The sequence below is a fragment of the Eubalaena glacialis genome, chromosome 2 (genome assembly GCF_028564815.1).
Source record: "Eubalaena glacialis isolate mEubGla1 chromosome 2, mEubGla1.1.hap2.+ XY, whole genome shotgun sequence".
Classification (NCBI taxonomy): Eukaryota; Metazoa; Chordata; class Mammalia; order Artiodactyla; family Balaenidae; genus Eubalaena; species Eubalaena glacialis.
The window spans coordinates 52,022,192-52,166,370 of NC_083717.1; the positions used below are offsets into that span (position 1 = coordinate 52,022,192).

Consider the following 144,179-nt stretch of genomic DNA (forward strand, 5'->3'; position numbering starts at 1 on the left):
AAAATTGAGATTAGTTCATTGGACACATTGTGAAACAGAGTTAAGACTAAGTAATAAATAAATATAATGGTGATAATAAAATGGAATGTAAAAGGCAAAAGTAAAATTGGGAGAAGCTATATAATGTACAAATTTTGGGGGAACAGCAATTTGGTTTATGAATTCAGATGAAATTAACAATGGCCAGAAAACTGGAGGGGGCAGGAAAAGTGAAAGTGAACTAAATTTGCATATAATGGAGTCTACACTTATGGCTTCAGTCTTGGCTTTGATGAAAAAGGAATTTTCAAACATTTTTTTTGAAAGCATAAAAGGTAATGATTTGTATAGTTAAAAAAGTAGGTATGTTTTCCAAATAACTACAAGACATAGTACAAATTACTAACAACCCATCTGCAACCCAAGAGAAAACAAAGGAAATAACAAGAAAGAATAAACTGTAATGGCAAAAATGTAATTTATGACAAGAAAAATCATTTTAAGGTTAAAACTATGTATGCTATACTTCAGTAAAAAGGAACAACTTTTCAACTATTAAAAGAGAACAACTTTTTGATTGTTTATAATATAAAGCCCATTTATTTATTGTCTGCTGCTTGTACATGATCAGACCAAAGAACTCATACCCAAAGGTTTAGATTAAAAGTCACATAATACAGTTGGAGCCTCAAACTCTGGTCTTGGATGGTCCCAAAGCACTTTTCTTGAGATACTACAGTGATTTTTTTTTCATCAGCTGGTTCACAAATCAAATTGCACAGCCCGGGTGTATAACACAGATGGCATAAGAGTTCTAGCATCATATTTTCTACTTATCACTATCCCACATGGCATGCTACTGTGTTTGTGAGTCCAGCCTCCCATGGTGGGTATGTCACCACTGACCCATAACACCTGGAATGACATACCTTTGCTGCAGATGGCCCTTTGCCACCCTCCATAAGACTATTAAAGAACAAAATAAACAATACTGTTAACTAACTTTTTATAATGCTGTTAAAAGAAATACTTCTGATGGAATCTTGGTTGTTTCTTCTCTCTCCATGCCGATCTAGGAAGTACAGAGTGCTGTTCAAGATCCATTTCCAAATCCCCATCTGAAGGTGTACTGACATACTTTTTTGGCCATACGGACCTTTCAGAGAATCAGGCTGTTTGTGATTACTCCTAAATGTTACTCTGATTTCACTATTAGTTTTTAATAAAACTCATTCGTATAGTGGAAAAGCTGTTGCCAATCAATTTTATTTTCTAGTTCACCACTCATTTTCACTTCCATATAACCATCAAATCATTCATTATACATATTAAAAGTGACACACAAGAGGACATATGCCATATTAAAGCAAAGAATGCTCCATGACACCAAAAATGATTTACTTGTCAACAATCTAGTAAGGGGAATCTTTCCACTTTATTACAGAAAAAAATAGCAAAATCAGAAAAAAAATTTAAAAGACAATTTATAGGAAAATTAGCAGTCAAAAATCCAATTCTATTTTACAGTAGTGGGCTATACTACTCTTATGTTTTACAGAAATGAACAAACAAAGTCAGCAATTTAGAAATGGAGAATAAACTTCCTTTCTTAGCAAATAAAAAAAAGTTTAGCTGCAGGAAAACCTGTGCTTCCTTATTATAGTTTGTTAAATAACTTAAAAAACAAAAAGTCATAAGCAATCATAAATGTGCTGCTGGTGTGTTCACTTTGTGGGCCTCAAGGGAGAAATGTGTCTGGCAGGAGGTCTAAAGCACTTTTAAAAAAACCCCACATGCTATCATGATGCCACAGACAATCCCAATCCCCACTCCTAGACAATATCTTTAATGTAAACCCACGTTTTAAACTCTACGGCTTTCAATGATTAGGTAGACTCTTGTCTCAAACCAGACTAAAAACACCTGAACTTTTCTCACTGGAAAGGAAATCATACCCTGATCACATTCCATTTCTCAGTTCTTCTAAGTATTAGAAAACTGTACTTTCTTTGAAAAAATAGCAGAAGTCCCAAAGAGAAAAAAAACCCACAAGCAATCCAGGGTATATATAAACATGTATTTTACCCAACACAGTAACTGTACTACAGTTTAGTCAATCTTCTCGAAAAGGTTAACGTCAATGGCAAATTTAGAAGGGGATCCCTGTTTTTTCTATACTTAAAAAATATACTAGTGAGCTGTATAATTAGGAGGGGATACATGGGGTTAACTGTAAAGGCTTTGATCTGCTTTGTTCAGCTCCACTTTCCTTAGAATAATTAGAAAAACTTACAGTTGGTTTGCTAGTCTGACCTATAATAATATAGTCAGAAAAGGCATTTTATCAACCACAATTTTCAAATGAGTATTTTAATATAAAGCAAGACAACTCTATATGGTGTCAAAAATGACAATTCATAAAAGACCAATTAAAGTTCAGTATTTAGGTCAAGTTTTTCCAAACCCCTGGGCAGTCCAAGTGGGCTAAATGCAGCATGAGTGGGCCACATGTGCCCTGAGGAGAGGTCAGGAGGCAGGTCAGAGTCCCAGCAGGTGCTTGGTGACCGTTGCCTCCGGGGATGGCATTCAAGTCAGTGATGACACAGTTATTTCACAGGTGCCACAACAAATCCCAGTATTCAGATGGCACAGAAAACACAAATAAGTTGAAAATCACTGTCCTTGTGGTTTCTACCTCCTCTCCCTCTCCTCTCTCCAGGTCCAACTAAAGCTGGTTTGTCACAAGTGACCAACAGCTTCCTGATGGTCAAAACGCCCAGCGTCTTCTTCTCAGATACTAAACTCCATATACATTTCCCTTCTCAAAGCCCTACCTGACCTTAATTTCTGCAAAGTATTTCTTGTTCTCTTGCCTTTGTAATTTTTTTCACTCTCCTTCTTCATCCAGACCTCTTTCCCCTCCTCTCCCTAGTCTCAGGGAAATCAGACCTTCTCCTGTGATTTTCATAATGCATAGGCAAATGACTCCTATGTTTTGCTCTAATGCTGATCTTCTCATTTTCAACACAGGATTTCTCTCTGTCTGCTGGGCATCAACATGTGCTGAAGACAGTGCCCAATCACTCAGGTGAAGACGGAACTCATTTTCCTCCTCGAGACTGTAACGATCTACTCCCCTATTTCCGTGAACAGCAGCAGCTGCATCTCCACCGTGCACGTGCGAGTGAGAAAACAGCTCCTGTCTCAGGCTGATCCTCTCCCTCCTTTGTAAAATTTAGGTGTATTTTTTTTTTCCAGTTATATATTCACATATTGTTGAAAGACTCAGTCTTTCAGTTCTGGAAATTTTTCCTGGATTACTTTAGTACTTTTCCCTCTCTGTTTCCACTTTTCTGTCTAGAACTTCTGCTATTCAGTTATTGAACCTCGTGAACTGTCCTCAAATTTTGTCATTTCTCGTTATTTTCCAATTTTTTTTTGTCCTGCTGTTATACTTTTTAGAAGATTTCTTCAACTTACTACATTTCTATTGAGTTTTTCATTTCTGCTATTGCATTATTCATTTATAAGAAGTTTGTTTCTACTCCTGAATATTCTTTTTTTTTTACGTATTATCTTTTACAACCATTTATCTCTGAGGATATTACTAGATTAATCTCCTCCTTGCCTAATCTGTCTTGTTTGTTTTGGCCTCTGTCATGTTAAGAGACTTTCCGCAAATGCCTCGTGATCCTTGGCTGTTCACTCCTATGTAAGAGTTGGGCACATAAATGCCAACTAGAAACTCTGCCCATGGGTGGTTTGTGACTGTGGGCTTCATAGTTGGGAGACTTGGCCGAGTAATTTCTTTGGGGAACCCCCCCCCCCACAATGTATCTTTAGATCTTTCCTCTTAAATCTGTGTCAGATTCCACAGAACTGTCTTCTAATTTCCTGGGGGAAGAGGTTAGCGGTGGTGGTGGTTCTCAACATTCAGTATGTGTCTAATTAATCCCATTTCAGTGTGGTAGCCCTGTCCTCAGCTGTGCCTGCTGTTCCTCAGTCCAAAGACCTGCTAAGGATTTGGCTTTCTTGGACTGCTCAGTCAGTGCTTGTGTGTCTCACTGCTCCTTCTTTTCTCATGTCTTAGTGGATCTATGGAGGGAGGGGGCCTGATGCAGGCATTCAGCAAGAAGGCCTTGCTCCCCCTCTTCCACCCCCATTGCCCCTGATGCCAGTGGGACTTCCCCAGGACTCTTTTCAATCTTTCTACTTGTCTGCCTCGCCATTATATTGCTATGGAAGTCACTTTCTTCCAACACAAAACCAGTCACTTACTTGAAAACCACACTGGCTCTCCACTGCCTACAAAACAGTCAAAACTCCTTAGCACAGCACACAAGGTCTTGGATGCTCTGACCCCAGCATAGCTTGCCAGCATGACTTCTCTTCATACCACTTACCACACATAGTACAATGTTAGTTTTAATAGTGCACATGTATCACCCTCTGCTTGAAGACAGGCAGTTATGGAGAGAAGGTTGCAACTATACTGACTAGATCCACTGTCTTGGCTCTGCCACTTTACCAGTTTACCAAGTTAATCTCATCTGCAAAATAGGGATCATAATAGTACCTATTATTGTGAGGATTATCAGAGCACTTGGAACAGCAGCCGGCATATAGGAAGTGTGACTGATATATGCGTTAAAGATTTTAGGTCTCTGCACACCTGTCTGCCCCAGAAGACTATCAAGTCCTTGGAGAGGATCTCTTCTCATTTGCTCAACATTTGTGGTGTGTTTATAATAATGGGGCAGACATGATGCTGTTCACGAGGGACAATGTAAAAAGAGCATGGCAAATGGAGACTGTTGGCAAATTATTAAAACATAATGTGACAAATGCTACAATACAGGAAAGAGCACAGTGAAGAGAACATAAAGCATGTAAGATCTAATGGTTCAAAACAGGTGGAGAAGGCTTCACAGGTCCAACATTTAAGATGGGGCTTGACCAAAAAAAAAAAAAAAAAGATGGGGCTTGATGAATGAATATGTAAGGCAAAAGGTGGTGCTCCTAAGACAGTGAGTGGGGCGAGAACCACAGGTGAGACTAGAGGAACAGGTTGGGGTCAACTGCACAAGGCCCTGTATAACCTGTTTGAGTCTCTATTTTGTTTCAACCACTGTTTGTCAATTTCACCATCCTAGCACATTGGGAGTGCCATAGACAATTTTGAGGAGTTTTAAGTATTTTGTTACTAATAGTTGAAATGCAGCTACTTGGCAATTATTTAAAAAATAAATTAGAACACCCTTCCAAATAATGTTGAAGAAACCAGATATAAAAGAACACATACTCTATGATTCCATTTACATAAAAGACAAAACTAGGCAAAATTAATCTATGTTGTCTCAATTTAGGGTATACTTACCTTTACCGCTGGATAGTGACTGGAAGGGGATCCAAGGGGGACCCCTGAGTGCCAGTAATATTGTTTCTTGATCTGGATACTGGTTTCACAGGTATGTTGTTTGTGAAAATTCATCAAGTCGTATAAATGTATTTTGCTGTATATGTTGTATTTTAAGTTAAAACAATAAATTAGATTCATGACACTTTGTGGTCACTTGGACACACATGCGTTTACTTGAAGAGGTGGAGTTACAGACTGGAAACTCATCGTGCAAATATCACTAGTTTTGTATTCCCTTATGGACTACCTCAGGACAGCTCTGGTACTCTGAACAGCCAGGAAAGTTATCACATAGCCAGAGTCAGTCACCTTCACCAATAGTAGGGCTTCAGTGAGGGTGGGAGGAATTGGCTTACACCTAAGGGTTAGTTATATTGAATATATGTAGCGTCTCTGAAATGGCAACACTCTGCATACATAGGAGATTGCCTTTTCCTCATTTTAGATATAACAAGGGACTGATGGTTCCTTATTAACCTTATAGAGAAACACAGGTCAAAAACACATCTGTATAAGCATGACTTTTAATGCATTTAACATTTCTGTACCCTTAGGAACATAAAGAATCAGGTTTGTTTTTTTCCTTTCCTTAAAAAAATTTTAACTAAAAAAAAAAGTACCCAATTAAAAACAAGTAAGAGTAGAAAGAGATATATAATGAGAAGTCAAATTTTCTACTTCAGATCTGTTTCCCAGGGCAACCACTATTAGTATTTTCTTATATGCTCTTACATAAATATTTTATAAATACACAAAGGCATATATAAATATGTGTGTGTATTACTCCTTCCCCATGTTCTTTTCTTAAACAAATGGGAGCCCAGTATACTCACTTTTTTTTTTTTTAACTGTAGATGTTTCATTTCTGTAAACATGAATACAGCCCATTCTTTCCACAAGTATATATAACTTAGCATACATACTATGAGTATATATATTATGACTTACTTATCCAGATTATTTCTAGTCTTTCGCTTTTGTAAACAATGTGGCATTGAAAATCCTTGAAGATACATACTTTTTATGTAGAAGCTGCCCCAATGTACACCCCCAACTCTGTTACGAGTTTTTGACCTCTGCATTTCTCTTTGGTTAACATTAGTATCTCACTGTTATTTTGATTAGCCATCCTCTATTTAGTTCCACTGATATTCCCATTTCTACCTGAATGAGTACTACCCTCTTTTGATTAACACAGCCTTAAAATATATTTTAATGTCTGATAGGTTCAGTCTCCTTATATTTCTCTATAAAAGGATCATTTAAAAAATATTTTAAGGACATTTCAGATCGTCTTAATGACAGACTGACCAGCACAATATAGTTATGCTCTCAGTATATAAATCCATCATAGACCTTGGAGATATTGCGGGTTCAGTTCCAGATCACCACAATAAAGCAAATATCACAAGGTGAATCACATGGATTTTTTAGTTTCCCAGTGCATATGAAAGTTATGTTTACACTATACTGTAGTCTAGTAAGTATGCAATGGCATTATGCCTATATATCTTAATAAAGAAATACTTTATTGCTAAAACATGCTAACCATCATCTAAGCCTTCAGCGAGGTGTAATTTTTTTGCTGGTGGAGAGTCTTGCCTCGATGTTGATGGCTGCTGACTGATCACGGTGGCCGTGGCAATTTCTTAAAATAAGACAGCCATGAAGTTTGCCCCACTGATGGACTCTGCCTTTCATGAACCATTTCTCTGTAGCAAGCAATGCATTTGACAGCAGTTTACCCACAGTAGAAGTGCTTTCAAAACTGGAGTCAATCCTCTCAATCCGTGCCACTGCTTTATCAACTAAGTTTATATAATATTTTAAATCCTTTGTTGTCATTTCAACAACCTTCACAGAATCTTCACCGGGAGCAGATTCCATCTTAAGAAACCACTTTCTTTGCTCATCCATAAGAAGCAACTCCTCATCCATAAAGTTTTATATTTGTAACAAATAATGAAAAAGTTTGAAATATTGCAATTACCAAAATGTGACACAAAGTGAGCAAATGTTGTTGGAAAAATGACACCAGAAGACTTGTATGACACAGGATTGCCACAAACCTTCAATTTGTAAAAAATGCAATATCTACAAAACACAATAAAGTGAAGCACAATAAAATGAGGTATGCCTGTAATGACATGAAAACTTGAATGTACTGCCTCCTCTCAAAAAGACAGAATATAATTATCCATATCACAATTTTAAATAGGAAAATTACCTATTAAAACTCTTTTTAAAGAATACACTTGTGTTTGTAGACCACATATATACATATAGAGCTAATCACCTCTCTTTAAAAAACTGCTAAGATTTAAGTTTTTTACATATCACATTACACGTAAATACCTCAGGGGGAAATAAACCATACTCGCTTAAACAGCGTCCCTCCCAAAATTCACATCTACCCAGAACCTGTGAATGTGAGATAGGGTACTTGCTGATATAATTAAGCTAAGATGTGGTCACACTGGATGAGAGTGGGCCCTAACCCAGTGACTGGTGTCCTTACAAGAGGGAAACTGGATACAGATAGACACACAGGGAAAATGTCATGTGACAACAGAGAAAGAGACTGGAGTGATGCAGCAACAAGTCCAGGAATACCAAGGATTGCCAGCAATGGCCAGAAGCTAGGAAGAGGCAGGGAAGGATTCTCCCCTAGAGCCTTGAGAGAAAGTGTGGCCCTGTAGCCATCTTGATTTTGAATTTCTAGCCTCCAGAACTGTGAAAGGATAAATCTCTGTTGTTTTAAGCCACCAAGTTTGTGGTAATTTTTACAGCAGCAATAAGAAACTAATACAATAACTATCCCAAATTTGTGTAAGTTGAACTACCATAAATTTTGAGTGCTGTACAACTGTATCAAGTGACTTGTCATTTGATGTATCTTTTTCAGTCACTAGGCAGCTTCCAAAAGGCAAAGGAAAAGCATGTTAGAAAACCCTTTTGAAGTTTTTTTTTTTTTTTTTTTACTGTTATCTTATTAAGGCACAATTATATTAGGGAAAACCAGTTCCTGTTTTACAAAGGAGTCATACTTCTATTATATATTGTCTCAATATGTTTTAACAACTTCAAAAGTGCTGTTGGATTATATGGGAACAGATTTTTCTTCTGCAAACGATAAATGGCACCTTGTAGCTCTTCAAAGCACTTTACTGTTCTGTGAGATATTCCCACTTTAGAAGCAATGTTATTTGGGCCTATGTCACAATCAACAGAGAAGGGAGTATTAGATTCTTTGGGAACCAGAGACCTTGACTGAGATTCCAGGCTAAGTTCTTTTTTATCCCTACTTGTTCCAACTGTGTCCTGAATTTTCTTCATTGCTTCTTGGTGTAAAGATGTTAGTCTACTGTTCGCTAAACGCTGGCCTGTGGATTCTTCTTCAGAATCATCAGAGGTTTCATAATCTACCAGACTTTGAGAAGTTCGTGGGGGAGACAGACTATTAGCCTGGAGTGTGGCCTGGGCCTCCTCAGACATCACAGCATGGTTCAGTGGTTCAGAAGAAGCTTCAGAAGCCCAGGAGACCCAAGCATGAGCATCTCTGTGATTACCAAGAACAGCCACAGGACTAGGTTCTGTTTGGTTGCTGCTTCTGTCTTGGACAAGTGAGGAGATACAACAACAAATATTTATGTTATCTTTAGATTCAGTTATATCAAAGTACTTGCAAATGGTGAAAAAATTATCCCAGTCTTTTTGCAATAATTTTAAATATCTAACAAAATATTCAAGAAAACAGGTTTCTGATGAAATCAAAAAATCAAGAAGAACTGTAGAATCAAATCCTATATTTTTTAGTAAGAATAAAAAAATACAGTGTGGATTATAGCCATTTTCATGTGTGTGATGGTTCCACATTTCTTTTTCTTGGGTCAAGCTTTCAGTAGCTTCACATTCTCTGAAAACAAAGAGAGCAGAGACTTCAGATTAATGACTGTTTACAAATATAAGTTTTGACAGATGTAATTCACAAACCATAAATTCTCCTATTAGATTTCTTTTTAATGTATGCATTATTTTAAAAAGAAAAAAAAATTCAAAACCATCTCTTTTTCCACAAACTCCATATAAATCTGATTCAATAAAATAAATAAAATCCATTGACTTTGGTAGTTCTAGTTTTTACCTGCCCAATTAAAGTCCTCTGTCTTCCTGTCTCTTGACATCAGAATTCCTTGTTCCTACAGGTAACTAATTCCCCGTGGTAAGGTGGCAATTAACTTCCTTCCTTTCCTTCCACACTTGCCTCAACAGGGGTGGGCATGTGACCCAGACTGACCAATCAGAGTACCCAAGCTCCTGGCCACCATGATTCCAACATGAATCTGTGACCCACACAGGCTAATCAGATCTCTCCAGGACTTCTGCTGGCACCATTAAAGATTATAACTGTAAGGCTGCTGTAAGCCTGGCACTGCTGGTGGCCCTGTCTGAGAATTAATTCAGAGCCGTGAGATAGAAAGAGAAATAATCAATGACATGGTTTGAGTCATATACAGTTATACCTGATGACAACTTGACCCCTTAGAATTCCCAATTAAGAGCCAATAAATGCCTTTTTTTTTTTTTTTGCTTAGACTAACTTATGTTGATTTCTATCATTTACAGCCAGTCACTCTTAATACAGTTACATTAAAAAAAAATACATATGACATGAGCACATGCCTCTGCGAGCACACTAAACTCAAGCTAAGAAAGTTAGAAATTCACATACAAAGTAAATTTAATTCAGAGGCTTCCTCTTTCTTGAGGAGTAAGAAGTCAGCTTTGAATACAACTAAGATATACTCTACGAGGCATGTGCATTCAGACGGAATTTGTATTTGACCGTTTCTAAGCCTAATTCAAATCGCATGCAGGAATTCTGTGTTCTTGATTAGAACCTTTTGAAAATTGGCCCCAAACTCTTACAGTCTGAAAGCAGCCACTGCCAGCAGTGTCATAATACAAGTAAGAACTGGCAGCACAACACTGCACCGACAGTCATTAGTAAGAAATCCCTTTCTCTGAAGCCAAGAAAGAAATGGAAATAAAGCAAATACTTTAAGGTTTTAATAAAGCAGAAGCAGAAACAGTGTAAAAGGTCGTTATTAACTTCATTACCAATTACAGATATTTGCCACAAGATTGACCCAAGATTGACCAAGTACAGCTGTTTTAATAAACAGAAATAGGATCAGTATAAAATGTCATCAGTAACGTAAGTTCATAATCAATTTCAGATATCTGCCTCAAGATGATATCAATCCCAGTTCAACTGTACATTAAAATGAAAATTTACAACAGCTCCTTTGATTACTTAGAAGATTGTACTCACCTTTACAAAGGCAAAAATCACTTTACAGAAGTTCAATACAGACAAGTTAGTCTCAGAGGTGAAAAGAGTTCTTAAACATCAATTAAATTAAGACTTAGACAAGTGTATTAACTTATTCCTGATCACACAGGTAAAGCAAAGGTGGAGACTCAGCCAGAACCCATGCTGTCTAATCTCAGTCTAGTTCTAATCCCTAGATCTGCCTAGCCAGCCAGGTTTTCATAATGAGAACTCAAATATAATCTATTTTCATGTAGGGCAGGGTTAAAGAAAGGAATTGGAACTTATAAGGAAACCACAAGATTGTTAGGGATTTTTTTTTTCCCCTAATGATGGAAAGTAAATAGTATGTCCAACACATTATTAAAAATGTTTTCTGCTTTCCTGGCATGTAGTTAGTATAATTACTTTACAATACACGAACCTGGTCAACTTCAGGTAGATGCCCATTGCTGTTTTGGCAGCCTCCAGCATGTCATCGTCTTGTTCTATGAAGACCCTAGACAACCACTCGCAAAGATTGTGTGATTGCAGAGAGGGCTGAAGGTGAGGCTTTAAGAAGGTCAGTAACTCAGACATGAACCTCTGTAAATCAACTTCAAAAAATGCAAATTTCAAAGAGCAAGCAACAGTTTATGAATGCATTTATAAAAACTTGCCTATATATAAATTTATAATATCTAGAGTATTTTAAAATTCATTTTCATAATTCACACTTTCAAAAAGTTTGTGAGTTAGGGATTATCTCTACTTTGTATATTAGGAAACTGAGCTTCAGAGAAAAAAATGACCCACTCAGTAGGATACAGTTAAAATGTATAGCCAGATCATCTACTTCCCACGCTGCCAAATAACTAATTATCTCTGAGAAATAAAAGTTATATAAATTCTTGCTAAATGCATATAAATGAATGAGTAGTAGGCAACAGAAATCACTTCACTGGATGCCACATGGTTTGTTACTAGAGGCAACAATGCCCCCAAACAAAAATAATTTGCCCTCAAAATAACAGAAAAAATTTTTTTTGTTTGTTTAAAATTGTTTAAAGTATTAAAAGAAAGTACTACTATTAAGCACAAAAGACAAAAAGGTTTTGAGGAGTTTTAACTGCAATTTAAAATTCTTGACATATAACACACGCCATCTAGTGTTGTAAATGATAACTGCACAGGATTATATCTTACATGTTGTTACTACAAGCTAAATGTTATCTAAAGCAATTCAGGGAAGTCATTGCTTACAATTCAAACCTTTCACTGAAACTCTATGCTGCTTGTTTAGAGACGTTTACTATTCATTTTCCTCAAATGAAACAGAGGACATAACCTTCCCCAGCACCTACACTGAATACTTTAAATGGCTCTCTTTGGACTCTAAGTTAACATCCTGGAAATTTTATACAAAAATTTCTTCATCAATATAACTTCTGACATATTAGTTTCGATTCAACTCCTAGTTGTCAAAAATCTGTATTAGTAGAAATACCAATTTTATGAAGGAAAATATGAATAATATACTACAAATATCTGAATATGAATTGACTTACATTGCTTACTTCGAAGTGACTCAACAGAATCTTTTTTTTTAAACACAACTATTAACTATACTATGCAAATTCAGTTTAGAGCACAAAACTGAAACTTTTTTTCTTAAGGCAATTCTAGTTTTTTCTCTTTTTTTTGAAGAAAATTAATAAATTATAATTAGAATAACATATCGCTTAAATTGTGAAATTACAGTCCTGAGATTTGATAATTATGAATAATTTTACTTCAGTAAATAATTACCCATTACTTTGCATACAAAAGGAGATGAGAGAGTTACCTTTCATTTCATTCGCTGAAGCACCATTTTGAAACTTGATTTCTAAGGATCTAATGATAAGTAAGCTCGCTGCTCTAAGGATCACATGATCTGGACCAGGGACACACTCACATCCAGGTTGGACTTCATCGCCTCCAAAGCAGGAAGGTTTTCCATAGACAGACAGTGTCCTCAACAAGCCCAAATCCACAGCTTGCAAAACAGCATCAGCCAAAGCCAACAGGTCCACATCTAAAGGATGATCTGGTGCCATGAAGGTAGGGACAGATCCCCGAGAAAGGTCTTCACCCACTTTGCAGAGAAGGCACTTTTTGATGAATATGATGAATTTCCTTTTGACAAAAGCCTGAATAGGCCAGGTAATAACGTCGAACACGCAAGAAGGTTTCAAAAATAAAATCCTCTGGCAAGTGAAATGTAACTTCAGGTGGATTCTGGAGGCTATAAGAAGTTCAAGCAATTCCAGGAAACATATCAAGCTATTTATTAGTTTAGAAGTATCTTGGTGGTTTTCAAAATGCTGAGAAAATAAGGAATTGTAAAAGACTTCAAAAATAGTGTCAAAAGGAGTCAGGAACTGCTTTAGAATTTCTGTGATTAAAAAAATAGTAATTATAAGCAACAGGAAAAACAAAGACTTCTTAAAAAACAATTTTACAATTCAATTTTTGTAATTATTATCCCTTTATAAGATGAAAAAATGGATTGGATTGTTTACCTCTAACATGAACAAATGAAGATACACAGACTAAGTAAGAGCTAATAACCATGGCTAATAACCATTTTACAAATATCAGTAACATCAGACGATGCAAAGGATATATAAAAATGAAAAGCTTTAATTTCAATTTTTAATAATAGTGAAGTTTTACATTTTTTCCTTTTAAAAAGGTATCCTCAATCAAAAAATATGGGGCACAATTCTTTAGGTTTTCATACTTCAAGACAGATCAGACGTTGCAAAGTAAGTTTTACTCTTCATTGTATAACTATAATCCTCCTTGGGAACAAGATAATGACCATTGTTTACGGGGAAACATAATTCATACCTGTTTTTTGTGAACATGTATCTTTAAAGATTTCTTTTATTACAAAGGTAAGCATCCAGAGGCAGTATACTACTTTATCACTTTCAGAATATTCAGAAAGATTTTTTTGGCAAAAAGAAATCCAGGAATTACTCAATGTTATCTAGAAGTTAGAAAAAATTTAAAGGAGTAAGTTATAATACAATATTTTCTTTACAATTACAAATTACCTATTATATACAACTCAATACAACATTGCTTACTCCCTTCCAAAAAAAAAAGTATAATATTTGTTAAAACAAGGACACAAATATCCTAATATTCCTTAAATCAAGAAATTCAATATGCCATAGAAATAAAAGATCAAAGGGAACATGAAAATATTAGCAGTGGTTATTATCTCTGGTAGCTGGAATGATATGTAATTTTTATTTTGGTCTTTATACATTTTCTCTTTTCCCAAATTTTCTACTGCAAATTCCGCCTTTTTTAATTCAGGAAAGAATGTTATTCTAAGAAAGGAACAAGCAATTATAGCTGAAAGAAGTCAGTAAATTTAGATTTGTTTATTAACTAATTCAGAGATAAGAGAAAAATCTGATAATTTGTTCATATTTTTTCATTATGCTGAGGACCACTCTTAGAATTTATTTATATTAAACCTGTGAAAATGGTCTTAGTCTCAAGCAGGGGTTCCTAAACCTTTTTTTGGAGGGGAGGAAGGAGGCCCACCTACTCCTTTGACAATCTGAAGAAAGTTATGAATTCTTTGACTTGAAACCCATCTTTTGGGTTAAGAATCTGATTTGTGAAGATTTACAACATATTTAAGACTCTAATCCTTGATATAAGCCATCATATTATTCTATTCTTACACTTTTGTGGATTTACACGTTATTATGTGAGCAAATATTTTATTGATAAAATATTGAATGCCAGAGAGCAATTTTAAAGAACTATAAAAGAAACAGTAACATAATTTGATTACTTATCTTACCTTTTCCTTCAGTTGGAAATACAGAAGTAGTGCAAGGCACTTTGCAGCCATGTGAGATAACAATTTATCCGAGGTTTGGAACATACAGGTCTATAAGAAAACAAATAAATTTACCTACTGTTACTGAATGTTAAAACTTATATTTTAAAAATCTAGATCTTAAAATAACCCCCAAAAGCAAATGGGCTTACTAATTTAGAATCGATGTCAGATGATTTTAAAAGAATTTTAATTATATCTTTGTATTTCTCCTTAGCATGCAATTCAGTTTCGACAGATAATATTCTGGTTATCATCACTTTGATCACTGTTAACTGAAGGAGCATTATTTCTCGGGTACTGCTCATCTGAAAATGTCTCTGCAAACACACAGGTGCTACAGAAGGGGTAGCCAAATTGACAGAGGATGGCTGATGCTTGCCCTGAACATCAAGGATGTTTGAGCAGTCTGAGGAGGTGGTTGTAGAGCAATCTTGATCTGAAAATGCTGGGTTGAGATAAAAGATGTAATCATGGCTGTCATTTTCAAGTGTGGCTCCAAGAAGTACCTTCCGGTATAATTGTTCTAAAACTTCAAAGAAAGCTTTCATTTTGATTGCCAAATATATCTTACAAGAAGGTCGACAAATCCAAATTGTAAATATTAATCTTAGAAATGGGATGAATCTCTGTTTCTTCAATAAAACCTAAAATACGAAAAATGATTTAAAAATATAAGTGTTATATACATTACATTACAAGGGAAAGGCATCTGTTTCCACTTAATCATTTAGTCTCTCAAGTTAAAGGTAATACTGATGGCTTAATTTCTAAAAATGGAAAATTGGTAATAAGATTATTTTAAAACCATAAAAATAAAATTTATGTTTTTCATATAGATTTAAGATCATAAAACTATTTTTAATTTTATTACAGTAAAACTTTAGCTTTCCTCTAACATTTTTCAATGGGCTGTCAGAGTTTCTCAACCTTGGCACTATTAACAGTAGGAACTGGGTAATTTTGCTTTGAGGGAGATGTCTTGTGCATTGTAGGAAGTTTTAGCAGCATTCCTGGCCTCTACCCACTAGATGCCAGTAGCATGCCCTTGGGAGGCAAAATCATCCAGGTTGAGAACCACTTGGCTAATAACTCAAATTCATTAACTTTTACGTTCAACTTATAGATGAAAACCTAAAGTTAGATTGCTATGTGGTCAAACTATTATGGTTATTGCTGCTTAACTCCCAACTTAAAATTATATGATAATATAAAGAAACCCTGGTTATCATTTATAACATTAAATTAAAAAATTTTAAATGCCATCCCAAGAAAAAGACAAGACGTTAAGCAAAAGCAATCCAAACGTGAGCAAACTGTATTTTGTATTTGTAGCTGGATATAAATTTAGACATCCTGGTTGCCCCAGGCTCCTTTGACCTGATGGAGACCAGAAAGAGTGGGGCAAAAGGAAAGGATTAGACGTGGCTTTTAAGGCAGAGAAATGGGCAATCAACTGATAAGTGAATATTAGAGAAAGCATGTAGTTACTATACAGCAAGCGTGGCTAGGAAAAATTAAAGACTTTGGTGCAAGCAAAAGAGATTACTGAATATCCTTTCAATGGGAATACTGGAGCCTCTGGGAATTATTGGATCCTACAGGGCTTGGTCTTTTCACTGCCTTTGAGCTATTTTACACCTTGGTAAATTGTAAGTAACTGATAGCAATGCAAATAATTCTTGTCTGTGGACATGCCCATAATTGTCTGGTGAAGGGGCAACCCTCCCTGCAGTGGGAAAAGCCAGTTTTGCTTCCATCTGTAAACTCATTTCAACATTCCTTTACTCCATATAAAGTCAACTTTTCTTTTAAAAGTTGTGACATTTGTCTAGTTCTTTCATTAATTAACTAGTTAAATAAAATCGTTGCTCTGAGTTCATTTTATATGGGTCCTGATTTTGTCCTTTTAAAATTTATATTTAACAAAATCCACGGAATTCCCTCCTTTACCCGGACCCACTTATAAATGCCCATCTTTAACTTCCTTCCTTCCTCACTGGAAGAGACCTCATAGGAAGGGCTGTCACTTTTATCGGTTCTCACTTTTACTATAGGGCCCACTGGCCTGCCCTTGGTCTTCAAACCTCCCTCTCCACTGGTTTCTTCCCCTTGCTTAGCTTGTAAGGAATTTCATTTCCTGGTCACCCCTACAAGACAAAGCCGCCCTGTTCTAGTCCTCCAGTGCAGAAATAAATACTAAGAAACCTATAGATTTTAAGGTTACAAATGAAGCTTCTGTAAAGTTTTCACTGAATTCTATTTTCAAACCGTGGTATCTCACACAATTTATAAACATAACTTAATACGGTAATATCAGTAACCTTGTTCCATCTGACAATGTTAAAATTTACCTGAGCCCTGTGCTCCCAGAAAGCAGCTATGGTTAAGAAGCACTGAACCTTCTGTGTTCCAAGAAAGGGCTGACCGTATTTCCAGATAGGACCCACCTTCACCCTTCCTTACTGACTCCCTAGTTTTATAAAACTCCCCATTTCTTCCTTCTCTGAGAGGTTTTCCATTAATAAACATTCTCCCTGTTGCAACAGCTTGAATAAAATCATCTCCTTAATTGTCTGGTATATTTTGTCTGTCACATACCAGAAATTAGTTTTCATATTCTACTTCAAAGATGAATTCCATCATACTTATTTTACTTTATATTTTAGTTATAACATTTCTTCCCAATAAAACTACTGACATTTTTACATATAAAATATTCTATTATATAAAATATTCTGTGGCAATATTTTTTATTTTAAAACTAATTTAATCAGTAAATCTACCTAATTAGGTTTTAATTAATATTGTATGCTCAACTCTATTAATATAATTTTCAACCACAAATGGAATTATTTTTATTTCAATGCTATAGCAATAAAAATACTTCTAATAATATTTCTATACATCTTAAGTCCTTAAATTTTACCACAAATGAGAATAAAACTGCTGCTATTTCAACTATTTTCAACCTATAAAAAGACCCATTTCAAATGGTTCAATCATTTCAGCACACAAAACTAAAGTGAATGCCAATAAATAGGTAAACAAAAAAGCATTTTGGGGGTTTGGGGGGGTTGGAGGGGAGGATGGGCTATTTTCTATCACGGTGGGACCCAGGATCTTGATAAGAGTGGTTATGAGAAATCAGATTGAAAAGTTATAAACTTGAAGATACAAAGAGTCAAAATGATGCTTTATAGACAGAAAGAAAAACAAAAGCATCAACTAGGGGTCACAAATGCCAGGCAGATAACAAATGAATGAAGACAATAGGTGCTAGGCTGCTTCTACTGTGACTATTATAAACCCTTCCTAATTACAGTGTCTTTTAAGATATTAATGCTGGCCAAAGAAACCTGCATTGAAACAAATGTCTATGGTAACCCATTGAGAATTGAGAACTGCAGTTGTTGTTTTAAAGCAATCATAGCACTAAAGGAAAGGACAAATCCTGAAAAAACGAACTAGGGGATTAACCAACCACACTTTTTTCCTCGTAGTGGCTGCTATGAGATTGGGACATCTCAAGCTGCATTATCATGCTGGTCTGGAGGAAGGCATACCCCTCCGACACCAAGCTCTTATGAGACATCAACAAAGCGAAGTGTCTGGGGAAGGATGCTCAGAATGCTGAGAGGCTCTGGAGCCAGCTATCCTGGATAATGAGAGAGATTTGTCTAGCCTGTAAAGGACACAAATGTTAGGAGAGACCTAATTAGAAAATGTGAATGAGCAGTGCTTCTCAGAGTTCTTTCAGAAAACGCCTCCTGGAAAAGGAAAGTGAATTCCCACGTCAGGGAGCCTAAGAGGGTGCCCATTACAAGCACAAAATTTGTTTAAAGTCTCTCTTTTATTGTTTAAGGACTGTAAACTATCTGAATTTTGCAGTCAAATCCTAACAGAGTCATGCTTGTCTTAATATAAAAAATATATTCCCCACCTATCTTCACATAAAATCAATGATTTAGGGATAGTAATTGCTGAAGTTTATCGAGCGCCCACTATGTATCAGAAACTGTTTTAAGTGAGTAATAGCTTCATAACAACTGTAATAGGTGGGTACTTAATTACCACACCCATTTTACAATAAGGAAACTAAGGCACAAAGAGATCAAGTTACAGAGCCAGTTAAGTGGCAGAATCAGGATTTGAACCCAGAAAGTCTAATTTCAGAGCCAGTGCCCCTTCTCAAATTTCCTCTGATGCTCCAAAGCCTCAGGGCAATGGTTGAATAGAAGCTCTCTAATAAACTTCTTAAGTGTAAGGAGTAACTCGCACAGCCTAATCTTTAACAGTTTCTATATGTACTCCCACAGTACCTTAAAACAGAATACTGATCCTCAGAATCATTTCTACATGCTGCACAAATTCTAAAATCAAGGCCAATTACTATACAACTTCCCAACTATGCAAATTCCCAGTGCAAACTACAATTAATTTTTTCAAATGATATTCAGCAACCAAAGGTTGAAACATTAATCAGGACAACCATTTGATTGATTTTTACATTAAATTACTTTTAGTAGCTACATCAAACCCAGGGTGAAAAGCCTAACTATCCACTGATCATACTTTGATATCAGTTCATCAACAGTTTAAAGGCAGTATAAATATGAGTGACTAAGACCTTGATTTAACTTCATTTAAAGTAATTTCAACCTTTTACAACAATTAACTCAAGATGGATCACAGGCTTAATACTTAAAATTAACCTTTTAGAAAAAAAGGAGAAAATCTTTGGGATCCAAGGCTAGGCAAAGAGCTCTTAGACTTGGCCTTCAAAGCCCAATCCATAAAAGTAAAAACTGATAAACTGTATCTCAACAAAATTAAAAACTTTTGCTCTGTGAAAGACCCTATTAAGAGGATAAAAAGATAAGCACAGACTGAGAGAAAATATTTGCTAACCACATTTCCAACAATGGACTAGTATCTAGAATATATAAAGAACTCTCAAAACTCAATGTTAAAAAAGATAATAATAATTCAATTAGGAAATGGGCAAGAGACACGGACATGTTCACTGAAGAGGATATAGAGCAAGTAAGTACACAAAAAGATGTCCAACTACCTTAGCCATTAGGGAAATGTAAATTAAAACCACAGTAAATACCACTATCAATATGATTGAAATAAAAATTAGTGACACCAAATTCTGGCCAGAACATGGAGAAAGTGGACCACTCTACATTGCTGGTGGGAACACAGAACGGTACAGTCACTGGAAGACAGTTTGGCAGTTTCTTAGAAAACTAAACATACTCTTACCATGCCGCTCCAGCAACTGCACTCCTCAGTGTTTCCCCAGAGGAGTTGAAAACTTATGCCCAGAAAGAAACCTGCACATGCATAATTGCCAAAACTTGGCAGCAACGAAGATATCCTTAAGTAGGTGAATGAATATATATAAACTGTGGTACATTCACTCAATGGAATATTATTCATGCTAAAAAGAAAGTGCTATCAAGCCATGAAAAAGACATGGAGGAAACTTAAAAGCATACTACTAAGTGAAAGAAGTCAATCTGAAAAGGCTACATAGTGTATGATTCCAATTATATGACACTCTGGAAAAGGCAAGACTATGGAGATGGTAAAAAGATCAGTGGTTGCCAGAAGTTGGGGGATGAGGGGAGGGATGAATACATTGAGCACAGGACCTTTAGGGCAGTGAAACTACTCTGAATGATACTACAATGATGGATACATGTGATTATACATTTGTCTAAACCCATAGGATGTAAAACACCAAAAGTAAACCCTAATGTGAACTATGGATTTGGGTGATTATGACATGTCAATGTAGGCTTATCAACTGTAACAAATGCACCACTGTGGTATCCCATCTGCAGATGCTGATAATGGAGGAGACTATGCATGTATGGGGGCAGAAGGTATACAGGAAATCTCTGTACCTTCCTCTCAATTTTGCTGTGAACCTAAAACTGTTCTAAAAAATATAGTCTTTAAAACAAAACAAAAAAGCTAAACATGCTACCATATGACCCAGTAATTACACACTTGGGCGCTTATTCCAGCAAAATAAAGACTTATTTTCACACAAATACCTGTATGTGAAAGTTCGTAGTAGGTTTATTCACAGCAGCCCAAAACTAGAGACAATCCAGTTGTCCTTCAACGGATGAATAAATTGTGGTACATCCATACTACTCAGTAATAAGAAGGAAAGAACTATTGATACATGCAATAATTTGGGTGACCCTTAAGGGAATCATGCTAAGAGAAAAAAGCCAATGTCAAAAGGCTGCATACTGTATGGTTCAATTCTTGAAACGACAAAATTAGAGAGCTGGAGAGCACATCAGTGGTTGCCAGAGGTTAGTGAGGGCCCCTCCCACTTGGTGGGTAGGGTCATAAAGACCTTGTGATAACAGAACTGATGGGGAACACGCTAACCTATATATGTGATAAAATTGCATTGAACTAAATACACACACATAAATGAATAGAAGTAAAAGGGGAATCTGAGTTGGAGCAGTAGATTGATTGTATCAATGTCAATATCCTGGTTGTGATACTGTACTACAGTTTTGCAAGATGCTACCATTGGAGGAAACTAGTTGAAGGGTACACAAGATCTCTCTGTATTATTTCTTACAACTTCACGTGAATTTACAATTAGCTCAAAATAAAAAGTTAAATTAAAAAAATAACAATTTCAGCTATAGACATCAGCCTTCTGATCCTTAGCAACAACATGCATAAGACTTCATTAATATCAACTAAAATATAAACGTAAACTTATTAGAACTTTGATTTTAAAAATTTCTAGACTGAAAGCTGAGAATGGTATTTAAAAATGTTTTAAAAATATTTTCTTAAAAAGTATTCCTAAGAAATAGAGCTTTTAAGTGCACAGTCTATTCATTAGAAAACATTCTCCCACAACTTAATTTTAAAATTATCAGAAAACAAGTTGCTAGTAATTTACTCTTTTGTTTTAAAAAAAAAAAAAAAAGATGACTACTTTTAGGGAGTTTTTCTTTTACATAAACTCTACATTAAATTCAGAATACAGAAAAATAATTACTTTCATGGTCAGTACGTAAAGTAAAAAACTGCTTTTCTTTCTATGAGAAGCTAATGGTTTGCTAAGTGACTAGAATCTCTCAATATTGGGCTTTGGCCTAATGGAACAATAGGTTCAAATCTGACCATGGCCAGACAGGTTACTTAATCTCTCTCTCCAATAACGAGGCTGCTGTGATTCTTGAGGCAGAAGTTGAGGCACTCTAAACAAAGGCTGCTTCTAAGATTCCAGTTCCTTCCCCCAACTGAGATGGCATTTACTTTGTCCAAAAAATTAAAGTGGGTCTGGTTAGACTCTACAGAAAGTTGGGAGGGGGCAGGGAACCTGGGTGGCAGTGCCAAGGTTAGGAAAGTCTGAGAGGGCAGTGAAGGCACTGAGAAGGCCCAGAAGATGAAAGGACAGTGGTTCCCGTCATCCATGTCCACCATCAGGGCCATCATAGCTGGCCAACTCTGATTTCAAGAGCACCTCTCTACCCTAGTGACAAGAGGGGGAAGGATATGTTCCAACAGCACATCCTGTGTTGGGCACCTTCCCTTTGCCCTGCTAGTTCTACTCTTCCCCTTTCTCTGCGTCCCAACATGCTCCTGTAGTAGATGAGGCGGGGGGGGGGGGGGGGGGGGGGAGGCGGGAGAGGGAGAGCAGGAGACTGTTCTTTCCAGTTTCAGGAACTGCTCCTTCTACTTACCTCCAGGCCTAGAGCAGGTACTGGCAGTTACCAGCCCCCAGGGTACACCATCCCTTGCTCATTTCCTTAAAACAAGTTTTAGCTGCCTCAGAATCACTTGCCAAGCACGTAAAAGCAGACTGCAGGCCTTACCCCAGGAGTTTCAGATACAGCAGTTCTGGGATGGGGCCCCCAAATTTTTATTTCTAACAAGTTTCCAGGTTATTGCTAAAACACTAAGAACGCTTAGACCCTGCCTCATGTTTGTAAATTGTCCTCCTATTAAACTCTTGTTGGCAGGACTCTGATCCAGGTCAGGCATTTTTTTTAGCATAAAGAAAAAGCCTGATAATTAAGTTATAGATAAAAGATAAAATGTATGATTAAGACAATACTTAAAAGTGTTTTTCTGTCAACGTGGTATACTGGTAAGAACCTGGGATCTGGGATCTAGAGTCATATGTTTCAACCACATCAGGGTCACCATGGGGCAAGCTACACCTCAGCTTCAGTCTCCTTCCATGTTCAAGGGCATAATGACGCTGGGAGGGTTAAGTTAAATGATTGTCTCCGTAATAATCCCCAGTGCACATCTGTCAGTGTTTCCTGCGCCCCAGGTGGCCCTGTTAAACAAGACAACACACGGCAGGAATGACTCCAGGCCCTGCCCACCCCACTCCTTCCTTTTACTTCCTTTGCACTTCTATTTATGGTGTGAAATTGTTAAAAAATGAATGAACATGATTTATTTTGAGAAAAAACAATGCTCCTCCCCCATTTTTTAAAGGAGTGGCAAGTTAAGAAAGGCACAAATAGAAGACACCGTTTACCAGATTCTTTTTTTAATTGAGGTATAATTGATATATAACATTATGTTAGTTTCAGGTGTACAACATAATGACTCTTTCTATATATATATTGCAAAATGATCACTACAATAAATCCAGTTAACATCCATCAACATAGTTTCAAAAATTTTTTTGTGTGATGAGTACCTTTAAGATCTGCTCTCTTAGCAACTTTCAAATATGCAATACAGTATTATTAACCATAGTCACCATGCTGTACATGACATCCCCATGACTTATTTATTTTATAACTGGATGTTTATAACTTTTGATCCCCTTCACTCATTTGCCCTCCACCTCCCCCCACCCCACCAATCTCTAACAAACACCGATCTGTTTTCTGTATCTATGAGCTTGGTGTTTTTGTTATTTTCTTTATCATCCATCGACACATACTTAGGTTGTTTCCATAAATTGCAAGCAAAGGAATCAGGCAGCAAATGCAAAGGCAACTTACAAAATGGGAGAAAATATTTGCAAACCATACATCTGATAAGGGGTTAATATCCAAAATATATAAAGAACTCATATAACTTGATAGCAAAAACAAAAAAACCAAAAAACTGATTAAGAAATGGGCAGAGGATCTGAATAGACATTTTTCCAAAGACATACAGATGGCCAACAGGTAACACTGAAAGATGCTCAACATCATTAATCATCAGGGAAATGCAAGTCAAAACCACAATGAGATAACACCTCATACCTATTAGATTGGCTGTTTATCAAAAAGACAAGAAATAACAAGTGTTGCTGAGGATGTGGAGAAAAGGGAACCCTTGTGGGAATGTAAATTAGTGCAGCCACTATGGAAAACAGTATGGAGGTCCCTTAAAAAAATGAAAACTAGAACTATTATATGATCCAGCAATTCCACTTCTGGGTATTTATCCAAAGGAAGTGAAAACACTAACTTGAAAGGATATATACATCCCTATGTTCACTGCAGCATTATCCACAATAGCCAAGACATGGAAGCAACCTAAGTGTCCATCAATGGATGAATGGATAAAAAAAAATGTGATATCTATATATTTATATATCTATAGATATAGATATTATTGTTCAGCCATAAAAAAAGAACTAAATCTTGCCATTTGTGACAATGTGGATGGACCTTGAGGGCATTATACTAAGTGAAATAAGTCAGATTAAAAAAGACAAATACCATATGATCTCTTTGATATGTGGAATCTAAAAAAAACCCCAAATTCATGGATACAGAGAACAGACTGGTGCTTACTAGAGGCAGGGGGTGGGGTGTGGGCAAAATGGTTGAAGGTGGTCAAAAATAAGTAAGTCATGGAATGGAATGTACAGCATGGTGACTATAGTTAACAATACTGTATTGTATATTTGAAAGTTGCTAAGGGAGTACATCTTAAAAGCTCTGATTACACAAAAAATCTGTAACTATGTGAGGAGATGGATGTTAACTAGACTTATTGTGGTGATCATTTTGCAGTATATACAAATATTGAATCATTATGTTGCTCACCTGAAACTAATAATAATGACTTTCTCCAGCAAGGTTAGGTCCTCCTGAGATACTCTCAGTCTCCCAGCACCACTGCTGTCTTACAGAATGTGTCACAATTGTACTTTAAGTTATCTGTGCAATAATTTGTAACACTCCTGCCTTAAGAGGAGTCTGGTTCATCACTTCTTCCCTAGCTCCTAGCACAATGCCAGGTACACAGTAGTATTAACAAATATTTATTGAATATGTTCATGGCTGAATATTCTGCTTCAGTCAAGTTCTCAGGGATTTATTAACTTCATTCAGTGTCCATGAGTAGTGTGTATGTCCAAAATAATCCTAAAATCAGTTCCAAAGTTCATTTTAGTACTGTTTTGATCTCAAGAAAATTTTTAACTGCTGTGTAATTTTTAACTTCTGAATTTTAAAATACAATAAAAATTTCATGTCAAAAAATTATAAATGCAGTACTATCTATAGCAGGGCTTGAGTTCTGAGCTCATTCAGTCTTTACTGTGTTACACACCTAACAATGTGCTCGAGCTGCACATGTTGAAGTCACAATAAAGTGCAAATTAAAACTACCCTTGAGGGAAAAAAATCCCTTAAATTAGCAGAATCAGGGCTACAAGAAGGTCAAGAGCCAGTAGTTAGCTTCCTTTCTTTCAGCAGTTTTTTGCTGGGACTGTGAGGTCAAAGAGGAATTTCTCTATCCATCCCCATCCTCCTTTCCTGCCAGGTACTGCTGAACAAAGTTAGGCTAAAAGGCAGATGATGGGACTGCATGTCTGGTGGCCCTATTTACAACACACAGGTCCCGATCTCCCTGCAGTCCCAAGAATGGTGTCTGCTGTCATCAGGGCATAACCTGCTTACTCTCTCCACCAACACTGCGTGCTTTAAGACACAGCCTCCTGGGCAGTGATTCCTGACTTCAGTCACACACTGAACTCTCTGGGGCACTAGGAAAAATGGCTGAGCCCTAGGCACCAACTGAATCAGAGTTGCTGCAGTGGGGCTTGAGCATTTTTCCAACGATCAAGTCCTCTTCCATGCAGGGTATAAACTCAATTCAGGTTGAGTCAGGGTTTTATGAACTAAAACATCATAAACGTTGATCCTGAATTATTTCATTTATATGTTGTAAAATTAGTGTTTCCATTTGTGTGAATTTGATATCACCTAACTGAATGGAAAATGAAGTCTGGTGAAATCCAATCAATTTTAACTTGTTAAAAATATTACGCAATCTAAACTTTTAAATCAATGAAAAGTTATAATTTAAGAATTACCAAATTTGAGAGCACCAATACAATAAAGCAATTTAGAATTATCTAGTAGCACATTCTGTGAAAGTGTGGTAATACCATGTTCCCTGGTTGTGATATAATTGTATGTCAGTAATCTTAAAAATTGTTGCAACCTGAACAAAGGATTTCAAGTGAAAAATAAATGACCAGAGAAGTGGAAAAACTAGGAAAAATTAGGACCCAACTCAGATACCAGCTTCTGTTAAGAAGCTCATAGACCTTCATGTCTTGGCTGAAGCAGCATTTTGCAAACACACTATCCAAACTGCGTATCCAAAATGAGGATGCTGTAAGACTGAACGTGTTCTCCATAACTATTCACATATTTATTCATTCTTTTCATTCCTTTTGGAATTCAAAACTGCCTGATTCTATAATCAGTAAACGTTATAAAACTGAACTTATAATTTACATTCATACTAGTAAAATACCACTTTTAATAGACTTCTTTACATTGGAGTCCCACTGCTACGAAAATTTGAAAATCACTGGACCAGGAGATTCCTAAAGCCTCTATGCAATTCCAGAAACCAAGAGTACTAGGGACGTCAGGTGGCAATCCAGGTTCCCAAGAAAGAAGCAGTAATTATTCAGGCAGAATGCACAGATAAACTCTAGAAATTCATGGCACGAGGGTTTTTTTTTTTTTTTTTTTTTGGCCACGCCATGTGGCTTGTGGGATTTTAGTTTCTCAACCAGGGACTGAACCTGGGCCCTCGGCTGTGACAGCATGGGAGTCCTAACCACTGGACTGCCAGGGAATTCCCCATAGCACAAGTATTGTTGGAACTGTGTGAAATGTCTGAAGACAAAAAGAGTATGCAAAAATACAGTTCGTGGTGGTACTGAAGTTGAGGTATTGTAAGTTGTTTTCCAAACTTTTTGTGATGTTATTTTGTTTTTATAATAAACCAGTAAGAAATCATGGCAGAATTGAAAGATCAGAAGTTGCTAACATGTAATATCATTTAATATGTCTGAATATAACTGGTTTCTAATTATAATTCAGCTACGTACTTCAAGGAGGAAGGGAAATTGAGAAATTCAAAGTTATAAAATATTGCTGAGAAGCATAAAGATATAAAAAATAGCTGATTTTTTAAAAATTGGGAATTATACATCCAAAAATATGTAGTAGCCTTCAAAGTAGTTTTTTTTATGAAGAGTTACCTCCAAATAGAGTACCTCTGTTCCACGCTCTTGTTTTAGATATGATACTTTCTGGGTGGATTTGGTTTAAAGAAACAGCCAGAAGTGATTAAAAACTTTTCTTGTATAATTTGCAACCTGGCTTTTAATAAAACACAACTTTAATTTTTTCTAATCTAAGCAAATGTTTAGCAAGAATGTTCTTTTAAGCATTTGTATTTTCTGAAAAGCCTTACACAGAACAAGGGAAAGAAGTCTTTAGGGCTCACCAGATGTGAATATTAATTTAATCATCAATCCATAGAATTTCAGTGCCTTCTCTGTCATGCATGAGGGTTCTCACCTTATAGTACATCTTTTCACTCCCCTCCCCCTGCAATCTTCAAGTTTTCTTCTTAAAAAGGGCTTCTGCTTACAATTTCATCAGTAGACTTGCTGGCCAAAGGGGTATATTCTTTAAAGTAAAAATGGGCACATGTTTACACAGATAATAATTGTGTAGTCCTTCCATTAAAAATAGTTTTGCCTTTTTCTAAACACACACTAATCCTTGACAAGTCAGTTTCTCTTGGAGTTCCTTCTTCCTCTCTGGAGATTCCTTCTCAGACACACTTGCTGGACCCCTTTCCTTCTACAGTCATTTCTGGGTATGAGATTGTTTCTGGACCCCTCAGGGATACCAAAATCAGTGAATGCTCAAGTCCCTTACATAAAATGGCATTGTATTTGCATATAACCTATGCACATCCTCCCCTATACTTTAAATCATGTCTTACTTACAATACCTAATACAACGTAAATGGTATGTAAATAGTTGCTAAGCTGGTGGCAAGTTCAAGTTTTGCTTTTTGGAACTTTCTGGAATTTTTTTCTTTTCACAAATTTTTTTTTCTGAGGTTGGTTGAATGTGGAACCTGTGAATACAGAAGGTTGACTGTAGTCCCTTAAATGTTTCATGGACTCTCAATGTCTTCAACTAATATCTACATGCTAACAACTCAGAACCCACAGTTAGGTCTAGCTCTCTTCTGGGCTCCACACTCATGTATCTAAATGCCAGTGGAGAGCTCCACTTGGAGTTTCCACAGCACCTTCAATACAAACTCAACTCAATCTATGGCCTCTCAAACTTGCCATCTCAGTGTACGGCACCTGTATCTCGTAGTCACCCAAGTGAAAAACCTGGCTATGTTCCTGGACCCTTTCTCACCTCACTTCTCTCCATCCTCACTGCCACTGTTACAGTACACCACTCCTACCCTGGACAACCACAACAGAGTCCGTGCTAAGTGGCTGTTTCTTGGCCCACCCTACACCCACTTCCTTCTGAAAAACATCTCAACTTTCATTTGGATAAAGTCCAAATCCTTGAACATGGCTTAGCATGTCCTTTGAGATCTGGCTCTTGGGGTCTTCTCACCTCTGTGCCCCACAAACTTAGCTCCAGGCTTTCTCTGAGGGCCTCAGAAACTCTGTGCACTTTAAGGATTCCCAAGCTTTGCTTGCCCATTCTTTCTAAATCACACTCAACCATTTCCCTCCCACTCTCAACCTTCAACTAGGAAACCTCCAGTCTTGGAGAGCCTTCCACATATCCAAGTCAGGATTAGAGGGCCCTGCCAAGTGCTCTCTCAGCCTATACACAGTATTTCTCTCACTGCATCGTCCATAACTATTTTCTAGTTTGGTTCCCCTACGCTTGACTATGAGCTTCCCTGGGCAGGCCTGAACCCAGTTTGCCTACCTAAGCCAATAAGTAGCTCATGTAGAAGGCACCAAAACTAGTATTCTTGATAAATGAATAATAATGTACAATAAAATACCAGGATATCAATTTAAAGTGTTTGCAGTGACCCCCATCTGCCACAAAACATCTTAATATATTTTATTAAACAAAAACAGCTGATATGTTGAAATGCATACTTCCTTTATACAATTAGGCCTCTCTTTGAGGACATCGGTGGGAGTCAAACGTCTGGTGTACTGGGTGACTTAGTTTAAGATAATGTCAACTACTGCCTGGACTACTACAACAGTCTTTCACATTTGCCTTAACCTCACTCCTAGCTACAGTCTTCTCCACTGAGCAGCCAGTGATCTTTTCAAAACATAAACAGATACGATAACTTTCCGACCACCCGCTACAAGGTCTTGCAAGATCCGCAGCCTGTCGCACCCCCCCTCTCCCACCCTCAACTTCATTACTAACCATGCTCCCTCTTTCGCTGCTTGACTACCTGGCCTTCTTTCTTGCAGTTCCTGTCAACAGCAAAGATTATTCCAGCGTCAGAAGCTTTGCGCTTTTGATGTCTCTACCTGAAAAATTCTTCCCTCAGATCTTGGCATGGCTGGCTCTTCCTCACTCAGATCGATACTCAAATGTCACTTCCTCAGAGACCTTTCCTATCTAAAATAGCCATCGCACCCTAGGCAATCTCGATCCCATTATTCTGCTTTTCTTTACATAACCTATCCCTATCGGATAAATAATTTTGTGTTTGTCGGTCTCTCTGTTAAAGTGACGAAGGCAAATGATTGCATCTATCCTATCTTGCTCACCGTTGTCTCCCTAACGGCTAGAACAGTGCTCGGCGGGTAAATACCGGCTAAACGAAAAAATGCACTTAATAAACACGTCCACTTCCCATATTTTCCACTCTTTCCCCTTTCATTCACAGGAATTCGTGAGGGTCGCTGTTCTTGCAGGAAAGCCCTTGAAGCGTCACCGTCACCCCACAGAGAGTCCTCTTTTCCACACTAGGCGAGGCACGCCCAGCCTGGGAGCTAACGGAACCTCAGGGACCGAGAGAGGAGCCCAGGACCCGGCACTCGCGTCTAAAAAGCTCTGAGGAGAGCGGCGGGACAAGGCGCCCCTCTCCTGGCTTCCTGGGGACTGACGCCTCCGCAATCCTAAGCCCCGGAACAGCCTCTCAGTCGGCCGCACACACGCCTCCCCCGCCGCCGAGGTTAGCGGCTGCTCACAGTTACCTGCCAGGGATCTGACTGAAGCCACTCTGCTTTCGCACCGCCATTCGAGCGAGCACCGGCCCCTTCCGAGCCACCGTAGTTCACGGAAAGTACAAGGCGTTTCCTCTTCCGCATGCGCAGAGGGCCTGTTCGGCCTACAGTGTTTCTTAGCAACCGCTTCGAGTCCCTCCGCCAGGGGCGGAGCAGCGGAAGCCATGGGGAAGGGGGAAGTGAGTGAGGCCAATCGGAGACGAGTCCTAACCTCGATCGGCACGCCTCCTCTAACTGTCGCGAATGCACAGGCGGCTTTACGGCAGGCAAGGGGTGGGTGCTGCTGGGGTAAGGAGGAGGGAAGGAAGCAACCAACCAACCAAGTCGCCTCCACCCCCCCCACCCCCCACCCACCCCGGACCTGGTTTACGGCTCCGGGCTCAGGCTCCAGTGCGGCCGCTGATTGGCTGCTGAAGGCTTGGTCCCATCCCAGTGACCCCAAAGTGCTGGGGGGAGGGGGCGGGGGTGGCTCAGTGCAAAGTGCATCCCGAAAGCCCCCTGCCTGGAGTCCCCGCGGCTGGCACTTCGGACCCTGAATGACCTGGGACCTCGCTGCCCCGAGACCTCCCGTGTCCCCTCGTAGCTGGGAGCCTCCGGCCCGGAGCGCGGCAGCCCCCTGCTCCGAGCCCTCAGACGGGGACTGCCCCCCCACACGAGCCGGGACTTCCTCCCTGCACCCCTGCCCCGAGGCTGCCCGGCGGCTAGGACCGCCGCTTCCAGTCTGCTCGGCAGTCTGGATGCTCGCCGGGCTGGGGCCGTGAGGCATCGAGGAGGATCAAGAACACCCGTGTCTGGCCCTGCCTGGGCTGTTTCTTCAATGGAGAAGTTGGTGAGTGTGGAGGAGGCTGAAAGAAAGAAGAGAAGCAGCAGCTGAGGAGACAGGTAAAGTCAGTTACCTCCCCTGAGGGGAAGGGGGCTGGCCTGGGAGGGAGGAGAATCACTGCTTCTTCCTGCTTGCCTTTTACCTGTCTCTTCCTCTGCTCCCCCTTCCTCCTCGCCCCCTCCTCCTCGCCCCCGGGGTACTGCACCACTCACAGGTTTCTGATTTCCAGGTTTGAGCTGGCTGGCTAGGGGAGGCGAGAGAGCAGGAACGGGGCTGCCCACCCACCAGAGAAGCAGCAAAGAGCCTCTGACCAGCATCCTCCATAAAGGTAATAAGCCAGCCCTCCCCTCCCCCACTGTTTATTCCTGGTCCCTACTCATTAAGCAGTGCTTTATTTTCAGGATGGTTACCTGGGCATGCAACCCTTTCCTGGCTCCCAGTTTCCCAGCAAAAACAAAAACACTGCCCGTGCCCCAATCCTTAACATTTTAATAACTTCTCTTTCCCAGGACCATGTTTTTCCCCTTTCTCTGTGTACAGTGTGTTTCCGTGTTTTGCATTATCTTTTGGTGCACTGTACCATTTACCCTGCTCAGAGACTTTGAGACCTTTTTGTAGCTCCCCCTGCCCCTCTTACTCTCATAGGAATTCCTCAGTTCCTTGTTAATGGCTTGTTAATTCTGAATGACTCTGCTTTTCAGTTAAACCGCAACTTTCTGTTTTCCTCTATTCTTTCCTATCATCTTTCCTCTACCTCCATTAGAAAATCTTTTGAGTTACCTAACTGACAAGGGTTTGGTAGAGGAAGGTACAGTAATAGCTTGAAATTTGTGAGTTTCAGAAAATAATGTGACTTTTTTTTCTCTAGTGAAAAGTGAATCTGTGTACCTTAGTAGTATGAATGGTATGAAAGCAATACTCCTTCCCGAAGCACTTATGTATAATTAACTCTTTGGGCTTTTGTTTGTTTCTGTGTGACAGATGTGGATGGGCTCTGAAACTCTTGTAAAAAGATAAATCGTATTTGTTATACCTCATTTTCTAATACTTATAAAACTTTACACAATATCTTGTTAATCACTTGACAGTCAGGAATTTTAAAACAAAAGAATGTTTTAGTGTGTTTAGAATCTAGGGTTTTATTTTGGCACTCTTCATAAGATTTCTCATTTCAAAACCCTTACAGAGAATTTGTTAAATTGAAATTTAAGCATCTAATTCATGTGATCACATTTCTGCTGCTGTATTTCGTTGCTGCCTCTGAAAATTCACTAAAGGTAGGTTTAGGACATTCATGTAAGTCCTAAAGAGGGGATGTGAACAGGGAAATTATGTAAGAGTTAATTCAGAAATTAGCCAAATGAATAGCTTCTCTAACATCCAATAGCAGGAGTATAAAGTGACTTGTTAATCTCAGAGTTATTTTAATATCTCAGATTGTTTAGGGAATTTTAGGTACAAAGAAGTACTTAAAATAGCAGAAGTTGTTAGGAAATCTTTGACTTACTCTGTTCTACTGGCTTTCTGCCTTCCAGAAAAAGAAATTAATGTCTTTCCTGCCTCTTCTAATTGTCAAGGTACAGCTAAAGAGACTTTTAAGGGGCTCTGAGGGTTTGCATATTCTTGAGACCTGGAACTGGACACCAAAATGAGAGTGTATGCTACTGAATGGGATTTAAAATCAGTATCTACCAATGACTATTACACAGTGAACATTTAGGGCACCCTTTGTATGTATATGTAGGGTCCACTTCATTTCAGTAAAAGCTAGGTAGAATGAAAATACTAGGAGTGTTTTCATTATTTAAATATGTGAATCACTAGAGAAATGCCTAATGATTCCTTTAGAACTTTTAAAAAAATGCTAAAATACTTGAAATATGTTTTTAAGGTAAAAATGAATTATGTATTTTCTATTCAGGCCTTCTCAGTTAAATATATTTCTGCTTTAGATTGAACTCTAGTATGTTTTCATTTCTGAGGGATATTATCACCTGTGCTGAGTCAAGTATGTAAGGTAAAGAGAGGACACTGCTTTCCTCTGGTTTCCAGTCAGTTCATTCTCATTGCTTAAATAATGTTTCATTGATCCTCTCAGCTTTTAATGATTTTTCTAAGATTACAGAGTATATATAAATTGTCAGCATCTGTTCCTAATAGTAGCATGATTGAGAGTATTTGGTCTAGATTATGCCAGTCATGTAAAATATTTAATTTAGTACTTCGTTACCAACATGGCCAGTTAGGTAGTTTATCTTTTACAATCTGGTAGTTGACTTTGTGTTAATTCTGTTGTCAGTCACATGGTTTTGAAAAGAAAAAAAATTTTAAAACACCCAATTTTTTTGGTAACCAAGTAAGATTTATGATCACATAGGAAGAATCACTGATTTTAATTGAAGTGATGCATTTTGAGTATGCTATGGCCAGTACTTATTTTCTTCATACCTAAAGTGTTGCCATTCACAATTATGACACATATAATATCTCTTTATTTGATAACACAGAAGTACATACTGTCCCTAAAAAGTCTAAAGTCAGGTAGTTTCTATAAGCATATCTAATACCTGACTTTCAGCCTTTCATTTCATTCTCAACAGAAGGCATGCCCTATGTGGAATGCTTGTCTCATTTCTTACAAACTTAGGTACCGACATGAGGTTGCTAAGGTGGTAATGCCAGACATGGGTTAATGAGATAAGATTGACAAGACTTCATCATTTATAATACTTGTGATTTATGCTTTGAATTGGGTCTGGGTAAGTGAATTACAGAATTTCCTCTATTGCCTTGTCCACGTTTCATGAAATTTGTTGGTCTTTCTATTAGAACTTAGGAGACTTATAGATAAGTTTTGCATGATAATAAATCCTAATGTTATATGGAAGCCCAGTAATTTGAAGGAAATACGAATACCCTCACTTGTTTTGAAACATAAACACTATGGTACTTTGTTGAGTGATACTAAAATAACACTTCTACTTCATTTTGGGTTCCAGGCTCTTAGTTATATGAGTAGACCTCGTTAACATCCATCTCACCCATGTCGCACACTTCGGGCATTGCAGTGTTTCTGCATCCATCTTCCTTCTTAGGACTTGTGAACTATTGGTTTTTTTGTTTTTTGTATTTTTTCTCTCCTCAGAGCCAGTATCCTTGGAGTTGCTGATTTTATTTCCTTTCCAGCCTGTATCTCTGTTTACTCTGCAAAGAAATGCTTATTTCTTTTTTTGAGTAGCAAGCTGTTATCTTGTTTCTAGTTTGTGTGAAATCTGAAAGCACAGTTCTAATGTGTGTCACTTAATCAAAAAAATGTGTGGCCTTTTAGTGAAAATAATATGTAAAAAGCCATTAATGACTAATCATTTATGCCAAAGGAAACTGGAGACATGTGGGCAAATTTGGTGGAAGTTATATAATTTTAGACAAATCTTAAATATATTTTGTTTTATAGCTATTTTATTATTTATTCTGTGAATATAGATTTCTTTTAATTATATGAAACAAGAAGCTTTGGTTTTAACTTAATGAGGTTCACTTGGCATCTATATAGAACTTAGATGGCAACATTTTAATTCCTAAATTTATAGTTTCTAATATGGTCAACAGTATAAAAGCTCGGATGCCTAGATTGTTTTCTTTTGTAAGAAAAGTGTAGAGTAGAAAAGATGAATTCGTAAAATTTAAACACACCATTAACATTGGGCAGTAAAATCTTATATAAAAGTGATATACATTGGGAAGCAGCTCATTTTGATATATAATTCTGAAGTCTTCCTTGTTAGTATGTTTTTTTTTTCTTTTTCTGACTGTGAAACCTAGAATGGGATTTCTAAAGATTGCACCCTCAGAGTTTTAGTCATTCTGAGTCAACTTACATTGTACATATGTTTATTTAGAAAATTGCCTCCTTCGCCATATTTTTTTATTTTATAGGTCACTACCATGAGCTATCAGACTTTCAAACTTGCACTTTTTGAGGGGGAATAGACTTTTTTCCATCCTCATCTCTGGGCTTCCTTTGTAGTTTTTAATAGGTAACTTTACCACTGGATATTATATTTACTAAGTTCAATAGTCTTTTTTCCATGTACTTATACATACATGGATGGTTCTACTCTAGTAAGTGCAAACTCTCATAAAATTACACCAAGATGAAATTAACTCGTCTGATGCTTTGAACTATTAGGATATTTTGGTAATAAGTCATTGGCCTTCATAATTTAAGGTATGCAGTTGACAGGGGTCATGTGTGCATGTTATGTGTGTCTATGTGTTTTTTCCCATAAAGACTGAAGCGATTTTTTGGTTTAAACCTATGGTTATTATTTATAGAGCTTGGTATTGTCAGAAAAGAGAAAAAGGATCTTAACCATTCTAGGAGTATTTGATTCATTTGAAGTATGCAGAACTCTCTATTAAAGTTCTACCCAGAGATAATACCAGTGGCCAAAGCCTAGTAGTATGCCAGGCATGTGTCAGGCACTCAGTAGACTTTCATTTGTCTAATTGAAGCAGACCGTGTGGGATTATCACAAGTTACTATTGTTTGTGCGTCTTTCTTATAAGAGAGCAATAATTGAGTCACTTTGATTTTTAACAAAGCCTTTCTTGATATTATTAATAAATTAATACCATTTCGTATTCTCCTCAACTCCCACCTCACATGTCCTCCCCACCACTCCGCTGCATTCATGGAAGTGGTGATGGCTATATGGAAAGCAACAACAACAAGAACAAGGACTCTTAAAGGCTCAAGACCGTAGAGGGTCATCTCCACTTTTCTTGGGAGGCAGGGAGTACTGAGGATGCACTTAGAAGTAAGGCATTCAGTGGTGTTCATTCTTGCACTGTAGGTGTAGCTCACATGTGAAGTAATCACATGTTCCTTTGTGGAAATGCTGCAGGCTCATCATTGGAGACATTGGTTTGCATTTTTTATTTTAGTACAGTTCTAGATGTATGGAAAAATTGGGAAGGTAATACAGAATTCCCATATACTGCACATTCACCTTCCCCTAATTAACATCTTATAGATACGTTTTCCACAATTAATGAACCAGTAATGAACATTCTTATTAACTAAAGCCTATACTGTATTCAGATTTCTTTAGCTTTTACCTAATATCTTTTTTCTGTTCTAGGATCCCATCTAGGATATCACATTCCATTTAGTCGTCTCTTTAGGCTCCTCTTGGCTATGATTGTTTCTCAGACTTCTTTGTTTCCTTGCTTTTGATGACCTTGACATTTTGAAGAGTACTGGTCAGGTATTTTGTAGAATGCCCCTCAATTGGAATTAGTCTGATATTTTCCTCATGATTAGGCTAGGTCTATGGGTTTTGGGGAGAAAGAGCACAGAGGGAAATTGCCATTCTCATCATATCATACTAACAACATGACTTGGCACTCTTGATATTGACTGATCACCTGGCTGAGGCAGTGTTTTTCAGGTTTCCCACTGTAAAGTTTCTTCCCCCCCTCCCCCATACTATCCTCTTTGAAAGGAAGTCACAGGAGAGAGGAGTTGTGCTCCACCTCCTTGAGGGGAGAGAATTTACACAAACTGTTTGGAATTTTGCACAGGAGATTTGTTTCTTCTCCCCCTTTTAAAATTTAGTTAGTTATTTATATCAATACAGACTTATTGGTATTTATTCTGTACTTTGGGTTAGACTCTAATAGTACTTTGATTATCTTCTTGTTCGAATTGTTCCATCTTGGCTATTGAGAGCTCTTTTGGTTGGCTCCTGTGTCCCTTTGACATACCCCCATCATTGCATTTTTCTTGGAGCACTTCCTTGCTTTTTGGCACTGTGAGATGCTCTAGGCTCATCTTCTGTATTTCTTGCCCAGTCTTAGAATCAGCCATTTCTGTAAGGCTAACTGTGCAGTTTTTACAGCTTGCCATGTAGGAGTTGTTCTGATCATGCCTAGTTCAGTTAGAAGTGTTAAGCAGAGTTTTAAACCAAATATTATTTGTTTCCAAGTGCATGTTTGCGAAGTCTTTGGCCTTCCTTGAAGAAGTTTGACAAGGAAAAATAAGGTGTGAAAAGAGGAAAGGGTCAAAGTAGACCATACTAATTTGGATTGGTTGAAAATTCTGGTCTGTAGCCACCACCACCTATGACTGTCACTTTTCTCCATAGCTCATCAGGTTACCAGGCAGCTTGACCATTCCTTGTTTAAGTGATGGAGGGCTTATTAGCACACCCACCCCACTGGGATGGGGTGGCAGTTCTCCCAGTGAGTAATTCCTAGAGGGATTCAGGTGTAATGCGTGGAAGTCACTTTGCCTGTGTTCTTACCGTTAATGGAATTCACAGATCTAGGATTTATTTATTTGATGTGGAGAAAGATCCCTATTCTTTTAGTTGTAGAGAATTTTTTCAGAATCCATATGGAGAAGCTGGCAAGACTGTTTATCTTTTACCTAGTTTGGTGTATGCATAAAGGAATAAAAGTTTCAAAATTATTAACGTGATGCCTTTTGCATGTACGAAGAACCAGCATTTAAAGAAAATCTCTTTTTAGTTGTCATAGATTCCATTTTGACCCTGGCCACCTATTGTATTGAATGCAGATACATTCTCATTTTAATTGTTTAGAAAGAGTAAGAAACTTGCGATGTCAATTAAAAAGTAATTCAGTACTGAAAATATATTTTGAATAGAGCAAAAAGAAGAATTTGTGTTTGCATCCAAATTCCAAGTGTGTGATTTATTATTTTCCTTATTCATTAAAAAAAAAAAAACCTGCCTTTCTAGAAAAAAAAAAAATTCCTGAAAATAAGTCATATCCTATACCACCTTGCAGATTAATGTAGATTTGAGATCCTTTTTTCTAAGAATTGATTTGAGTTCTTTCTTTGCTCTGTAAGTTTGTTGTAAAGTGCTAAACTATAAGCTCATCAAAAGGTAAACTACTCAGGCAGCTATATTTATTTTTTTTAGAAAATTTCCCATGATTGTTATTTCATTCGTTTTTAGGTTAAGAAAGAGCTCATTGACACCGGAATCTGGACACACTCTGAGCCCCCTACTCACGATGCTGTATGTGCACAATGGTTATTAGGCAATCCACGTATCAGGAAAAGGGGCATTCTTCCCGTAAGGTAAGTGACTGAGGGTCATAGGTCATCTGTGCTGTTCTGGGGGAAAATCCATTTAGCTTTTATTTCTCCTTCAGATCACCTAATGTATACTAAACACAGCACTTGCTAAAAGAAAATCCAGGTTTGTTTTGATATTGTTTGAATCTTCTTCCTTGCATAGTATGCCTTAAGTGCCAAGGTGATCATCCCAATTAAAAAAGAAAAATCTGTTAAAGATGATTGTTTTGAGTATATGGTAGTAGTTTCTATTAACTCCTTCTAATGGTCTTCATCTTTCCTTATAATGCTAAAAATAAGCAAAAACCTATTCCAAAAGTATTCTTGGTTTTAAAATTTCTAAGACAAGAGACTTAATTTTAGTGTCAGTTGAAAAAGTAATTAAGTGAAGAGATGAGGGAAATCACGTTTATTAAGAAAACAAATTGTCAGGAAATTTCTCATTTCCCAATTTTCCTTGAGGAGATAGCCTGATATTTTTAAATTACATTACTTAGTAGTGGTACTTAGGAGTTTGTAATAACCATTTTCTATGTATGAAATAAGGTAGGATATGTGATTATACTATTAAGCTGTGATAATATGACCTAAGTTATGACCTAAGTTAGGCTTAAGTTGACCTTTGTACAGTCTATAAGGAGAAGTTTTACAAGGTAAACTATTATTGGTAACAAGATTATCCCAAGATATCTAACCTACATGTGAGACCAGAATGTCTTTAAAGGACTTTCACATAATTTTTTATTTTTAGAAATGGAAGCTACTAATTAGGAGGTGAGTTTAATCTATACCTTAAAGTTAGCCCAGATGGAATGGCTTCCTAGAATTATGTGGTTTAAGTTTCTGTATGTATTTAAAAGCTTAAAAATGCACTAAAAAAAGTTTTTGTATACACACATTTAAGATGTAACTTTTCACCAGTTCAGTTTGGACTTTTCCTGTTTGCATGAAGGAGATCTCATTTTACATTGAGTTTGAGTACACACCTCTTTTGTGACCTATTAGAGAGTGTTGGAATTCTATATACTACTTTTACTTTTTTCATGTGGTTAATCAACAGATTGTTTAGATTCCTTTAGTTTTTAAATATTTTGTATGATCTTGCTACTTTGAGTATGTGTAGAATAAAACTTCTGGAAAATGGAAATTAGAAAAGTGCAAAAGAAATGTGGCAGAAAAAGAGGAGTAGTAAATCGTGCCTCAGAGGACATAAAGTGGGGAGGATAGAAAGAGAGACAGAAACAAAAGGAAAGTAAATATAATCTACACATTTTCCTCTAATTTACTTAAACCCCACCCACTTCCCCTTCCCCCCAACTTTCCACTCTTTGGGGCTAAAAATAAAATATTGTTGAAATACTTTAGGGGACCAGCCTAAAGGTTTTTGCTTTTTTAAAATTTTAAACTACTTCTCATAGCTGAAGGTCTTTAGTCCTCCTAGTGTATGAATTGTCCATTTGATACTCGATATTTACTCACTGATCTGTGATAGAATCCTTGAATGGTTTATAACTTAAATTTTCCGTGTGCATCAGGTAAATGCAAACTCCTAAGACAAGTACTCATTTGCTTCCTCTGTTGTCTCCATCTTCAGCTGCCCAGCATCACTTTCCATTTTACCTAAAATAAATGTTGTGTTCATTGATGTTTGCTTTGAGTTTACAAAAGGCTGCAGAAGAAATTTCCTGTTTCGGCATTTTAGGGCTTTATGCCTCACTTTCTTTTTGAAATCTTTTATAATCTTAGGGAAATAACTGAAAGTTTTGGTCAAAACTTATACATGTTAATTTGTTGTAGTAGTATGAACTGTCATCACTAAAGTTTACATGATTTAGCAATGGAAAATTCTGTGCTATTTAATGAACACACTGTCAGGTGTCAAGTATTCTAAATTTTATGTATTCTACCTACCCTTCAAGGCTGATCCCTGTGACCTAATGAATCCTTTGTAAAAAGTGGACTCAGCTAGGATGTTACACCACCATTGTCGAAGGAACCCTGAACTCCAGGAAGAGTTGCAGATTCAAGCTGCAGTGGCTGCCGGGGATGTTCACACGGTACGAAAGATGTTAGAACAAGGCTATTCTCCAAATGGCCGGGATGCTAATGGCTGGACCCTGCTTCATTTCTCTGCAGCAAGAGGAAAGGAAAGATGTGTTCGAGTATTTCTAGAACATGGAGGTGAGTTTATTAGGAGCAAACCCTTTTTTCCCAAGGAGAAACTTAAAATGAAATTCTATTTAGTTTAAAATATATGAGTGCTTGTGTATGTAATTTCTAATGCTTCTTTTTGCTAATACTCGACTTCTTATTCTCTCCTTTGTGAAGATGTGTTAAAATTATGCTGAGTCTTGTTTAAAACCAGATTGTCTAAAAAATCAGTTTGTTGAATGTGCTTTTTTCCCCTTGTAACTCTAGTTTCTGTACAGCCAGATTTCCCCAGATTATTTCAGCTAAAAGCAGCCCTTCTTCAGGTTGTCCAGTTGCTTTGTTTCAGAAGCAGAAGTGGCTGTGGTCCCAACAACTGAGAGTTGCTCAAGCTCCCCCTGTTGAGACTTGCTCAAGCCGACTGAGCTGGCACAGGCCCCCTGTCAATACCAGGGCCTTCAGGATACCCTATCTTTTGAATTTACCTCTTCATAAAAAAATTTTAGTTGCTTTTATTACTGTTTTAGAGCACTTGCCTTTTCTAGAATTGTACATAGTTTCTAGGTATCCTACAAGATTGGTTAGCTGAGGTCTAATTTTGTGTAAACATATGCAGTTGGAAACTACATTTGACATTTAATGTTTTTGCATGAAAAACTGTCCATTCCTGTAATTAATAGTAACTAATAATTGTCTTAAAGTCATTTACTTTTTTCTCCCATTAGATTTTCACTTAATTTATTTTCCTAAAGATGAACAAGTGTATTTTGTCATTTGTACCCATATTATTTTTGTAAATTATGGTGTAAAACAGCTTGGTTGGGACTCAGGATCCATTATGTACCATTCTAGGGCCTGGATTGCTTATTAACAGTCATTTAGTTCCATTTCTATGGTGTACTTTGTTACAAGACTAGTCAAACTTACTTGCAAACTAATTTGAAGTACAGAAAATGTTAGAAGTCACACAGCTCTCATTAGGGTCTTGTGAATTATGTGAAGATAGGAATACAAAGGCTATGAGCGTGGACTTACTGCAAAGTGCTGCTACACCTGAGACTAGGAATCATCACACATCCGAGTGGCCCTGAAATAAGAATTATATCCCCGAAATAGTTGACTGTTGACACCACCATTTGCTAGCCTGTGCCTCCTCTGTAGCCATCCTCCATCCCTCCCTGCCGCCCTTGCTCATATCTCATTTCACCTTGAAACTTGAAAACCTCAGCTCTGAAGGCAACGAAGGAGAAATGTAAGAGGAATGCCAGGAGAAAGATCTGAAAAAACTAAGAAGTGGGTGTAGGATCAGAATACTTAAAATTCTGGCAGTGCTTAGTAAAATTAAGACCAAGATCAGAACTCACATTTTAAAATTCTACCTAGTCCCGTTACTTTTCTGTTTCTGCCAGCCTTGCTTTTAAAATATTTAAAATATTAATTAAGAAAGAAAGTTCAATTACTCAGGTAATATATGAACTTGTCTCCTTAAAACAAATAAAATACATTTTCAAATAAATTACAAATAAAGCCAAAGTCCCCTTTGGCCAACTCCCAATCCTTATCTGCCTACCCCTGCCCAGAAGTAACTCATGGGTTTGGTTTGGTCCTTATCTTTCTAGATCATTTCCTAAATGTGCTTATAGAAAATACGTCTTATTGTGTGTGGTTTTTAGAACATAAATGATATCATACTGACTGTATTATTCTGCAACTGTTATTTTTTGCTCAGCTGTATATAACTTAAGACTTTTTTAATATTGGGTTGGCAAACTTTTTCTGTAAAAGGCCAGATGGTAAAGATTTTGGGCTTTGCGAGCCCTCCTGTCTCTGTTGTTAACTACTCAACTCTGCCTTTGTAGCACGAAAGCAGCCATAGACAATATGTGAATGAATGAGTGTGGCCATGTGCCGATAAAACTATATTTATAAAAACCAGTGGTGTGCCAGATTCGGCCTCTGGTCCCAGTTTGCTGAATCCTATTTCCTCACCATCCCCCTCTCTCTTTTTGTGTATGTATGTGTATATAGATATTTTTAACAGCTTTTACTGAGGTAGAATTCACATACCTTACAATTCACCCTTTTAAAGTGTACAATTCAGTGGCTTTTAGTGTATTCATAGAGTTGGGCATTCATTACCACAGCCAATTTTAAAACATTTTCATTACCCCAAAAAGAAACCTTGTACCTATTCAGTATTAATACATATAGGTTTACTCTGTTCAGCTGCTAGATATAGTATTTATTAGTATGGATATACTATCGTTTGTTTAAACCATTCTTTTTTATTTTTTGAGTGGCTGAAATTTTCTCAGTAGGACATTTTATTAAGAAGGTAACACATACATATATATACATGGTTAAAAACAAAACGAAAGGTGTTACGGACTGTTCAGTGACGGGGAAATGTCTGCTCTTCAGCACTGGCCCCTCCTCTCCTTCCCAGAGGCAGTCACTCTTACTGGATTCTTTTGTGTCCCTGCAGAGATAGTCTGTGCATATAAGTGTGCATATTTTCCGCCCTCCATCTTCTAGCCTGCTTCTGTTTTGTTAATCGTCTGTTCTGCATCTTGATTTTTTTCACAAAACAGTTTCTCTAAGTGATAGTTCCTTGTCATTGATTCCATTGTATGGATGTAATTTATTTAAACTTATTCCCCATTGTTGGACATTCTAATTTTTCATTTTTCTGCTTCTAGAAACAGTATTACAGAGAATGTCCTTGACTAATCTTTTTACATATGTGAATTTATCTCTTGGATAATTCCAAGAAGTACAATTGCCACATCAAAGGGTTGTTAGGTTTTGTTGTTGTTGTTGTTTTGATGGATATTGACAAATTGTCCTCCAAAGAAGGTTGTTAATGGCTCTGCCCTTACCAGGTGGGAGAGTGCCCAGTCCCCTGCCTTTGCCAGGAGTGTATCACTAAGTGGTTTGCTCTTCCTCTGTGTGATTTGCTTGCCTCCTTTTTTCCCAAAAATGACATATGAGTAACAAAGCATTGCAAGACTGGGCTGCTTGCTTGTCTTTTTCTTATGACTTGTAGGAGTTGTTTATGTATTCTCTGCTGTTAGTTATATGTTGCAACAGTCTTCTCCCAGCTTGTAGCTTTTCCACATTGTTGTTTTGCTTGTTTTTTTGGGGCAGAAGTTTGCATTTTAAGTAGGTAAACTGTGTTTTTCTTTTGGCTTATGGTTTGTGCTTTTTGTGTCTTGTACATCATACCACAGGGTCATTATTTGCCTATATTTTTTTCTAAAATGTTTTATGGCATTTAGGTCTTTAATCCATCCAGAATTGGTTTTGGTGTATAACATGAGGTGGTCAGGTACAATTTCATACATAAAGGTAGCCTAAATCATCCTTTCTTTCCTCATTGTTATGTCTTGCCAACTCAGGTATAAAGTTTTTATATACACATGGTTCCGTTAGTTCTATTGTCTGTTGTTATATCCCTGGGTCAGTATAATATTGTTGTAAATTATTATTATTCTCTAATAAGTTTTAATATCTGGGGGAGCAAATCTCCTCTCCTTGTTCTTTTAGGATGTCTTGGCTATTCTTAGCACTTTACATTTCCATGTAAAATTTTGAAACAACAAAATTACATATTTTGCAGAAGCCCCTCACTTATTCTTGTATAGCACCTTTTACTTCCTCCTTTTACCCTAGTACAATAAGAGATTTAGGGAGTAGTTTTTAATAGCACATTATGTATCGATTTGGAAACAGGAGAGGAGACCTCCTCCTCCTCCTCGCTCCCCTTGGCCACGTGTGATGCTTAGACTTGCTGTGTATTTAGTCTAGGCCTGGCTTCTGATTTCTAGACCAGTGTACCCAGCTGCCTGTTCAGCTTCTCCACACTTGTGGCTCACAGCACAGCACAGCACGAGCTGCTGCTTTGACCGTGTTCTTTTGCAGTAGAAGGCACTACGGCCTATGACTTCTGTGCCAGAAATCTAGAAACCATCCTCCTAAATAGTTGTCAGATCTTTTCACTTCCTTTCGTTGGAGGCACTGCCCCACCTTTGGGCAAGGAAACCTTGTTCCTCACCAGGACGGTTATGATGTCTCTTTCGTCCCTGCTTCGTGCCCCCTTCCAACCAGTCTCTAAATGGAGTGATCTGTTAAAAATGACAATTAAAATATTTCCTTTTAAAATCCGTCGGTGGTTTCCCACTTCTCTTGGGGCAATATTGAGTCCTTAATGTGACCTACACGGCCCTGCAGCGTCTGCTTCTCTGCGATATCTTTTCAGCTTGTCTTTGAGCCGCAGCCCATCTACATTCTTTCAGACTCACTGAGCTCAGAGGCGTGTGCCCAGGACCTGCTGGGGTCCCTCCGCTCCCTGCACTGCTGCCACCTTCGCCTGGCTCCTGCCTGCCTCTCCCTCACCTCTCCCACACTTTCTCAGGAAAACCTTCCCTTACCATCCGGACTTGGTCAGATCCTTCTATCATGTGATACTATCGGGCTCTGTACCTTTTTATTGTAGTTCCTATCACAAGCATAATAAATTATTTTTGTAGTATTCTATTTAATTCTATTCTTGTTAGTCTGAGGCTTCATGAGGACAGAACCTGTATCTGTATTGTTCTCAATGAGAGAGAGAGAAAGAGGAAACAAACACCAGTTATCTAAAATAATTGTTCCCCAGCCTTACAGAGACAAGGCTGATCCTTTTCTTTTTATTAAAAAATTTTGATTGAAAATGGGCCAGCCTTCTGGTGGGATTAGAAAAGTCCCTGAATTCATCATACCTGCTCTTTTCCTTAAACCACAGTTTCTTTAAGAGCTTATAAACTTCCAGTTAGATTGGTCCCCTCCTGTTAATACGTTTATTTTGTGATGGACATTAAGGTGAAATGCAGTCAAAGATTCAAATATGGGAAAGTGAGCATAGAAATGCACAAGAAACAAGGGTTCACCTTCCTCTTTCCCTCCCTCTCCCCTCCCCCACCTCTGTGCCTGAGATAGAAAGAATTCATATAGATAGTTAGACGAGGATGAGGTGGCCAGTTGGTCACTTATTCATATATTTATTCAGCAAATATTTATTGAGCACGTAAAGTATGCCAGGCTCTGGCCAGGCCCTGAGATATGGACGTAATCATTGTGCTCGCCTTCTGGCACTTCATAGTCTAGTGGGTGGATGGATTTGTAGCCAACATTTGTTGAGCATTTAGTATCAGCCTAATTCTTCACAACTATTCTGTGAGGGTAAGTAGTAATTTTTCCACTGAGAAAACTGAGCCACAGGATGGTAAGTAATTTGCTCACAGTCATTCACCTCATAAATTGTAGAGCCAGGATTCAAACCCATTGTCTTAACCATGATTCTGTATGACCTGTAAGAAAACAATGCAGTCCCAGCAGAGTGAGATAAGCGCCGTGTATAAAAGACCACCCCAGTTGTTGGGGTGAAGGTGGTGGGAGTGGCATGGAAGGCTTACTAGAGAAGGCATGGTTTGCATCAAGGTCTTGAAAGGTGAGGCTGCGTGGGGTGCTGGAAGGGTGGAGGTGTGGGGTTCTTTCAAACACAGAAGACACTGAGTAATAAAGGGCTGAAGAAGAAAGGGAGCATGTTTGGTTTTAGGAACTGAAAAAAATTCAGTATGATTGGAGCATATCTGGTCATTTATTTTGGGGACAGTGGTGAGCCATTTGACAGAGGAGTGGGAGAAACAGCTGTGTGTTGTAGAAAGCTCACTGGTTGTAGTATTGGGAGCTTAGTGAAAGGGCCCAAGACCTCAGGCACTGCTGCCTGCTCAGGACTGCAGTCTCATTTCCCTGCACCCCACACGTATGTATTGAGCACTACTATGTGCCAGGCACTATTCTGAGGGCTGGGAATACGGTAACAAAATAAAGTCCCTGCTGTCATGGCACTTACATTTCAGTAGTTGACAGTAAATATATGATATCAAGTCATGAAGAAAAAGGAAGCAGAGAAAGGATAAAGAGGTACAGGCTTCTGTTTTAAATTAGGTATTCAGGGAAGGCCTCTAATGTGACATGTTAGCTGAGGCCTGAAAGAAACGAAGACCAAACCATGTGTGTATCTGGGAGAAAAGTGTTAAAGGAAAAGTGTTAAAGTAAAAACTCTAGGCTGGGAACATGCTTAGTACTGTCAAGAAAAAGCCAGGAAGATGGTGGCTGGAGCAGAATAATGGGAGAGGGGGGCAAACAGGGCTAAGGAGAGTCAGCTGACATGTTCTGTAGCTCCTAGAAGGCATGGAAAAGACTTTGGACTTTGTTCTGAGTGAGAATGGGGGTGCCATTGAATACTTCTCAACTGAGGAACGATATGAACTTACTTAAGGGCTCACTCTGGCTGCTCTGAGGAAGATAGATTGTGGAGGAGCAGAGGAGAAATAGGAAAACCTGTCCGGACGCTTTGGAATAGTTCAGGTGAGAGATGTTCGTGGCTTGGGCTACATGATAGCAGTGGATGTGTTGAGAAGTGGTCGGATTCTGGATATATTTTGAAAATGGAGGCAACAATATGTGCTGATAGATTGGCTATGAGGTGAGAGGGAAAGAAATTAAGAATAACTGAGGTTTGGGGGCTGAGGATCAGGAAGAAAAGAGTTGTCATTTACTGAATGAGCAGGGGAAAGTTAGCCAAAGCAATTGAAAAGAAGAAAGGATATAGATGTTTAATATCAGTCATTTACCCTACCAGAAATTTTTAATCTCAAGTACATTAAAGGATCAGATCTTATAATTAAATGTGTACACCTGCACCATGAAACCACCAATGAGTGATCACACAGAGCTATCAAAACTCAGAGCTAAGAGGTTGCCTGTCTCTGTGCTGTGGTGACAGCCATGTGACCACAGAGGGAAGCCTGGTTGTGGAGCAGGTATGTGAAGTACGCTTGCTGCTGCTTGGGAGAAATCCAGTTTCATTGAGGAAATGAGCAAGTTTGACTTGAATCGCTAATACTGTCTATATTCCAAAAGGAAAAAAAAAAGTGAGGCTCTCTTTAGTTTAATCTAAACCTGTGCTGTCTATAGCACATGTGGCAGCAGGCATACCTCAGAGATACTGAGGGTTGGTTCCAGACCACCACAATAAAGCGAATATTGCAACAGAGGGAGTCACATGAATTTTTTGGTTTCCCAGTGTCTAAAGAAACAATGTACATATCTTAGTTAAAAAATACTTTATTGCTAAAAAATTGCTAACCATCATCTGAGCCTTCAGTGAGTCATAATCTTTTTGCTGGTGGAGGATCTTGCCTCATGTTGATGGCTACTGAGTGACCAGGGTGGTGGTTGCTGAAGGCTGGAGTGGCAATTTCTTAAAATACGACAAAAATGAAATTTGCCACCATTGATTAACTCTTCCTTTCACGAGTGATTTCTCTGTAGCATGCAGTGTGTTTGATAGCATTTTATCCACAGCAGAACTGCTTTCAAGATTGGAGTCAATTCTGTTAAACCCTACTGCTACTTTATCAACTAAGTTTATGTAGTATTCTAAATCCTTTATTGTGATTTCAATAACCTCCACAGCATCTTCACTGAGAGTAAATGCATCTCAAGAAATCACTTTCTTTGCTCATCCGTGAGAAGCAGCTCCTCACCTGTTAAAATTTTATCATGAGATTGCAGCAATTCAGTCATATCTTCAGGCTCCACTTCTAATTCTAGTTCTCTTGCTAAGTAATCTGCAGTTACTTCCTGCACTGAAGTCTTGAACCCCTCAGAGGCATCCATGAGGGTTGGAATCAACTTCTTCCAAACTCTTGTTAATATTGATATTTTGTCCCCTTCCCATGAATCATGTATGTTCTTAATGGCATCTAGAATGGTGAATCCTTTCCAAAAAGTTTTCAATTTACTTTGCCCAAATCCATCAGAGGAATCACTATTTATGGCAGCTGTAGCCTTAGAAAATGTATTTCGTCAATAATAAAACTTCATAGTCGAAATTACTCCTTGATCCATGGACTGCAAAATGGATATTGTGTTAGGCATGAAAACAACATTAATCTCATTGTATATCTCTATCAGAGCTCTTGGATGACTAGGTGCGTTGTCAGTGAGCAGTAATATTTTGAAAGGAGTCTTTGTTTCTGAACAGTAGATCTCGATGTTGAACTTTATATATTCAGTAAACCATGTTGTACACAGATGTGCTGTCATCCAGGCTTTGTTGTTCCATTTATAGAGCACAGGCAGAGTAGATTTGGTAGAATTCTTAAGGGCACGAGGGTTTTTGGAATGGTAAATGTGCACTGGCTTCAACTTAAAGTCACCAGCTACATTAGCTCCTAACATGAGAGTCAGCCTGTCCCTTGAAGCTTTGAAGCCGCGCTTCGACTTCTCTTCTCTAGCTATGAAAGTCCTAGGTAGCATCTTCTTCCAATATAATGCTCTTTCATCCATATTGAAACACTGTTGTTTAGTGTAGCCACCTTCATTAATTATCTTCTGGATAATTTGTTGCAGCTTCTACATCAGCACTTGCTGCTTCACCTTGCATTTTGATGTTATGGAGTTGGCTTCTTTCTTGGAAACTAATGAATCAACCTCTGCTAGCTTCAGACTGTTCTTTGGACGTTTCCTCACCTCTCTCAGCCTTCACATAATTGAAGAGAGTTAGGGCCTTGCTTTGAATTAGGCTTTGGCTAAATTAGGGAATGTCGTGGCTGGTTTGATCTTCTATTCAGCCCATTCACACTTTCTCCATATCAGCAAAAAGGCTGCTCTGCTTTCTTATTATTCCTGTGTTCACTGGATTAGCAGTTTTAATTTCCTTCGAGAACATTTCCTTTGCATTCACAACTTGTCTACCTGTTTTGCACAAGAAGCCTAGCTTTTGGCCTATCTCAGTTTTCAACATGCCTTCCTCACTAAGTAAGCGTAATCATTTCTAGCTTTTGATTTAAAGTGAGAGACATGTGACTCTTCATTTGAACAGTTAAAGGCCTGATTTCAATATTGTTGTGTCCCAGGGGACAGGGAGGCCTGAGGAGAGGGAGAGAGACTGGGGAACGGCTGGTTGGTGGAGCAGTAAGAACACATAACAACATGTATTGATTAAGTTCGCTGTCTTATTATGGGCGTGATACATGGCAACCCTAAATAATTAAAATAGTCACATCTAAGATCGCTGATCACCATAACAAATATAATAATGATGAAAAAGTTTGAAATATTTTGAGAATTATCCTAATGTGATACAGAGACAGAAAGTGAGCAAATGCTGTTGGAAAATGGCACCGATGGACTTGATCTAGGTGGGGTTGCCACAAACCTTCAATTTGTAAAAATTGCAGTCAGTATCTCTGAAGTGCAATAAAATATGTGCCTGTATTTACATTTAAATTAAACAAAAAATTCAGTTCCGCAGTCACACTAGCCACGTTTCAAGTGCTCAGTAGCCATACGTGACTAGTAGACATATTAGACCTCGTAGATATAAAATGTTGACCTGTGCAGATAAGTGATATTTTGCTGCTTTACTTTCAAACATCCTGCTTCAAAATGATAAACACTTAGGGTTTTATAATGTCCAAAAATATTAGTGTTTCTAAACACAAATGTGATGCATATAATAGTACCTCTGTCCAAATCCTGGTAATCTTTCTGACCAGGTTAGTGTGCTGTTGGAATTATGGGGAAGAGTCTCTACTATAAGAGTGTGAATTTTAAGAAACCCACTATTATTATATTCATTTTCCCATTTTGAATCTTTCTAAAAATTCTAATACTACACTGGACATTTCAAGATAGTAACATTAAGAGACCCTATATTAGCTAGTGTGTTTATTTATCTTCAGATTCAGTGTTTATGCAAACTGACCTGGAGGGCGGTCAGCTGAAGCTCTAGAAGTTAATTCCATAAAACACATCCCTGGAGGAACCTGAGATGAGTGTCTCAGGTCTTCTCTTGGTACAGTAGGTAAAATCCTCTTGATGAAACACAAGAAAATAAATGAGAGAGATAAGTGATTAGAAAAAGCCATAGCAGAATGGTGAGAAATTATTTTTAGCTTTTCAAAAATGAAAGATTTTACAAATGGTAATCCCAAATGTGATGAAACAGGGACATTGATGGTAGAAGTTTATTAAAGCACTTGTGGAAAGAAGTTTAGTAGTATGTTAGATCCTGAGAAATGGGAGATTTTTTTGCCAATAAATCTACTTCTATTAATTTATTCCAAGGAAGCAGTCTTAAGTACAGGAATTATTTTCTGTATGAAAATTTTACCCTTTATTATATATAATTTTAAAAATGGAGGCATTTTCAGTGCCCAAATATAGAGGAAAAATTAAGTAATTAGACTATGATTACAATTATGAGTAATTTTTTAAAATGTATAGAAGGAAAGCTGAAAGAAGTCTATCATCAGTGTTGACAGTAGTTATTAGAGAATGCTGTTTTTTGCTTTGCTGCTTTTCTAAATTTTTAGTTTTTCATTAACAAAAAAGTAATATTTCTTGGGGAAATTCTGTTTGGGAACATTATACCATCTGACTTTCCAGCTCTTTGTTCTGTGTTGAATTACTAGTCAAGTTTTAGGTTTTTGTCTAGATTTTTTTTCTTTCCTCCATCGTTGCTTTTTTTTCCTATAATAACATGGCACAACGCATAACTGGTTTTTAGAACTCCAAGCAGTGCCTATGCCTGTGTAACTTAGCTAATTGCATTTGGTGCTTTCTAAAAGTTTTAAGAAGAGTAATCACGTAAATAGTAAATTAGGGTACAATGCTTATACATATATTTTGTAAAATTCTGACTTTCCTGCTTTTAGGATTTTGTAATGTCCAAAAGTATTTGAGCTTTTAGACACAAATGGGAAGCATATAATAACCTCTGTACAAATCCTGGTAATGTTTTTGAACAGTTTAGTGTATATATTCCTATCCTTAGAGTAACCAGTAAAAAAAAAAAGATAATGCAAAGAAGTACAGCTAGCTTTTTCGCAATGGGTTTGTCGCCAGGACACAGGTGTCGTGAAAACCACCGCTAAACCTAAGCAAAAATGGGAAAGGAGAAGACCCACATCAATATCGTTGTCATCGGACACGTAGATTCAGGGAAGTCCACCACTACTGGTCATCTGATCTACAAATGTGGTGGGATCGACAAGAGAACCACTGAAAAGTTCGAGAAGGAGGCTGCCGAGATGGGGAAGGGCTCCTTCAAGTATGCCTGGGTCTTGGACAAACTGAAAGCTGAATGCGAGTGTGGTATCACCATTGATATCTCCCTATGGAAATTCGAGACCAGCAAGTACTATGTGACCATCATTGATGCCCCAGGACACAGAGACTTCATCAAAAACATGATTACAGGCACATCCCAGGCTGACTGTGCTGTCCTGATTGTTGCTGCTGGTGTTGGTGAATTTGAAGCAGGTATTTCCAAGAATGGGCAGACCCGTGAGCATGCCCTTCTGGCCTACACACTGGGTGTGAAACAGCTAGTTGTTGGAGTTAACAAAATGGATTCCACCGAGCCACCCTACAGCCAGAAGAGATACGAGGAAATTGTAAAGGAAGTCAGCACCTACATTAAGAAAATTGGCTACAACCCCGACACAGTAGCATTTGTGCCAGTTTCTGGCTGGAATGGTGACAACATGCTGGAGCCAAGTGCTAACATGCTGTGGTTCAAGGGATGGAAAGTCACCTGTAAAGATGGCAGTGCCAGTGGAACCACACTGCTTGAAGCTCTGGATTGCATCCTGCCACCAACTTGCCCGACTGACGAGCCCTTGCGCTTGCCCCTCCAGGACGTCTACAAAATTGGTGGTATTGGCACTGTCCCTGTGGGTTGAGTGGAGACTGGTGTTCTCAAACCTGGCATGGTGGTCACCTTTGCTCCAGTCAACGTGACAACTGAAGTGAAGTCTGTTGAAATGCACCATGAAGCTTTGAGTGAAGCCCTTCCTGGGGACAATGTGGACTTCAGTGTCAAGAACGTGTCTGTCAAAGATGTTCGTCGTGGCAATGTGGCTGGTGACGGCAAAAATGACCCACCGATGGAAGCAGCTGGCTTCACAGCTCAGGTGATTATCTTGAACCATCCAGGCCAAATCAGTGCCGGCTATGCACCTGTGCTGGATTGTCACACAGCTCACATTGCCTGCAAGTTTGCTGAGCTGAAGGAGAAGATTGATCGTCGTTCTGGGAAAAAGCTGGAAGATGGCCCCAAATTCTTGAAATCTGGTGATGCTGCCATCGTTGATATGGTTCCTGGCAAACCCATGTGTGTTGAGAGCTTCTCTGACTATCCTTCTCTGGGCCGCTTTGCTGTTCGTGACATGAGACAGACGGTTGCTGTGGGTGTCATCAAAGCAGTGGACAAGAAGGCAGCTGGAGCTGGCAAGGTCACCAGGTCTGCCCAGAAAGCTCAGAAGGCTAAATGAATATTATCCCCAGTACCTGCCACCCCAGTCTTAATCAGTGGTGGAAGAACGGTCTCAGAACTGTTTGTCTCAATTGGCCATTTAAGTTTAATAGCAAAAGACTGGTTAATGATAACAATGCATCGTAAAACCTTCAGAAGGAAAGGAGAATGTGTTGTGGACCATTTGTTTTGTGTGTGGCAGTTTTAAGTTATTAGTTTTTAAAATCAGTACTTTTTAATGGAAACAACTTGACCAAAAATCTGTCACAGAATTTGAGACCCATTAAAAAAGTTTAATGAGAAAAAATTAAAAAAAAAAAAAAAAGTATAGCTAAACTGTCAATGGAGACATTAAAATGGAATGTTAAAAAATGTTCTGATAGTACAAAGAAAAGAAAAGGTAGTAAAGGGAAGAAGAGGGACAATAGAGGAGACAGATGGAAAACAAATAATAAAATGGTAAATCTAAACTATATCAATAATTATATTAAACATTAATGGACTAAACACTCCAATTAAAAGTTAGAAATTATCAGAAAGGTAAGTAGACAAAACTCAATTAATTACATGCTGACTACAAAGATAATACTTTAAATATAAAGGTACAGGTAGGTTGAAAGTAGATGAATGGATGGGATATATCATGGAAATATGTCATGCCAATGGCAAGCATGTGAAGGCCCGAGTGGCTACACTAATATCATATAAAATAGATTGCAAGACATAGACTATTATCAGAACTAACGAGAGACATTTCACAGTGACAAATGGGGCACTTCATTAGGAGGAGTAACAGTCATAAAATGTGCATACGCCTAGAAAGAGAACTTCAAAATATGTGAGGCAAAAAATTTGAAGGGAACTTCAAAATATGTGTTAAAGGGAGAAATGGACAGTTTCACAATCTTGAATGTTGGAGATTTTAACATCTCTCAGCAATTGATAGAACATCTAGATTTAAAAAATCAATAACTATATAGGGCTTCTCTGGTGGCGCAGTGGTTGAGAATCTGCCTGCCAATGCAGGGGACATGGGTTCGAGCCCTGGTCTGGGAAGATCCCACATGCCACGGAGCAACTGGGCCCGTGAGCCACAACTACTGAGCCTGCGCGTCTGGAGCCTGTGCTCCGCAACAAGAGAGGGCGCGATAGTGAGAGGCCTGCGCACCGCTATGAAGAGTGGCCCCCGCTTGCCGCAACTAGAGAAAGCCCTCGCACAGAAACAAAGACCCAACACAGCCAAAAATAAATATAAAAATAAGTTTTAAAAAAAAGAAAAAAGAAAATAACTATAGAAAAATCTAAAAAACATTATCAAACACATTGACCTAATATTTTTGAAAATTGCATCCAGTACCTTCAGTATATACATTCTTTTGTGTGCATGATGTGGACACTAGGGTAAACCATATGCTGGCAGTAAAATACGTGTCAGTAAATTTTAAAAGGCTGAAATCTTAAGGGTATATTCCCTAACTGTAATGGAATTCTGTTAGAAATCAACAACAATAACATGTCTAGGACAAACTCAGATATTTAGAAATCAAACAAATTTTGAACTGAATGATAGTGAAAATACAATATATCAGAATTTGTGGGATGTACTAGAGCAGTGCTTAGAAAGGAATTTATAGCTATAAATGTTTGAATAGGAAAGAAGAACCATCTTAAATCAATTACTGAAGTTTTTACCTTAAGAAACTTGAAAAAAAAGAAATTGAGCCCAAAGTGGCTGTTGCCATTTACCCTCTCTGCTCCCCAACAGTCTCTGTGTCACATTATCATGGGAGCTGGAATCCTCCTCGATGATGGAAGGGACTGACCTGATTTTGGAGCCCATGGAAATTCCCCATGCCTGGAGCATTGTTGAAAATAACTGTGGTCTTGATCTAGGTGGCAAACAAACTGGAAAGGCCAACAGCACAGCTGCTTGACTGAGGCTGTAATACCAGTTGGGGCAAGCAACAGAGCAGCCTCACATTTAACAGGAGACCTGGCAAATGAGAAAGCCATGTGGGCTTTGATAAGCTGCTACATATTTCTGGGAATTTGGAAGGCTGATACATACTTAAGAAAGGCCAGAGAGGACCCCAGTTATCTATTCACCACTGGCTGAACATGAGGCCAGAAAATGGAAGCTGTAAATTGTAAATTGTTTGTTTTTTGAATGTGTGTCTCAACCTATACACAGATCTCCTTGGCAAAGGGTGGAAGCCTTACTGGCTCAAATTGTTTAAGCACAACCTCTGACCAGTTACTGGTCAAACATAAGTTATTCCTAGGAGCAGCCCCTAGAAGCCAGACTTTAGTAATAACAACTGAGCAGAGACATAAGTGGCTGTATACTACAAGGGAGACAGACTATGTAGAATTAGTCTAGGCAATTCACTAAAACAAATAGCAACAGCAGCCCACCTGGAAGAGGTGAGGATCAAAATCCAGGGGTGCTATGATATAGTCTAAAATCTTCAATTTTCAGTAAAATTATGAGACATGCTAAGAAACAGGAATGTATTGCTCATACACAAGAAATGAAACTAGCTAATAGAAAGTGTTTATGAAGGGGCCCAGATGTTACACTTAGTTAACAAAACTTCAGAATAGCTATTATAAATGTGTTCAAAGAACTAAGGAAACCATGTTCAAAGAATGAAATGAAAACATGTGACAGTGACACATCAAATAGGAATGATCAATAAAGAGAATACATATAATTTTATATATGTAAATGGGAATGTATGTATATACATATATATAAATAGAAATTCTAGAGTTGAAAGTACAGTAACTAAAATGAAGAAGTCATTAGAGTGGTTAACAGCAGATTTAAGCTGGCAAAAGAAGGAATCAGTGACCTTGAAAATTTATCAATAGACATTATCTAGTCTGAGGAACATATAGAAAAAAGACTTTTTAAAAATATCAACAACAATAAGATATGTAAGACATCTTATGGCCAAAATAACTTATGTTTGACCGGTAACTGGTCAGAGGTTGTGCTTAAGCAATTTGAGCCGGTAAGGCTTCTACCCTTTGCCAAGGAGATCTGTGTATAGGATGAGACACATTTAATAATCAGACAATTTACAGGTATGCCCCAGCTTTCATTTTCTGGCCTCATGTTCAGCCAGGGATGAGTAGATAACTGGGGTCCTCTCTGGTCTTTCTTAAGCACGCATCTGCCTTCCAAATTCCCAGAAATATGTAGCAGCTTATCAAAGCCCACATGGCTTTCTCATTTGCCAGGTCTCCTGTTAAATGTGAGGCTGCTGTGTTGCTTGCTGCAAGCAGTATCACAGCCTCACTCAGGGCCCCATAGACCTGTGGAAGATTATCAAGCATACCAATATATGCATGAGGCATAATGGGAGCCAGAAAAGAGAGGGGAAAGAGAGAAAGGGAAAGAAAAAAATATTTGAAGAAGAAATGACTGAAAACTTCCTATATTTGATGAAAAATGCTAAACTATACATCTGAGACACTCAGTGTCTCCAAGTAGGATATTCATCTAAGAGATGTAATAGTCAAACTGGGGAATGTTAGAAACAAAGAGAAAATCTTGAAAGCACCTAGAGAAGTGATGCATTATGTGCAACGGATCCTCAATGATAAGATTAACAGCTGATTTCTCATAAGAAACAACAGTGGCCAGAAGGCAGTGGGATGGCATCTTGTAATTACTGAAAACAAATAACAGTCAACCAGGAATTTTAAATCCAGCCAAATTGTCCTTCAGAAATGAAGGTGATAGGGCTTCCCTGGTGGCGCAGTGGTTAAGAATCCGCCTGCCAACGAAGGGGACACGGGTTTGAGCCCTGGTCCAGGAAAATCCCACATGCCGCGGAGCAACTAAGCCCGTGAGCCACAACTACTGAACCTGCGCTCTAGAGACCGTGAGCCACAACTTCTGAGCCCGCACGCCTAGAGCCCGTGCTCTGTAACAAGAGAAGCCACCGCAATGAGAAGCCCACACACCACAACAAATAGTAGCCCCCACTTGCCGCAACTAGAGAAAGCCCGCGTGCAGCAACAAAGACCCAACTCAGCCAAAAATAAGTTAATTAATTAATTTTAAAAAAAGTAAAAGCCAATAAGAATATTTTTTAAAAGAATTAAAAATGAAGGTGATATAAAGATGTTCCCAGATAAATGAAGGGAATTTGTTGCTCTCAGACCTGCCTTACGAGAAGTACTGAAAGAAGTCCTTCCAGCTGAAAGAAAAGGACCATGTGTAATCCAAGTTCACAGAGCAAATAAAGATCACTGGTAAAGGTAATTATGCATGTAAAAAACAGTATATTTTCTATTGCTGTGTCACAAATTACACAAACATATGACTTAATACAAGACATACTTATTACCTCACAGTTTTAAGGTGTTGGCCAGACTGTTCTCATCTGTAGGCTTAAATGGAGAAGAATTTGCTTCCAAACTCATTCAGGTTGTTAGCAGATGAATTCCCTTGGATCTGTAGGACTGAGGGCCTCAACTTCTTGCTGGCTACTGGCTGAAGGTTGCCAGTAGTTCCTAGAGATAACCGGCAGAGTCTTGGCCTGTGGGCTTTCCCACCAAGGCTCCTTAGTTCATCAAGGCAGCAGTGAAAGTTGCTACAGTGAGTCTGCTAGCAAGATGGAGTCTTGTGTATCATAACATAACCACAGTAGTGACATTCCATCACCTTTGCCAGATTCTGTTGGTTAGAAGGAAGTCACAGTTCCTGCTCATACTCGAGGGGAGAAAATTACACAAAGCCGTGAGAATCAAGAGGCAGGAATTATGGGAGGGGCCCCTTAGAATCGTGCTGCCAGAGACAATGGAAATATATTACCCCCTTTTCATCTCTTAAAAGACAACAACATAAAACAATAATTATAAAACTTGTTGGGCTTACATAAAGATGTAATATATATGACAATAATAGGACAAAGGAAGGGAGAGGAAAGGGGGCTATCTTGGAACAGTTTCTATATACTGCTACAGTTAAATTCAAAGTAAGAATAGGAATGAAATAACAAAGAAGAAAAGAAATCAGTGAAAGTGAAAATGGACAAATGATGGAGAAAATTTATGAAACCAAGAAAAAGCTGGTTCTTTGAAAATATCAGTAAAATTGATAAATCTCTAGCTAGACTGATGAAGAAAACAAAAGACACATACCAATATCAAGTATGGAAAAAACTGTTTTCGCTACAGATCTTATAGACACTAAAAGGATAATAAGGAATATAATGAACACCCTTCTGCCATTTAGAAGAAATGAACAGATTCCTCGAAAGACACAAATGGCCAAAACTGACCCAAGGGAAAAATAGAACAATCTAATAGTCCTACATCAAAGAAATTTAGTTCATAATTAAAACTTTACAGTAAAAATCTTTAAGCAGGCCCAGCTGCCTTTTCTGGTGAATTATTTCAAATATTAAAGGAATAAACAATAACAGCACTACCCAAACTCTTTGAGGAAACACTTCCAAACTTATTGTATAAGGCATATAGTACCCTGAAACCAAATAAAGACATTGCAAGAAATGAAAACCACAGACCAGTTTCCCTCATGACAAAAGTTAGAAATAACCTTAACAAAATACTATCAAATCTCATCCATCATTATATAAAAAAGAATATTACATCACGACCAAGTAGTGTTTATCCCAGGAATGCAAGCTTTGTTTAACATCTGAAAATATGATGAGTAATTTACCCTATTAATAGAATAAAAGTAAATACCAAATGATCCTTTCAGTAGATGCAGAAAATGCATGTGACAATATAGTATACCCATTCATCATAAAGACTCTCAGCAAGCCAAAAGCAGAGGACAACTTCCAAACCCTAAGGAAAGGCACCTGTGAAAAACTACAACTTACATCATAGTAAATGGTGAACTGCTGAATTCTTTCCCTCTGAGATTAGGAACAAGGCAAGGGTATATGCATTTACTACATTTCATCAACATTTTATTGTTCAAATAAGAGTCTTGGGATTGGAAAGGAAGAAGTAAAGCTGTCTTTATTTGCAGAGAACATAATTGTATGTTTAGAAAATTGTAAGAAATCTCAAAAACATTCTAGAACTAAAAAGTGAATTTAGCTAGATTACAGAATACACAGGTTGGTATACAAAAATCAATTTTATTTCTGTATACCAGCAATTAACATTTAGAAAATGAAATGTAAAAACAATTCATTATGATAGCAACAAAGTTTAGTAATAAATGTAATGAAAGATGTGCAGTACTTGTATGCTGAAAAGTACAAAACGTTGCTGAGGGAAATTAAAGAAGACCTAAGTAAATAGAGAGGTATTCTGTGCTCATGGTTTGAAAGAATAAATATTATTTAGATAATTTGGGGCAGATTTACATTTTTAGAGTTGGTAGAGTTCCAATCAACATTATAACAGGCTTGTTTGAAGAAATTGGTAGGTTGATTCTAAAATTTATTGCCCAAAACAGTTTAAAGAAGGTTTGAGAATGTTACCTGCTATCAAAACTTACTATAAAGCTGCAGTAATCAAGACAATCTGGTACTGGTATATGGATACACTTTTAGATCAGTGGAACAGAATAGAGTTCAGAAATAGATCCACACTTGTATGGTAAATTGGTTTGTGGCAAAGGCACCAGGATAAATCATCGAGGAAAAGGTAGTCTTTTAAACAAATTGTGCTGGATCAAATAGATATTTATATGGAAAATAATGAACCTTGATCTGATCTTACACTGTACACAGAAATCAGCTAGCAATGGACCACTGCCCTAAATATAAGAGTTAAAATTATAAAACTTCTAGAAGAAAACAAAACTTATGTGACATTGTGTTGGGCAAAGATTTTTTAAACAGGACACAAAAAGCACAAACCATAGAAGAAAACAAATGACAGTAGATTTCATCAAAATTCAAAACTTTTGCTCTTCAAAAGACACAGTATAGAAAATGAAAAGGCAAGCTATAGACTAGGAGAAAATACAAAACATACCTGACAAAAGGGCTTGTATCCAGAATATATACACAATTGAGTTTTAAACTCAATAATGACAACAACTACACAATAAAAATGGGTAAATGATTTCAACAGACACTTCACAAAAGAAAGTATATGAATAAGCCCAGTATCAGAATAAGCCCAGTATCAGTAGTCATCAGGGAAATGTATATTAAAATCCCAGTAAGTTACCACTTTATACTCAATAGAATTGGTAAAATTAAAATTACTAATAATGCCAAGTATTAGTGAAGATGAAGAACATTAGGAACTCTCATACATTGCTGGTGGGAGTGTAATATTGTATAGTCACTTAGAAAAACAGTTTGGCCCTTTTTTAGGAGGTTAAATGTACATTTAACATATGACCCGGCAATTTTCTCCTAGGTATTTACCCAAGTGAACTGAAAACATATATCCACAAACAGACTTGTATATGAATGTTCACAGTAGCCTTATTCATTATAGCCTAGGAATAACCCATTTATCCATTTGCTACTGACTATATAAATAAACAACTGTATATCCATATTATGGAATACTGTTCAGCAATACAAAGGGATGAACTTTTGATGAACAACAACAACATGGATGAATTTCAAAAACATTATGATAAGTGAAATAAGTCAAATACAAAAGCCTAATACTCTATGATTCCACTTATATCAAATTATAGAAAGGCAAAACATTAGTGGTTGCCTGGGGTCCAGAGTTTGGGCAAGAAATTGTCTATAAAGAGGCAGGAAGGAACTTTTTGAGATGATGGGAATATTTTGATTGTAGTGGTAGTCACATGACTGTGTACAATGCATCAGAGTTCATCAACCTGTATACTTAAAATGGTTCAGTTTTATTGCACCTCAGTAAAGCTGTTGGAAAGAAAGAAGCCATATTGGTAGGGAATGTTTGTCTGCTTTTATTTATATATACTTTCAAGCTTTTCAAATGGGTTTCTTGAGACTGCTACAATTTGTATTAAATAGGTTGCACCTGGGGGGAGAAAGCTTGCTAAAGCGGACAAAGTTATGAGGTTGATGGGGCTGCCATGTTAGTGTTCAGGGAAGGCTTTTCTGTTGAAGGAACATTTGAACAGACACAGATGAAGTGAATTTAGTTAAGTCAAAGAAGGTCTCTTCACATGTGCCCTGCACATTTCTTACAGAATTTATATCTAAGTGTTTTGTAGTTTCTGCTACTATTACAAATAAGATCTTTTTCTTATCTTATTGCATTGGCTAATAATCCTTAAATTAATTTTTGTTTTCATCTTTGTCTTATATTTCCCATTTATTAATTTCTTGAGGAAAGAAATTAATAAATTGTTAATTACAGTTGTTAACCTACAGTCTTCCTTCTGTGCTGTGTTTCCAGTGTGTGCTCAATTAATGCATTTTAGTGGTTTTTACTTAGACTAAGCAGATCATTGCTGTATTTGTTAATCTTTGTTTTTCCTAGCTCAGTAGAGCACCAAGTTGTAAGTAGAATCTAAAAAAGACCTGAGGTAGAAAACTAAAGATGCAAGTGCAATTTTATGTAACATAATTTTAATTTTACTGTCAAATAAAGCAAGTATAGGATGCACATGAGACTGTTTGCTGGCAACTTTAAAGGCACCCATGGTGGATGAAAGGTGGGAGAAGTGAAAAAGGGTATTCTTAAATTTCACTAACAGATTAAGAGAGAATATCTGGAAGCAGTTGATTGGTCAGGTATAGATTAGGAATGGCCATCTTGGCAAGATTTACGGTTTTATTTGAATAGAAGGGGTTCTTTTAGATTTCATGCCTGTCTTCACTTAGTCTACTTTAGGTAAGTAAGGTATCTGAAAACAGACTTGAGGGCTCAGCATCATCTGTCAAAATGGAAACATTAGTAGCTCATGTTCATGCCTTACCAGTAGATGGCAGCAATGTGCATTGTTTAAATATTCTTGCTCCTTTTTTTTTTTTTTAATTAAGTAGTGAATAGGTACTGTATATTTTTCTTTTAGTGAAGACCAAGGCAGATATGATACCCTCATTTTCTTTAAACACATAAAAGTCATATTACTGTTGTGTAATGTCAGTTTATATGAAATAATCTTAGAAATTCAACTGATATAGCTTACCTAAAAAGTGTTAACTTTTTATAGCTTTTGTTGTAACTATTTCTTAATTGAAATTTGTATTCTCCACAGTATTATTACTATTTTAGATACAGTTTTCTGCCTCATAGGTTTTTCTGAGAGACCAAGCTGTCATAAAATGTTTTAGAACTAAGCAACATTTTACTAAACAAAACGTGAGTGTTTAATCACATGACTGTGGAGGCTTTTCGTTTGTTTGTTTGAAGAACACTTATGAATTTTTCTCTTTCATGAACAAGCTAAAAATTAATGGTGACTTTTATAAGGAGAAAGTATTTTAATCCTTGGTAGTTAGGTCCAACCAGTTATCTTCACACAGAATTGCTGGCCTCCAGGAAGTGACCTACCTATAGCATATGAGGGTTCTTGCCCCTTTTCTGCCCTTGTCCAGGAAGGCTAGTGGGATGAGAGCTGTGTAGAACTGACCCTCAGCTTTAGGAAAGATTGGGGGCAGGTGACAAAAGTCTGTGACTTGAGGAGTCACACAGCAGATAAATCATTTTAGTTTCTTTTCTTCTCTTTTATTTCTTTTTTTTCTTCCAGAAATCTGTCGATTTAGGAGAGAGGTTTGGAACTGTTTTAGAAAATAATATTTATTCAGTGCTGAGGTTTCTCCCAATTTTTCACACAATGTGTGCTGCTTAATTCTTTAAAACTCCGAAGTTCTTGTAAAACAAAGAATTCAGAATAGAGTTTTATCTTATAAAAACATGATTTATCAAGATCACTTAACATATATCTTACATGTTTTGGAATTCTTACAGATCACAGAGAACCTTTTTTTTTTTTTTTTAATTTTTACCTAATACACCCTAAAACAACACAGTCTGCCAGACCACAGTACATCCGTAATTTAGAGCAGCAGATGTTGCTACACATGCTTCTTTTTAAGACCAAGAAGCAGCAGAAGAGAAAATAAAACAAAAAGTTCAAAACAGAAGAGAAACATGAAATAGTACAGAGATGAGCGAGTTGGGAAGCCAAGGGCAATTGGTGAAATTAGCAAAGAGAGGGGATGTGGTGATCTGCACTCTGTGTTTTTTGTATATAGCTTTTAAACGCTTTGTAAGTCATATACTCATCCTATTAATCGAGGTTTGATAACTTTCTACTAAAATTTTTTTTCCATTAAAACGGTATTTCAATTAAGCTGAGGCAAGAAGGACTTGATATTCATTATAGTGTTTAATCATTTCACATTTCATATGAGAATTGGCTAAGATGTGCTGCGCCATGGCAGAGTTTGTTGCTTTGTCTCAGAGTCTGCTAATGTTTTCATTTTGGTTTTAACTCTAGCTGATCCCACAGTTAAGGACTTAATCGGAGGCTTCACTGCACTTCATTACGCAGCCATGCATGGCCGGGCCCGGATTGCACGCCTGATGTTAGAATCTGAATACAGGAGCGACATTATTAATGCAAAAAGCAATGATGGCTGGACTCCCCTTCATGTGGCTGCTCACTATGGTAGGGACTCATTTGTCCGACTCCTACTGGAGTTCAAGGCTGAGGTCGACCCGCTCAGTGATAAAGGTACAACACCGCTTCAGCTCGCCATTATCCGAGAGAGGTCAAGCTGTGTGAAAATCCTCCTGGACCACAATGCCAACATCGACATTCAGAACGGTTTCCTGTTGCGATATGCTGTGATCAAAAGCAATCACTCTTATTGCCGAATGTTCCTTCAGAGAGGAGCAGACACAAACTTGGGTCGCTTAGAAGATGGACAGACTCCTTTACATTTGTCTGCCCTTAGGGATGATGTGCTTTGTGCACGGATGTTATATAATTATGGAGCGGACACAAACACAAGGAACTATGAAGGACAGACCCCACTGGCTGTTTCAATAAGCATTTCTGGAAGTAGTCGACCGTGTTTGGATTTCTTACAAGAAGTCACAAGTATGTAATTTAATTATTACTATTATTACATTTTAAAAAAATTTTGCATCTTCTGAGGAGCTTAAGGTATTTTTACAACTTAAAATGACCAGACATTAATGATTCTTATTAGCCCTGCTCATTCCATTCATCTGAAATGAAAAGAAAGCTCTATATCACAGGATTTCATTAAAAATTCAGTTGTGTTACTAAAAGTAAATGGGGGTAGATAGGGTGTTAGAACACCCCCGATGTTAGATGTTAAGATCGATGCTAGAACAAGGCAGTTCCTACTGGTCATAAACATAGTCTTTCCAGGCTTTCCTGGAATTGAGATTGAGGAATTAGGAGAATTTTGGATCTTAGCATCCATAGCTATGGAAGTGTCCTAGAATTTGTGCTTTATTGCTAAGCTGTTGCTCATGTTTTATTGTTGCTTTTCTTCTTTACAATGTGAACACACATGAAATGGAACAACTGTTATTTATCAGGCATCTTAGTAATGCAGGTTAAGGATGATAGAAATCAGAAAGTGTTGTAAAGAAAAATTTGCTCCCAGTGGAAAATTTGGTGCCACTGTCTCTGGCCCACACAGGACTGTATAACTGACCTGTTTTTGTGTGGGCACTTTTTTTTAAAGCCAGGAAAAGTGTCTGACCCACTGTGTGTCGTGGTGCACGTGTTTGTGTTGTTTTTCGGATAGAGGTATTAGTTTGTGTGGAGTAGCCACCCTCTCCTGTCCGACTTCCTTGTGACCAGTCGAGTATGTGTCTCAGAGCTTAACATCCCACATGAAGCCACAGTCTATAAACAAAACATTTGTCTGTCACACTTTTTAATGAATTCCCCTTCCTCACCTAAGTTTTATGTTTCATTCATTGTTATGGAAGAAGAAACACATTCTGGGTACCATGTACTGGAGGGTGAGGAGTTTACATGACCTGCTTGTAAATAATCCACTGCCCTCCTGAGAGCTGAATTTGGGAGTAGAAAACTTATGAAGAAATGAAGTGTAATTTGGATTTTGTTTATTCATAAGAAGGGAAGGATGAAATTATTACCACTAAGTATATTCAGACTCAAGCATAAAAAGAAATCACACTCAGGGTCTAACTCATGCTGTCCAATAGAACTTTCTGTGATGATGGAAATGGTCTCTGTGCTGTCGACTGTGGTAGCCACTAGCTCCATGTGGCTGTTGAACACTTATGTGGCAAGTGCCACATAGGAACTGAATTTTTAATTTTATTTAATTGTATTAATTTAAATTTAAACATCCACAAGTGCCTAGTGGCTGTCGACTTGTACAGCACAGATACGCCTGCCTTGGGAGAGGTGTTCTGGGCTATCTGGTAGGTGGTCCCTTGCAGAAAGCTTTTGAGGCACACTGATGTACCCAGAGACAGGAGATGTTGTGTGTGCTGATTCCTCCCCAGCTGACCCTTCAGATCCAGGCCACATTTTAGGAAAAGACTACAGCAAAAATTCAAATGCTGATTCTCTCAGCAAATGTTCTAGCAGTTTTCATTTATAGACCGGTAGGGGTGTTGGTGTAGTGAAAGATAAGATTACTCTTGAACTTGAGGTTAGAATTCTGTCGTGGTATGTAGCCTATAAAGTATATCTTATTCTTAATAAATTCTGAATATCTTTTTGTTGTTGCTGCTATTGTTGTTGTTTTGACTTCCTTGTCTGTCTTCAGGAAGGCATGTTACACACATAAATGCCACAGCCTGTTTGTTAAATACTTTGCTCAGTGGTTAATGGTGTAGACTAGGGCTAGACTATGTTAGACCAGCCCTGACTCTACCACATATTAGCTGTAACTTTGGGTGGGTTAGCTAACCGCTCTGTGCCTCAGTGTCCTCATCTTAAAATTGGGGTAATTATATCTGTCTTACAGGCTTGTTGTGAGGATTGAATGAGTTAATATTTATAAAGCACTTAAAACAGTACCTGGCACATTTTAAGTGCTATATGTGGTTTTTTTTTAATAAAATATTTAATTAAGTGAGGGTAGATGAACAGCAAGAGCTGGCTTGCTACCTACAGAGTGAATCCCTTAGATTCTTATTCTACCCTAGCCTCTATTTTCAACTCTATAAACTGTTGTGTAGTCTGCATCTGGAGACAGGCAGCCGGGGGATGGGGGGAGCTGCCCCTTCGTCCCCCGGCCCTTGGAGCTGCTCAGTTCCACCATGGAGTGCTGCTGGAGAGCAAGAATGTTGAGTTAAAAAGAGATTCACACGTACCTTTAAAATTAGGGCAGATAGAAAAATCGACGGGACTGCCTCTTTGTGTTTAAGTTTTCCACTGCACCTAGAGCAGAGCCATACACCTAGTAGGTTCTCAGTAAGTGTGGGTTGGCTGATTGGCTGCATGTGTAAGGATGGTGGCTGAGCAAACTTGGGATGCTTTTCAGAAGTGAAGGACCATCTGTCCTTGGAAGGCTGCAGTTATCCTCTGTCTTCAGGTGATGTAACATAATTCATTACTTCTTGACTTTGCCATCAGTGGTGTTTCCTGCCAAAAGCAAATTAAGTGTTTCTGCTTCACCTGTGCATTATTTATTAGATTTTCTTTTCCTAGTGAATAATTATGTGCTAGAAGGACCAACTGTAGCTGATGCCCTCAGGAGCTCTGTACTGGCTCTCTTGGAAACCAGAGTGAGGCCTTCCCTGGTGGCGCAGTGGTTAAGGATCCACCTGCCAATGCAGGGGACATGGGTTCGAGCCCTGGTCTGGGAAGATCCCACATGCCGCGGAGCAGCTAAGCCTGTGCGCCGCAACTACTGAGCCTGCGCTCTAGAGCCCGCAAGCCACAACTACTGAGCCCATTGCCACAACTACTGAAGCCCATGTGCCTAGAGCCCGTGCTCCGTAACAAGAGAAACCACCGCAATGAGAAGCCCGTACACTGCAACAAAGAGTAGCCCACTGCTCGCCACAACTAGAGAAAGCCCGCATGCAGCAATGAAGACCTAATGCAGCCAAAAATAAATTAATTAATTAATTAATTTAAAAAAAAGAAAAGAAAACCAGAGTGAAAGATGGTTGGGTGGTTCAGGGAGCCGTCAAGTCAAATCCCTGAGCTCCTTTCAGTCTTTACTGCTGCTGAGAGCTACCGCTGTCTAGGCCCCGAGTCCTTGGCCTCAAATCTGAGAACTCAGACTCCTGAGGTGTAAGGACAGCAGAAATGCCACTTGGTGGTCTTTATTCAGGGCCATTTTAGTAGAGAGCGAGTTATTTAAATTGGAAGAGCTCAAGACAATCATAATCCTAGAATCTAAAAGCTACTGTGGCTTTTTAGAAAAATTGCCATAAAAACTCTGATACACACTCCATAAAAACAGAGCAGGTCTAGTGGCTTAGTTATAAGGTAGTATCTGTGGGCGCCTTGTTGGTCACAGTAGAGGGAGAAGCCACAAAGAGGTGTTGTTATTCTACAGACAGACTTCCAGAAACCTCTGCCTTCTAGAATGGCTGGAAGTCAATGTGGTCGCCTCCAGAAAGCCAGTCAACTGAAGGAGCAGCTTTTTTGTGCCCTGGAACAGTAAATACAGCTAAGAAGAGCCAAAGATCATACCTGGAGAATGAGGATCACCTTGCTGAGGGAAAGATGTTTCCTGCTTAGAGAAGCCAGTTTTTGGTCTTTTAGTTCTTTTACTAGAAAAAAAAAAGAGTGGAGCAAATAAACTAAAGGGACAACAACAGAGAGAGCAATGAAGATGTGACCGAGACAGGTAGAAATGGTGGTGATGACAGACAGCAGCAGACGTTCTGATGGAGGTCCATTGATGGAGGATGATGGAGGTCCGTTAATGGAGGTCTATTGGAGACACTCATTCTGAGGGTCATGCAAATGCATGCAGTTAATTAAAGTAGAATAATTTGTACGTAGCGTTTGCACAGACACCATTTGGCGCTAAGAGGATCATGGAAGCTCTGGCATATAGGAATGGGCAAAAATTCTCTAGCTGAAGATAAAGAGCAGAGATTGTAGGAATGTTTGCCCAATTCAAAAGAAAAAATTAACATTTATGCACAAGAAAGGGCGAGCACAAGAAAATGTTGTTAAAAGAGGTGCAACGTTAAAACTTCAAGAAAGACTATTTCATAAGTAAAGCTTACCCTGAGGAAATGGTTAAATAATAATAGAACTCTCCTTGAGCAAGGGGATTGTAATCTAGTGCTCTTTTCCCCTTATCATCTCCCTGCCCTACAATGTAAACTTTCCGAGTCAAGGAGTTACTCAGAATATGAAAGTTTTTTAAGAAAGAGAGAGAGATTTCATGAGAAAGCAGTTTTGCCCTCTCCCCTGTTCCATGCCCTGCCCCCCACCCCCAAATACCCACACCTTGGTGAGCTAGGAGGACTGCAGTGGCTGGAGTCAGAGAAACGTTTATTCTCCAGGTGGGGTAAGACTCTGGTGAAGTCTCTTCCCTTGGAGAACAGACTTTGTTATGAAGTTTCTGAGTGTATGTCAGATAATTACTCTCACCCTCCCCCTGGCAGAGCCATGAGGGGGTCTTTATTGGCTCTTCATGTGAGAACCTGATGGGGTTCCTGAAAGGAAAGCTCAGAACATGCGGGGGTTTCCTAAGACTGTGGCTCTCACTCTCAGGCTGGTCCATGCACAGCTCCTGGCAGTTTGTCAAAATGACCATTTAAGTGTTCCTACCAGTTTGTGGCTCCAGTAGCTACTGCTGCAGGTGCACAGATTTCAGCTGTGACTCTAGATCTGATTCTCTCTCCAGATTTTATGGTGGAGGTTTGCCCTGCAACATCAGTTTACCGATGGGTCCTAGATAAGTCATTAATTTCAGTTTGTTCAGCTTTTTCTTCTTGTAAGGACTGGAGTGAGGACTTCAAGTTCTTTATATGTTGGAGCTGAAACCAGAAGTCTATTCATTGTTTTTATCATTTTTACTTACAGTGTGAAAATCATCCTATCCATGGTCCCTTGGGCTGAGTAGAGTTTTGCCCACTTGTATTCAGAGGCACGTGTTTCCCTTATAGCGTCCTGAAGGTTTCTCAGCTGTGCCTGTGTCATGGGTGCTGTTGAATCAACTGAGTCTGGTGGTGGAGAGAGCAGCTAATGGGCTCTTGACCCAGTGTCTGAATTACCTAATAAACTTGGGCAAGCTGCTTAGCCTCCACCTGCCTCATGGATCTGTTTCCTCCTCTGAAAAATGGGGGAATTAGACCATAGTCCGTGGGGTCCCTCCTTTTAAAAATTCTTGCCAATAAACACTCTTAAAGGGGATGATATCCTGCTGCTTGTGGTTTTATTTTATTTTGTTTCTGGATTCATGTAGAACAATGTGGACTCTTGGGGGTCCTCAAGACAGTTTTAGGTGCCCATGAGGCCAAAACTAATTTCATAACAATACTAAGATATTATTTGCCTTTTCTTTTTTTTTTATTGGAGTAAAATTGCTTTACAACGTTGTGTTAGTTTCTGCTGTACAATGAAGTGAATCAGCTATATGTATACCTATATCCCCTCCCTCTTGGACCTCCCTCCCCCCTTCCCCACCCCCCCGCCCCATCTAGGTCATCACAGAGCACGGAGCTGAGCTCCCTGTGCCATACAGCAGGTTCCCATGAGCTATCTGTTTTACATATGGTAGTGTATTTATGTCAAACCTAGTCTCCCAATTCATCCCACCCTCCCCTTCCCCCCCCCGTGCCCACATGTCCATTCTCTACGTCTACATCTCTGCACTGACTTTTGCACTGATGGTGTAAGAGCGGTGGTGGGTAAAATGGCAGGTACCTCAGCATTAATCAAGGCAGTAGTAGTCCCAGAGGGTACTAGTAGTTGTGTTCTTCACCACAAGGCAATCTCAGTAAAGAGTGTTCCAGTTCCATTTAGGAATCTCTTTGATTTAATTTTATTAAATCTTATCCCTTTCAGTATGTACCTTTTAAATATTCTGTGGGATGGAAATTGAAAGTATTCTTACTATGTAATGAAGTGCTGTGATTGAATTGAGGAAAAGTACATCTGTGATTTGTTTGAGCTGAACCAGCAGCATTTTTGGTGGAATACCATTTTTACCTGAAGGATGGACGGACAGCCAAACTATAGCTGTTTAGGCTTTGGTATTTGGTAGACATTTTCTTGAAAATGATAAAGTTCATTTGTCACCTTAAGGAAAACAACTGACAGTATTTATGGTGAGTCATAAAATTTGAGCTTTCAAGTGAAAATTAGAATTTTGAAAAGCTTGTATTTTTGTATTTGCCACTGGGACATTGACAGTTTCCCAACATGTAAAGACTTTTTTGAGATTAGTAGAGATAATAACAAAAGTAATTTTTTTGATATCATGTAATAAATTGGGTCAACATTTGGAAGATCTGCATAATAACCCAGGTAGCCAGTATTTTCCAAACAACTAATGCATGATGTTACAAAATCATGCATGGGTAAAAGATCCGTTCAGAGGGCAAAACAGACCAATGGATTTTAATGTGAAAGAGTATAAAAAAGTTCATTGTTGTGGTTTCAGATTCCATATTGCATCTAACCTTTAAAAAAACACCTCTTGTTGAGTTTTGGTGAAGTATCAAAGAAGATCCATGATTATCTAAAAAGGCCATTAAAATATTCCTTCCTTTTCCAACTACCTATGTGAGTCTGGATTTTCTTCATCTACTTCAATCAAGACAGCATATTACAACAGATGGTATGCAGAAGCAGATCTCTAAATCCAGCAGTCTTCTCTGAAGCCAGACCTAAGAGATATTTGCAGAGATGTAAAACAGTGCCACTCTTCTCATGAAATCTTTCTTGTTTTGAAAAGCAGCTTTTTTTCCCATAAAAACTTATTTCAACTGATAATAAATTTATTACTATTATTTTAAGTGAATCAATAAGTATTTTTAAAATTTCTAAAGTTTATTTTCTAGGTATGATGAATATAGATGGATATAACACACTAAACAAAAATTCTTTGAGGTCCTATAATTTTAAGAGTGCAAGTCAGTTTAGAAGACTAGTACCCTGGATTCTAGATCCCAGTTTCAGAGATTCACCATGCACAGCAGCATATCAGAGGTGCCAAGGAGTGCTTGAGTAAGTTAACCACTTAACTGTTCACTAAACACCTTTTTTTTTTTTTTTTTTTTTTTTACATAGCATGGCAAGCTCTCATATAAATTACTCTTAAGGCAGAGAATATGCCAGTTGGGTTTGTGTTTAATATCCAGAGGAGTCTAAGGTAATGCAGTGACCTGTGTTTCTAGCAGATGCTGTTCAAATACTTGAAGCAGCTGCTCAGTATGCTTCAGTGGTATGTAAAAGGTAGTGCTGGTTTGTATCAATATTTCGATTTGTATATTTTAAGGAATTAAAGGAGTTAATAAAAGGAATTAATTATTTAAATTAAATTTTAAATAATTTTAATGTATTTAATAATTTAATTTAAATAATTTTAAAATATTTTATTTAAGTAAAAACTTTTTAAATAAGTAAATTGACCAAAAGGAATTTGAAAAATAAAGGGCTCATACTTCTAAGAGTAAAAGGTTAGGTAAATGGGAATGAGTTGGATAAACTGTTTTGCAGAGACTTAATCCATCAAGTACTTAAGATTGTTGCTTTCTAGAACATAAGTTATGGGCATTTAAAAATACTATTTTATAAACACTAGAGTAACCTGAAATCATGGGCATTTTAAAATACTATTTTATAAACACTATAGTAACCTGAAATATGTCTTTATTTAAATTTTAGTCATAGTCAAGTAGTATGTTTTAGCTGCAAAGTTTTAAACTTTAAAAAAAGTAAGAATAGGGCTTCCCTGGTGGCGCAGTGGTTGAGAATCTGCCTGCCAATGCAGGGGACACGGGTTCGAGCCCTGGTCTGGGAAGATCCCACATGCCGCGGAGCAACTAGGCCCGTGAGCCACAATTACTGATCTGGACCCTGTGCTCCGCAACAAGAGAGGCCGCGATAATGAGAGGCCCGCGCACTGCGATGAAGAGTGGCCCCCGCTTGCCACTACTAGAGAAAGCCCTCGCACAGAAACGAAGACCCAACACAGCCATAAATAAATAAATAAATAAATAAATAGATAGATAGATAGATAGAAAAAGCTGCCAAATTTCTTTTTTTTTTTTTTTTTTCCACACACACTGTATTTTATTTTTACAAGAGATAAATAGACTGACACCAAGCATTGTACATGGATGACCACAACAAAAGCAACAATGATTGCAATTACCAAACATGAAACACACTCATACTATGTCATAATATTGACATTCAGTCCAGTAATCCTCCACTGCAACAGCTCCTTTACTTTGCAGTGAAAATTGATTTGTATATTCTTTGCCTCTGAGTTCTTGTGGGATTTTTTTTCTTTTTTTAAATTCAACCAGAAAGTCACAAAAATTATACTCATCCTCATCAGTTCACTCAGTCCCATGTAATTAATTTTTTTTTTTTCATCTTGATCTTTTGAACATATTTGCAAAAGCATCAGAGTACACCCAGAACTGTCTGTAAATGACAAAAGACTTAAAAATGACCACGGTTAAAGATTTGATGAAAGTTCATAATAATGCAGTTGACAAGAAAATTAGTTATTTCTGAGATATACATTTTAAAGTAATAACTAGGATTATGACTTATAACATTATACCAGAACATATAAGATTTTTAGAAATTTCATGTAATGTCTGAAACATTTATATTAACATATTTCCATACAAATAACCCAATGAAAGTTTAGTATTAGTTGTTTTGTTTGTTTGTTTATACTGCAAGTTCTTATTAGTCATCAGTTTTATACACATCAGTGTATACATGTCAATCCCAATCGCCCAATTCAGCACACCACTATCCCCACCCCACCGCAGATTTCCCCCCTTGGTGTCCATATGTCTGTTCTCTACATCTGTGTCTCAACTTCTGCCCTGCAAACCGGCTCATCTGTACCATTTTTCTAGGTTCCACATACATGCGTTAATATACAATATTTGTTTTTCTCTTTCTGACTTACTTCACTCTGTATGACAGTCTCTAGATTCATCCATGTCTCAACAAATGACTCAATTTCGTTCCTTTTTATGGCTGAGTAATATTCCATTGTATATATGTACCACAACTTCTTTATCCATTCGTCTGTTGGTGGGCATTTAGGTTGCTTCCATGACCTGGCTATTGTAAATAGTGCTGCAATGAACATTCGGGTGCATGTGTCTTTTTGAATTACGGTTTTCTCTGGGTATATGCGCAGTAGTGGGATTGCTGGGTCATATGGTAATTCTATTTTTAGTTTTTTAAGGAACCTCCATATTGTTCTCCATAGTGGCTGTATCAATTTACATTCCCACCAACAGTGCAAGAGGGTTCCCTTTTCTCCACGCCCTCTCCAGCATTTGTTGTTTGTAGATTTTCTGATGATGCCCATTCTAATTGGTGTGAGGTGATACCTCATTGTAGTTTTGATTTGCATTTCTCTAATAATTAGTGATGTTGAGCATCTTTTCATGTGCTTCTTGGCCGTCTGTATGTCTTCTTTGGAGAAATGTCTATTTAGGTCTTCTGCCCATTTTTGGATTGGGGTGTTTGTTTCTTTAATATTGAGCTGAATGAGCTGTTTATATATTTTGGAGATTAATCCTTTGTCCGTTGATTCGTTTGCAAATATTTTCTCCCATTCTGAGGGTTGTCTTTTCGTCTTGTCTTTTCGTCATAGAAAAAGAAAAAAAAAAAAAAGTAAGAATATAAATCATGACTTTAAGAAAGTGAAATTTAGGCTGTGGCTTTCTCAGCTAAGTCCAGCACAGCAACAGGTAGGTATGTAAGCAGATGACCCCATACAACCCCTCGGCATCAGGTGCCCTTACTCCTGTGTTCCTTTCAAATGCTTCTTTAATCAATTTCTTTGACCTTTTTTTTTCTTTTTTCTTTTTTTTTTTTAGTATGACTTACCAAAATAGTGTTACTTAGTATAACTCTTTGGGGAAATAATTTGTGTAACACATTTTAACTAAGGTTATTTTTGATTATTGATTTTTCTTCTCATTGGGTATTTTGCTACACATCTACATTGTAATCTTATTAGGTTATTTAGTCCCAATTATTAAAATCACTTTTACAAATAAATAAATAGTACACAGTTTTAAGTCAAATTACACCACATTTTAAGGTTCTTTGATATGGAAAGTATTACCTTGTTCTGTACTATTTCTATCATATTTGTATTACTTTCTATTTTTTATGTAGGCTTCTAGGGATTTCTGTTATTTGTTAGGAAGCAATATATGCTTTTGTTTGGCTTAGTGCAAATGAGAAAAATAGGTCAAAGCTCGTGTGCCTGTGAAGAAAAGTGTAACAAGTGGACAAATGTCATCAAGGCTGACATTGTGTACTTTTGGATTCTATCTAAGAGTTAAATCAGAGTAGCCTTTTATTTTACAATACCATGATTTTTATTTTGAGGTGAGCTCGCAACTACCTTTGTCCTGTAAAATAAGATTTAACACATTTCATACTAAGTCCCTGTGAAGGGAATTCAGAGGCAAGAGCAAAGGAATAAAACGTGTTTATGGTAGGATCTTACAATGGGAAACTGAGATAAAACAAAGAGGTATTGGGAGACCATTCCAGATGTTGACCTAAGATGGAGAGCGCTAAATAAATAAGTTTAGCCTATTATAAATGCAGTGGTTGTCATGTCAAAAGGAGGTGCTTTAGGATATTTAATTTTCAAAATTATGCTGCTGTAATTATACTAGACCAGCCCTTCAAAAGCTGATTTCCTATTTTATACCAGCCCAATTATTACTAATGATGGGCTTCTTTACAAAATGGAAAGACTAATAACCCTTTGAAGTATTATGTAATCCCATTGTAGTTCATTAGTATGAATAATAGTTTGTAGTGTTTCTGCATCCCCCATAGTGTTTATAATTCCTTAAATTATACTCTTTTTGTGAGATGTCCCCCAAGGTCTCCCCTGTCATCCCACGGACAAGGCAGTTGCTATTTAACAGGACAGGAGTAATTTTCTAAGACACCTGGTATGTGTGCACGTGTGTTGGTTTTTTGCTTTTGTTCCCTTTATTCTCTTTCTCTGCCTTCTTTTCCTCTGCCACCACCTCCTTCTTTCTCTTGCCCCTTTAATCTTTGGGACAGTGCATTTTTAAGTACATAGTAGGTGCTCAGTAAATACTTTTGAGTGATATGTTGACAAGAAAATAAATAATAGGCACATCTCAGAGATACTGCAGGTTCTGTTCCAGACCACTGCAATAAAGTGACTATTGCAATGAAGCAAGTCATACAAATTGTTTGGTTTCCCAGTGCATGGAAAAGTTATGTTTAGACTATATTGTAGTATATCAAGTGTGCAATAGCATTATGTCTAAAAAAACAATGTGCGTACCTTAATTTAAAAAATACTTTATTGCTAGAAAATGCTAATCATCATCTGAGCCTTTAGCCTAGTAGTAACTTCAAGAAAAGGATCACTGATCACAGATCACCATAATAATATAATAATAATGGCAATGTTTGAAATATTGCAAGAACTACCAAAATGTGACACAGAGACATGAAGTGAGCAAATGCTTCTGGAAAAATGGCGCTGATAGACTTCCTCAATTCAGGGTTGCCACAGACCTTCAATTTGTAAAAAATGCAGTATCTGCAAAATGCAATAAAACAAGGTATGCCTGTACTTCTTTTTCAGTCATAATCTTCTATTCCTAAAATGGTATTCCTGAAAAAATGGGTCCTTAAATAGTCTTAGAAATAACAGTCATTACAATTAGTCTTTATTACTCTTTATTATGTAGCCCGCTTTTCACTCAGTGCCACTACCTGGCAAGGTGAGGGAATATCTGTATATTTGTGGAGCAGTAGTATAACGACACACCTCACTTCATTACTGCACAGCTTTTTTATACAAAGTTCTCACATCTCTGCCGAATCCAGGTCATGTAGTGATTTCCAGAATATGATTTCCATCAATTTGCTCAGGACTGTTTGCCAGGACTAGATTACGAGTTGTTCTTTTACTGTTAAGTTGTCAGCTAGTTTTCTTACCGTCTTAACACCAGGAAGCTTCATCTTCCAAAAAGGAGCCCTCTACTTTTCTGAGAAGGGGAAGCAAAACATATCCTTACAAGTATTTAAAATTACTATTTTAACATTTATTTACCAAATACTCTATAGCTCTTACTATATGCCTGGGTACTATTGTAAGCACTTTACCAAAACTAATTCTTTCTATGCTTGTAAGGCCTATTATGTAGGTGGTGTTATCCTTAGTTCATAGACGCAGAAACCAAGGCAGGAGGCTAAGTAGCTCACCCAAGAGCTACTGGGGCCAGCAGTTGATGCTGGCTGCAGAGTTGATGCTTTTAACCACTCTGGCCTTTACCATTCAAGGTCTTTCTGCAGACAGGAATTATACATGGTCAGGAAATCTTCAAAAGATCACATTCTCCCCAAACATTAAAAGACTGCCACAACACGCTGCTTAAGAAGAAGAAAATTCGGTAGCAAATTGAGTAAAACTTTCTGATATTTAGGCATAGAAAGTGCATTTTTCCCTGGGGAAGGCTAATGCACCAATAGCTTCTGAGGGTGGTAGTAAGTATTTCTGTAGCTGCATCCCTTGAATTTATTAAACAATTAAAAGTCTCCCCTTTCCTCCAGCTTCTAGTAACATTTTAAAAACTTTCCTTTAAGCCCTGACCAACAGCCTCGTCAAAGCTTTTCCCCCCTGCCTGGTCCCAATGACAAAGCCACCTATTTTAGATTTTTTTTCTAATGGCAACCCCCTACTTCCACGTCCCAGAATCTCACTTGGTTATCTAATGCTGCAAATTTTAGTGGCTTAAAATAATAATAGTTGATTATTTTACTTCTCTACTCCAAGCAGTGTCATCTGGAGCCACTTGACTGGGGCCTCTCCACTGTCAAAACGGCTCACTCTGATGGCTGGCTAGTTGTGCGGGCACTTGGCTGGGAGCTCAGCCCGGATGTTGGGCAGTGACCTCAGTTCCTTTTTGTAGACTGCTGAGACTTCTTCATGGCATGGTGATAGGTGTGTGCCAAGAGTGAATGTCCCAAGAGCCAGGTGAAAGCTATGATCTATGAGTTCCACCATAGTCACGAGCCCACCCAGTTTGAAGGAAAGGGAACCTAGATACCGTCTCTGAATGATGGGGTACCCAGTCACATTGTAAAAAAAGAGCATAAGGCATAAGAGGTACTGTGGTCATTTTTGGAGAGTATAATCTGCCACAAAACGAGACCATCAGAAGATCCCCTATTTGGAACCTTTTGTCTCCATCTTTTCTATCTTAGCTAAGCAAATTCCAATAATACAGGTTTTCCACATTGTTAGATGATATGTTTTCATTTAAGTACACATGTATATTTATATATGTCAATTCTGTGTCATCTGTTTTTTGCCTGAATACATCGTGGTGGTTCTTTTCATTAATATTGTACTTGAAAAGAACCTGCCATCTATTAGGAAAATCAAATTCTTTAAAAAAAGAAGATTCAAATCTGATACATATTCTGGTTTGCATTTGCAGATCAAATACTATAAGCATTTATTGAAAAATGACAGTGATAATTTATTCTCTTCCTAAAGGTAGCCCATGAATGGTGATGAAAAATAATTCAAAACAGGTTAGAAAATGATTTGCCGTTGACATGGGTGTGTTTTGCAACGAGCTGACTGTTTTATACTTTAAGGACAAGCGTATTAAGTGTTCATTTGTTCAACTAGTATTTGTTGAGTATTGTGTCAGGCATTGGACTTTTGTATTGGCAGCCAGAAATCGTCTTACCCTCATGGAACATGTGAGGAAGATGGACATTAATGGGTAATCACCAAGTAAATGTAAAATCATAACCTTGTTAAGTACTGTAGAGAAAAAGAGCTCAGAGAGTATCTGATGGGGAACCTGACCTCATCTCCCTTTCAGCAGTGCCCTTTTAGTAGAGATCTGGACGATGAGGGGGACATACCTCACCAAGAGACTCATGAGTGAGTGCTACAGCCTCACAGGGATCCTTATGCAGACATCCACGGATACAGGTGCCCCTAGCTTACAGCCATTTTTAGGAAAGCAGTAGCTTCAGCTGTGATTCTATTAAGAGACCATGTATTAAGTACCTCTTGGAAAGCACATGTTCATACAGGCCTTACAGAGCAGAGGTCTGTTTTAAGGACCCTTTTTTGTTTATAAAGAATTACTTAATTTTGAATAATGGTGATCCCTGTAAACGAGTACAATTCAAGTAAGTACTAAGTATAGCAGTAGTACTCCACGTATGGCCTTGGGACCCCTGGAGTTAGCCAGACCCTTTCAGGATATCGAGGTCAAAGCAATTTTCATAATAATACTAAGACATTATTTGTCTTTTCCACATTCCTTCTTTTATGAGAGTAAGTGGACTTCCCCAGAGACTGGATGATGTGGTTTCATCACAACAGATTGAGTGTAAGAGCATATATGAGAGTTCAGCTATCACCTGTTAAGCCAGACCTTTAAAAGGTTTGCAGAAATGTGAAAGAATGCCATTCTTCTCATTTATTTTTGAAAATATTGTTACCTTCATAACAGTGGTATTTATGTTGACATATAATGGGTTTATCTTTGTTATTTTTAAATGAATTAATAAGTATTTCTGAAATTTCTGTTTTAACTTCTAATATGGTAAAGTGTAAAGAGGTTTTGAGACCATGAAGTTTGAGAATCGCTGAAGTATAGCATCCTGCTTGACTTTGAGCATGTTACTTAGAGACGCAAGCAGTCTGTAAAATGGGGATGATGATCAAAGTATTTCCCTCGTAAAAGGTTTAAATGAGTTAGTATATGTCGGGAGCTTATAAGACTACGTGGCACAGAGTACACATTCAACATATGTTAGTTTGTATTATTATTACCATTTAATATGAAAGTAGAATTTATGTGAATCCGAACACTTCTGAGGCTCTGTGGCAAAGAATTTTTGCTTGTGTTGTGGTCATCTGTATTGATTTGGTAAAACACAATATTCAAAAGTGAAAGAAATTGCATTTTGTAATTTTTCTTTTGAGTTAGGTTATAGCAGAGGTTTTTATTGGCAGATGGTCTGGGTGGCATGTTTGAAGAGATGGAGATTCAGAATAGCTTGGGGTGCTTTTTCTGCCCCCCCTTCCCTCCCAGTCCACGCCCTCCCCACAGCCAAGTTCTGCTGTGTCCAGAATCATGGTGAACAGCGGGGCAGATGTCATTTGGGAGAGCTCCCCAGGATTGTGTTCTGTGCCCTGGACAGTGAGCTGACAGGAGGAGCCATGTTAGAAAGCATCTCTTTTAGTTCCCTCACTTTTCAGGTGGAGAAACTGAGGCCCAGAAGAGTGATTTGCCTCACACTGGTTCACCCAGCATATTAGAGGCCTACCTGGGACAAGAACTGACATTCCAGTTTGTACTGGTAGGCATACCAGGCTTAGAGTCAGAAGATCTGGTTTTAGCCTCTGTCTAAAAAGCTTTAAGTGGTCGTCTGACATTGAGCAATTGACTAAAATCCCTGATCTTTAGTGTCCCTATTTGTAAAATGGAGGTGAAAATATCGACCATCCCAGGGATGTGAAAAGAATCAAATGAGACGCCGTATGAAAGTACCCAGGACATGTCCTCCTAGCTAGAGTCTCTCTGATCCTTTGCATGTAAAGTCCACAGAGAGACACGTCCCAGTGAAATAAACTATTCTTTTCAGAGCCTTAAAGCCGGCCTTAAATGTTGTGCTTTGCAGCTTTGTAACATTTTCTTTTTTCTGTCTTTATAGGACAGCCCAGAAACTTGCAGGACCTGTGCCGAATTAAAATTCGACAATGTATAGGCCTTCAAAACCTAAAGCTACTTGATGAACTACCAATTGCCAAGGTCATGAAAGACTACTTAAAACACAAATTTGATGATATCTGATATACACAGAACTGTGAGCAAGATTAGGAGTTATATTCCAGATACTTAAAAGGCTTTTTGCCTTGCACAAAGTATATCCTATGCAATTTCTGATTTGCTGTGAAATCAGAAAGCAGGTATACACTTTTAGGTTTCTTTTGTTTGTTTGTTTGGTTTTCATTGTAGGGGAGGGATGTTTTTATATATATAAACACACACACACACACACCCCCCACATGCTTGAAGGTCTTAATTTGGTTTCTTGGTCCAAGTTTACGAGGTTCAAGCTTTCTATACAATATTGCATTTAAAACAATTGTTTTTCCAAAATGACACAAGCAGGTTAGGAGTGGAGAATTTACCCTTTTCAAATTTATGGTTTCATTGACGTGCACAATAATATAAACCAGCAGAGCACTTGTTACAGTTTGGAGGCACAGTTTTACCCGGGACATCCTGGGTTCTACTGGAAAACGCCCTAAGAAAATTTTAAAGTAACGCTGTCATCTCAGTCATTTTTAATGAGTACAAATTGGCTGTTTCAAACTGTTCTTTTCCTAATTAATGTAGCTTTGGATGACATAAATCCATTACCTCTGCTTTCCTGTTGGTGTGCTCTTGTTTTTAACTTATTTTTTTAACAACTGTAGTACACTACCCAGAGACGTTGCGTCTCAACTTCTGTCTCTAGTTGAATTGTGCTTTTAAAAAAACTAATGGGAAAGAAAATAACTTTATAAAGCCCGTGTATTCTGTTTTTAAAACAGTGCCTCCAGTGCAGTACTCTTTCTGGTGTATTTTATCCATTATTTCACTTGATGTTCCTCATTCCACAGCTGGCTTTGACATGCCTGTGAGAACAGGAACCACCACTAATTTTAATTGCAGAACCATAGTATGTCAGTTGCAATTTCCATTTTAAGCTTTGTCTTTTACTTCACTTTAAGCAGAAAATTTCATGTCCTGGTGGTAGAGTATTCCCTAAAAATAGCCCAAAATATTGTTAAACCATTTGGCTTTAATGGTTAAATAATTTGGGGTGGTTTCATGGTGTTTTTTTCTTCCCAGTTGAAATAAAATTTCTAAAGGGTAAAATTTCTAATGGGTGCACATTTGTAAATCTGGTTAATTCCTAATATGCTAATTAAGCATTTCCTATCTATTTTAAAGTTATACGCAGTGACGCTCTTCAGAACAGTTATTTTCTGGGTTGATTGGCATATGTTTGCAGTGTAAACATAAATATGATAAAGTGTCAGTAACAATGGTTCTAGAGGCTTTAGGGATCTATGGTGATGCCCTTGGAAATGAGTTCTGTGCTTGATTTGTCATCATATTAGTTTCAGAAGAAACTTTAAAAATATCCCAGTATTGTTCTTAGTGCTTTAGGAAATTTCAGAATAGTTACACACCAGTAATAAATTCGTTATCAGAAGTTTACAAGATGAAGGGCTTCTCTTGTCTGAATTTGTAGTTTTAAGTCATTAAGTATAAAGCTGTTTCACCTGAAAAGTATAACCAAGCAGAATTAGGAGTCTACTCTGGCTTTACCCTTTTCAGAGCCAGCAGTGATATTTCCTCAAGCACAGAGTTTATTCTCTTGGATGCAGAGTAGCTGTGGCATCAGATGTCTGATCTGCTCGGCCTAGGCTGGGTACAGGTTTCTGAAGAACGGGCAGCTTCGGGAAGAGGTTGATGTGGGGCATCACGGATGGGCTATGTAGCCTCTTCTACAGGGAGCCACTAAGAGTGTGGCCAGTTTTGTAACCATCCCAAAACTGTAACTGGAACATGATGGATAGAAATGGGTGGTCTGGTTTTTTTTCATAAAAATATCTTCAAAAAGTTATCTTCTGAGAGAGAGTCCTTTATGAAGCTAGGAGCTGAGCTGTGTTCTCATTCTGGAAACCAATAGCCAGGTCAGAGCTAAGACACATTTGCGGCATCAGGGACCTGGCATGGCCAGAAATGAATTGTGTTACTTCTCCCTGAAACCCTGGGCCCAGGGAGACGAGGAGATGGGAGGGCTTGTGGGGTCCTGCACTCTGAGCAGTGATGTTAATGTTACATTTGCACAGGACTTATTTCCTCATGTGTCTATTAATTTATTCAGTTAGTTCAAAATGATTTTCTTTCCCCAGCCAGTCAAAGGTTTCCAAACTAAGTTAGCCACTGAGTTTGAGTCAGGGAATTCCAAGTATAAAGGTCAGATGAAGGTAAATTCTTTGTTCTGTATTGCTGCTGCGACTTCAGAAAAAAATTATGAGTGCTCTTCCTGGAATCAAAATTTCTATTTAATGAAGAAGTGTATAATTCCATTATTTATTGTTTGAGGTTTCATTTTTCTGGAAGTTTAAAAAGAATGTTTTTTTTGTTGTTGTTAATAGAATCCCAATCACATATCATATTTAACAATAACTAAAATGTCTCCAGGTTGGTAACTGGTGGAATATAGGGATGAACGTGCAGGTCTGCACTTGAATTTGATTGGCAGAGAAGCTTTCTGTAGTAACATAATGAGAACAGGTATTTTCAGAAAATCAACTGATTGGTTTTTCCAGAATCTTGACTGAAATGTTCACTTCAGTCTTGACTGAAATGTTCAGAATCAGATTTGTCACTGATCCTTCTATGTTTCTTTTGAAATTTATTATTTAAGCCTATTACTAAACCTTTATAGAAATATATTTGGCAAGTACACCAAAGAAACCAGCTCATAAAAGATTATGATCATTAATGAACTGCAGACCTCATCTTTTAAAAACAGATTTTTTTGTGTGTAAATATTTGTGTTTATAAATGTACAGCAGAGTAAGTTTTTTAGATTATTTAATTCCCATATTTCTAAACTATTTACCACAGAATAATCCACGCTTGTTAGTTTGGAGGACTTGACTATTTTGTTTTTTTAATTCATTATCAGTCATGCTTGGAACAGCATTTCCGCTAGAGAATTCAGTGTTCTGGCAGTAGCAAGAGTACACATCTGGAGCGTGAGGGAGTCTAGCTTGATTTGTCGGATACACACCCTATGAGATGAGAATGTGTAGTTTAATTACCAGAGTGGACCATACAAAAACTGAGATTCTAACTTTCTTGCAGAATTGCTCATCAACCCAGAATGTGATTGGGATGAGGCCCTTTGCCCACAAATTTAGCTTTCATGTAACTCCTAGTGTGTTATATCATAATGTATTTTGTTCTTCCTTTGTAATGTAAGTTTTGCTTTGGGTCAATTTGAATTAAAAAAAAAACTTAAATCTGGTTTAAAACATATTGGAATTGTGTTTTATTTCTAGTCTACCTTAACTTTTTAATACTTCCAGCTATTTGGTCAAAAGAAACAGAACTCTGTCTTTCATTCCTCAGCGTTTTAGATAATTGGGAATTGTGTAAGAATGTGATACAGAAAACAGCACCATTTTGGATCAGATAAGGAAGCCCCCCTCCCTTTTTTAATGTATTCTGCAAATACCTACCAACAAAAGACTATCTATCCCATTCTTGAGTGTGTTGATCCAGCACTGAGCCTTTTGGGGCCGTATTCACCTCTGCCTCACCTTGACTGAAGACAGAGTTTGGACCACAGCATCTCTAAGCACAGAACAGTATATTCAGTTAAACAATGAATTTGAGGTAGTTTATTAGCTTGCAAGAGATAGAAGGAAAATAACTTTGATTTCTTATTTCCTCTGTATATAAGCACAGCTTGATTTAGAAGAGACCTCGGACTAATGTGATGATGCTGTGCTAAGAAGAAAGGAGGACAGACAACTTAGCACCCCGTGCAGAAACGCAGTGTTTTGCTACCATAACCTTGTTACAGACTTGTCCAGGGTTTGGCACAAATGAAAGCCAAGAATGGGACATTTGAAACTGTTCCTAATGATCAGCAGGGGAGTTCAGATGTGAAAAATAGCTGTGTTGCTTGGAAATCTTGAGGTCATTCCTTTTCCAATATGATGTAAGTAGTGTATTGTTTTTTCAGCTGAAAGACAACTTACAAAAATGGCTTTCTAGCTATTGATAAAACAGATTATCTACTTGATAAAAAAATATTTCCACATCCCATGTAGTTGGGTTTCAAAGGTAAAAGAAAGTGGATTTTTGTATCATCTTTGTATTTATGTAACAATGTAGCTTTGTGTTCTCTTAACACATCTGACAAACTTTGATGTTAGAATTTATATTAGCTTAAATACCAATAAAGATTTTAAATATCCACTGCCAGGTACTGTTATTTAGGTTGATGTAGACTCCTAAGATACAAAGGCAAATTTGTCTTTATTTTATCATTAGTTATTCTGTCATTACCTATAAGGTCTCTTAAGTCTTAGATAAAAAGCAAAGTGTCAGCCAGCATATGGCTCTACTGGAGCCCATGACTCTTCTCGTATGCTGCTGATAAATAGTGTTCAAAATCTTGTACTATATTTCTCTAAGATCATGGTACATTTTATAGATACTTCTTTATCTTCCAGAAAAACTCTTTGATTCCTGAGTGACAGTTAACATGCTCAATCCCATATGAAAAAAGACTGAGGTGCTTTGCACAAGGTCCTATGAGAGATCATCATTGTGTGAGTAAAACCTGGCAATAGCGCTGTTGCTGCAGAGCATGGTCTCTTGTCCTGCAGGGGAGTGTCTTCCACCAAGTGTTGCTCTTTCCATTTCTCACTCACCTGTGCCCAGAGTGCCTCATGCTGGGTTTCAGTTGTGCATCCACAAGCTAAATGCTTTATCAATTCTGAAGACCCATAAACCAGTAGAAGTAAAGGATCAGATTAAAGCAAAATATTTCTCTTCTGTTGCAGATATGACCTTTAAGAAAAAATCATGTAATCATTTGTAGTTATTGTAAATATATTTTAAATTAAATCTTGGTTTGTTCCAGCATCTTAAAAATCACACTCAGAACCTTTTTTTATGTTGCCTTGTAATTAGGAAATTGTTTTAAATGAATGCAAATGTAATTCATGTTACATTAGGTAGTAATTAAGTGACTCACTTTTCTGTGAAATAGTATTTTATGAATCAGAAATGAGATGGCTTAATTTGGATGAGGGGATTCAGTTGAAGCTGAGAAACTCGGTTATGTGCTGAGTAGACTGACCCTTTGTGACTGACACAGAGGTAATCCAGCTGCAGATATTTCCTATTTTATCTGGCAAACAGAGTCTTATTTTTCTTGCTGCTCAGTCTTGAGCTGGTGTTGCTTTTCTTCCTCTGATAGTTTTGGGTCAGGTCACTGCTCAGTTTTCTTTTTCTTTACTGAAAAAAAAGAACACTTGTAGGGGTGGACTTACTGTACATGACCATTTTATATTTCTCTAGAGGTTTTCTAGATTTTCCCTCTCTTACTTCTGTCCACTTAACCCTTTTGTGAAGTACACACACGTGCATAAAGCATGGCCTCGCCAAGTTGCTTTTTTGATTTTTGAGTTCCCTGATTGCTTGTTTTCCCTGCTTTACCTGGATGGAAATACAGCTTAATATTATTAGGAAATATAGCATAATATCATTTAAGAAGCCTAATGAATAAGTCTGGGCTACATCCATTTCCCATCTTGGGTAGCACCGGAGAGGAACAAATTGCATTTCTTCCTGGTTTATTACGTGTTCTTAAGAAATCATTTTCTGTGAGTCCATTGCCCAGTGAGCTCCTTGAGGATGGACCCTGGGTCTTATTTGCCTGAATCTCAAACAGTATTTGCTGAAAGAATCAGTTTTCCAGAGCCATAGGTACATGTGGCAGTTGGTCCTCAGCCAGTAACTTTATTCCTTCAAGCCTCCAAGGAACCCAGGGCCATGTGGATGACAGCATCAGCATTTCCCAGCTCCAAATCTCAGGTAAGTATCGTCTTCCTAATTCCTGCCAGTGTTGTCTTTTGCTGTTCCTTCCTCCCTTCTGCCCCCACCTCTCTGCCCTCCCCTCCATCATGGTCACTGAGCAGTGGACCCATGTGATCAATGGTGCGTGGACACTGGGGCGGCAGACTTCCAAAGATATGCCACAGGGCTCTGGTCATGGGGAATTCTGCCTACGGGGAGTCTCCCTCCCTGTGCTCCCACAGTGTGTTGAGCCTCTGAAGGATCACACTTCTCCTGAGGACCCTCCATGCATGTCCAGCTCAGAGCTTCCCAGCAGTGACCCCAGCTCACTGATGTGTCTCTGTGGGTTACAGCTGTGCTCTCCTCACATCTCAGGGCAGCTAGGTGGGGACTGAGGTAGAGCCCCTGGTTCATCACCCCCGGCTGTGCTCTTCCCCACTTTCCCACGGGCAGCACGAACGACGTCACTGTTTACGTAGCAGGGGAGCACTGCATAGCTGGCTCCTGCGTCTAACCATTGCTCCTGTCCATGGTGCCTGCCACACAGTGCCTTTCACATAGTGGGTGCTCAGTTGTTATTCTTCAAATGAATTAATCTAGTCCAAGCCCTTTCTTTTACAGGCAGGGAAGCCCTTTTTTATGGGTCGAGAATTGAGGTGACTCAGTAACTGTGGCCCTGCCTGTAGTGGCTGGCAGTGAAGGGCACAGCAGCCAGGACTCCTCAACCTCTGGTTCTTCAGCGATCCCAGCTTTGGGTGGCTTGGCCCTCACTTGCATCCGGTGTTTTCTGTGGAACAGAAACTGACCCCTTGTTAACAGAGCAATGATGGAATGAGATACATTTTGGCAAGAGTTGGCAAGTCTCAGGACTCTATACGTATACTTCCTGGATTAAAGCCCACACATCCATAAAACTGCCTCTAATTTCCTACAGAATGCTTCCTGAGGGTTCCATCTTGGTCTCCAATGTGCCTTTTTGAAAAATCATGACTGAAAGGGCTTAGGTTCTGGGGGTGACCTTAGGAACGGCATCGCCAGCCTCCTGAGCGTGGGGATAGGAATTCTCGTTGTGCTGTGCTTTTGTTTTGCTCTGTGTTTACAAGGCGAGTTGAATAACTGCATATATGAGGCTGCTCAACGATGCCAGTGGCATTTATACTCAGCATTTTTTCCCTTTAAGTTTTCATTACAGGCAGCTAAGAGATTGATCCACCACTGTCTTTTCATCATATTTTATGATCCCTTACATTCACAGTATGTATTTCCATTGAGAGTTAAAGACACTTGCAGAGGAGTAGAGAGAGGAACTTGGACATTTTGACTTAGAATTAAAGTTGAACTGAAACAAATTGTACAAATCCTTGTATCACATAGCAATTGTTGTGTACACTTTAAAGTAAGCGTTTCTTAACCTGGAGGCCTCAACTGAGATTTTTCTGTAAGAAGCTGATTGATAAATTTTTCTGTCAGGTAATTATCTCTAACAAATAGAAAATAAGACTTGTCTATTTAGATGTGGTGGGCTGAGTGGAGCTGCCGACTTGGAGGATGTCACCTTATTAGTTTACACTAATTCATCAGTCCTTGAGACTAAAGTTATAACGCTTTTATTCCAGAAAGTACTGTCGACTCAAATATACTATCCATAGAACATTTTGAGGTCCCATGGTTAAAATTACAGTGGACACATTAGTAACAAGGTGGTCATTTCTCTTCCAACTTCCTGTTAAACCCAATGAAAGTCACCACCACCTCTCCACCCCTGGCAGGTGTTTCTAGGGCATGAGGTATAGGGGGTTAGGGCCTCCACCTGCTGATGTAATATCAGTGGTGGAGAGATGGAAGTCCCTTGCCTCATGCCTCTCCTTGTGGGGAGAGTGGGCCCTGGGAGAAATGGGCCAGGTACACAGCTACAGTCTGATGACAAACAAGGTGCACCAGGAACCTAGATCTGAGCCAGGCAGAACTGGTAGCAATAACAGCCTTGCCTTGGCTCCTTAAAGAATGAGGGGCACTGCCTTGCCTGGACCTGCACAGCGTTGCCACTGCATCCTACACCCAGTATGGCCTAGGAAGCAGCAACTTTGCTGCAGCCTGTTCAGAACACTTGTCTTTAGTCCTGATTCCTATTAAATCTGTCCTTAGGCGTATCTGCTCCATAATGTAAGTGACAAATGTGTGTTGTCATCGACCCCTGGAGGGATGTGTTTGTATGTGTGTGTGTCTTAGAAAGAAAGCCTTAGAAGACAAGGATGAGGTTCTGATGAAGGAAATGTGTTGGGGAGGAGAGTGTCACTCTCTCCTCCCCAGGGAGGGGGGCGGGCCTGTGGCGCCTCTGCAGAGAGGTCAGCTGTGGTTGTGTGTTGTGAGCAGGGCTTCTGTGTTGAGGGCTGCCTGTGGACTTATAGTAACGGGCTGGTCAAGTCTGGAAGGGGATGGGAAACTAAGGAGGTGATGGAGGGGGCTGGTACTCAGGTGTGAGTACCTGGTAGCTGGTAGTCCTGTGGCTGGGGAGAGCAAGGGAGGGGTCCCATCCTGCTGGGCACTCAGCCCTAACCCAGGCTGGTAGTCGGGCTGCCCTTGCGACTGCTTCTCCAAGGCATTCCTGTCCCAGCCATGAGGATGCCCTTCCTTCCCAGCCTCCCACCCCTTGGCCCTGCCCCTTCCTTTGGGAAGTCCTAGTTGGAGGCTTTGCCTTGCAGTTCCTCTTTCTAGGGGGGAAAGTGGTCTGCATGTTTGTGTCCACCTGCCATGCCAGAAGCCTCTGGAAGGCAGGGATCTGGCCTTAGGCTTTGTGGCCCAACAACAAGACCAGCACCTGCGAGTAGACAGTCAGTTGCCTCCCAGATGTTTGGGGAGTGAGGAGGTGGGTGTGATAGCCCCTTCAAAGCCCTGGTAGCAGGTAAGAAAGCCGGAAGGGAACCAACACTAGATTCACTGTGTGGACTCTAAGCTGTGTGGACTTACACTTATTCTAACTTACTTCTCACCCCCATACTGCCAGGTAGGCATTTTGGTCATCTTCACAATGGAGAGGCTGAGGTTGAGTCCTCCCCACTCCAATTTTCCTGTCTGGCTCTGCCTGGCCCTGGCCCAACCTTTCATGCCTCCTCCCCAGAGGTGCTTCCCTAAGCTTCCCACCTGGGCTTACTCCCCCTTCCCCAGGCTCCCCAAAGTCTTTACTCCCTCTGTGATCACAGGTACCAGCCGCTCGCTGTCTTGTTCTCTGTGTACCTCTGCTCCTCAGGTTCTTAATGCAGAGCTAGGAACCCCGCATAAGGCTGTGCAAATGTTGTGTGCATGCACACGTGGCTTTTCTTGGGAGGAGGGTCTGGGCCGTCAGTCATCAGAGGGGTCTGTAGCCCGCTAGTGTCAGAAACAGTACATTGACCGACCCCTGAAGCAGTTCCCGAGCATCTGTCTCCCTGCCAGCCCAATGCCAAGGGCAGCTCGCCCACCACCTCGGGGGCCCTGTCCATGTCCTTTGCCCAAGTTACACACTGAGCCCGGTGAGAGGTGTAGCGCACACCTCCTGCCTCCTGGACGTGGCGTCCCCATCTGGCCCTGACTGGGCTGGGGCTTGGGGTCTGCTCCCTTGGCCCTCTTCTCCCCGACCTTATCATTTCCTCGCTTAACTGTTTCCACATGGGTCCTGGACGTCTTTCTTCAGTGAGAAGGTTTTAGGGGGCAGAGAGACTTGTTAAGCTGGAGGAGACCTGGGGGATCCCATGCCGCAGATCAGGGATAGGAGAGGCTGGTGGGCTTTGCCCGCAGCCTGGCAGCAGGTGATGCTGCTGGACCAGCCTCCAGGTCATCGCACCGTCAATCTGTCCTGTGCAGGCTCCCATGTTACCTTGAAAGGAAGACTCACAGAGCTGGGAGGGAGACAATAGCAACCTTGAGTGTCCTGGATGATGAGGCTTCATGTTACTTACCTGCCTGAGGCCACCTGGAGGGTCACTATATCACCAGAGTAGGCCCTGCAGTGGCCCACAGTGAGCAGGGCCAGTGGGTGGAAACTAGGTTCCCAGCCTTGAGCCAGGCTGGCTCCCCAAAGTATGTAACCCCTCGTTGCATCCTCTTCTGGACACTTTTGTGCATTAAGATAAAAGGGCGAGTATACGGGCTCCAGTATGGAACATCTAAACCCTATATTATATGAGGATCCTGGCTATTCCTTTGAGAATTCTGTAGACGTGCTTTCTCATAAAGCCTATAATTAATTGGCTAGCTTCATGGAAATGCTTGATGTTTAAGAAGTTACTAGGAGCTTCCAAAAAAACCTGACCTGAGATTGACTGATACCATTACTACCTTCTTCATTTAAAATTTTTATAAATTAAAAAGTGCTTGAATCACCTTCTGTTTTAATGGACAGAAATAAAAATCTTGTTTAGTAGAAGCTCATCATCACATGATAGACAAGTTGAGTTGTTCCTCCAGTCAGACTGGACCCCTGGTAATGATAATAAAGCTCCTGAGAGCAGTCCCTTGGTCTTCCTGATGCAGTAGAACCCCAGCTTAGTGTTTCTGGGAGGTTCCTGATACAACCTTCATAGATTCCACCCTCGTGTTGTTCACTGAGATGTTCACAAAATTGGGGAAAGTTTGGAAATGATCAGTTGAGGATTGGTTGTCCCTTCAATACATATTTTTGGAGCGCCTGTGCTGAGGGGCCAGCATCGTGCCAGCACCGTGCCAGCACTCAAAGGAAAGGAAAGAGGCAGGGCTGGTGTGGGGAGACCAAGTGTGTGGAGATCGGGTAGGGCTATGCTTGACCGAGGGCTCCCACGTTCTAAATTCAAAATGTGTACAATTCCCGAGTGTGGAATTATGGTGCTCCACAGTATACATTACCGGGTGTGGGTCTCAAACTTGAGTGGGCATCAGAATCCCCTGGAGGGCTTGTTAAAGTATTGCTGAGCCTCCCAGAGTTTCTGATGCAGCAGGGCTAGGGTGGAGCCTGAGAATCTGCATTTCTAATGCAGATGATGTGGACGGTGCTGGTCTTGAGACCGTCTTAGAACCACTGCATTTGGGTATTTAGGCTCTTCCATGGCAAATGTAAGAGAGAGATAAAGAGAAAAATCCAACAGTTACTATGAGATGTTTCAGAAACCACCTACCTACTTATCCATGAGTTGTGCGTATAGTATTTCTAGTGATTCTCAGAAGCCACATGTGAAATGAGTCCCCTTATTCCATGGGCAGCCTTGAATAGTTCTGTATGTGTTATGTGAACAAAGACTACAAATCTCTCTTGCCACATTACAAGCTGACTCTACATCTGGGCCTTTATGTCTCCAATTATCTTTTGCAACTGATTAATTTAAGTTGGGCACAGACAAAACTGGTAGCCTGTAGTTCTGTTATCCTGCTGTTATTATTCTTCAACCTAGTTTAGCAGCTCGTAAATAATATGTCTGCCCAACATTAATAATGACAGCCCTGGCCTGCTTGGGGGTGGGGGAGACAATGACTCTGGCTGCTCCAGCCAGCATGTGCCTTGGTACTGCCCACAAGGCAGGCTGCCAATGGCGTGTCCTGAAGATGAGAGAAGCATCAGCAGCCTTGCCCCAAGCGCTGATGGCAGATGGGAGACACCTTGCCAGGTCAAGCCGGGTGCAGCCTGAGCTCCCAGAGGGGCCCAAGGGAAGCACAGCACCCACGAATCCTTACCCAGCCCATGGATGCAGCCTGGGTTTCTTGGGGGCTAAGCTGGTGTTACCTGCTTTAAGAAGGAAAAACTAATCTGCTAGGAGATGAGTGTGGATTTGCACCCGATGCCGCTGCTACCGGTCCAGGAGCCATTCTGAGAGCCACTGACATGGAGTCGTCCCTGGATGGAATCTGCCTGCTAAAAGGAAGAATCGGTTACTTTAAAAAAAAAAAAAGTTTTATTGAGGTGTAATTATTATAGAAAAAATTGCACATTTTAATGTTTACAATGTGATGGGTTTGATTGTTCTCACTGGAAAGTGGTAAAACAGACAACTTGAAGGAAGGGGAATGTCCCAAGTTCCTCCTCATGGTAGGATAGGCTACTGCGCATAATCCAAGGCCTCAGACAGGTAACGAGTGGCACAAGTTTCTAGTCTCCAGGGGCAGGTGGCCTTGGGGTGGAGGAACAGGTTGGAACTCATGTGGCAAGGACAGTACATAGTGGTGTCCCAAATGTTCTGAGGGAACTCCCCGAGGGAGGCTCAGCCTACCCCTCGCTCCAAAGCCTGGCCTGGCGGGTCTTGGGAGGGGGCTGCAGGCAGCCCGCCCTGCCCTTGTCAGCCATGTGGCCTCCTTACAAGGGTGCAGCTGGCTGAGGTGGAGGTACAGGGGGCCAGAAATCCTTTGTCAGGTAAACGTACTTAATGAAATATTTAGAGTCTTTGGATTCTTGGAAGGATTTTAACAGTCCTATTCTCCAACCCCTGTATCTCCTAACTTACCTAATCGAGTATTTTTCTAAAGGGAAATGTAGCGGAATCCCCAGCCTAGAAGTCCAGGGTCACGAGCAATCCCTGGCCTGCTGTAATATTGGTTTTATTTGTTTGGTTTTTGGCTTGGGGAGAGACCACGTGAATATGACAAAATTTATATGTCTGGGTTGTGAGTACATGGGTGTTTGTGCTATTATTCTCTGAGCCTTCATTTAATATTTTACCCAAAAATGAAAAGAAAAATTTTCTTCTTGCCCACTTGACTGTAGTTCTTTGCAGACTGGGTCTGTTTTTTCCTTTTTGGATTCCAGCACAGAGGCTGGCACATTGCAAACAACCACTCATTAGGTGGAAATTTTGGTCTATTTGAGTAGAGGAAAGTGATTCCTAAAATTCATTAGTTATTAGTATAGAGAGGTTTCTTTCTTTCAACACAGCTGTACCTGGTGCCTACTAACTGCTGCAGTTGACCCTGTGGTAATCGAAGAGAGATGGGGTCAGGAACCTGCCTTCCAAATGTTTAGAGCTTTGGGGAGAAGAGGAGGTAAACAGAAGTTACTAATGCAGTGGGAAAGGAGGGAGGGCCACAGAAGAGCACCAGACAGAAAGCTGCAGAGGAACACTTCTGATTTTGGCTCCTGAGATGCTGCTCCCTGTTCTTTCTTTCTTTTTTTTTTTTTTTATTCAAACAGAAAGTCACAAAAATTATAATCATCCTCATCAGTTCACTCAGTCCCATGTAATTAACTTTTTTTCATCTTGATCTTTTGTTAGCACTTTTATGAATTCATCAGTTTTCCATTAGAGTTCTGAAAATGCTTATTCATTCAGTTCAGCAGTATAGTCAGTTACCAGAAACCTGTACTTGTCAGAGTCTTTTCCCTGAATTCCTTGAAGATGAAACCCTTTTATAGGAACATTTTTGCGAAAGCATCACAGTACACCCAGAACTGTCTGTAAATGACAAAAGACTTAAAAATGACCACGGTTAAAGATTTGATGAAAGTTCATAATAATGCAATTGACAAGGAAATTTAGTTATTTGAGATATACATTTTAAAGTAATAACTAGAATTATGACTCATAACATTATACCAGAATGTATAAGATTTTTAGAAATTTCATGTAATGTCTGAAACATTTATATTAACATATTTCCATACAAATAACCCAAAGAAAGTTTAGTATTAGTTGTTTTGTTTGTTTTTTTATACTGCAGGTTCTTCTTAGTCATCAATTTTATACACATCAGTGTATACCTGTCAATCCCAATCGCCCAATTCAGCACACCACCATCCCCACCCCACCACGGTTTTCCCCCCTTGGTGTCCATACGTTTGTTCTCTACATCTGTGTCTCAACTTCTGCCCTGCAAACCGGTTCATCTGTACCATTTTTCTAGGTTCCACATACATGCGTTAATATACGATATTTGTTTTTCTCTTTCTGACTTACTTCACTCTGTATGACAGTCTCTAGATCCATCCACGTCTCAACAAATGACTCAATTTCGTTCCTTTTTATGGCTGAGTAATATTCCATTGTATATATGTACCACATCTTCTTTATCCATTTGTCTGTTGATGGGCATTTAGGTTGCTTCCGTGACCTGGCTATTGTAAATAGTGCTGCAATGAACATTGGGGTGCATGTGTCTTTTTGAATTATGGTTTTCTCTGGGTATATGCCCAGTAGTGGGATTGCTGGATCATATGGTAATTCTATTTTTAGTTTTTTAAGGAACCTCCATACTGTTCTCCATAGTGACTGTATCAATTTACATTTCCACCAACAGTGCAAGAGGGTTCCGTTTTCTCCACGCCCTCTCCAGCATTTGTTGTTTGTATCCCTGTTCTTTCTGATTGGCTTGCTGAAGACAGAAAAGGTCTGTGACATGGATGTCACATGGCCTGGGTTTAATTGGCTTTGCTGGTAAATGGCCGTGTGACCCTGGGCAAGTGCTTTGCCAAGGATTAGACGATCTGAGCTAAGGGCTCCTTCACCCACCATCACTGTCTGATTCAAAAGTGACAGAGAAGACAGGAAGGGGAAGAACGGGCACCTGGGACAACAGACCAAATTGTGAGCTCCAGTGGGGGTGTGGGGGGGTGTTCGTTACTCTCCTCCCCTCCCCTCCCCACCCATCCTATTACAGCAGCTTATTAGAGGTGGTTTATGAAAACACTGGAATCCATGCTCCGGGGTCTGTACTGCTCTGGCGGAGGGTTTAGCACCGTAAAACTCACTTTGTAAAAGTGCAGCAGCTGTGATAAATAAGCTTAAGTCTCGATAATCACTTTTTCACTTTTACCAATTACGCTAGGCTGCTTTGTGACAGAAGTTAATACCAAGTAAGAATTTTAAAGAAGCCTCATTTTCCTTGTCTAATTAAATTAAATACTTGAAAGGTGATTCACATGTTGATTTTCCCACCATTAGTCAACTGAAAATTACAGGGTTTTTTAGGAGTTTGAGCCCCGTGATTCTCCTGCTCAGCCTGTAGGGTCAGGGAACCCTCACCCCTGGATGCTCTCCTGCCGGCATCCCACCCACCCGTTTTTTGTGTGCAGCTGTCCACGGTGGGGCTTTTTGGCCGCCACTGCCCAGGAGAATTTATGGAGGGCATGCTTGTTAGTTTTTTAATCCTTCCACAAAAATCTGCACAGGATGCCTTTGTTTCCAGGTGTTTGATATTCCCACCATGCGTCAGGTCTCTCTAGACTGAGAAACCAAGATAGGCTCGTCCTTCCTGGTTGGTCTTTTTTCACCTGGAGAGTTCGTCCACTCAGAGTCTCTAATCTTCCTCCAAGGTGACGATCTGGGTTATTTAAATACCCGTAGGTCCTGACAATTTTATTTCAACAGTGTCACCCGGATGCTATAATTTGAAACGTGAAATACTTTTCTCTATTTTCTGTTTTTACACTATGCTTTCTGCTCCTTGTTTCTGAGATAACACATATGCATGCGTTAGAAAATGTAGCATGCTCCATACAGGTATTTCTTGGACACGTGCCAGGCCCTGGGGAGCATCAGGGAGCCTGGCTGATAGATGGCATTGAGTGTGAGCTCGCTCGCTTTGCCCAAACGTTTGAAGAGTCATCACCTGTAAAGTGACTATCTGGTATAAGTTTTCATGATTGGATCAAATTATTCACCAGTTTTCATGCTCCATTTCCAGGTCGCCCCTCTTGATGCATATAATCATTGTGTGCATATTTCAAAAAGTCCTTAGTATTTCAAAATGAGTGTGTACCCTTAAAATGTAAACAATAAATATATATTAAGTAAAAAGTGGAAGTCCCTTCTCTTTTCCTCCCAGTGTTAACCATGTAGTGTGTATTCTAACAGCTCTTTCTCTGTGAATTTAGTTTTACATTTAGTTTTACAAAAATGATCTCTCTGCAGCTTATCTCTACTCATAGAGACCCTTTCGTGTTACCATGTGTAGATGTACCTAATTCTCGTTAATGGCTAAATAATATCCCATGTTCTTTTTTTTTTTTTTTCTTTCATGTATATTAAGTATCTTCCATGTGCCAGGCGCTTCTCTAGGGACTGATGATATAGCAGGAACTAATTATTTTGTATTGTCTGTTTCTTGCTAATTTGTTTCTAGAATCTAAAGTATCCAACCTGCTTCTCAATCGCTATATCATCAAGAGCTTTTATTTTCTCAGGCTGAAATGTGCTTAATGTGTATATTTTAGTTGTCTACATTAAAATATAAACTCCACGAAATCGATCATGTTGCCTATCTTATTCACTGATACATCCCCAGCACTAAAAACAGTATTTGACAAATAAATACCAGCAGCTCAAAACCTATTGAGTCTCTGCATAGCTGGATGGACACACAGGTGAATGGATGATTCTTGTATTTCCCATGAATAAAGGGATCAGGGGAAGAAGTAGAACTGCTCATTGATCACCTTTCTTGGGTTTCCTTCAACTTCCAGCACAATCCTAGCTACTTTAGACAGAGGTATGATTTAGTCTTATTTCTATTCATTATATCTTTATACAAGCGTGTATCTACCCATTCTTTTGTTAAAATATTGACCACTTCTATATTTGGGCATCAGGCATTCCCTGAGCCCTCCAATGTCCCCTGCCCCCACTGCCCCTGCCCTCCTCGACCTCGGAGACCTCACCCAGATCTCGCAGCTCCAGAACTGGCCACCTGCCCCAGCAGGGGCTTTCCAGCACCTGGCCCTTGTGCAGGACCAGCGTCAGTTCTGATTGGTCAGGACACTTGTCTTGAAAGTTGCTCAGTGTTTTGAATATCACCCCTGCCTTTGTGAACACAATAACGTTCTGGTTCACTTGTTCAAGAGAATCACTCAGCTTTAACCTTTAAAAACACAAATCAGGTATATCACTTCCCTGCTCAAAAACCACTGATTGCTTTGAATGCACTGAATCTGAAGTGTTTATGATGACCTCAGCACCTTCTGTGACCCTCATCACTTCTCTGGAGCTGCTCTGACCTCCTGTGTTCCCTGACACAGGGCACGTTCCTGCCGCAGAAACTTCCTCTGCACTTACTGTTCCTCTGCCGGGAATACTCCTGCCCAGAGAACACACAGAAGCTCATTCAGTCATTCCAGGCCTGCCCAAAGGGCCCCTTCTCAGATAGCTTGCCCTTGGCCGCTTGGCAAAAAAGTCAGGCTCTCTGCTCCCAAGCCCCTTTATACACTTTATGTTGTCTTCATAGCCTTTGATTTATGCAGACCCTCAGTAAATATATATCATGCATTTATATATAACATCTATATAATACAATATACCTAGAATATAGCAGACCCTCAATAAATTATATGTATGTTTATATACATACTATACACCTGGAATATAGTAGACCCTTAATAAATATTTGTGGACTGAATAAAGAAGTGGATAAATAGAAACATCACGTAATGAGTATAATTGTTTGCTTCAGTGTTCAGAGGACTGAAGACTCCTACGTGAGGAAATTTCTCATTATTCACATAACCAAGTACAGGAACTGGACAATATTTGATTTTACAAGTTATTTGAGCTACCATCTTCGGTTTGTGCATGGCCCACTCCCATTTTATTTATTCATTTATTAATAATATGTTATAGATATCAAGCTTCCACAGAACCTAAGAACTAGAATACTGATAATAACGTTCACTGACATCTGTGCTCCTCCTTCCTCCTGAGACGTCACCACTAACCTGCATTGGGATTTTATAATGCTGCTCTTTCCTTGTCTCACTAGTATGGTCGGCCCTCCATATCCATGGGTTCCAAATCTGCAGATTCAACAAACCACAGATGAAAACTATTTGGAAAAAAAATTCCAGAAAGTTTCAAAAAGCAAAACTTGAATTTGCTGCCCACCAGCAACTATGTACATAGCATTTACATTGTATTGACAACTATGTGCATAGCACTTACATTGTTATTAGACATTACAAGTAATCTAGAGATGATTTAAAGTATAGGGGAGGATGTGCAGTAGGTTATATGCAAATACCATGCCATTTTATACAAAGGACTTGAGCATTCGTGGATTTTGGTTTCTTCTAGATCTTGGAACCAATCTCCCACAGATACTAAGAGATGACTGTAGTAGTGCAATCTTGTGTATGTGCTTGCTGGCAATATTTTCTCCACTATGCTTCTCAGAAGGCAAAGCAATGGAATGTGTGTCTTCTAATTACAACAAATTCCCCTTCCTTTTTAAAAATTTTTAGTTTTTAAAATATTTTTCCTTTTATTTATTTTTATTCTCTTGGATTTCTCTTTATTTTTATTTTGCTTGTTTTTTCCCCCCAGCTTTTTAACATGAATATCTTCACATGAAAAAGTAGAAAAAATTATACACTGAATACCTCCATGTAGATCCAACAACTGTGAAGATTTTAAAATCATTGCTTTATCCCTGTGTGTACACACATAGATATCTTTTTTGTGCCATTTAAAAGTAGGTTGTAGACATCATGGCACTTCAACCCTAAATACTCTACCCTGTATCCAAGAATAAAGACATTCTTCAATATAAACATGATCCCAACATTCCGAAGAAACTAATGGTAATTCCATATTCTAATGTAATATCCAGTCCATATTCAGATTTCCTCAATTGCCACAAGAATGTCTGTTATAACTATTTTGATATTTTTAATCAGGATTTAATATAGGTTTATATATTACATTCAGTGTGTCTCTTCCAGTCACTTTTAGCATAGAACACTGCCTCCTACCTTTATCTATCTATCTATCTATCTATCTATCTATCTATCTATCTATCTTCTATTTATTTAATTTTTATTTTCATGAGATTGAGTAAAGAGTCTAGAAGAGTTGCCTTGGAGAATATCCCATAATCTGGATTTGTGTGACTGTTTATTCCTCATGTCATTTAGCTTGTTCATCATCTACTGTTGGTATTTCCTGTAAGCTGGAGGTCAATCTGGCAGCTAGGCTGTATTCAGGGTAAACATTTTATAGATGATGCTGTGTATTAGAATACATATTAAGAGTTTCATCTTTAAAGGCAGTTGAAAGTAGACAGTTCCTAGGCCTTGCCAAAAGACTACTAATCTTGCATTAAAAAAGGCAAGAATCATTTCTACCCTAGGAAAGCCTTAATGAGGAAAACATCTGGCCACTTAGCAGAGGCTGGGAATGGCTTATGTCCCTTCCAGGAATAGCTAGTATTTGGTGATGCACAGCACTGCATCCAAGTTGCATTTCCCTTCCCTACACGTTTACCCTAAGCTAAAGTGAGGTGAGGAAACAGGCCAGCCGATGGAGGGGAAGGCCTGGCCAGGCCTGTTTGTTTTGGTTTGGATGGAGGATTTTGTTCCTCATTTCTTTACACATGGTGTTTCTTTTTTCCCCCTCTCTCTAATCTTGTGTTTCATCTCTCAGGCCAAAAATTGAATAACAAAGTAAATAGATGGCCCAAGCTGGTTGGTCCCACAGAGTTGGAGCTGAAGAGACTCACTTGAAAATTCCCGTCCTTAGGTTTTAAATTCTGTGACTCAGACTTGCTTGTGTTTAAACACACACACACACACACACACACACACACACAAAATCCTCCCAGAAATGTACTGTGCTGCATTTGGTCTGAGCCCTTGGCTGATGTTCCTGGGGCGTTTCTAACTGTTCACCCAGAGCCCAGGTGATGTGGCACCACAGATTGGGTTTTTTTTTTTTTTTTTTAATTTTATTTTATTTTTGGCTGTGTTGGGTCTTCGTTGCTACGCGCGGGCCCCCTCCAGCTGCAGCGAGCGGGGGCCACTCCTCGCCACAGTGCGCGGGCTTCTCATTGCGGTGGCTTCTCTTGTTGCAGAGCACGGGCTCTAGGTGCACGGGCTTCAGCAGCTGTGGCTCTGTGGCTCGCAGGCTCAGTAGTTGTGACCCGAGGGCTCCAGAGCACAGGCTCAGCAATTGCGGCACACCGGCCTAGCTGCTCCACGGCACGCGGGATCCTCCCGGACCAGGGCTTAAACCCGCGTCCTCTGCACCGGCAGGCAGATTCCCAACCACTGCACCACCAGGGAAGCCCCACGGATTGGGTTTTGACGGAAGACACCTGGGCACATTTCACCGTGAATCGTTTTCTCCACTTACTTAGACAAAAGTCACTGGGGCTTTCGGTCAACACTCTGGCGTTACTCACATTGCCAGAGTGTTGGGGTCCTTGTCAGCCCATCTGGGGAAGGACAGGCAACAACGTCCCCACCTAAAGCAAGCAGCACCACCCAACCAAAAACCCATGGCTTTCTGGCTCTAGAAACTTAATGGTGCATAAAAACCATCCTCCCATTCTCCAAGAAAACTTGGTAGTTGGTTTTACTAGAATCATCCTAATTGTGTCACTGTGGTGGATTGGGTCACAGGCAGCAGGACTGAGACGTGTTCAAGCACAGACAGGCAGTGACGTACAATAAGGAGCCCGTCGGCTGGGCTGGCCTGCTGCGCACTCAGCAGGAGAGCAGGACAGTGAGAGCAGGAGCTGGTACCACAAGCCAGGAGCATCACTGTGTATGCTGGCTCACTCTCGCAGGGCTTGTCTGAGAAGAGTCTGCTGGTCTGCGGGCACCACAGGGGCTTGCTAGGCCTTCCTCGGGGTGAGCCTAGCCCTGACACTGTCATGTGTGTTTGGAGAGCAGGAGGAGCATGTTTGCTTCCCTGCTGGGTAAAGTGGGTCCTGATGAGGCAGGCTTGCATGGATGGATCTGCACATATGGTGTCCATGTTTTCTGAACCCTAAATCAAGATTTATGGTCCCTCAGTGGGTTTTGCTGTTTTTAGGGAGTCTGGGAGGCAGCTTGGGAAAGAATATTTTCTAGCTGAAATGTGAATTTCTGGAATATTTTGACAGCTTATGAGAATTCAGGTTTAGAACATTTGGAATTGTAACTTTTCTGGAGAATCCAGGATGTCGGTCACTGTATTAGTGTGTTAGGGCTGCCACAGACTGGGTGGCATAAACAACAGAAATGTATTGTCTTCCAGTTCTGGAGGCCAGAAGTCTGAGATCCAGAGGTCAGGAGGGTTGGTTCCTTCTGGAGGCTGTGAGGGAGCATCTGTCCAGGCCTCTTCCCCAGATTCTGATGGTTTGCTGGCCGTCTCTGGAGTTCCTTAGCTGGGTGAAGCATCGTCCTGATTTCTACCTTCATCTTCATATGGCGTCCTCCCTGTATGCATGTTTTTCTGCATCCAAATTTTCACGTTGTATAAGGACAGCAGTCATATTGGATTAGGGCTCACCCTAATGACCTCATCTTGGTTCAATCTGCAAAGACACTGTTTCCTAATAAGTTACATTCTGGGGTACTGGGGGTTAGAACCTCAACATAGGAATTTGGATGGGGGACACGACTCAGCCCATAACACTCACTGTGTTAAACCACAACTGTCTGAGGCCTCCTTGGTCTAATCAAGCTCCCAGTGTCTTTGGACTCCAGATTTAGATGGGAAAGGTGAAGACTCACCTTTCAACATTTGCTCAGCAAAGTGATGGGAGGCTGTGAAAAAGTGGGGCTGCGGTACTAGCAGTAATGGGCATGCACCTGTGTTTCAGGGCAATAAGAAGGAGAAGATGGGAAGGTTTGGACACATAAACTACTGCCGGAGGAGAGTCAGCTCTGCTCCCCAGCTACCGAACTCCCTCTTTTTTAGCAGCCCAGGCTGGGCTCAGCACAAAGCCACACCTGTAAATGGAAGGCCCAAGTTCTCCACGTTGGAAAAGAAGCACCCTGAAGTCTTCCTAAAAGCGGCCAGAATTGCCCGGCCACCATCAGCATCCTGGCACTCGGTCCCCACCAGCCCTGCCCCTCAGTCTGCAGGAGGAGAGGATTGGTGGTGGGGGTGGGGGGAGGCAAAGGCTAAGTTTGCACTGGCAGCACCGGGTTCTGCAACAGGGAGGTGAATCGTGCACGCCAGTTTCTCCCGGGAAGAGCATTAAGGAAACTGATTTGCATGATGGGTTAAAGCACCAAGGACGCTGTGCCCCTTGGAATCTCTGTGGCTCTGTGGAATGAGACGTACCTGCATTCAAGCCTTGACTACATGCCTCTGTGGTGTCAGGCAGCCCCCTCTGTCCCCAAGACTCAGTTTCCACATCTGAACAGTAGTCACAGGGCTACCGTGAAGATTACTAAGATGCTCTGTGTCATTCAGCACCATCAAATGACAGCCTGCAAGCAGAGCAAACTGCAGCCAGCCAAATGCCCAGCCTTGCTTTGCTATGGTAATTTCTCCCTCTGTAAAACAGTACTATTGGGTGTGAGTGCAAAAGGCACCCCCGCAAAATATTTGGGACTCTAATGCCTGTAACCATCCAGATATTCCTCAATGTTTTTTCTTTTTAAGAGGAATTACCCAATAGAAGTTGGAATTTGTTTATAAGTGGCTCTTGTGCACATCTGCAAAAAGGGGAGATGAGTTGGAGATAGCAATATTAAAAAAAAAAAAAAAGAGTGCCCTTTTTTTTTTTTTTTTAGTAAATCACACAGTCCCTACAGCATAATGTGTTGGGCCTGTGGATTACTGAATATTTTAGAGTCAGGCTAGGTTCTAAATGACTCTAAGATGCACCATCAGTTTAACAGATTTTCAGGGGGAGAAACACCTTCAATGTCCACATCGATTGTTAGAGATACTGTGATTTTGAAACATTAAAATGTGGGTAAAATGCAAACAGGGGAATATGGGTGAGTGCTGAGCGTCGGTGGTAGGGGGCCACTGCCTCACTGTTGGGGGTGGTGGGAAACAGAGCTGGGGAGCCTTTGGGGGTGCTGTGAGTTGGGGGTTAGAAAGGTAGCTCTGCGGTGTGAGCAGCCCCCTAAGGAAGGACACGGGCTCTCTTTGTCCTCATACCCCACTTGTGGACCCTTTCTGGACTTTTAAAATATTTTAAGTCAGGACTTGAGGCTTATACTTCTCATCTTCGAATATATACAGTTTTTACACTTTAACATTTCTGAAATGGCTTAAAATTGATGGCATCTGGGAGTCAATGACATCCATAGCTGACCCACCAGCAGTCGCATGGCGTTGCCCTTGGGGTGACGTTCAAACTCCCATTGGCTGGTGCTTAGCTCTCCTCTCAGCCACATCCCGGCGGCCTCCCAGGGTATGGCACCCTCTCTCACTCACCCTCTCTGCTTCTGGCGTTGCTGCGGTCTCGTGTGGCCTGGGCCCCCACTCCGCTTCACAGTCTCTTCCCCTGCTCCCATCCTGCCCGAAGCCTTCTCTGACCCCCAGACTAGGTGGAGTCTCTTTAGTCCCTGTCTGCTCTTTAGTCCATGCTTGTGGGACTCTCCCACTGCAGACTGTGACCCTCATGGACAGGGGCCCGTGTGTCTTGCTCATCCAGCTTAACACAAAGTTCTTAAGACAGTGGGTGGTCAGTGACCATTGTGTTACAACACTTGGTGAAGAGACAGTGATTAAAATGTTGCAACGGCAACTCCTACTAGTACAGTCCATTCTCTAGAAGCCCTCACACATCATCCTCTGATCAGGGGGACAGAGATGAAAAGATTTTCCAGGAGGCAGGGATAAGGATGGTGTCCTGGGATCAAAGGATTGCACGGCACTTTCCTCCCAACTGCCACGCCTCATACAGCGTGTGTACCCAGGGGACAACCCTCCTCCCAGCCTCTTTCACAAACCACATGGCATGTCCTTTCAGAATGCCCTCTCTGTGTCATTTGCAAATTGAGAAACTGGAGGCACAAGGCCAAACCTTGCACACGGGAACACAGAGAACCATCTGGGATGTGAATTCCTACTCCTAACTGAGGGCATCTCAGACGTATCCTGCCTTCAAGGGCTGATGTGTGCCTCCTGGGGGGAGGAGCAGGCCAGGGGCAGTGATGGAGCTGCTCACTCAAGTTCAGTTCCCCCAAAGCCAAGCTTTTCTCTTTCAGTGGTGTTTGGTGATGAAGCAGTTGATGTCGTTGAACTACCTAGGTACCACCTGAGAATTTTGCCTTTGTCAAAATACTCTGAAGTCTGATGGTTTTTCAGCATCGACAAATCAAAAGTGCTTTATATACTTGCTAACATTTTATCATCAGGCAGGAAAGGATATTTTAATGAAAGATTGGGTCTGTCATTTTGGAAGCAACTGGCAATTCTAGCCTAAGTATTGCACTAGCCTCAAAAGCCAAACGTCACTTCTTTGTAGAACGTTTTATTGTGGATTCTAATAGAGTCTTCTCTAAATATCTAAGGCCCTTGGGGGCCATCTGGGCAGGCAGGGGTCAGATTCCTGTGGACCCTGCTGCAGTTGAGATTTTACCAAAAGCTAGAAAGTGGCCATGGGAGAGCGGGTCCTCGTTCTATTCCTGAATCCCTTTTTGTCCCCACCCTGCCACACAGAGCTACAGTCTACACATGTTTTCCTTTCCCTTTTCCCTGCTTAAGACATGAGCAGCCCCTTTAATTTTGGAGGCATTGGGGCACTGGTGACAGTCCTTCCATCTGTAGAGAAGAGAGGACAGGAAGGGTTTCCTCTATTCCATCCTCAGCAAATGCTCATGTTTTGCCATGCAGATCTGGAAGAGAATCCGGGTTCTTTGTTCCAGGAAGGAGACAGTCAGGCCCTGCCATCAGAGGTCGGCTTCTCCCTTTTTATTTTGGAACCTGGCTTCAGGAGGCTCTCAGGTCCTGGCCACAGAGTGATCCCAGGCCAGTCTTTTGGGGAAGAACTGCCTTGATGAAGCACCTCTTTAGGGCAAGAATGGAGGTGATGTCTTTATTTCTCCCCTTACTCCTGGACCCTGACCTTCCTGAGAAGAAGGGAGGGCTGATGGCCACCTTGAGCCCCCCAGCTGCCTCTTTACAGAAAGAAATGGTGATTCTGCTGATGAGCTCCACAGCTTCAGAACCTAACCAGCTTTCCTGTAAATGGAGCTTCCCTTGGCTGACATTTGGAAGCTCAGGGTTTATTGGAGGGTAGAGGTCCAACATAACTGTACAGTATCTGATTCCATTTTAAAGGAAATTCCGTGACTGTGTTTCACTGAGAGCTGACCTTCTGGTGTAGTGAGAGGACTTCCAGGAAACAGCATTCAGGTGGAAGGACTTCAACAAAGACCAGAGCCTTGAAACGACGACAGATGACAAGCAGGCACCCGAGCCTGGGTTCCAGTGGGTGCTCTTGCTCAGTTCAGGGCATATGGCACATGTCCTAGAACACCCCAGTGGGCTGCCCAGGTGCACAAGGAAGCATGGAGGGCGAAGCCGGGAAGGGGAAGGCCGGGCCCGGAGGATGGAGAGCTGGAGCCCGTCCAGGGAGAGCCAGCACGTCCCCTCCTTGTCAGACAGCTGTGGGGAAGTAGTGGTGGGGCTTCCAGAGCCAAGCCTTGGACAGCATTCATGTAAGTAAAGGGTCAGCGCTGATTCTGCATCCCAGACGGGAGGAGGTCACACCCCTGCAGGGCTGTGTTAAAGAGCTCTGGGACAGCTTCTTCCTGTCACGAGGTGGACCTAGGTGTGGCGAGAGGGGTCCCAAGCTCCCACACACCACCTGCGGCCCCTTCTGGGGCTCCTGGGGGGGTTGGGAGTTTGATGAGTGGTCAGGACAGGCTTGGGGCGGCCTTTGTGACAAGGCCCAGGCCTCTGACCTCCCTGGAACATGAGAGGCCTGCTGAGCTCCCTGACCAGGGAAGTGATGCGCCCTGTCTGGCTTGGCCAGCTTTGGTTTTTAGAAAGTTTTCCCCACTTTGCTTCTCCAGGTGATTTTCAGGCAGACAGCTAAGGTTTTGTGTGTGAATTTCTTCCTCAGGGAGGGAGGCAGGTGTTGGGGGAGGGAGCTAACACTTCCCGAGCCCTCACTCTGCTCCAGGTACTTTGGGGGGGCTTATGCTTTGAAAGCCTCACAGTTTCCCTATGGGTTAGAGGCCATTACCTCGTTTAACAGGTGCAAGAACTGACATAGAGACAGGCTGGGCCACTGTGCAGTCACCTGAGGAGCTGACCCCAAGATAGCCTCCCCTCTAGTGCGAGCAAACCCTACCTCCACACTGCGCCCTGGGAGCACCCAGCATGTCTCTGTGGGGAGAGATAACTGGCTGGGGATAACTCTCAAGGGACAGGAGAGGTCACCTGGACAGAAGATTTGGAGGTTCCAGACTGCCACTGCCGCTGGCCCTTAGGGTGCTGGTCTCAACGGTTGTGGGGAAGTTAGCCCCTTGGGAGGGTGGGCAGCAGCCCCAGAGAGGAACGGGCCAAAGATGGCCATTGGAGGATGGATGGGAACACTGGCTACTGTAACAAATGACCCCCACTTGGTGGTGATTTTGTACAACAGACCTCATGTCTCACCCACATAACAGTCCAAGGCAGGCATTCTTGGTCAAGGGGCAAATTTTCTCCCATGTGTTATGCCAGGGACTGGTACTCTTCCATCTTGTATCTTTGGCATCCCCCAGGCTCTTGATTTACTCTTTGTCCACCCAGCAAATGGAGAGAAGAGGACAGGCAAGTCACATCTGCTCCTTAAGAACCCCAGCCTAGAGGTGACTCTGGCACATCTGCTACAGTCCACTGGCACAAGAACCAGTGACACGGCCTCACCTGGGTGCAAGGGAGGTGGAAAAGGTAGTCCTGGTGGGGATCCCTCCCAGGGACCACTGGGCAGGGCAGGGGAGCACGGTTTTTTTGCACATAGCCCTCTCTGCCACAGCGGAGACACGGCCTGGAGGGAAGCAGGTGACAGGAGGAGAGGGCTGCTCTATGAGGGCCACTTATTCAGGAGTGAGAGGAGAAAGAGAAGAGAGAACCATCAGGATCCCAGTCATGGGGAGACAGGTTAACCACATAGGCAAGAGCATGGACCCTCGGCATTGTAGACTGTCTCCCGGCTGCAGGCTTCTGGGCTGGTGCCTACATCCTGGGGAGCAAACTTAGAGCAGGGGACCCTGGTGGGGATTGGTGGTGAGCAAAAGAGAGAGAGAGTGCATTAGGGAATGGTGGCTACAGCAGAGCCAAATGTGGGGGTCCTTTCAGAACAGGGCAACCCAGGGGCGAGAGGGTCCTGGGAGGTAGCAGCACAGATCCTCCTCTGGATCTGGGTGGGAAAGTGGGCAGGCCTGGGGTTCTCAAGGAGGGTCATCCACAGCTCCCCTACCATCTTCCCTGGCCAGTAGCTTGGAAACAGTCCACATAAATGCAAATGCACCAAGGAAGGCATATATAACAGGTGAAGTTGATTTGAATTATGGGAATAACTGGCAGTATGAAAACTCTGGAAATCTGGACAAGCGAGTTGGATTTTAATCCTTCACCATGTTTCATGAGTGAGTAAAGCAGATGACTAATATTTTATTTTCCAGAGCTGAGATTCAATCTTCCTGCTGTCTGTCTGGGATATTCAAAAGACATCATTTTAGACCAGTGGTGAAACAAAAACTATCTATGACCCCAGTAGGAAGTGATTGAGCGTGAGTAAGACATGAGGAGGGCAGAAACAATGGAAGGGACTTTTTGATGGAAACAAAAGAAAATTGATTTAAAGAAAAGAATATTTGCTTAGTGCCATGGACAGCTCTTAGATAGCTGTTCTTGGGAGAAAATGAAAGTTTAAGTACACAGCATGAGAGTCAAGAGCAGCAAATTACATCTTTTTATCCTTCCATACACCACCCCCCAGCCACGCACACTCAGCCAAAAATGATATAATACGTAAAGCCAAAAATTTGAGTGGGAAAGAAACTTAATAATGATAATTAAATGGATAAACATACGTTCTGCCAAAAGTTCAGCAATGTTGTAATCAGCTGAGTGAGTTTCTCAGAGATTCTCAACATGAAGCTTCTTGGTTTGTCAGGAAACGTAGCGAGCTTTTGGCTGGAGCATTGTGAGCCAGAATTCGCTGCCCTGGTTTTCTTCAGAAAGTCTCAGGATGGACCAAAAGGGTGATGGAAAAGGAGAAATGGAAGGAACAAAATGGAAACGTTCTGGTGGACCTCAGGCTGCCACATGGCCTGCCAAAGAAATCCTTGCAGCAGTGGACAGAGAGGCATTCTTTACATCACTCGGCCCAGGGTTGCAAGAGCGGGAAGAGCAAATTACAGGAAAAGTGGGCTGTGCAGCCTTTTAATGCTGATGCAAGTGAAGAAGGTGGCCCTGTTACCGACAGAAGCTTCCAGCTTCTCCCTGCAAGCCAGCCCGTCTGGCAGGAATGATCCACCCTGCCAGCCGGATTCCCAGGGCTGATGTCACAGCAGCAGTGAGGGAGGGAGCGTAGGCGAGAGAGAGGATTCAGGGAAATAAGGGGGATCCCCAGGACAGTGAGGTGCTCAGGCCCTCTGACTGTAAATGAACCTTCAGAATCAATCAAGTAAAGCCCAAACAAGGTGTAGGGGAGAGGCAGCTGGCCCCACGAGCCTGAGCCAGAGGCTCAACTCCAAACCCTTCTTAGGTAGTGTTGCAGGCTCCCTCCCAGGGCCCTAGCTCAGCCGCTGCCACAAGCCTCAGGTACTGCCGTGTGGTGTGTTCCTGCCGAGAAGCTGCCCTGGGAACAGTCCCGGCTCTACTCTTTGGCCCAGAGCAGGAAGCCTGTGCCATGCAGGCCTGCACTCCAGCTGTGGGCAAGGTGTCAGCATGGAAGCTCAGGGTCTATGTCTAAAGTCGACAAACCTCAAAACTAAAGCCAGCCTCCCTTCCCCAGCCCTCACTGACTCCCTGCCCTTCTGACTCCTCCCAGGAAGCCACAGGAAAGGGGTCCTGCACCATTTGCCTCCCTGGCCATAGCAGATTTGGGACAGTAGGAAGATGTGTTCTGTGCACCCCAGTGACACTAGTGCCACAGAACCTGAACGTTTGTTTTGGCCTGAATGTTTGTGTCCTCCCCAAATTCATATGATGAGGCCAGAACCCCCAATGTGATGGCATTAGGGGGTGGGCCTTTGGGAGGTGATTAGGTTAAGATGAGGTCAGGAGGGTGAGGCCCTCAAGATGGTATTAGAGCTCTTATAAGAAGAGGAAGAGACCCTAAAGAGCTTGCTCTCTCTCCACCATGTGGGGACACATCGGGAAGGCAGCTGTGTGCAAGCCAGGAGTGGGCTCCCAACAAGAACCAAGTCTGCCAGCACCTTGACCTTGGGCTTCCAGCCTCCAGAACTTCGAGAAATAACTGTCTTGTGTTTGAGCCCCCAGTCTGTGGTATTTTGTCATGGCAGCCCAGGCTGACTGAGACCTTGCACCATGAGCCTCAAGCCCACCAGGTGGCTCCTGGGGCACGTGGTCGCCGTGGCGTGTTACCAGGTCAGATGCCAGGTGAAAATCCACCTATTTTATGGCCAGTATTCCAAGACATGGGTGACATCAGGCAAGGGGGGGTGTTGACGTGCCTGTTCCCAGAGGAGGATGGGGGAGGTGTCTCCCATCATGCAGACAGCTGCCAGTGCCCCACAGGCACCTTATGCAGAGCAGGGACCTGCTGTGTTTATATTGTCCCTTTCCAGATCCCTGCCTCGTGCTGACTGTGATTTGGAGCATAGCCACTGAGTACCACAGAGACAGGCTGGAATCCCGGCCGAGCCCTCTACATAGGTGACCTTGAGCATATCAATCTACCTGGTGTGTGGAGGAGACTCCCAAGCTTGTCTGGATCCAGCACTCCACACTCTCAGACCACATGGAGGCTCCATTTTTCTTCCTCCTTGGGCAGGGCCACAGGCCCCCTCTGAGCCCAAGGGCTGTGAGAGAGGTGACATGGGTCACTTCTGAGCCGAATCACTGAGTTGTTGGTTCTATTGGTCTTTTTCACAATTCATTTGGGGAAATGCTCCAAAGTGAGGAATTGGTCCAGGTGTAGACCTGAGCCTAGATAAACCCAGTGGGCCACTGAGACTGCCTGAGGTTGCTGTGTGTGCACGTGTGCACACACACCTACACACGCACACCAGTTACAGGATGAAACCTAATGGGGACAGTCTAGATTTGACTACTGCTAGGTTGTCTTGACTTAAACCCACCTGGCTGGTCATGCCAGTTAGTATTTTTTAAATGCCTGAAAACCCCTGGGAGGAATGGCCTTGGGCGAGTTAAGATGGATGCCTACACAATAACCAGGGGTATTGTGGGCCCACAGGGCAAATTGGAGAGCTGCAAGGTCCTTCTCTTGTGATCAGAATTGTCCATCAGCTCCCGGAGAAGATTGATTCCTGACAGGGCAGCTCTCTGGAAATGGACCTGTACCTACCCTTAGTTCACAGGTCACAAATGGAGCCCATTTTAGCACAGAGGTTCCAGGCCAGGGTCTATGGATTAACTTTGGGGTCCTTTCAAACTCATTGTAAATTGTGTGCTAGCAGGAATTTTTGGTCATTGTATTCGCAAAGGAATCTATGACCTCCTCAGTTTTAAGAACAAGTAGAACAAGAGGTTAATGCATTCTAGGGAAGAAGGATTTTTTTGTCAACTATGCAAATAAACAGAAAGACATCCTTTGCCAATTGCTGCATAGACAGCCTGTGCGAAGCCAATTCTAGTCACTTGATTAGCATTATTGTTACTTTCCTAGTAATTCCTGGACCAAAAACCTCCCTTGGTACCACTTTTCCTGGCCAAATGGTGCTTTCTTCCAAATGCCTTGAGGTGCCTCTCAAATTTTGGAGGGTAGCCAATGCCACAACTCTGAGAACACTCTTAACCTTTCCAGGCCTCCAAAGGGCTACAAAAGAGTGGCTTATCACAATGTCCCCTTTTCTTTCCACATTGTTTTGTGGCTTTTTATACTTTATTCTCTATCTCATTTCCAAAAAGATTTGAGGTATCTGATTTTGTCAAGATGCAGGGTGTGAATACTCTGCATATCTTACCAATGTCATTTCAGCACAATATTCAAGGGGCCCGAGACACTCAAGAATCGGTTAACAAAATTGTTTAATTCACTGAGGATTAATGAGAGAAAAGTTTCTGTTTGCTTCATTCTCAACAGTCTGAAATGCATGTATTTGCTCTCTCCTCTGTGGAAACCAGCAAGGGTCTCCAGAATTAATTCTCTCTTCAGATAGTTAGGGTGGTTCCTTTGGGCTTTGATGGGTTTAGGGCCACCATCCTAAGTTTGCCTCCCAGCTGGTGACAAGAGCTAGGACCATTTTGGTTTGTGATTGTTGGTGTTGCTGTGCTCTAATTATATCCTTGATGTGAGTTTGTGTTATTGTGATTTCTTTTTCTGTTATAAGAGAGTCTTTCCAAAATAACCTGATGAATTTAGAGTTTTGATTATGCTCCAGTTTATTAAGGTTTTTTTTTTCTGTAGTAAAACCTCTGAGTTGAAGAGGCCAGAAGCATGAAGGCCTACAGGTTGTGTCCAGCTGGCCCCTGACATGAACACACTTGGATGTGTGGATGGAGATGGCTTTGAGAAGGATTCTTGTTTCTCCACGTTGAAGGCAGGGCTTCCCCAGCTCCTAGGGAGGGAGGCTGTGTTAGTCCTTGGCCAGGGAAGTCTGCTCAGCCTTTCTCTTTTGGATGTCATTCCCAGGAGTACAAATGATCGCGGTTCTGACGGGACCTTGTATTGAGAGAGGCATCTACAAACGCGTGCCGTACAACCAATGTCTCCATCCCCAGTGCCACCAGGGGCAGCCACAGAGCCTTCTCTCCAAGAACAGGAGCACGAATTGGTGCTTGTCACTTCTCACTTGGCTGTTCTGGCTGGACACCAGCCACTACCCAGTGGAGTGTGGGCAGTGAAAGTCATTAAAGTTCTTGATTCTGGCCTTTGGGTCACAGGTACCATCTGACCCATCCCCCCAGAGCCCTGATGAAACTGGTCCTGCCCCGGTGCTGGGAGAAGAATCAGTGGAGACACAAAGAAGGGGTGGTCCAAAGGGTTAATTGACAGATGACTGGAGTCAGAAGCAGAACTTGAGCCAGGAACATATAACCTGGTCAGATGGAGGCCCCTCTCTCTGGGTGACCAGAGAGAGCTGGGTGTCCTCATGGTGGCTTTGTGGATGGTGGGTGAGAAGTCTTCTGTGGGAAGGGCCAGCAGCCAAATAAACAACCAACAGATCATTGCAACTACTTATCAATCTTTTGGGTAAAAGTCTATTGGTTGTTTAATTGGATCATCGCCATCATAGAAGCAGTCTTTAGAGACCAGTGGTCTCATGGAACAGATAAGACAGACACCCAGAGAAGCTGTGTGAGGTGCCCAGAGGCAGGCCACAGGCCCAGGCCTCACTCCTCCCCCAACAAAGGACGGTGCCATCTGCTCCATCAGTCCATTGACCCACATCTGGTTGGGACCACTTCCTTGTCTTCAGAGCATAGGAAATCCAGTGCCTTGTGCCTGAGCTACTTCTATAGGAGGTTTGGAATACTCCTGTTGGATCTTCTTAGACTTTTGGGGGTGTTGCTAACTTTGGAAGTAGAAAATCATAAGGAGGGATTGGATAGAGCTCCCTGAGTTGCCATATCACTCTTGGTCCTCCCTTACCAGGAATTTCACCAACTTTCAATTCTTAAAGGTTACTGAGCCAGTGACATCCTGAGCTGTCATCAGCTAGCCCTTGAGTGCTTGCTAAGAGCTGACGCACAGTTTGTGGGGACTTGGGCTTCTGACTCAGGCCAAGGAGCCTGGGCTGGCCTGACCTTGGCCCTTGCACACTCCCTGGATATCTGTGCCACCCTACGTTGTTGGATAAATGCAGTGAAACTGTTCTCTGACTCCATATCTGCCATTTCTTGACTAGGAGACAATGACGTTTCTTAGGACATAGAGCAAAGCCAAGCTGGGAGGACTCCAAGGTAACTGGGGGTGTCTGTAGTGCAGAACCAGAGCAAGGAAAGAGCAGCCAAGAGAAGCTGGGGAGGCAGCATGGCAGTGGCATTCTGCGTCAGAGGGGCAGCGACTCACTCCCGTTCAGTGAAAAGTCAGGATTCAGCAGGTACTGAATACTGACTCTTCCTTTGCCCCTTCTCAGTGGCTCACATGCTAATACACTTTATGTGGCTGAATAAAAGAGTCTCTGCCTACACAGTCTCTGTCTAGAATGACAGGACCTAGCACTTCAACTTCACAGTCTTAGGGGTGAATGGTGACTCCACACGTGTTTATTGAATACATATATTGTGTTGAAAGGAATTAAAAATATGTAGTATGAATGGAGTTCCTACCACATGCCAGATGGTGTTGGGCACTTTACTACTGTGTGGCATCTAATCCTCACAAAACCTTCTAAGGAGGTGCTGTTATCACCTCTACCTCAGACATGCGGAAACTAGACTTGGCCTGGGGTGACTCTCCCCGGGCTATGTGGGTAGAGCAGCAGAATGAGACTCAAACTCAGGTCTGTGCTACTCCAGGGTCCTATATTTCATGTGGCCTGACAGCCTCTCAGTCATAGATGATGGTGGCTTTGAGGAATCAGAGGGCACGATGGCTTCAGGAGGGCATTTAAGCAGGGCAGTTCTTGAAAATGGGTAGAACTCAGATAAGCAGAGAAGAAAGGAGGTAAATTCCAGGTAGGATGTAACAGCAGGGACAAACACATGTAACTGGTTTGATGGATGGAGAATGAACAAGTTTGGTCAGAATCAAGCAGTGTTTCTAGCAGGGGCACTGCTGGCGTCAGGATGGGACAACTGCCTGGGACTGTCCTGGGCATCAGAGGGCAATTTGCATGCTTGGACCCTGCCCACCAAATGCCAGTTGCCACCCCCATCCTTGGGACAACCAAAAGGCTTCCATGCATTTCCAAACACCCTCTGGGGCACCTCTGGTTGAGAACCACTAGAGCAGATGAGAGTTGGAAATCAGGGTGAGATTTGGGAACAGACTAAAGAAGGCCTTGGAAGCCAGAGGAACAAGCTTGGCCTTGATCCTTAAGAAGATGGGAAATCACTGAAAGTTTATGGGCAAGGAAGAGTGTTGGGGGAAGTACAGGGGAGGAACTGGTGTGGAGGAGAAATTGGGGAAGGGGAGACCTCATATTCAAATGAGAGAAGGCTGTCAAGATAGCTGAGAATACCTGTGAGTCACCTGCTGCCTTTCCTACTGTGGTCAGTCTTGTACGCATATGGGAAAGGGTCTAACACCACAACCAGAAGGGGTGATAACAAGACAGATGTGAAGGATGATCTCTAATCCACCTCCAGAGGAATCAGGAGCTCTGTGCTCAAGGTACTAGGGATCAAGACTATATAATAAAGAGATACCCTACTCTGATATTGTTAACGAAGGGAAAATAAGAAAGGGAATGAGGGAAACTAGAAGAAAGTTGGCTGGCGAAGGGGTGGCTGGCAAAGATTATTTCTTCTGTGTTTTACTCAGATCTATTTAAACTATCTCTGAGCCTGCATCCCTTTATCCAAGAGGTCATCAAACTTTATCTTGTAAACTTCACCCCAGAATTAATTTACAAATAAGGAACATGCTGTACCAGACGTGTGTACTTGATACAGTGATTACAGGGATCTCATGTCCACACTAACGGGTCCTCAGAAAACTTAGCCCTTTATCGCCAGGCAGAGAAAATTGCAGGCTCTGTGAGGTAGAGGAAGAAGCCCTCTGAGATACATGCATGAGATGCCTGGGCCAGATTGGAGAGGTCTGAGGAGATAGCTGTCTTGATATGTGTCCTGAAAGGGGGAAGTTCCACTGGGGAGTGAAAAGTAAAACCCAAACCCCTGGTTGTCACTTGGGACCACCGGGCATCACACTTTAGCCTGGAAAAGATGCTGCAATTGCTTGCATTCCAGTTATCAGACAGCTTCAAGAATGATATGTAGTTTTGTTTATAAGGAAAAATACCAAGCCTCTGAGAAATTTCCCAGAACAATGATTGTAACTCATGACAAGACAGAGCATGTAACATTTTTCTGGCGCCTTGGTCTTGATTGCTGATGTAGAACCTTATGGGATTTTCTTTGTCCTCCTCTGAGGAAGTTATACTTTTTTCACCAATAATACTGATTTTAAAAAGTGAAACTTCATGGCTCTTTGGGGAGAATTCAAAGGAATCTTAACCTGAGATCAGTGTTCTAAAGAACCTCCTCTGCTCTATTTCAGCTGGGCTGTAAATCATTACTTCCCATGCAGAGTGGGGGCTGATTTTGCAGTGTGTTATCACACCGATACTGGATTTTAACTCAGGGGATGGGGTGAAGTGATCCTGATTTAATAAAATTTAAAATTTTCCCAAGTTCTACCAACACCCACCACAATATGATAACAGAGCAAATTTTGCTATGTATTTATTGAGGAATACCACCCAGGGATATATTCCATACTTTCATCAGTTCTGAAAATTGCTGGTCATTATCTTTTCAAATACTGACTTTGCCTTGTTCTTTCTTTCCTTTACTCTGACTCTACCTAAACGCGTGTTTATCTACTAACTCTATCTTCCATATCTCTTAATCTCTCTTTCATATTTTTCATTTTTAAATGTGTCTCTGTGTTTCATTCTGGATAATATCTACTAACTTAACTTCCAGTTCTCAAATTCTTTCTTTAGCTTTTTCTAACCTTTTGTTAAAAGATCTGAGTTTAGAGGAGAACTCTGTGAAGATGGTGCAGTAGGAAATGCCAGGAATCTATCTCTTTACCAACAATTGTACTGCAGAATCTGTCTGGCATACAGTTTTGGAATCTGGAATCTGTTGAAGGCTTACAACTTCCAGGGGAAGACTTAGATCATAAATTGTGGTTAATTTTGGTCAATTTCAGCTCTTAGCACAGTAGCTGCTTACCCATCACCCACCCCCAGCCACATGTCAGGCAGTGTGTCTGTGTTCCTGGAACAGCCTGCACACTTCTTGGAGGAGGGAGGGAGGGCAAAAAGACTTTGTTCTCCTGTCCTCCAAGTATCAGGATCTGTACCAAATGTGATCACTGATTGTTGCTTTTGATCACAGAGATGCAGTCAAAGAGGCATGCAGCCATTGTTTTTGCACCTCTTCCCACTGTTGGGAGCTCTTTCCCCTCTGGCCAAAGTGACTTCCAGGGGATTTAAAAGTCTGCCATCTCTTTTTTCTCCAGTTTATTTTTTTCTTTCTCCCCCTTTTGGGAATCAGACATTAAAGAGTAGAACACTCAAAAAACAACTGCATTTACAGGGAAAATTTAGAAGTGACCAGGCATCCTAGGGAAAGGCTCAGAAAAGACCTGAGAAGACCTTAAGTGTACAATTCAGCCTGATTTTCTACATAGCTATGGCCTACAACAATTTAAAAAATGAACAAATAAACAAAAACAGTAACAAAAAGCAGCAAACTCTGGGGAAGGGGGAGATTCTACTTTCCAGAGTTCCCACATTATTAGATTCAAATGTCCATTGTTCAACAAAAAATTATAAGGTACACAAAGAAACAAGAAAGTATGACCCATTCAAAGGAAAAAATAATTCAGCAGACTCTGTCCCTGAGAAAGACTTAATGGCAGATATAATAGACAAAAACTTTAAAACAGCCATCTTAAAGATGCTCCAAAAGCTAAAGGAAGATGTGGAGAAAGTGAAGAAAACGATGTGTGAACAAAATGTGTATATCAGTAAAGAGATAAGAAATGCTCAAGAGATAGAAAACCTAAAAATAAACCAAAAAGAATTCTGGAGCAAAAAGTACAATAACTGAAATGAAAAATTCACTAGAGATTCAAAGCCAGATTGAGTAGTCAAAAGAAAGAATCCACAGGGCTTCCCTGGTGGCATAGTGGTTAAGAATCTGTCTGCCAATGCAGGGGTCATGGGTTTGAGCCCTGGTCCAGGAAGATCCCACATGCCGCAGAGCAGCTAAGCCCATCTGCCACAACTACTGAGCCTGCACTCTAGAGCCCACGAGCCACAACTACTGAAGCTCGCGTGCCACAACTACTGAAGCTTGTGTGCCTAGAGTCCGTGCTCCACAACAAGAGACGTCCCTGCTCACCGCAACTAAAGAAAGCCCGCGCGCAGCAATGAAGACCCAACACAGGCAAAAACAATATAAATAAACAAATAAATTTATTAAAAAAATAAAGAAAGAGAGAATCCACAACCTTGAAGATGAGACAATGGAAATCATTGAATCTGAGGAACAGAAGAATAAAGATCAAAGAAAAGTGAACAGAGACTAAGGGACCTTTGGAACACCGTAAAGTGGATTAGCATACGCACTGTAGGAGTCCTAGAAAGAGAAGGGAGAGAATATTTTTAAAAATAATGGCTGAAAACTCCCCAAATTCAATTGAAAACATAAATATAAACATCCAAGAAGCTTAATAAACTTCAAGTAAGATGAGCTCAAAGAGACCCATGCTGAGACACACTATAATTAAAGTTTTAAAAGTCAAAGACAAATAGAAAATCTTAAAAGCAGTGAGAGAGAAGTGAATCATCATATATGAGGAAGTAAGTAAAATTGTGAGCAGATTTCTCATCAGAAACATTGGAGGCCAGAAGACAGTAAGCCAATATATTCAAAGTGCTAAATGAAAAAACTGTCAACCAAGAACCCTATATCCAGTAAAACTGTCTTTCAAAAGTGAGGGAGAAATTAAGGTATTTCCAGATAAACAGAAGCTGAGGGTGTTCATGACCACCAGACACAACCTACAAGAAATGCTCAAAGGAGTCCTGCAAAGTGAAGTCAAAGGACACTAGACAGTAACTTGAGCAGTATGGAGAAATAAAGATCTCAATAAAGGTAAATACAGGGGCAATTATAAAAGCAAGTATTATTGTAAAAATGGTTTTTAACTGAACTTTTTGTTTTCTAAATGATTTAAGAGACTAGTACATTTAAAGAATAAAACTATTACTAGTGTAAAAAAGCTAGTACTACTGTAACTTTTGTTTATAACTCCAAATCTTTTTTTCCACACAATTTAAAAGACCAATGCATTTAAAATAATTATTAGTTTGTGTTTTGAGGCACACATATATAAAGATGTAATTTTGTGACATCAACTGCACATTAGCCCAATTAGATGTAACAGGCATGTAGAACATTCTACTCAACAAACACAGTATATACATTCTTCTCAAGTGTACATTGGACATATTCCAGGATAGACCATGTGTTAGGCCACAAATTAAGCCTCAGTAGATTTTAAAAGATATATATTATACAAAGTATCTTTTGTAATCACAATTTTATGAAGTTAGAAAACAGTAACAAAAGGAAAAATGGAAAATAAACAAAATTCTGGAAATTAAACAACACACTTTTAAATAACCAATGAATCAAAGAAGAAATCACAAGGGAAATTAGAAAATACTTAAAGATGAATGAAAATGAAAACACAACATACTAAAACTTACGGGAAAACGGGAAAGTTCCTAATGGGGATGTTTATAGATATAAACATTTACATTAAAAAAGAAAGATCTCAAATCCACAGCTTAACTTTACAACTTAAGGAAATTAAAAAAGAAGAACAAATTAAACCTAAAGCTAGCAGAAGGAAGGAAATAATAAAAATTGGAGCAAATATAAATTAAATATAGATAATAGAAAACAGTAGAGGAAACAATGAAACCAAAAGTTGATTCTTTGAAAAAAATCAACAAAACTGACAAACCATTAGATAGATGGATCAAGAAAAAAGAGAAAACTCAAATTACTAAAATCAGAAATGAAAGTTGGGACATTATTACCAATTCTATAGAAATAAAAAGGATTGGAAGAGAGTAATATGAACAATTGCATGCCAACAAATTGGCATAATCTAAATGCAATGAGCAAATTCCTAGAAACACAAAACATACCAACACTAAATCAGGAAGAAATAGAAAAATCTGATTAGGTATATAACTAGTAAGAGTACTGAATCGGTAACCAAAAATCTCCCAACAAATAAAAGTCAGTGACTTGATGGTTTCACTAGTGAATTCTACCAAACATATAAAAAGGAACTATACCAATTTTTCTCAAACTTTTCCCAAAAAAATTGAAAAGGAGGGAACACTTCCTAACTCATTCTGAGACCAGCATTACCTTGATACCAAAGCCAAACAAAGACACTACAAGAAAAGAAAACTACAGACCAATATCCCTTATGAACATTGATGCAAAAATCCTCAACAAAATACAGCAAACAGAATTCAGCAGCATATTAAAAGGATTATACACCATGACCAAACAAGTGGGATTTGTTCCAAGTGGGATTCATTCCAAATGGGACTGCAAGGATGGTTAAACATAAATTAATGACAATGTAATATGTCACACCAACAGAATGAAAGAAAAAACTCAAGTAATCATCACAATTGATGTAGGAAAAGCATTTGATAAAATTCAACATGCTTTCATTATAAAAACACTCAAAAAACTAGGACTAGAAGGAAACTATCTCCACATCATAAAAGCCATATATGAAAAACCCACAGCCAACATCGTACTAAATTGGTGAAAAACTGAAAGCTTTTTTTCTAAGATCAGGAACAAGGCACGAATGCTTGCTTTCATGACTTCTATTTAACATAGTACTGGAACTTTTAGCCAGAGCAATTAGGCAAGATAAAGAAATAAAAGGAATCCAAACTGGAAAAGAAGTAAAATTACCTATGTTTGTGGGTGATATGATCTTATATGTAGAAAACCCTAAAGATTTCACCAAAAAAACTGTTAGAACTAATAAATGACTTCGACAAAGTAGCAGGATACAAAGTCAACACACAAAAATCAGTAACATTTCTATACATGAACAATGAACAATCTGAAAAGGGAGTTACAAAAACAATTTTATTTACAACAGTATCAAAAAGAATAAAATACTTAGGAATTAGCTTAACCAAGGATGTAAAACACTTGTACAATGAAAACTACAAAATACTGCTGAAAGTTAAAGAGTGCATAAACAAATAGAAACACATCCCATGTTCATGGATTGGAAAACTTAATATTATTAAAATGTCAATACTACCCAAAGTGATCCACAGATTCAATGTAATCTCTATTAATATCCCAATGACACTTTTTGCAGGAATAGAAAAACCCATCTTAAAATTCGTATAGAAGCTCAAGGGACCCCTGGATAGCCAAAACAATCTTTGAGAAGAAGAACACAATCAGAGGACTCACACTTCTCAATTTCAAAAATTACTACCAAACTACAGTAATCAAAATATTGTGGTATTGGAATAAAGACATTGATAAAGATCAATAGAATAGAATAGAAAGCCAATAAATAAACACTTGTATATATGGCCAAGTGATTTTTTGACAAGGGTGCCAAGACTGTCATTTAATGGGGAAATGACAGTCTTTTCAACAAACAGTGCTGGGAAAACTGGATATCCACATGCAAAAGAATGAAGTTGGATCCCTACCTTAAAACCATATACAAAAATTAACTCAAAATGGATCAAGGACCTAAATGTAAGCTCTAAAGCAATAAAACTCTTAGAAGAAAGCATAGGACAAAAGATTCATGACATTGGGTTTGGCAACCAATTTTTGGATATGATAACATATCCACGGGAACAAAAGGAAAAATAGACAAATTGGACTTTATGAAAACTAAAAATTTTGTGCATCAAAAAACACCATCAACACAGCCTAAAGGCAACCCACAGAACGGGAGAAAATATTTGCAAATCATATATCTAACTGGTAATTGATTTATATCTGGAACATATAGAGAACTCCTAAAATTCAAAACAAAAAACAAACAATCCAGTTTTAAAATGGGAAAAGGTCTTGAATAGATATTTCACCAAAGAAGATATACAAATAACCAATATACACATTAAAAGATGCTCAACATCACTAATCATTAGGGAAATGTAAATCAAAACTACAATGAGATACCACCTTACACCCATTAGGATGGCTACTTTTAAAAGAACAGAAAACAACAAATGTTGGTGAAGATATGATGATGTTGGAATACTTGTACACTATTAGTGGGAATGGAAAATGGTATAGCTGCTGTGGGAAACAATGGTGGTTCCTCAAAGATTTAAAGATAGAATTACCATATGATTCAGTAATTCCACTTCTGGATATTTACCCAAAAGAATTGAAAACTGGATCTTGACAAGATATTTGTACACTCATGTTCATAGCAGCATTGTTCACAATAGCTCAAATGTAGAAGCAACCCAACTGTCCATAGACAGATGATGAGCAAAATGTGGTATATACATACAATGGAATATTATCTAGCCTTGAAAAAGAAGGAAATTCTGCAATGTGTGACAACATGTATGAATCTTGAGATCATTATGCTAAGTGAAATAAGCCAGTCACAGAAGGACAAATACTGTATGGTTCCACTTATATAAGATACTTAGAGTAGTTAAATTGATAGAGACAGAAAGTAGAATGGTGGTTGCCAGGAGCTGGGGAAAGGGGAGAATGGGGAGTTATTGTTTAATGAGTTTCAGTTTTACAAGATGAAAAGAGTTATTGGGATGGATGCTGGTGATGGCTTCACAAGAATGTCAATCTATTCAAACCACTGAACGGTACACTTAAAAATGGTTAAGATAGTGAACTTTATGTTATGTGTATATACCATAATAAACTTTTTTAAAAGGAAGGAAATGTTGATACTATGACATGGGTGAATCTTGAAGACATTATGCTAAGTGATTTAAGCCATACACAAAAGGGAAAATACTGTACGGTTTCACTCATGTGAGGTACCTAGAGTATTCAAATCCATAGAGACACAAAGTAGAATGTTGGTTGCCAGGGTCTGGGGAGGAGGGAATGGGGAGTTAGTATTTAAAGGGTACAGAGTTTCAGTTTGGGAAGATGGAAATGTTCGGGAGATGGATGGTGGTTATGGCTACCCAGCAATAAGAATATATTTAATGCCACTGAATTGTACACTTAAAAATGACTTAAATGGTAAGTTTCATGTTATGTTATATTTTACCAAAATAAAAAACAAGTTAAAAAAAGATAAGAGTTTTAAATTTTGATGATTCTTTTAAAAATTATTCCTAGAAGTTCTATTTGGTTCTATTTCAAATTTTCTGTCACTTTTTATAGATTCTTATTCTCTGCAGATATTTTTTAAGCTTTAAATATCTTTTAACACCATAAATTACAGTTATTTTGTAATCTATGTCTTATGTTTCTAATACCGGACTTTTTTGTAGGTCTGTTTCTGCTGTCTATTGTTTCCGCTGGATCTCACCATGGTGCCTTTTTCCTTATGGGCTTGGTTATTTTTTATTGCATGCTGCTCATTTTCCTTGAAAAAGTATTTGTGGGACGAAATGTTTTCTTTCAGGATTTGCATTTGTTTCTGCAAGTTGTCTGGGGTCACTCCCACCAAGGCCACTTTAAACCAAACTCACATTTGAGCTTACTTTGGGACCCTCCTAGAAATGTGAACTTGGGTTACAAATCTCCATAAAGGCCAACTTATGATTACAAATTTTTAGGGGATTCCCTCCTCCCATTCTGCTCAGTGTCTCAGCAACTCTCCTTTAGTTCCCTGATTCATCTTTTTTTCTAAGAGTATAGCTTTTCAGGTTCATAGAATATTGTGGGAGATTCTCCTATTACACTTTTGACTTTTGCCCCCGCACCATCAAGAGGCCAATCAAAGTGCAGATTTGCTTAGATCAACAAATGCACTTGGACAGAAATAGAGACACAGATGTAGAGAACAAACGTACGGACACCAAGAGGGGAAAGTAGGGGGTTGGTGGAGGGATGAATTGGGAGATTGGGATTGACATATATACATTAGTATGTATAAAATAGATAACTAATAAGAAACTGCTGTATAGCACAGGGAACAACTTCACTTTGCTGTACAGTAGAAACTAACACAACATTGTAAAACAACTATACCTCAACTAACTAACTAACTAACTAACTAACTAAATAAATAAATAAATAAATAAACAAAAACAAATGTCCTTGGAGCAAAAGCAGCTCCAGTACTGCTCTTACCGCTCTAGGGATCCCTCTTTCCCTTAGATTTTTGTCCTGTTACTTTACTACTAGATTCTTTACTACCAGATTGAAACATATGGAATTATTATCAGTTGGCCATTTTTGGCTGTCAAAAGGCAAATCTAATAAATCTAATATTTAGCCAGCCTTTGGATATTTCTTCTATTTTTATCTAGCATTTTAAATTGTTTTCAGCAGGAGGGTTGGCCAAGTAATCTTGTCTGCCAAATTCCCAGAAATGGAGTCTATCTTTCAGCTGTCCCTGATGATGGCTGTGGGAAGACTTCCCTTTCCAAAGCCAGCTCATTCATGTGTAATCTCTGGAAACTTTCTCCTACAGATTATCTCCTTATCTCGGGTGATCACAATTTCTCTCTTTTAGCTAATTCCTTCTCATCTGCCTTTTTTGGTTAAAGTTTATGTTTCTCTCTTTACTAGAAAACATTTTAAGCAAGTGGGAATGACCTTCTCTTTCTCACAATTTACCTTCTATTTACCAGAGAGAGTAAAGCAGGAAAAAGAAAGATGATGAAAAACCAGAAATAAATGAAAAGGAAACACAGTTGAAAGGCAAAAGGGTGTTGTGAAAGGCTAATGTGAATGACAGTCCAGGATTGCAGCCACGTTGTTGGCTGACCACAGCCGGTTTCATTTGGAGCAGAAAGATAGAGAGCCACAGGAAAAAGATATCCAAAAAAGAAACAAAACTGATAGATTATTGGATGTGTTTAAATGTTTTGAGAGGAGAATGTATCAGAAGTGATGCTAGTGAATAACTAAGCAAAACAAAATAATAATGACAACATACATATACACACATCTAAAACAAAGAAACAAACAGAAAAATAAAGCCATTATTAACTCTGGGAAAACGAAAAGCTGTAAGTAAAGGAAAGATGGTCATAGTCATTGGGTGCATGGCTCATCTATAGATAATATTTACAAAGCCATGACTTTATGAATATGGAAAATTGGTTTATTGTGAAAAAACTATATTAAGAGATGTGGAATATACGTGTGGGTGAGGGGTGGTGTAAGAGACTTAAATTCTTGTTTTCCATTTGGGGAAGTGAATAGGTAGTATCTAAACCTAAAAAATAAAAAGATACTAGTATAAGCATGTCATTTAGAAATACGGTACTGTGAAAAAGTCAGAAAAAATAGCTAAAAGAGATAAAAGTGGCTTTGTCTGAGGATATGGAAACAAGAGTGTGGCAAGAAACTGCTGCTTTTAAATTTTAAGTCTTCTAGTATTATATGATTTTTAAATATATGCTTTTATTACTAAGATAAAAAATAAAAATTAATTAAAAATATAAATATTAGAAATAAAGGTGAAATTGGCTTTATATGCAGTTGTAATTGATTGGACATCTTGAAAACTCAAGAGACTAAAAAAATAGTATTGGTAAGAAAATTAAGTGAGCTTGCTGGATACAAGGTAGATATATAAAAATCAGTAGGCTTTCTTCATATTAACAAAATTTAGTTAGAAATGAAAATAGAAAGATCCTACTCATGTTTGTGACAAAAATTCAACAATATTCATAGAAATAAATCTAGCAAAAAGGAAATAACACCTATTGAAGAAAATTATATAACTTTATTAAATAAAGTAAAACAATGAGGGAGAGACATACTGTGTTCCTAGATATAAACACAAATTTGTATAAAAACAAAAATAAAATATAGTTCTAAATGGAATTCCAATGTTATATGTTGGGGTTGAACAAATATTTATATGTTGGGGTAATATGAAAGAATAAAGTCTGAGAATAACTCAGAACATTTTATAAGAGAATGGTGGCAGGGCAGTGGTTTGCCTCCCCAGATTTTTACAACTCACTTTAAAACTGCTTTAACAATTGGCATAAAAATAATCACATAAATCAGAAACAAATGAAACAAAATAAAGTCCATAAATATTAACATTTTTATTGGCTTTACATTGTTTCACTTATTATAGACATGTATTGCTTCATAATTTTAAAAATCTAATAAAGATAAATAAAAATCTAATGAAGTATTTCTATTTAAATGTGTTTTTAATATCTTTTTAGAAAAACAATGGTATTTTTGTCAGATGACTTTTTCTTTTTCTGCATGTCTTACTTCATTTTAAAATTCCAAGGATTATTGTCAAGTATCCAATAACAGAAGTATATTGAGAAAAATGTGTATGTCCCTCTTCAAGACCCAGTCCCAGTTCCTTCCCCAGAGGAATTTTAGAGTGTACCCTCTCCATTGATTATTAAGATCTCTTTGCATGCTTTCAGATAGCACAGTCAGTTTTTGGTCCACACTACCATGCAAAGTGAGGACCACTATATGTGTATTTAAGTACTTGTCTTTTAAAAACTAAAATGGAATAATTCTGTACTTATTGTTTTAAAAAAATCCTTTTAAAATATCAAATTTAAAAGAAGTATAGATTGTAAAAAATATTTTCTTGTTGCTTTATTCATTCACTTGTGTGTACATTCAACAAAAACGTTTTTTTAGTCAATATAACAATTTATTGTTAAATAATTCTACTTTAAATAACTCTGGGCAATTAGTTTTTATGGATGAGTATCTTATGGAGTTTTTTTAATTGAAGTATAGTTAATGTACAATATTATATAAGTTACAGGTGTGAAATATAGTGATTCATAAACTTTAGAGGTTATACTCCATTTATAGTTACTATAAAATATTGGCTATATTCCCCATGTTGTACAATATATCTTTGTAGCTTATTTTATAACTAATAGTTTACTTCTTAATCTTCTACCCCTATATTGCTCCTCCCCCTTTCCCTCTCCCTACTGGTAATCACTAGTTTGTTCTCTATATCTGTGAGTCTGAAAGTATAGATTATTAAAACTAATGAACATTGGGGTGCATGTGTCTTTTATATACAGTAGCCAGGGCATGGAAGCAACCTAAATGTCCATTAACAGATTAATGGATTAAGAAGATATGGTACATATATATATAATGGAATATTACTCAGCCATAAAAAGGAACGAAATTGGGTCATTTGTAAAGACATGGATGGACCTAGAGTCTGTCATACAGAGTGAAGTAAGTCAGAAAAACAAATACCGTATGTTAACACATATATGTTGAATCTAGAAAAATGGTACAGATGAACCTATTTCCAGGGCAGGATTAGAGATGCAGACACAGAGAACAGATGTGTGGACATGTGGGGGGGAAGGGGGGGTGGGATGAAATGGGAGATTAGGATTGACATATATACACTACCATGTGTAAAACAGATAGCTGAACCTGCTGCATAGAGCAGGGAGCTCAGCTTGGCTCTGTGGTGACCTAGATGGGTGGGATGTGGGGGTGAGGGAGGTCCAAGAGGAAGGCAGTATATGTATACATATAGCTGATTCACTTCGTTGTACAGCAGAAACTAACACAACATTGTAAAGCAACTATACCCAATTAAATTAAAAAAAGTAAATGTTCTTCATTGCAAATCCAGTATCTCCACCTCACCTCCAATCTCATTTTTCTTGCCAGAGTAATATAAATAGTTTTGTGAGGACCATTTTAATTTTTTGTTTTATAATACATTTTTTTTTTGCACTTGCACAAAAGGGTCATAATAAAGGTGTTGTTTTGAGGCTCTATGTCTTGCATTTAAGAATAGATCTTTGGTCTCTTTCCACTTCTGGATATCTAGAGCCACCTCCTTTTTGAGAAAAGCTGCATGATATTTCATAGTAGGAATATACCATCATTTACTTTGCAAGTCCCATCCTGACATGTTTAAATTTCTCCAATTTTAGCTATTACCAACAATGCTGTAGAGAATGTTCCTGAATGCATGGCCCTGTTCATGGCATAAGGATTTAGATCAGTTATATTCTTAACTGTGAGATTGTTTGTCCAGAGAGTGGTCCATTGACGGGCACCACTCAATGCCCTCCACAACACAGTCCACGTTCCACGATCCCACCAAAAGTGTGTGATGGATCTCTTTCTCCCACACTCTAACCCACATTATCAATCTTAACAAAATTTTTGCCATTCTGATAGATTTTAAAACGTCCTCTTGTTAGAATTTGCATTTCCATGTGCAACGCTTAATGACTTACTAAACTTTGTAGTTCTTCTGTGGATTGTTTTTAAATATATTTTGCTTATTTATTTTTACTAGGATGTTCCCTTTTCTTTTAGAAATTTTTAGAAATTTATATAATTTGTAACTTGAACACTGTTTTTTATACATATTACAAATATTTTTTCCCTAATTCTCTCTCATCAATAAGCTTTGCAAATGATGTCATTAATGTACAGAAGTTTTAAAAATTATGGATAGTAGTTAAATCTGTTAGTGTTTTCTTTTATGGCTAATGGATTTGGGATCCTGCTTAGAAAAACTTTTTGCATATCAAATTTGAAGATATGTCCTTATATATATATTTTTAATACTTCCATAATTTTATTTTTTGGCATTTGATTCATTAATCCAGTTGGATTCTATTTTTGTAAATAGTGATATATTAAGGATCTATGTAATTTATTTTAATACTAATTAGTCATCCTATCTTCATTTATGGGACTAGAACATTCTAGTCTGTCTCTGTTGGTTTGAAATGACACCTCCATCATGTACTACATTCCTAAATAATCATGAGTCTGTTCCAAGACTTGCTGTTCTTTTCCATCCATCTACTTGTCTATTCTGGTACCAGTACCACAATATTTTAATTACTCTAACTTTATAGACTATTTTGATATCTAGACTTTTCCTTTTTGTTATTTTTTAAACACTTATGGCTATACTATCAGATATTTTTAAAATAGAATCATTTTGAAAATTTCAAGGAATCCTTTAGGATTTTGGTTGGGATTTTTTTCAGTTTGTGTATCATTTCAGGGAAACTTTATAAAATTGAGCATTTCCAATGAAAATTATGGAGTTATTCAGGCTTTTAAAAATGTTCTTTAATAAATATATATTTATTTTTTCACACAGAATTTATAATTTTTTTCCTATGGGGGTTTAAAAAATATTATTTCATGTTCTTTTAAATGGCATTTTCCCTCTATTATAATTATAAAGGTTATTGCTGAAGTGTAGGAAGTCAATGACTTTTTGTATTGTGGGGTTGGGAGGGAGAGTTGCTGGGGAAAGAAAGGGATGGCACTAAAATCTACTTCCTCACTTGTTTTCATGGAAGCACTTGGACCTCATCTTCCTCACCATCATTTTTTTTCAAAATATGGTGAGTCATGTATACTACTTATAATTCTTCCATTCTTCAAATTTTGTTTTATTACTCATTTCTTATTTCAGTGATTCATAACTAGAGATGGGGTAGATACACCTTCCTGGGAGGGATATCAATATACCTCAGGGGCTTTAAAATGTATTAAGAACTTTTTTATACATACAAAGAATAAGTATAATGTCTATCTAAGGAATAAAAAATAATATAATAAACCCTCATCTACCCAACACTCAACTTAATAAATAGAACATCACCAAATATTTGGAGGCCCTTTGAAGGTCATTCTGACCTCATTCTCGTCCTTCTCTTGAAGAAGTAAGGAATGTCTTGAATTGCTTATTTTTCTCTTGCATTTTCTCATCACTTTACTACGTATGTACATAGAGGGACAATTTTTCAAAGTCACACGCACACACACACACACACACACACACACACACACACACACACACAGACAGACATTCTAAATGCTTCCCTTTCCATCTCAGGCCCTTCCAGTGAGCATCTTTGTCATGGTGAGTACTGTTACCCTGGGAATGTGTGCAGTACTCCAGAGTTTGGGGATTTGAAAATAATTAAACTCTTGTCACTTATGCCATTGGAGTTTATCTTCTATTTATCTACTGAAATACCTGGGTTTCTTTGTAGGCTTTTTATTATATTTCATTGACATGTTTATTTCTCCACCAGTACCATGCTTTCTCGATGATTATGGCTTTAAGATAGGCTTTTAATATCTGCTCGTGCATTTGTACTTTTCCCGCCAAATTTTCTCCTCTGTTACCTTTTCATTCTCCAAGAGGAACTTTATATTAATGCTGTCAAGTCTCTCAAACAGTCTTCTTGGTATTTTGATTGGAAGTACATAACACTTACAAGCTGATTTGGGAAGAGTTTTCATCTTTACAATGTTGATCTTTCTAATAAAAAACTAAATATCTTTCTCCATTTATTAAAATTTTATCTTGTTTCCCTCAGTAGAGTTCATAGCTTTCTTAACAAATCCTGCTTTCCTCCTGGTAACTTTGTTCCTATGTATATGTTAATTTTTGATAGCGTGGTAAAGAAGTCTTCTTTTCCACTTTGTTTTCTACAGAGGAAAGCCACTGATTTCTCTATGGTTGCTATTTTTCAACTGGTCAGAAGGTGTCCATTTGAAAATGTTCAAAGGGAACTACCTAGTTCATGGAATAGGTGAGTATCAAATGAAAGTAAGCAAAAGCTCTTTTAAACTATGAGGTAGTTTGGGAATATTACTAATCTTGTTATTGTTTAAATTGGTTCCAAAGTCTTTGGTCAGTGGTATTCATCAGAGAAATCTATGCCATGCTGTCACAATAAATTAACCCTGTAATAAACAAAAGTTTATTTTTTGCTCACATGAAGTCCAATGAAGTCTGGTAGTAGTTCTTTCCACCTCGTGACTCAGGGAACGAGGCTGCCTCCATTTTTTCCCAGGTCACTGGAGCAGGGGAAGAGAGGGAAGGAGGACACACACTGTCTCTTATTGCTTATCCTGGGAGGAAATCATATCACCTGTGCTAACAGTCCATTGGCCAGAGTTAGTCATGTGACATGACCTAATAGCAAGGGAGGCTGGGAAATGTAGGGGAGCTCATGGATAGTAGGTAGGTGAGCATCAACTGTTTCCACAAGACCAGCAGAGTCATGGTAAAAAGAATGATGTGTGTGGTCTGATGCCTTCTCTGAGAAGTTTCAGCCACAGAGTTGAAGAACGGCCTTACAGTTGCTGACAGTGTGTGGGAAAAAGTGCTGAATCCAAATAAGCTCCTGGGTCTATTTCCTGGATTTCTCATTCACACCCTTTGTTCTTTCTGACTTCAGGCTTCTATGTGTAAACACAGCCCAGCTCACTCAATCCCTTGGCTTAGTCATCACCTCTAATTCCTCACAGGGCAATGGGTGGTTTCTGAGGCAGTGTCTTGCCAGGCCTTGAGCCCAGTGGAAAGGCGGGCTTGAGAAGGCCCACCTTGAGAGTTCTGGTGAGAGCAAAGGGGAGCAGTTTCAGGACTCACCTCTTTCAGCTGCAAGCAACAGAAACCCACTCAAACTCAACCTTTCTCTTCTCTCACAGCCCACATCCAATCTGTCAGGAAACCCTGTTGGTCTTCCTGCAAGATAGATCCAGAACTGCCCACTGCTCACCAGGTTTCCTGCTCCCACCTTTGTCAGAGCATCATTGATTCACATCTGAATTATGCGATAGCATCCAAACCAGTCTTCCTGTTCTACTCCCCATCAAGTCCCAAATAATAGAGTGATCATTTTAGAGTGAAACTCAGATGCTGACATTCTTCGGCTCACTTCTTCCAGTGGCTGCCCCCGGCCTCAGGCCCCCTCACTTTTCTTGTCTCCTCTCCCACAGCTCTGCCTTTCCCTCACTCTGCTCCAGCCCCCAGTCACCTTGCTGATCCTCAAACATTCCAGGAGAACTCCCAAGTAGGGTTTTGCACTTGCTGTGCCTTCCGCCAGGAGCACTCTTCCCTCAGATACCCTGACAGTGTCTCCTTCACCTCCTCAAATTCTTCTCATTTCACCTGCTCAACAAGGCCTCACCTGACCAGCCTATGCCCTATTTAATGTTGTAATTTGCTCCCATACTCGCTAAGCCCCCAATTCCCTCACTCTATTCTGCTTTCTTCTTCCTGCACCTACAACTTTCTACATACTATATAATTGACCTATTTGTTATGCTTATTGTTTATTGTCTGTTTTCCCCTTCTAGAACACACACTCCATGAAAACATGGGTCTTTTTGTTAAAATTGTTCTCTGATATAACTCAAGCACCTAGCATTACACCTGGCACCTGGTCTATGCTTAGTAAATACTTTTTTGAATAAACGAATGAACAAAACTGGTTCATGTAAAATGTTTCCTTAAATAAGACTACAAAGGGCTCTCAAGAATCCCAGAAGAATCAGCCCCAAATAGTTAGGTACTACAGAATTAGCAGAGGGAATCTGTGTCCGGGTGGCAGGGTTCCCATCTCATATTCTCGACATGTCTGCTCCTCCGGGCTCTTTCTGCCCTCTCTGCTTGGTCCTTCTGGCCAACCCCAGCGCCCCCGCAGGCCTGTGGACTCAGGGGCCGGTGGATGAGGTTGCAGAGGTCATGGACTACACTGGGAGAAGTAAGGCAGCATGTGGTGCCCAGACAGGCCTTGATTCTGATACAGGAGGCATTGGCCTCTTCTATCTCAATCCACAGGTAAAGGCCAGACTCCATCTTGGTAGTCCTTCTCTCAAGTCCTTCCAGAACTTTCTATTTACTTTCATCCCAGCATTACCATCTTGCCTTGCTGCTGCTTGCTTATCTGTCCCCCACCCAATATTGTAAATCCTTTTGTGGAGAGGATTATCTTATAACCTCTGTATCTCCAGGCCTAGCACAGCACCAGCATGGAGCAGGCACTCAATAAATATTTGCTGCATGAATGAATGACTTACTGTGAGGGTGAGACAGAGCCCAGAGGTGGGTGCAGGGTCAAACCCAACTGGACAAGGGTGCTGAATTCCAGGCAGGCCCTGGCCCTTGGCCACCTGCACTTCCGTTGGTCAGCATGTCAGGCCCAGGGCCACTGCTGCACCCTGTGGTTCTCACACCAGGGTCCATCTCCATCATGCAGTGTGCTGGAAACACTTCTCACCTTCTGTCTTCTTGGGAAATGCTGGTGCCTTCATCTCTGTGCATTAATATCCACCCTCCTAAAACTTGACAAGAGACCTTGACAAGAGACCTAGGCGAACTCAGGACAGGATTTAAACTCTATTGATTCCAAAGAAGGGAGGAGATATTTCCTCCCAGTAGAATTTCCATCTACTTGTTTGCAATAGATATCCCCTGATAGGGCTGGAGTGAGGCCTCAGCACTTCTGGGAAATCTTATGACGCACAGGTTGCCATAGGTTCAGCCTTGTTCACGGATGGTATATTGGGTTCAAAGCTGTGCTGAGGCTTGTTTGTCTTCCAGTTCTCCCCACAGCTCTGTGAGCCAGGCCTGGTAGCCTCCTTTTTCCAGAGGAAGCCCAGAGCCAGCCTCAGAGAGGCTGAGGAGCTTGCCAAAGTCCCTGAGCTGGTGGAAGGGGGCAGCCACGATGTGAGCCAAGGCCCCCACTTGGGCTCTCCTGGAGCTGGGGACACTCACCCATGAACAAGACCAGACCCCCAAGCCTGTAACTCACAGGAGCAGCAGATCTCAGTGTGGGACCCAAGGACCACCCGTAACAAGACCACCTGGTGTGTTGTTAAAATGCACATTCCTGGGCCCCACAATCAGAATCTTGGGCTTGGAGCCAGGCAACCTGCCTTTTTTGTGATGCTGCCTTGTGGTTTTGTGCACTTTGGGACTCTTATGGGAGAGAGTGACTAATTGACAGAGGATCACAATATGGAGTGACAAACACCACAGTGGACGTGTGTCCAACCTGTCTTGGGAGGAAGGATAAAGGAGTGGCATGATCAGGGCTGAGTCACAGGTGATGTTGGAGTTGGTTCTCACAGCGTGTGGGTTGGAGTGACTGAGGCAGAGGGCGACGTGGCGAAGCTGGCAGGGGAAGATGACCAGATAAGTGGAGGACAGGCTGTGTACTTCCAGATGGTGCAGCGTTGGATGCAGGGTCCCAAGCTGTCCTGGGGCTCTGGAGGCAGAGGGGCAGATGGATAGGATGGAAGGAGACCACGAGAGTGGAGCCCAGGGAGAAGACAGTCATCAAGCTGGAAGCAAGACAAGTGTGGGCCTGATGGGAGGTTGTGTGGGTGGAGAGATGAGGCTGGGCTTGAGGGAAATTGGGAGACAGATGCTGGAGGCCTTTAATGAGAGAGCTTCTAGCTGAGGCAACTGGACAGCTGTGGTGCTGGTGCCTTGCCTGGCAGGGGACACCGAGGAGGAGTTGGGAGAGAGCTTAGCTAAAGATAGTTCCACTTAGAAGCTGGAAACGCCGGTGGAGAGCATGGGAATCATCAGGGAAACATTTATCAAGCACCTACTATGTGCTTGGGCTGTCGCTCACCAGCTTTAGGTCCTAGCTTAAAACTGAGGAGCTGGGGTGTGTGTGAGAGAGAGGGGGTGAGGGGGAAATCATGATTGTGACCGTGCAGCCTCAGGGGGTAGCTTCAGTGAGAATCCCTCTGCCACTTTTAAAGTAGACAAAACGCTGAGTGCAAAGGGCCTGCCATGCCTTCCAGCTGCTGAGGGTCACACAGACTGTGGGGTCTGGACAGCCCAGTGTAGCTCTGGTGGGTGCACCCTGGGGACCCCTGTGGGTGGAGAAGCCCTTCCCGTGAAGCCCGCCTAGCAGCCTCGGGGACCAAGCCGAGGCCCAGCAATGCTTGCTCACTCCCATTCGGTCTGCAAGCTCTGGGGAGGCTCCAGCTCGCCTCGGTTCTTGGTAATGGGGTGAAAGGGGAGGGGAGGGCGGGCTCCCTCCTCTGCGAGACAAACAGCTGTGGGGGCCAACGCCTCCTGCAGTCAGGGGGAGCCCACCAGTGGGGTGGTGGGGCGCCTGGGCAAGGGGTCTCAGGAGAGCGCTGGAGAGACCCTTTATCAAGCCCTCACCAGAGACATAGTGGGGCTACCTGCCTGCCCTGGAGGTGAGAGAAATCCCATTCATTCTGAAGGGACATTCCGAGGCCAGACAGTCTGAGGGTGCATCACGCTGGCTACGCAGCCTCGCACCTGCCACACCTTGTGGGTGGCCCAGCCTGCCTGAGAGCCACCAAGCACAGAGGACCCCACCTACGCCCAGTCACCCCACCCAGGACAGTGGGGGCTCCTCTTCAGACCCTGTGGACAGGTTCTATTATGGGTTGGACTGTATCCCTCCCAAACTGAAGCTGATGTCCTAACCCCTAGTACCTTACAATGTGACTTGATTTGGAAATAGGATTGTCGCACATGTAATTAGTTAAGATGCCATTATACTGGAGTAGGAAAGGCCCCTAATAACTGGTGTCTTTATAAAAAGGGGAAATTTGGATACACTCGCACCCACAGGGAGAATGCTATATGAAGATGGAGGCAGAGATGGGGGTGATGCCTCTACAAGCTAAGGAACGCAAAGATTGCCGCAAACCACCAGAAGCTGTGGAAGAGGCCTGGAACAGACCTTCCCTCCCGGTCAGTCAGAAGGAACCAATGCTGCTGACACCTTGGTCTTAGACTTCCAGCCTCCTGAACCATGAGAGAGCGCATTTCTGTTGCTTAAGCCCCCAGCCTGTGGTACTTTGTTATCGTAACCCTAGGAAACTACTTAATACAGCCTCCGTTCTGTGTTCAGTGAGTAAAATGTCTCCTTCAGGAGGCAAGAATAGAGATTTTTTGTTGCTCTGGCCTTGCACGATAGCTGCTGAAATTCGCTGAACTCAAGACTCCAGGCCAGACCCCACACACCGTCATCCCTCTTTACCAATGAGGAAACTGAGTCTCAGGGTCCCAAAGCTGGCGAGAGGCTGAGCCGTGTGTGTCTGACTCCAAGACCTTTGCTTTCAACACGGTTAAAGAAGCTGCCTCTGAATAAGCAAAGCTCCTCAAGCATTAACTGCAGAAGTACTGGCTGAGTCCCCGAATGTGCTAGGCTGTTTCTAGGCCCTGGGGACACAGTGAGGACAATATGCACATGCTTCCTGCCCTTTTAGTTTGCATTCTGGCAGTGGAAACAGATCCTAATATAGTTACGGATTAAATCACAATCATAGTGAATTTAGGAAGAAGAAGCACATCGTGTCACAAGAATGTGTATGTGGATGTCCGGCAGGTGTCTGGCATGAAGGAATATTTGAACTGAGCTCCAAAGGACGTGAGGAGTTACATGTAGGAGTTTGTGTAAGTGCTGCAGGAAGGGAGAAGCACCCCTTCCACTAAAGCTGGTGTGGTTGACCTGCAGGAAGCTGGAGATGCAACTAGGAACCCTGCTGATGAGGTGAGGGAACCACACTAGGGATGCTCAGTTTTATCCTGAGAGTAATGCGGAAACAGAGGGTTTCAGCAAGGGAATGGTTTGTGTTTGGAAAGATTTCTCTGCTTGTGTAGAGTGGATGGGGGTGCAGGTGGGTAAGGGTGGGTGAGGTGAGAACTGTTCGGATGCTCCTGCAAGAATCCTAGCAAGAGAGGATGGCATCTGTATTGGGTGGCAGCCAAGAGAAATGGGTGGACTAAGAAAGATGCTCAAGAAAGATTTGTCCTTCTGACAAATACTGTATGATTCCACTTATATGAAGTATCTAAAATTGTCAAACTCATAGAAAGAGAGTAGAAAGTTGGTTGTCAGAGGCTGGAGGCAGTGGGCTGGGCAGTGAGCTATGGAATCAATGGGCTTAAAGACTCAGTTATTCAAGATGAAGACGTTCTGGTGATCTGATGTACAACACTGTGCCTTTAGTTAACAATACCGTATTGTGCACTTGAAAATTTAAGAAGGTAGATCCCGTGTCGAATGTTCCTTCACAACAAAATAAATTTTTAAAAATTTAAAAAATATATTTGGGGGACTAACTATTGGCAAAGCTGTGGAGCTGAGGGAGGCAAGTGGATGGTTGTGTCATCTGTGGAGATGGGAAAACGCTGGAGGCAGATTAGGTTTGAGGGGGAGGAACAAGAGTTAACATGTTGGCCACAGAGAGTTTGAGGTGCCAGTGAGACATCAAAGTATATTTGTCAAGTGGGTCGCTGGTGAAATCAGACTGGAAGCTCCGAGCCCTGGACCGGGGTGGACACAGCATGAGGGAGTTATTAGAGGGCTCGGAGTGGCTGAGGCCATGGGGGCAGCTGCAAGGGACATGGCTGAAGGAGCGCCCAGAGCAGGAGAGGGCAGCCAGGCATGCCTGGAGGAACGCAGCGCTGAGGGAAGGCTGGAGACCCTGGGCCCAAAGGATACCAGGACAGAGTGGTTGGGGTGGGGGTGGGGGGGTGCCTGTGCGTGAGACTGGTCCAGAAAGACAGAGGGGCAACTGTAGATTCTGCCCAGAGATTGAGGCAGCTGAAAACTGACACACAGCAGGGCGAGTTTAGTGATTTGCATCATTGGTGACACGAGTAAGAGCTACTTTGATGGAGGGGCAGAAACAGATTCCAGGGGCCAGTGGGCCGAGCAGTGGGGGAGGGGAGGGAAGGAGAGGCATGGTGCAGGCAAGTCGTGCAGACACTGCTCGGTTTCCTTCAAATTTTCTTGCCCCGACCAGTGAGCATTCGACAGCTGCTCCACAAACACTGATGGCACCACCATTTCTCAGGCGCTGTGTTGGCTGAGGGGATCCCCATTACTCCCTGCCTTTAGGGAGCTTCTGGACCAGTGGGGAAATCAGAGATGTAAACAATTATAGTGTTAGAAAGAGAGTGAGGAAGTAGGTGGGGGGGTGGTTATGTCTACCTTGGAAGATGCGGAGGAGGGACATTTCTGAGGAGACTTACCAGCAGGGAGAGAATCACGAGAAGGGGAAACCAGGGCCAAATAAGTGCCTTGGTTTCTCTTCCTCCTCCCTGAGAAGCTCCAGCCAAAGTTACGTGATTAGGGAAATTCAGGAAGCTCTTCACAGTGCATCTACTTTCTTCCCCTGGAAGTGTCTCCATTCTCATTCATATTAAAGACTGCCAAATCTTGCAATAAAGAAAAACATTTTAGTTTTTAGTCCAGCACCCCCCAAATTTGATCAAAACTCTCTTTTAAAGGGCATGTTTGAGAAAGTCTGGGAGCAGGTGGAAGGGAGTCACTGCAGGGCTTTGAGCACTCTAGAAGTTTCCTCTTACAGCTGTGTGTAAGCAAAAGGGAGGGGGCGGAACTGAAGAATGGAGAGCTGGTTAGGGCAACATTAACACAGACTAGTCCTAAGCTCAGGTGGTGTTTGGATGGGTGCAGGGAAGGAACAGACTCCAGGGGAATTTGGAAGAAAGAATCACTGGGACTGGATGACACATTATGGGTGTGTGTCTGTGTGTGTGTGTGTGGTGGGGGAGGGGAGGTGGTGGAGTTGGTGGTGGAGGGGAGGTGGTGGAGTTGGTGGTGGAGGTGGAGGTAATGGTGATAGTGGTGGAGGTGGAGGTGTTAGTGGAGGTGAATGTGGAGGTGGTGGTGATGATCATGGTTATGGTGGTTGTGGTGGAGGTGGAGGTGATGGTGATGGAGGTGGTAGCAATGGTCATGGTGGAGGCGGAGGTGGCGATGGTGGGGAGTAGTAGAAAGTTCTGACCTGGTGTCTGGATGGATTTATCAAGATAGAGAATGTAAAAAGAAGGTAGGTTTGGGACCAGGATGGGATGTGAGAAAATAAAGTCAGCTCATCTTGGACTTAGTGAGTTTGAGGCATTTGCAGAGCAGACACAGGGTGTCCTGAAGAACTGTTGCTCTGTGAGCTGGGCTCAGGAGAGGGCTCCGGGCTGCAGGTATAGATTTGGGTCAACAGTCACAGAAGTAGATGGAACCATAGCAAAAGCAAGCAGAGGTGAAGATAAGGGGTCTGGATGGTGTCTGCTTGGGTCACAGTCTCCTAGATAAGCTCCAATGGGAAGGGACAGCTATGTCCCTGGTGTGCCACATCTACCAGAAAATTCCTGAGCATAAGATCCAGTGGTCCAATGCAGGTCCTGCTCTTACAGGAAGGAGGGCCAATACAGCTCCATCTGAACCAGGATGGCCCTGCCCTATTTGTCATGGACCTAAGGGAGTAGGTTCGTGTTTTGGCCCAGTTTCTCACAGGCAGCCTGTTGGCAGGGAAGGGTCTGTGTGCCATTTGGAAGTTACAGGCCCTAGTCTCGTTTCCTTGGGTGGGCTTGGGTTGGCAGATTAAGGAAGCAGGGCTTGGCACAGGAGTGAACATTGGCTCTGCAGATGGGTGTCTTGCTTGCATGTCAACTGGGTGTGTGTTCAGAACACACAGATTCCTTTCCTTCAAGCCCTTCAGGCTGCACTGTGTCAGTGGCCTCTGCCATCTTGGGTTGTTCAACAAATGTTTTGGCAATTCTAGTGGAGCTGGAGGCCAAAGGCCCCGGCAGGGTGCCTGGCACTTATTTGGCCTCTTTAAACTTTGATGAAGTGCCCACATATCATCACAGACTGGATGCCAATGTCAGGAAGGAAGGCTGGGGGTGGGGGATGGGGATCCTTGCTGTGGGTTTGGGTTTGGCTTGTGAATCAGGGTTCCTGTACTCAGAGGCATTATAGGAAAGTAGCCCCCAAGTACACAGACATTGCACGATATCTCACTGAAATATTCATTTAAAGAGAGCCATTTTTTGAGGTTTTACTTGTTGAGTTCAAAGTCCATTTTAACCTAAACCAGTTGTTCTTGGTTCTAACTTGTGTGTAAGATGTCCAGGGTTTGAGGAAGCCACAGGTCTTGAAAATCCCTGGTAGGAAGAACCCTGAGGCCTGGCTTAGGAATTATGTCATCCTACGGTACTGAGGAAAAGGCAAGGGCTTCCAGTGGTGTCTCTGGGGGTAGCCCGTGTGTCCAGGCTGCTGCCAGCTCCATGTGGATTTCTACTGTGGGAGGGACCTTCTCAGACAACCCAGACCTGCTGACACCCAGGCAGACTTGGCCCCTTTTCCTTCCTCCCTAAAATGCATCCCCCACTAAGAGCTTTCACATGTAGCTTTAGGGAAGGTTTGGGGAAGGGGAGGAGAGATGGCTGTCTGGTGTTTATGCAAAAAGCAAAAATATGCAAACCAACCTCCCTCCCAACTTGCATTAGTGGAGCTGCGATGTGCCCTTCTAACCTTGCCAGTGTAGACCGGGTTTGGCCTGCTCCAGCTCTGGGCCTGTAATGCCTAGGGAGCAGGCAAACTTCCCCATACTCCATCCCCAGCAGACTCAGGAGTCCACGGCCAACCAGGAGGAAGCTATTCTCAGGCTCTGATGATGTTTGCCCCCAGGGGTCCAGGTCCCAGGCAGCTCAGGAATGTGAGCACCCCTGCATGTTGAGCCTGAGGCTCAAGGAACTGGGTGGGGTCCCAATCAAACCACATCTTGGTCATCTGAGGCCTCTGATGCCCACCTAGGCAGGCCCGGTCTTGTTCCATCCCAGGGGTGTGTGGGAGGAGCAGGCGTGGTGTGATGGCCCAGGAATTGCTAGAATGGTCTCTGGACCTCTTGTGGGGACAGAGATCTGACCCTCATTGGCAATGAAAGCAGGATGACCTTGTAGCAAAGAACAGGTTTTGCTTAGTTCCTATTGGAAGTCTTTCCTGGCCCTGCCCTTTATTTAATGTTTTTAAGGGAAATAAAGATGAAAAAAGTTTAATAGATCTATTCCTGCTTAAAAGGATTTCCAACCACTTCTCTCCATGGGTGACATTTCCCACAGCTGGCTTTGCACTCGAGTCTCAGTGGATTCTTTGGCTTGGTCATTTTGGGGTTCCTGGGCCTGCCCTTGGGAGCTCCATGGCCTGGCTGAAGGAGCAGAAGCCTCACTGCAGGCAGACCTGGGTTCCAACACTGACTCAGCCATGAACATGGGCAGGGAACCTCTCTGATCTGTTGATCCATCTCTAAATTGAGGATAAGCATACTTATCTCCTGGTTTGATATTCTGATCGATTAAATGCCATCATATAGGTACAGCCCAGGATGCTTCCAGGCACCTAGTATCATCAACAGTGCTGGTGCCTGGCACGGAAGGGGCTCGGGGGCTGTTTGTAGACTCAGTTCCCTCAAAGGGATTATTCATGGTTTAGTGACAACCTATCAGGAAGGACAATGGTCCTTCATTGTTCTCCCTCCCATCACTGCCAGCCAGGCCTATTTATAATGCAGAGGATTCCTCAGGAGTGACTCACCTGCCAAGCTGCTCTCCCAAGGAGACCTCATCACACGCTACCTGCCTCGCCTGCCTGTGTCTGGTCTGGGCTCCCCTGGTCTCACCTCAGCCAGCCCAGCCCAGGGGTGTCTATTTGTGCCCTCAGCCCTGGCATGATAGGACATTACCAGCTAGAGAGGCCGACAGAGGCCAGGGTTCAGAGATAGAGGAGAAACCGAGTCCCAAGGTGAGGCCCTAGTCAGGAGCTGGGTCACCATTTAGATGCAAATCAGCCCAAGCCATAGGGGGCAGTTTGGGGGAGGGCCAGCATGAACAAGTGACTTCTGGGGAGATTTTCCGACTGGCTGACCCAACTGGACAGTCCAGTCAGCACAGCGGAGCACCAGTCTGGGTTCAGGAAGAGGGGTTTAAGGCCAGGTACATCCCAGCCGTCCTGAGAGCACGTGTGGGGATGACCTCAGGGTCTCAGGTGGCTGTGTGGAGAAAGTCCCTCAGGGGGCTTCCTCCTCCCTGAAAATGGGCAGGGACTGGACACCAGGATGACTACAGAGAGGAGGGTTCTGAGGACCCCTCACGCCGAGCCAGACCCCACTACCCCTCGGTCACGTGGTGGGGCAGCAATTTCCAGTGGGAGATTGTAGCTGGGGGTCCTCCCCTTCCCTTCCCACCTACAGCCTCCAGGCTTCAGCTCAGGGGCCCTGGACAATTTTCTTCCTTCCTTCACAAAAATGTCTGGGAAAGGCAACAAGAAAAGCTTGTATTCTGGGAAGAATAAGCATTTTTAAGCTCATCTCTTCTAGGCAGCACTCAGCTTCCCTCCCTGCAAAAGGTGAAGGTTCTGTTCCAGGGAGAGGCTCTCCTGGCATCTGCCCCCAGGGTCATGGGCAGGGGTGACCTGGGCTCCACCCTGGCACTCCCCTGGACCCACAGCTGACTGGCCACTGCTGTCAGCTTCTCCCACTTCTCTGCCTTCCTGCTTCTTTTTTAAAAATCTACCTTTTAAAAACAGTGTGTAAGCATTAAGGTGAACTTAAATGGATATTTTCTCAAGAAACTTCACAGCCCCTTTAGAGGACTCCCAAGGAGCAGCAGGAGCAGTCCCTGGACATTCGCATCTATAGCAGGCCTCTGCCCCCTGGGTTGGTGGGGAGGGCAGATTCTGCCTTCCACCCGCTCTTTATCTTATCAAAAAATGTATGAGAAAGGACAGTAATATTTGTCAGGCACCTATTCAACATTTTTGAGTGATTAGCCCATTTAGTTTGTTCAGTATCCCTGTGAGTTGGTGTAATAACTGTAGCTAACAATAACTAACATACAATAAATAACATAGCTAACAATAACGAAGTGCTTATGGTTAGCTTGGCTCTGGTTTAGCACTTTACATGAATTCACTCACTCAGTGCCCTTGACCACTCCATGGCAGGTATTACAGTGATTCTACACTTTATGGGGAAGGAAATTGAGGCACAGGAATGTTAAGTGACTCAGTGTGACACAGCTCGTGCTGGAATTTGGCCTCAGGTAGTCTGGCTCTCAACCACTTTACATCATCCTCGCAAAGTGACCAGGCTAGGATTTGAACCCAGATCTTTCTGAGGTCAAAGACCAGCTTCCTGATCCTGCTATGCTGCCTCTCAGGATAGAGAAGGAGCATCATCCTCCTAACAGCCTCTCAGTGTCTGCTGGGGAAGTGACAGATTCCGGCCCAGAGCATCAGGTTCCTGCTACAAGAAAGAATGGTAGGTGGAAAAGGGGCCAGAGGAGGGGGAGGATTTAGCAGGGGCCCCTTGGCCCAGTTCCAGTTCCTTAGGTGCAGACCCCAGGTTTTCCTTCGTTTGTTAACTGGGGGGCCCCCTGGAAAGATCTGATGCCAAGAATGGGCTGGACCAGGTGAGGGCAAAGGCAGCTCCCTGCAGTTTCCCACGGCACAGGACCAGAGACCTGCTCCGGGCTCTCTGTCACCCCTCTTCTTCGCTGTCCACCCATCCATGACTGTCCGCCTGAACTCTTATCTAGGCGTCTGTCCCCCGACTAGCAGGAGACACGGTTTGGTTCTATCTTGAATGCTGGCACAGAGCCTGGCAATCAATAAACATTTGTTGAAAGAATGAATGAAACTTGGAGCATTTACTGGACAGAGGCCATTAACCTCTGGTTCGAGGGCCATCGGTCTGACATCTCTCTTCAAGTGGTCTGATCAGTGCTTCTGAGGAGACCCGACAGCCTTTGGCGCTGAATCCGAGGTTTCTCGCTGGTCTGTGGCAGAGTTGACCTCCGGGAGCAGGGGGCTGAGCAGCGCTGCTTTCCCCTCTGCTGTCTCAGCAGTGCCCCTGCCCAGGGTCCCGTTCCGCCTGGTGTCTCCTCCAGGCTGGCTCCCTGCCTCCCCGCTCAGCTCTCTGGTCATGTGGACTCCAGGCTCAGATACAGCTGCCCACGTGGGACAGGGTTGAGGAGGAAAGGTTGGAGAGAAAGGCACCAGGCTCCCCTGAAAAGCGGTGGCTGGATTTGCTGCCTGAAGCCTGATCTGCTGTTTGTTGCTAGAGTGTGAGGCTGCGAATACAGATGCTGAGTGGGAACATTTCGACACGTTTAGAGCAGTGTGTCCTGGCCGCAAGTGCCAAACATGTGATCCGTGGACTCCTCTTCTTGGACCAACTGGGCAGAGATGGGTTCAAGTTTGTTCTTCACCACAGATGGCAGGACAGGCGCTGGGTGGGAAAAAGTGGCCTCAGAAATGCATTTTCCTCTCTCTGCCCCTCCCTCACTGAGAAAGTGTCCACTCCTGCCCAGGGAATCCTAAGGCAGATCCATGTTCCTACTCTGGCCCAACACCTTCCAGCTGGGTGACGCTGGGTGGGTTCCTGAGCACCTCAGTTTCTCAACTGTTGATTACTGTGAGAGTTAGCAGAATTAACGTGGAACCGGGCCTGGCCAATGCTAAACCCTGTCATTAATGAGGATGTCCAATTCGGTCCCAGACACTCTGGGGCCTGAAAGGAGCATGAGACCCAGGCCTGCCTTCATGTTGCCCTTTGGGAAGCAAGACACATGTTCACTGAGACTAGGGAGGCTGAGTTCCAGTGGGGTGAGGGGGTGAGGGGATGTGGTCCAGGAGCTGCTGGAGAGGATCTCTGATGTGTAAGCCAGAGTCACATGGGCAACTCTTCAGGGGGCTGTGCCTGGGAGATGAGTCTGGAAGATGAATCAGATGAGGAGCATGCAAGGAAAGGGTTTGGGAGAGGAATACATTTTTTTTTTTTAAATAAATTTATTTATTTTTGGCTGAGTTGGGTCTTTGTTGCTGCGTGCAGGCTTTCTCTAGTTGCAGTGAGCAGGGGCTACTCTTTGGTGTGGTGCGCGGGCTTCTCATTGCGGTGGCTTCTCTTGCTGCAGAACACGGTCTCTAGGCATGCAGGCTTCAGTAGTTGAGGCTCACGAGCTCTAGAGCGCAGGCTCAGTAGTGTGGCGCACGGGCTTAGTTGCTCTGCGGCATGTGGGATCTTCCTGGACCAGGGCTTGAACCCGCGTCCCCTGTATTGGCAGGCAGATTCTCAACCACTACGCCACCAGGGAAGCCCTAAATGTGGTTTTTGAAGGGGACTTCAATTGGCCTTCTTGGTGTAGTGGGTTCATTTAAGGAGAGTCTTGAGAAATGAGATCAGATGGGACCCAGTTAAGGAATTATAAATGCCAGAGCTTGACCCCATAGGCAATGGGGCAGAGAGAGGGGGAAATTTGTGGTTTCAGTGACATGATTTGGACAAGTCACTAGCAGAGAGATTAGTGCCTGTTACCTAGTAGGGGGATGAGTGAGTAAATAAGTGAATGAATTGATGCATTAATTAGAGCTCTTTTGGTTGTGAGCAAAATCATCCTACTCAAACTGGTTTAAGTAAAAATAAAGGAGGGGTGTTTATTGGCTCCCATAACTGACAGGTGCAGAAATAACTTGGGGCTTAGCTGGATCCAGGGACTCAAATAATGGCATCAGGACTCTCTCAGCTGGAGGAGAGCTTTACTCTTCTAGTAAGCCCAAAGTCCTGGAATTTGGTCTTTTTGTCCTGGCTTGGGTCATGTTCCCACGGAAATGGGATAGATTGGTTGGCCATATTTGGGTCACCTGCTCATTGTCATGGGTCTGGGGAGTAGTGTCATCTTGCACTGAGACAGGCAAACTGAGCTTGGAGGAGAGATGGGTTCCTCCCAGGGACTATGGGAACATAGGGACATAGATTTCCCTATGAGGGTGCTGCTGACAGCGAAGGGTGGAGGGTTGCAGGGCAAGGCAGGATATCAGATCCACACAGCAGTGGATGGGGAGCTGGAGGCCAGACCAGGGAGATGCTGAAGGCTTGGATGAGAGTTAGGCTGAGTATGGCACCTGAATGGACCACAGCTGCTTTTCCTCTCAACCTCTCCCATCAAAGGCCATAACGACTTGAGATCAGTCTGGCTCAGGCAGGCTGCTGGGGCCAAGCATCCAGGCCTGTCGTCTGGGCAGCAGGCACCCGTGGACATTCAGGCTGAGATAGGGATTGTAGAAGGCCAGAGAATAAATATGTTTGTTTTGCTTTGTTTTCCCAGAGGGAAGAGTGGATCAAATGCTCCATTTTGGTTGTATTGAATATTTCATTTCAGATGCCTCCTAGACACCCAAGTGGGGATTTCAAGGAGGCAGTTCTTATATTTCAGGATATAAGAATGCTGGGATCAGGGGCAAGGGCTGGAGAGGTCCTCTTGGAGTCTTCAGCAAATAGAAATTGTTTAAAACCATGAGACCAGATGTGGTCACCGAGGAAGAGAATGTGGACAGGGAAGAGGAGAGGGCCCAGTGCCAGGCCTATGGTGCTGGAATGTTGAGTGTTGGTCAGAAAATGAGGAGCCAGAAAATGGTGTCAAGACACGGGTGGGAAATGCAGCGAGAGGAGACTAGGTGGGTGGGGTGGAGGGTTTGGGAAGCCGAGCAAGGAGGGCACTTCAGTTGGGGCTATGGACAAATGTGTACAACACTGATGGGGTGAAG

The 144,179-nt window shown here is 40.8% G+C and overlaps 2 protein-coding genes and 1 pseudogene across 3 annotated transcripts; 2 read left to right on the top strand and 1 right to left on the bottom strand.

Annotated features, from left to right (window-relative positions):
* Positions 1 to 8,428: 8,428 nt before the first annotated feature.
* LINS1 (lines homolog 1) lies at positions 8,429 to 30,232 on the bottom strand. Of its 2 annotated transcripts, XM_061181818.1 has the most exons (7): positions 27,474 to 27,557; positions 14,775 to 15,269; positions 14,584 to 14,673; positions 13,608 to 13,749; positions 12,559 to 13,149; positions 11,158 to 11,329; positions 8,429 to 9,314 (listed from the first exon to the last, which is right to left on the bottom strand). In XM_061181818.1, the coding sequence occupies exons 1-7, from the start codon at positions 27,483 to 27,485 to the stop codon at positions 8,429 to 8,431; spliced, it is 2,388 nt and encodes a 795-aa protein (XP_061037801.1). In that variant the 5' UTR covers positions 27,486 to 27,557. The 2 variants fall into 2 exon arrangements, with proteins under 2 accessions (XP_061037801.1, XP_061037802.1); XM_061181819.1 differs by lacking the exons at positions 14,775 to 15,269; positions 27,474 to 27,557 and adding an exon at positions 30,119 to 30,232.
* Positions 30,233 to 30,604: 372 nt separating this feature from the next.
* Positions 30,605 to 79,579, top strand: ASB7 (ankyrin repeat and SOCS box containing 7). The gene is made up of 6 exons (XM_061181820.1): positions 30,605 to 31,030; positions 31,201 to 31,299; positions 37,961 to 38,085; positions 40,002 to 40,263; positions 63,006 to 63,611; positions 79,407 to 79,579. The coding sequence occupies exons 4-6, from the start codon at positions 40,053 to 40,055 to the stop codon at positions 79,544 to 79,546; spliced, it is 957 nt and encodes a 318-aa protein (XP_061037803.1). The 5' UTR covers positions 30,605 to 31,030; positions 31,201 to 31,299; positions 37,961 to 38,085; positions 40,002 to 40,052; the 3' UTR covers positions 79,547 to 79,579.
* Positions 51,167 to 52,619, top strand: LOC133084035 (elongation factor 1-alpha 1-like; annotated as a pseudogene).
* Positions 79,580 to 144,179: the final 64,600 nt, after the last annotated feature.

Coding starts and splice junctions, on each gene's coding strand:
- LINS1 (XM_061181818.1), bottom strand. Junction 14,674..14,774: donor CTGACATCGATTCTAAATTA/GTAAGCCCATTT, acceptor GTTTTCTTATAG/ACCTGTATGTTCCAAACCTC. Junction 11,330..12,558: donor TTCAGCGAATGAAATGAAAG/GTAACTCTCTCA, acceptor CATTTTTTGAAG/TTGATTTACAGAGGTTCATG.
- ASB7 (XM_061181820.1), top strand. CDS start 40,053: ATGTTACACCACCATTGTCGAAGGAACCCTGAACTCCAGGAAGAGTTG. Junction 40,264..63,005: donor AGTATTTCTAGAACATGGAG/GTGAGTTTATTA, acceptor TTTTAACTCTAG/CTGATCCCACAGTTAAGGAC. Junction 63,612..79,406: donor TTTCTTACAAGAAGTCACAA/GTATGTAATTTA, acceptor CTGTCTTTATAG/GACAGCCCAGAAACTTGCAG.